The sequence below is a fragment of the Leucopleurus acutus genome (assembly GCF_964270905.1).
Source record: "Leucopleurus acutus genome assembly, chromosome: 3".
Classification (NCBI taxonomy): domain Eukaryota; kingdom Metazoa; phylum Chordata; class Mammalia; order Artiodactyla; family Delphinidae; genus Leucopleurus; species Leucopleurus acutus.
Window position 1 is genome coordinate 63589294 of NC_139145.1, and position 144179 is coordinate 63733472.

The 144179-nt window shown below is 46.6% G+C and overlaps 1 protein-coding gene across 4 annotated transcripts; it reads left to right on the forward strand.

The window, feature by feature from the left end:
- The first annotated feature begins 21157 nt into the window (after nt 1-21157).
- Nucleotides 21158-101145, forward strand: MACROH2A1 (macroH2A.1 histone). 4 transcript variants are annotated; one of them, XM_082836411.1, is made up of 9 exons: nt 21158-21297; nt 31230-31434; nt 51803-51909; nt 52377-52574; nt 74088-74198; nt 81639-81738; nt 88411-88500; nt 91102-91276; nt 100372-101145. In XM_082836411.1, the coding sequence occupies exons 2-9, from the start codon at nt 31263-31265 to the stop codon at nt 100535-100537; spliced, it is 1119 nt and encodes a 372-aa protein (XP_082692537.1). In that variant the 5' UTR covers nt 21158-21297; nt 31230-31262; the 3' UTR covers nt 100538-101145. The 4 variants fall into 4 exon arrangements, with proteins under 4 accessions (XP_082692537.1, XP_082692539.1, XP_082692538.1 ...); XM_082836413.1 differs by lacking the exon at nt 81639-81738 and adding an exon at nt 83497-83587; XM_082836412.1 differs by having other exon boundaries at nt 74091-74198.
- The last annotated feature ends 43034 nt before the right edge of the window (nt 101146-144179 follow it).

Consider the following 144179-nt stretch of genomic DNA (forward strand, 5'->3'; position numbering starts at 1 on the left):
GCTGTAATGAGAATGAACAGTGGGAAAAGCGCCACCCAGCTTTTTAATAAAGAAAAACATGTGAGTCATGGGTGGAGAGACTAACTCCTCTGCGTTCCCACCAGCAGTGTCTGTGCAACAGTGCTCAGTGGGCAAGATATCAGGCTCTGGATCCATCTTGAAACATATCCGATCAGAGAGGTTTTCTTGTTTTCTAGGACTTTAGTCCAGGCTGTGTGAAAATCTCTCCAGAGTCAGGGGATGCCCCTCAATACCGCCCCCCCCCGCCCCCCCCATCACCCTCATTGAGAAGCTGCTGCCCAGTGGGGGTTCTGAGTGTCTGGGAAGTGCTGACCCCTGAGCCCCATAGAGGCTGCCCTCTCACAAATGCCACATCCTGCCAGAAAAAACACTCACTGCTTTAGGTGGAATTCTGCTTCTTGGGCTACACTGGGCCAATTAGCATAGCAGAGCTCTGTGGGTAAGCACACTCTCAATGGGACTTGTAAGAGCCACAGTCAGGAGATCAAATAACCCCCTTGCTCTCTGTGCAGCAGGCCTGGACTCCATCAGAAGGACACGCCCAGCCAGCCAAGACGTAACTTTGGTGCAGACAGCAGGGCAATGAGGCAAGCAATAAAAAGGCCTGATCTCTTAAGGCAACATGAATTGTTGGCAAGAACATAAGGGGAAAGCGACATTAGCCAAGGATCCTTTTCCTCTTGTTATAGATGCCTGCTGACCGCTTGGAAAAAGAAGTGGGGGGAGGGCGGGGAATCCTTCTAACACCAGTGGGCAGCAAGATGCAATTTACAGAACTGATTTCCCCCAAATTTTAACAGCTAAACAGTATCATCATCCCAGGTTCAGTGTAAGAAACAGGTTATTCTAGGTATTTCGAGCAAAAGGGGATTTTTGTATTGGGAATCAAATGCCAACCAGATTGTGGTAGGAGCTGCCTATGCAAAGGGGTGATAATAAGCTGCTGTTTATAAGGACCCATTACATGGCTGAGACATCAGGAAGCTGCTATAGCTGCCACCATGGCTACTGTCACATGACCTCTCCCAGCCTGAAGCTGGTGACCCTCTTTCTTGAACACCTCTAAACTCACAACAGCCAAGCTTGCCTCAGCAGGAGGAAGAGGCCTCCCTCAGCTCCAAACCTCCCATGAGAACCACCAGCTAGTGGGACTTACTTCCCATCCAGAACTCTAGTTGCAAGGGTGTCTGGGGAGCTTTCCAGGCTCTCCAAGGAAGGAGGGTTGAATTGAGAATAAGGGTGTCTCACCTCCTCATTTTTCAGTTGTGTCCAGAGAGGTTAAGCCAGTTGTACAAGGTCACACAGCTAGTAGGTAGTGGAGCCATTACTTAAGCCTAAAATTGCAGGACTATGAAGCCTGTTCTTACCCACTGCTTTCTGGGGAATATAGGAGAAAAAGCACTCTACATATTCTAAGCATTCCTATTAATTATAATTACATTGGTGGTTATTATAGATCTCAGATTAAATTGCCAGGAGACTATTATGGATAAAATTACTCTGGCAGTCATGAGAAATGAATTGTTCAAGTATCAGTGGAGAGAGCGTTCAGAGGAAGTGGTTAAGAGAAAGTAAATGTGACTAGTCTGGACTTAGCTGCAGAGCAAACCTATATCCTCCTAGATCTCTGTTCCAGGCTACAGGTTCCTCACTCCCTGCCACTGCAGCTTGGGGAGATTTACAGCACCCTTGTTGAAGGGTTAGCACGGAAGGGCAGTTCTCACAACTAACGCTAGCACGTAGATGCCAGGCATGATGCCAAGCATATTTAGAAAGATTAGCTCGTTTCATCTGCACAAGAACTTTGGAGGTAGGTGACTGTCTCCTTTGAATTTCATAGATAAGGAGATTGAGTCTCAGGGAGGTTAAATGCCTCATCCGAGGTCACACAGTCAGTCTGTGGTAAAGTCAGAGTTGGCACACAAGTCTGTCTAAGTCCGTATTCTGAAATCCTTAGCCCCTGGCTATGTGTACACCTCCCTGACCCTCCAAGGTCTGGCAGCCCCTCACAGCACACACACAGCTGGATTAAGGCAAAAAGATTGAATACCAGCTGGGTGGACACTGCTTGTAACAGAGCAGTGGTGACCAGCTCCCAGGACGCCAGTCTGGAGAACTCAGTGGAGGGGCTTCCAGCAGGCCTGGGGACAGCTTGTAGGGCATTTCTCTACTCCAGGGAGGCATTTCTCTTTCCAGGTCCATCATGCATTTCCCCCATCATACCCCATCCCTTGGGATTTTTGGCAAGTCCTAAAAACCTCATTGTTCCAGCTTGAGAGACCTTCATGGCTTGCTAGTTAAGCCTTGCATTGTATTCATAGAGAAAGAGATTGTGAGAGAGGAAGTGACCTGCCAAAGGTAATTTAGATGGCTAGAATCAAGGGGGTAGGGGCAGTACCCAGGCTGCTTCATCTTCTCCTCAACTTTGGAGCTTACATTTAAAGGAGGAGGTGTCATAGCCCAAACTTAGTGCCCCTAGAATTCCTTCATCACTAAGAAATCCCCCTGAACCCTTACTTGTTAGCTTCTGAGATAGTGGTCATGTTCATGTTTTATTTCTTGATCTGGGTGATAGTCATATGGCTGTATTGACCCTGTGAAAATTCATTGAGCTGATTACTTATGGGTTTTTTTTCATTTTTTATATTACGTCAAATTTCAATCAAAAGCTTACTTAAAAATAGTGGGGGCTGATTTGCAACAACATGGATGAACCTAGAGAGTATTATGCTTGGTGAAATAAGTCAGATGGAGAAAGACAAATACTGCGTGATTTCACTTATAGGTGGAATCTAAAAAAACAAACAAACAAAAAACGTGGATACAGAGAATAGAGTAGTGGTTACCAGAGGAACAGGTACGGAGGAAGGGGGGGAATCAGTAAAGGGGATCAACTGTTTGGTGATGGATGGAAACTAAATTTTTGGTGGTAAGTACACTGTAGGGTACACAGAAGTAGAATACAGTGTTGTACACCTGAAAATTATGTTATAAACCAATCTTACCTCAATAAGAAATAAATAAAAACAATAGTGGCTGATTAGACTTCCCTCAGTACCAGGAAAATAGTCCATGTTTTCCCTGAAAAGTATTTTCCTTCTAGTCTTAAGAGCCTGAACAAACCATATCCAGTGCTGCTGTTAACTCAGGGCTTGAGAAAACTGAGGAGTGAAATAGTCAAGAAGGTTTAGGGGCTCTTTGGCAAAAGCACAGACATTCCTTTTACTTTTTCTTCAGAAGGCAGAAACACACACATACACATACAAATGAGACTTGTGACAGAGACTTGTAGCTGTTCACAAATTATTTACCTCTTCCTCCTGGGCAAGCACTGGGCTATACTTCCCAGCCTCCCTTGCAGGTAGGGGAAGCCATGTGACTGGATTCTGGCCAATGGAATACCCAAAGTGGGTAGAAGTAATGGACACAGATTCCATGTTTGGCCCATAAACCCTCCCATGAACAACCCTTGATTACCTTTTCCTGTCTACTGGCTAACTGGAGAGTTCTCTGAGGTCCTAGAAGAGGGCAGAGCTGTAAGACAGAAGGAGCCCAGGTCCCTGTGACATCATGTGGAGGAGAGCCATGCAGAAAAGTTGCCTCATCAGGAAAACCTATGATGGGACATTGCACAAGCAAGAAATAAACTGTATTGTGTAAAGTATTGAAATGCATAGCTTGTTTGTTACAGCAGTTAGCCTACCCTGAATAATACAAGAACCATTTTGAAATTAGGCAAATCCTGGTCTCCAAATCACCCCTATTTTCCCAATGTAGAGCCAGCCCCAAAGAATTTTTAAAATCTGAGAAGCCAAAGTGGCCTCTTGCCTGTTACCGATTGACTTTTAATTCAGAAACAGTTGTAATAGGTACCATTTACCAGCTTCCCAGGTGAGTTAGGGCAAGAGGTCAAGGTGGGGAGACTCATTATAAGATATGAAAGTTGTCAGTCCTTTTTTTTTTTTTTAATTGTTCTGTCTCCTTCTTTGTTAACAAAGTGCTCAGAACAGCAGCATTCCGGACACATTCAATACAGGGCTAACAGTCCTGTACCACCAGAGGGCAATACTATATAATGGCTGATACACATATGATAACTGAATCCTCATGAAAGGGAGAAATGGAGTCAGTAACTATGGAAAGGGTCAGGAGGCTGACACCAGGATTGTGGAAGGTCTCTGTGTGATGTAGTGGGGGACAGTGAGGAAAGTTTCTTCCAGATATGTGTCCCCCACCTCCATCTCCTTTGCAATTGTTCTAAGGACCAACTCTGCCTGTAATTTTCCTGCATGTCTGAAAATTCTCTAGCTGAAATATCCTGTTGCACGAGGTAAGGAAAAACTGTGCTGAAGCTACCTTCCACCAAAACATACAAATGTGCAGAGCTGTTAGAAAAGAGGCATTGAGGGAAAAAAACAGATATAAAAGGAGAAGCACATGAGGAGACAGAGTCCCATTTTGTTTTCTCTTGGGCCTGGGGCTTGTAAGAGTTTATAAGGAAACAGCAGTTTCTCTAGCAATACCCTGTGGTTTCTTATTAAAACCCAAGGTTGTCAGTTCTGCTTCCTGGAATGGGTGGGGGATGAGATGGGGTGTAGCTTTTTTCCAGACCAAGCTTCTAGCTGAAAATAACTAGAAAAGAAGACAGAAATATATATATATCTTTTAAACTGTTCGATGGCATTAAAGAGCAACCAAAGATTTATAGAAGCAAGATCTCAGAGAGAAGGGGCAACCAGGAATCTAAGCCCAATATTTGGCATCCCTCTTTTCCTTGAGAAGTTTGGACTTTTTTTTTTTTTTTTGCTGTACCATGCAGCGTGTGGGATCTTAGTTCCCTGACCAGGGATCGAACCCGTGCCCCCTGTATTGGGAGCACAGAGTCTTAACCACTGGACTGCTGGGGAAGTCCCTGGACTTCTTGATTGAAGCGCTGATCAGAAAGTGGCAGCTGAGAAGCTGAGTAAGAACTCTTGACAGCCTCTCACCAGGTTGCAGGAACAAAAATTGGAGTCTGAGACCTGCCAATCAGGAGAGGATACGATGAACGGCCCAGGTTTTCAGTGGGCATCTCAAAGATCTACTACCTAGAATAAGAGGGTCTTAGGCCAGATTTCCTAGAAGACAGAGCCAGAGGCAAAAGCTTGCATGCTGCCACTTTGCCAGGAAACACACTTGCAGGGAAGCTGGAGTGAGGAAGAAAGGGAGTGGGGCAGAGCAGAAGGGAGAACGTGTGTAAGGGAGGGTGTACTGAACTCTACAAAACACCAGTTCTCAAAACCCTCAAGGTCTTCGAAAACAAGGAAAATCTGTTACTATCACAGACCAGATGAGACATGATGACTAAATGTGAAGTGGTATCCTGGAACAGAAGAGGAACATTAGGGAAAAACTAATGGAAACCAAATAAAGTATGCAGTTTAGTTAATAGTTATGTACCAATGTTGGCTCCTTAATTGTTACAAATGTACCTTAGTAATGTAAATTGTTACCAATAGGGAAAAGTGGGTGCAAGGTATATGGAACTCTCTGTACTATCTTTGCAACTTTTCTGTAAATCTAAAACTATTCTAAAATACAATTTTATTAAAAAGAAAAGAGTAAACAGATAGGTTAAACCAAATGAATTTTCTCTGGTGAAAACGTGAATAATAATAATAACGTCTTGTGGGATTATAAACGTGTATTTAACATCACGTATAATTAAATCATATACATATTAAATATTAATAAACATAAACACATATAATTAGATTACATACATAATTAAAACATGTACATAATTAAAACACACAGCAATAGCTCAAAGGCAGAAGGATGGGGATACATGGAGTTAAGATGTTCTAAAATCCTTGTATTGTCTGGGAAATTGTTAAAATATTCACTTATATTAGATTTTAATAAATCAAAAATGCATGTTGAATCTCTAGTTTCATCACCAATATAATAGAAACTGAATGTGTAACTTAGCAACCAACGGAGAAGAAAAATAGAATAATAAAAATACTTAATATGAAAGAGTAAGAAAGGAAATTGAACATAAAAGAGGTAGGACAAATAGAAAATAAATAGTAAGTTGTAATGCTGAAACCTAAGTATCAGTTATAACATTAAGTATGAATGAAGAAAATGCTCCAATTAAAAGTCTAAGTTAGAGGAGATTTAGAAACAACAACATTAAGCAAATGTTTCTTTAAATAATATACTTTAATCATAAGCATACAAAATTATTAAAAAATGGAGATGGAAAAAGACATTCAATTCAAACTAACTAAAAGAAAACTGGCGTAGCTAAGTAGACTTCAAAACAAAGCATTATTGGAGATAAAGAGGGATCATGTATATTAAAAGGGTCAATCCACCAGAAATATATAACAATTCCAAATTTGTATGCACTTCGTAACAGAGGCTCAAAATATAAAAAGCAAAATTAGATCAAACTAAAAAGGAAACAGACAGATCTACAACTACAGTAGCAGACTTAAATACAGTTCTCTCAGCAACTGATAGAACAAGCAGGAAAAAAATCAGGATTTAAAAGAATCGAGCTATAAAATAAAAAAAGTTGACCTATAACATACATACTACCACCTCTAAACAGTGAGAGGTTGAGTACACAATTGACCCTTGAACAACATAGTTTGAACTGCTTGGGTCCACTTATATGTGGATTTTTTTCACCTACTCTATAGTACAGTACTACACAGTTCATGGTTGGTTGAATCCAAGGATGTGGAACTGTGAATATGGAGGGCTGACTGTAAAGTTATACTTGGATTTTTGACTGCATGCGGAGTTGGTGCTCCTAACCCCTTGGTTGTTCAAGGGTTGACTGTACCTTCTTTTCAAGTGAACAGAACACTTGAACAGTACCTTCTTTTCAAGTGAACAGAACACTTGCCAAAATTGAGCATGTGTTGAGCCATAAAGCAAATTTCAAAGAACTGAAATCATACAGAAGATATTCTCTAACCACAGTAGAATTAAGCTAAAAACCAATAACAACAAACTAGAAAATACTCAAATGTTTGGAAATTAAGCAATATACTTCTAAATAAATCATGGATCAAAGAATATCACAATAGAGAGGAGAAACTATCTGAATAATAATGAAAATACAACATACGAAAACTTGTGAGCTGTGGACTGAATGTTTGTGTCTCCTCCAGATGCACGTGTTGAAGCCCTAGTCCCCAGTGTGATGGTATCGGAGGTAGGGCCTTTGGGAGGTAATTAGGTTTAGACGAGGTGACATGAATGGAGCTCCCATGGTGAGATTGGTACCCATAGGAGAAGAGGAAGAGACAAGAACCTTCTCTGTTTTCACCACGTGAGGATACAGCAAGAAGGTGTGCAGACCAGGAGAAGGGCCCTCACCAGGTGTTAAATCTGTTGACACCTTGATCTTGGAATTTTCAGCCTCCAGAATTATGAGAAATAAAAGTTTGTTGTTTAAGCCATCCAGGCTATAGAATCTTGTTATGGAATGACCAAGATATTGTGGAACATAGTCACAATGGACCTGGACCTGGAAGGAAATTTATAACCTGGAATTCATGTAAGAGAAAAGAGGAAAGAGCATCTATCTCCAGGAAATTAGAATATCAACAGCATATTCAACCCAAAAAGGTCCACTTCCAGGTGCATGAAGTGGTTTGTGGCAAGGCAATTCTCCCACTAAAAAAACCCCTGGAAACACAGACAACTTATAAAAATCATATATTCAAAAGCATCAGAGAACTACTGAGGCAATGGAGATTAAAGGATAATATTTCATTGAGGGGAGAAATTTTTACCAGATGAGTGCAGAATACACATTATTTTCAGGAGACATTTATATGGTCAATTCATTTTCAGTAAAGATGCCAAATCAAACCAGTGGGGAAAGATTAGTTTTTTCATCAAAAGGTGCTGGAACAACTGAATATCCATATGAGATCAAATGAAACTTGACCTCCCTACCTCACACTATATGTAAGATTTAATTTGCCATGGATCATAAACCTAAATGTAAAAGCTATAACTGTAAAGATAGTAAGGAAAATATCTTCATGATCTGGGGTAGGCAAAGATTTCTCAGAACTAGAAAGATATAACTATAAAAGAAATCATTGATTGAGTGGAATTTATCAAAAGTAAAAACGTCTGTTCATCAAAAGATAACCATCAAGAAAATAAACAGAGTTTCCTTGGTGGCGCAGTGGTTGAGAGTCCGCCTGCTGATGCAGGGGACACAGGTTCGTGCCCCGGTCCGGGAAGTTCCCACATGCCGCGGAGCGGCTGGGCCCGTGAGCCATGGCCACTGGGCCTGCGCGTCCGGAGCCTGTGCTCCGCAACAGGAGAGGCCACAGCAGTGAGAGGCCCGCGTACCACAAAAAAAAAAAAAAAAAAAAAAAAAAAGAAAGAAAATAAACAGGCAAGCCCCAGCCTGAAAGAAAATATTGACAAGATAGATGACTGAGAAAGAACTTATATTCAGAATACATAAAAACTCCTACAACTTAATAATTTAAAGGAAAAACAGCCCCATAAAAATAAGCAAAAAACTTGACAGACGTTTCACAAAGGAAGATATTTGAATGGCCAATAAGTTTGTGAAAAAGTGCTCAACATTACAAGGCTTTAGGAAAGTGGCAAGGATGTAGAGCAACCGAAACTCTCATATTACTGGTAGGAACATAAAAGAGTACAACCATTTTGCAAAAACTCTGGCAATTTCTTAGCTAGTTAAACATGCACTTACACATTGATTTAACAATTCCAATCCTAGTTATTTATCCAAGAGGTACAAAAACATATGTCTTTAAACCAACTTATACAAGAATGCTCCACACACCTTTATTCACAATAACAAAAAAATTGGAAAAAAACCCCAAACCCAAATATTCATCAACAGGAGAGTGGATAAACAAATCACGATGTATTTATACAATGTAGTACTATTCAACAATAAAAACAATCAATGCACACAGCAACATGGATTGATGTCCCAAACAAAAACAACTGAAGACAAAAGAGACATACTCTATAATTCCATTTTTATGAAGTTCTAAAACAGTCAAAACCAATCCAAGGTGAAAAACATCAAAACGATGGTTGCCTCTGGGGGTAGAGATTAACTGGGAAGGGACTCAAGGGAACTTTCTAAGGTGATGAAAATGTTCTGTATCATGATAAAAGAGGCAATTAAATGATATATCCATTTGTCAGAATCATACAGCTAAAATGTGTGCACTTCCATGCATGTATATTTTACCTTAAAATGAAAGAACTGTTAAAAATCATCATCAGGTAGGGAAGTTCGGGGGAGTACAGTGGATGCAAGAATGGCAGAATTTGATAATTGTTGTGGCTGGGTGATGAATATACTGGCGTTAATAATACTCTCCTCCTTACGTTGTAAATGTGAATTTTTCCATAATAGAATTTGTTAATGAAGGTGAAATAAAGAAGTTTTAAAATTTCTTTAGAGAAGAAAAAAATGAAGAGAATTAGTTGCCAGCAAGTCTTTATTAAAAGAAACACTAATGGTAGTTTTTTCAAGAAATAAAAATGAAAAAGAATGTGAAAAAGAATAGATATATGTATATGTATAACTAAATCACTTTGTTGTACACCTGAAACGAACAGAACATTGTAAATCAAATATACTCCAATATAAATTTTAAAAAATAAATGAATTTCAATTAAAAAAAAGCAATAAAAATGACCCACATGGAAACACAGATATACAAGAGAGACTGAAGAGCACCAGAAGGGATAAATATGTGGATGAACATAAATTAATGTAACTATACAGAATAATCCTAATAATGTTGTGGAGTTTAAAATATATGTGGAAGATTCATGAGAATAATGAAAAGTTGAGAGAGTTAAAATATTCTAAATTAAAATATTCTAAGGTGTTAAAATTATTGGGAAGATAGGAAAAATAATTTTTTGGTAAAATGTCAAGCAGACATCTTGTAATATATGTGGTAATTTATTACAGTAGTAATAGGAGACTAATGTAGTATCCACTGATGATTTTTGCCAAAACTAACTTTACTTTGATGGTTGCAACATGCTGATTTTCCAACTCCAGCACTCCCTCTACATTTTCTAGTTGCCATTTGTCATTCTACTAAAGGAACAGAACTTTTTCCCCCTTTCTATATAAATAAATAAATAAATATTATATGTATAAGTATCTATTAAATATATATTTATATTCAATATACTATATATATAAGTATATATTATATATGTGTATATATTATCTTTTTATAATCAGTATGGACTCATAAATCCGTCAAATTGTCCCAGATTTGGCCCATGGGAGCCTCTTAAACTGGCTTCTTGTTGAGCCTCTTTAACTGGCTCCAATCATTTTGTGAGTGTGTGTGTCTGTGCATGTGTATTTCCCTACTTCCTAGCATAGCAAGATATTCCAGTCTTATATATTTCCTGCCCTAGACCTAGAATGAGCCATTTCTCCAAGGAGCCCTAGACTCCTTTTAGTAGGAAATGGTATTAAAAATCAAGATCTGGATATTAGATATCCATATTGCTACAGGGGTGTCTTTTCTTCTTGGCCTTTTCAGCAAATAGAGCTAGGAAATATATGCGTGTATAATAAACACACACACACATATATACACACACAAATATATATGTGTGTGAACATATACAGGTATATGCACATATATATTTATACATACCTATTTTAGAAATGAGTTCACACCAGTACCTCCAGTCCCAATTCATCCCTATAGGTCTCTTCCTTGCCTTCCTCCATTCCATATTTCTACATCCCTTTTCCCCATGGTGAGAACCCTGGCTTCCAATAATATCAACACATTTACTCTTTTTTCTAAAACGTATAATAGATCCAAAACTATCTTAGAGGATAAGATAGTGGCGCAGTGGTTAAGAATCCACCTGCCAATGCAGGGGACACGGGTTCAAGCCCTGGTCCAGGAAGATCCCACATGCCGCAGAGCAACTAAGCCTGTGCACCACAACTACTGAGCTTACGCTCTAGAGCCCGCGAGCCACAACTACTGAAGCCCGCACGCCTAGAGCCTGTGCTCCACAACAAGAGAAGCCACCGCCATGACATGACGGCGCACCGCAACGAAGAGTAGCCCCTGCTCGCCACAACTAGAGAAAGCCCGCGAGCAGCAACGCAGCCCCCCGCCCCCCCAAAAAAATTGTTTTAGAATTGATTTTCCTATAGCATTGCAGAAAAAAAGCAAACAATAAAAACGGTTCAGGATTTGTTTGTAACTCTTCCCTGCCTCCCTTCCTCACCACAGACAAAGTATCAAATACTGTATTCATAAGTAAAGTCAACTGCTTCTTTGTCCGCCCCCGCATTCTGTAGGGTTATGGTATTCATTTGAAATAAATTGGGTTTACTGGTTTTAGTTTGATTTTAGTTTTAGAAATGTTCTCCCTGTTCATTCTTACAGATGCAGTTTTAGTTTTTGAGTATGTGGAACTCTAACATACTTCCAAAGGCCAAAGTGTGCAAAATATACTCAGAGAAGTGTTACTGTCTCCCTTGCTTTCTGCCCCTTACCCCTTCTAGGTTACTATGTTCATTGTTTTCTAGTTTATCCTTTCTGTGTTTCTATTTGTAGAGATATATGTATGTTTTCTTATTTCGCCTTCTTTCTTATACAAAATGTAGCACACTATATATGCTCATTTGCACTTTGCTTTTTTCATTTAACAACATCTCCTGTAAATCACTCCATAATCAGTTCATAGAGATCTTCATCCTTTCTTTTTACAGTGTGTAGTATAGTATCAGAGTTTATTCAACCAATCTTACATGCTTGGATATTTAAGTATTTGTCAATATTTCGCAATTACAAATAGTGAAGCAATGAATAATCTTGAGAGGATGTATTTTCGTATCATTGGGGTGCATTTTCAGGGTAAATTCTAGAAGCAGAATTGCTTGGTTAAGGGTACATACAAAGATAATTTTATTAAATACTGTGAAATTCCCCTCCATAAGTCTGTAATAGTTTGTATTCCTACCAGCAATATATGAGAGCCTGTTTCCTACAGCTGTGCCAACAGGGTGTAGTTTCAAGCTTTTGAACTTTTGCCAGTCTGATAAGTGAGAAATGATATCTAGGTGTATTTATTTATTTTTTTTTTGCAGTACGCGGGCCTCTCACTGTTGTGGCCTCTCCCATTGCGCAGCACGGGCTCCGGATGCGCAGGCTCAGCGGCCATGGCTCACGGGCCTAGCGCAGGCTCAGCGGCCATGGCTCACGGGCCTAGCTGCTCCGCGGCATGTGGGATCTTCCTGGACCGGGGCTCGAACCCGTGTCCCCTGCATGGGCAGACGGACTCTCAACCACTGCGCCATCAGGGAAGCCCCTAGGTGTATTTTTATTTACATTTTTCTTATGAGTGAAGTTGACCATCTTTTCATGTTTTAAGCACCATTTTTATATCTCTTTTGTTAATTGTTCGTATCATTTGAGCATTTTTTCTTTTCTTTTTTTCTTTTTGTCTGCGTTGGGTCTTCATTGCTGCGCGTGGGCTTTCTCTAGTTGCGGCGAGCCGGGGCTACTCTTCGCTGTGGTGCTCTGCCTTCTCATTGAGGTGGCTTCTCGTTGTGGAGCATGGGCGCTAGGCACACGGGCTCAGTAGTTGTGGCGCATGGGCTTAGTTGCTCCGTGGTATGTGGGATCTTCCCAGACCAGGGATGGAACCTGGGTCCCCTGTGTTGGCAGGTGGATTCTTAACCATTGCGCCACCAGGGAAGTCCCTGAGCATTTTTTCAATAGAATTTTAAATCTCCCCCCCAGTTTTCAGAAGAGATATAGTTATATGACTGCTGTGGACTGAATTGTGCCCTCCCAGAATTCATATTGAGGCTCTAACCCCGATGTGACTATATTTGGAAATAGGGCCTTTAGGAGGTAATTAAGGTTATATGAAGTCATAAGGATGGGGCTCTAATCCAAAAGGATTAGTGTCCTTATAAGAGGAGACACCAGAGAAGAATCTCTTCTATTTCTTTCTCTCTCTCCCTGTACAGGTGTACAGAGGAAAGGTCATGTGAAGACAAGTGGCCATGTGCTCTGGAAGAGAGCTTTTACCAGAAACTGAACTGTACCAGAACCTTGATCTTGGACTTTCCAGCCTCCAGAACTGTGAGGAAATTCTATTATCTAAGCCACCCAGTCTATGGTATTTTGTTATGGCAACCTAAGCAGATTAAGAGAAGGACAATAACTTTTACCTGTGTTATATTTTGCCAATATTTTCTTCCAGTTTGTCATTTGTCTTTTGACTTTCTTATGGTGGTTTTCTTTTTCCATGGAAAAGTTTTGTTTTGTTTTTCATGTTTTTAATGTAGTCAAGAGAGAAGTATTATAATAACCTTTTCAGATAATTGTGAATATTGTTCTCTGATTTCTACACCCAAACTCATTAAGTGGTAGTTTCCTAACGGTTAGTAGTTATGTAGAATATTAAAACATATCACTGGACTTTTCATACTCTGTGACATTAAATCCATTGGTTTTTCTTTCACTTTGAATGAATTTTTTTTTAACCAATGCATGATGTTGTAACATCATGCATTTGGAAAATATAAGTTCACTAAGTTATACTATCTTATATATTACTAAGATATTTAAGATCTTTCTAAATGTTGACAGATTTTTATTATATAACATCAAAAAATTATATTAGTTAATACCGTCACCAATATCATCAAAAAAGTTTTTAAGTTTTGGGAAGCTGTCAACTGTCAAGCTCATGGTGGCAGACACAGGCTTTCAAAAATTTTTAAAATCTGGCCATTAAAGACACTTTTAATTCTTAAGTGAAACTGTGTGTTTGTTGAAGAATTCCATAACTGCTAAGTTTGGGGCCACTGCCTTGATTTATGCTAAGACACAGTTTTACCCACCAGTGCTTTTGTAATATCAGTGCAAATGTCAATACAGTGAGAAAGGCAAATAAGGCCCTACTATTAATTATGAATGTAGTCTCAACCCACAGACCCCAGTAAAGAGTCTCAGGGACCCTGAAGTTGTCCCTTTGAGCACCACTGCTCTACAGGTAGCCTAATCCTTTAAACCATGTTTTCAATCCAGCTCTAACCTCAGGGGGGAAAATATTTAAATCTAGAGATGTCTCTAGGCCTGGAAAAAGGTAATGTAGCCCTGATGGTTTTCCTTGGTCCCTTTGTTGTTCCCAATTAAGGGTAAATATTCATCTGTACTTCTCTTAGAGAAGGGCATTAACTGCTTAACAAAGACAGGAGGGGGTGGGGATTATTGAAAAAAAGGGAAGGAGTCAGACGTTACCGCCAATTACAGATCAAAGAGAGAGAACTTACCTCTGCAGTAATGAAGTAAGGAAGAAAGGCTCCAGAGGAAGAGACTAGACGGTGGTGCATCTGTTCCATGGAAAAGACCACATCTGTTTGCTTGTGGGGGGCAGAGGACAGTGGGGGGAGGTTTATTTCTTTCCTGGGATTCCTCCACTCCCTCGAGCACTCACATTCACTTCTCTTTGCTTGAGTGTGTTGATGAAAAGCTTAGGAACTAACTAGAGACCCCACTCCCTGCCTTTCCACAAATAAGGTCAAGCTAAACCGGGGAAATGGTGACACCCCACCGTTTGACTCTCAGATCATCAAAGGTCTTGGAGAACAGTCAGGGTGGGGCCAGGAGGTGCTGGGGAAATGCACGAATGCTCGATCCCACCCATTGCCTGCCCTGTCCCAAGATCTTTGGAGGGCCATTTGGCTACCTGTGTTAAAGCTTGTAAACTATGGCTCTTTGATCCAGCAGTTCCGCTTCTAAGAACTTACCCTCAACAGTCAGATGTGCACAAAGATGCATCTCTAAGGACATTCATCAGGTCTTTCTAATAGAGTGGGAAATTGCCTGAAAGAAAAACAGTAACAACAACAATAACCAATAATAATTGGTTAACTAAACAATGGTACAGCCCAGGATGTTTGGGACGGTGGTTCCCAAAATGGGGTCTGCAGATCCCTGAAGGTCACTGAGACCCCAGACTTTTCATGATAATGCTCAGACATTATTTAGCTTTTTCACTGTCTTGGTCTTTGTACCAATGGTGCAAAAACAATCGTGGGTACAACTGCTGGTGACAGCAAATATCAGCAATGACACCAAACTTCACTAATCATCATTTTATCATTTATTGCCAAGCACTCGCAGAAAAAAAAATCCCAACAGTTTCACTTAAGAATGTCCTTGATGAAGCAGTAAAAATCACTAATTTTATTGTTCTTATTGATTAACGGATTTTATTGATCTTGACCCCTCAGGACACATTTTACATTTTAAAATGTTCTCTGTGACCACCTGGGAAGTATGTGTGACGTACTTCTGCTATATAACAAACTAGGATGGTTGCCTTGAGAAAAAGCATTTGTGTGACTGAGTTGTGGGCTAAACTAGCTGCTTTTTTCATGAAACACCATTTTTATTTGAAATGACCATGACGGACAGCAGGGCTACATTAATATTTTCATGGGCTCCAGGCACTTTTGCTTTTTTGGGCCCCTTCCTCTATAAAAAGATAAAAATTATATTTTATGACTATGTTAGTATAAAGACAAATATATTAATGTTATATTTAAAAATATTTTATTTGATCTAAAAGAAGTAACCTTCATTTTCTTCTTCTGATTTTAAAGAAGTTGAAACATTTTTATGGTCCCATAAAGTCATGTGGGCCTGGGCTCTGTTCCTAATGGAGAAGGTGGGCCTGACTGACAGACGAACTGTGATTGTTCAGACTTGGGTGTGTGCAAGGCTGAATCCTCCATGAGGCATAGTTGTAATATATCATGTTAATATATTTGTCTTTACACCAGTGCCGGGGTTTTTTGTTTGTTTTTGTTTCTGTTTTTAAATGGAGGAAGGGAGCCCAAGAAGGTAAAGATGCCTAAGGCCCAGGAAAGTCATAATGCAGCCCTGTGTATATGGTGGACATTTTCTTGAAAATGAATAAAATGAACTTGTCACTTCAAGAAAGGTAGTTGTGACATTATGTTGCCAATGGTAAATTTGAACTTACAAGGAAAAATTACAATATTGGGAAATTTGTATCTGCCACCATGAGCTTGAAATCTTCTCAGTACTTAAAAACCTTCTGTTGATATCAGCGGTGATATTAAGGAATGTGATCTGATTGTACCATGAAAGGAGTTGGCATTTGGAAGACTGGGAGACCTGTATAACTCAGTGAACCACTGTTTTCCAAATGACCAATGAGTGATGACACCAAATCGTGCATGGCTTAAAGGTCCATCAAAATAATGGATAAAAAAATAAGAGACTATTAAGGAAATCAGCCCTTTGCCTTTGGTGTGAGTTACAAATCATGTTTTCCTAGCTTATCATTTCTACTTGGACTTGATTTATGGTGTTTTTTTTTTAATGCAGACTTTTAATTTATTTTTTATTTTATTTATTTTTTAACATCTTTATTGGCGTATAATTGCTTTACAATGTTTGTTAGTTTCTGCTGTATAACAAAGAGAATCAGCTATATGTATACATAGATCCCCATATCCCCTCCCTATCCCACTCCTCTAGGTGGTCACAAAGCACCGAGCTGATCTCCCTGTGCTATGCAGCTGCTTCCCACTAGCTATCTATTTTACATTTGGTAGTGTATATATGTAAATGCTACCCTCTCACTTCGTCCCAGCTTACCCTTCCCCCTCCCCGTGTCAAGTCCATTCTCTACATCTGCGTCTTTATTCCTGTCCTAATGCAGACTTTTTAAATGTAAAATAAAATTTAAGAATTCTGCTCATTCCCCCCCAAATAAGATAGATTAATAAATCCATTCAAAATAATAAAAAAGTAGATTAATGGATTTTTATGTTACCAAATTCAAAAATGTATCCATTGGTTTCAGATTCTACATTGCTATTAACCTTTAAGAAACTACTACTTTTTGGGTTTTGGTATGGTATCAAAGAAGAACATCCAAAATTATCTGAAAAGGATATTAAAATCTTCTATCTTTTCCCAAACACATATCTGGTTTTTTTTTTTAATGTAGGCTGGATTTTTTTATACTTAAAACAATAGATAGCAACGACCAAATACAGGAGACATGAGAATCTGGCTATCTTCTGTTAAACCAGACATTAAAGAAATGTGCAAAGTTGCAAGGCAATGACACTCTTCTCACTAAATTTTGTTTGTTTGGAGAATATAGTTATTTTTTATACAAATACATTATTTATATTAATGTGTAACTTGTTTACATATTAACATTTAAAAAATGAATAAATTGGTATTTAAGATCTTTCTGTTTTAATTTCTAATAGAACAAATACTGACAGATATACCCCACATAAACAAGAGCTCTTTGCAGTCCTCAATAATTTAAGATAAAGGCGTTTTGAATTCAAATAGTTTGAGAACTGCTGTTGTAGAATACCTGGTTAAATGTTCATAAAGGACCATTAAGTTTAAAAAGCAGGTGACAAGCCCTAAATACAATAGGAACCCAAATACATTTACTATTAGGTAGATATGGATACAAGGGCTGAAAGGGAATCAGTGGTTCTCTCCCAGTGGTATACTTAGGGTGATTTTTTTTTGAGCATTTTTATTTTCCAAGTTTTACATAGTAAGCATGCATTTATTTTGCAATTGGAGAAAAAAAAAAGCTGGTGGAACCCTCTGAGCCAGATTAGGGGAGAGTGCATGTCACTGAAGTGGAAGAACAGAGCACACAAGTTAGAGGGGAAGAGAAAGGGTGGTGGAGCCTTTTGGAGAGAGGGCATCTTGAACTGCTCCCAGGGACAATATTCCTACTGAGTTCTATGAGCATGGCACACTGTGGCGGGGGGGTGGGGAGTGTGAGGGGGGATGGCACTAAGACCAGCTCTTGGAGGGGTATAGACTCTAACCCAAGGACAACAGTGCATGACTCAGTGGGGACAAAAAGACCCATTCTGAGTGGCCGGGGAGGATGCCGAGGATAGATGCTGGGCGCAGAGGAAACCAAGCCCCTAGAAGGGCTCTCTTCAGGACTGAGCCATGAGAACTCAGGTCCCAGATGAACTTGGATTTGAACTCCAGTGCCAGCCTACCTGCTCTGTGATCTCCAGCATATTTCTTAGCTTTCTGAATCTATAGTGTCTTCATCTGTAAACTGGGGATAGAGATGTCCCAGAAATAGTGTGCCTGCTAGGGCTGATGTGAAATGAAAATGATACATGTGATTTGACACATAGTGAGTGTGCAATAAGATGGAAAGAAAAAACAGCCTTGTAGGCATGACCCACTTCCATGTCACCAGGGAAATCAATTTAGTCAGAAACCAAAGCTGGGGTGGAGGTGAGTGAATTACTTCTTGGCGCCCTAGGGTTGCAGATTGGGATCTCTTAGACAATCATGCTCTGTGTCTGGTCTTAGCCATCACTAAGGACCTGGGGAAGAGGAAGCCTCAGGTCTGTAAACAGCCAGACACCAGCAGGCTGCAGGCATCTCCTCCTCTCCACACATGCCTGGCCTTCCCTACAGCCCAGCTGCTCTCTCTTGTTAAGTTTCTAGGAGTACTGCTTATGTTTCGGACCAGAGTCTGGGCAGTGTGGCAACGCACCTAGAGGGGTTTTCTCCTGGAAGGAGCCTGGTCCACAGCAGGTGCTCAGCAAGTATTTGTTGAGTGAATTATTGAAGTCTGGCATCCTCCCTACTTGCTGTGGCCTACAGAAGCCTCACCTGGTGGCTGGCCCCTGCAGAACTGAGGGACCACCCTAAAGAGCGGGGAAGGACAGAGCAACTGGGGTGGGGGGTGATCTCTGTCCCTTTCCAGACACCTCTCTGCAGCTTCCCTGGGGGAGTCCTCACACATCCTTAATGCTTTTGTTTTTGGACCCAAAGAACTATCATTTCTCCAGTTTCACCTCCTGTAATTTTCCCCTTCACTCATTCCACTTCAGCCTCACACTCACTCTTCCTTTCTTAAAAATTGAGATATTATTGACATATAACATTGTGTGAGTTTAAGGTGTACAACCTGTTGATTTGACATATTTATATATTGCCATATGACTACCACCTTAGCGCTAGTTAACACCTCTGTCATGTCAAACGTTATCTTTTTTAATGGTAAGAACACACTCACTATACCTTGATGATTTCAGAGACTCTTCTGCCTCAGGGTCTTTGCATTTGCCCTCCTGCTGCTTGGAATACTCTTCCCCCAGATATCCACTTGGCTTGCTCCCTCAATTCATTCACGTCTTTGCTTAAATGTCACCTTCTCAGGGAGGCCTTCTCTAAAGTTTGAAACTGCACCCCAACTCATACCTCCTATCCCCCTTCCTTGCTTTGTTACTGAGCCCAAGCTCGTACTCCTTGCCGCACGACAGGCCAATAAATCAAGAGACGAGTTGTTGGGCCAAGGAATAATGACTTTATTCAGAAAGCCAGCAAGCCAAGAAGATAGTGGACTTGTGCCCCAAAAAACCATCTTGCCTGAGTCAGAATTCAGGCTTCTTTTATACTAAAAGGGGAAGGAGTAAAGCCAAACATTTGCTGGTTCTGGTCAGCCTCTGGAGGGGATGTGTTAATTTCTTCCTCCCTGCAGTCATTCACAGGTGGGCCTGGTAAGGATGGTTCCTGTGAGCTAACCAAAGGTATTTTAGCTTCATGCTCATTACCTGGGAGGCAGGGTTCGCAGAGATGGGCCATTATATGTAATTTAAGCTTATAGGAAACACCCTTTTAGTGATTAACTTGTAGTAGGATACAAAATTTCTTCCCTATTACAGCTTTATTTTCCTCTATAGCATTTACACCATCTGGCACATCATCTCTTTTGCCTATAACCTTTCTTTCCCTACTACACGGCAAACTTCAGGAGGTCAGGGATTTTTGCCTGTTCTGTTCACTGCTTCATCTTCATCACCCAAATTGGTGCATGGCACAAAGTATGACCACAGTAGTTAATTGAATTAATGGATATGTGAATGGCATGTATTGGACACTGCTCTGCAAACTTTTAAAGCCTAGTGTAAAGCATCATGGTGAGGGGAGGAGGTTACCACCAGCTGCTACAGGGGCAGCCCAAGGGAAGGGAGGGGTCTTCAGTGACTCAGAACCTCCCGTCACCAACTCCAGCAGCCACAGAACAACTCTGCGGAGGGTATGTATTGTTATCTAAAGTTGGTCCACAGCTGGGTGCCGAGGTGGCTTCCCCCTCCACACTTTGGTGGAGGGAGAGGAGAGAAGGAGAGGAAAGGTCCCTATTTAAGTCCTTGGGATGGGTCACTAACGCCTTCAGGCCAAAAACCAATTTAGGAATACAAGATAAGTTTTGCATCGGCCCCTCTTTCTGCTTGTCTGCAGTTAAAAAAAAAAATGTGTGTGATGATAAAGAATCACTGTTTATATTAGTAAATCTCAACTTGGGTCCAAGAGTGAACATTTGCTGAATCGAAGTAAACGCCTTCCATGCAACAGAGCAGATCCAGACTTCTAGGGGTCACTATGAAGAACCCCAGGGGTGCGCAGTAGATGGTCGTGGGGAAGACTAGGTTTGATGGGGGCTTGTGTCTAAAGACAGCGGGAGGTTCTGAAGTGCGCGGGAGGTTTGCATTGGTTGGGGAGGGAAAAGTGCTTGCTGGTAACAGCAGTCGTGCCTCCCTCCCTGCGTTAATGGGAAGGCTTCTAGGGATGGGCAGCAAAAGCCCCCCTCAGTAGGCGCTCAGTAAGTGTCACTCGAGACGCACAGGCTGGGACGCGCGCTGGAGAAGTGCCTCTGCCGGGGTCCCGACCCTTTCCCAGGACTTAGCTCAGGGCGAGTCCCCGGCTCGGGCGGGACCCAGCGTTCGGTGTCCTGGCGAGCTGACCGAGGGCTGAGGGCCAGAGCCAGGACCGCGATGCGGCCAGGGGACTGACCCACCGACGTCCAGGCAATACAGCGCGGAGGGTCCCCCGCGCGCGCAGCCGCGGGCTTAGGGTCAAGGCCGGGGCGCCCAGGTGGAGCGGGAGGGGTGGCCGGACGCGCGGGGACGGGATGGGATGTGACGAGCGGCGCGCTGTGCATTGTGGGAATCCCGGGGCCGCGGCTAGTGGTTCCAGTTCACTCAGCAGCGGAGCCGGGCGGAGGGGGCGAGCGCGGGGCGCGCAGGCGGGAAGCGAGGAGGCGGGCGGGCCAGCCAGGAGCGCGGAGAAGAAAAGGCGCGAGCGGCCGAGAGGGCACAGGCCAGACGCCTTGCTGCTGCCGCCGCCGCCGCCAAGCCGCCCCGTAAGTGCCGCACGGGCCCCCTCGCCGCGCGCCCCGTCCCCGCCGCCCGGGTCCGGCCGCCTCGCTCTTCCGGCCGAGGGTGCCTGGGAGCCTCCGGGCCTGGCGTGTACCGGGCGGCGCACGGCCGCGCTCGGGCCGCCGGCCTCAGCGCGGCCCACGCCGGGGCCTCGCGCATGCACGGCGCCCTCCCAGGCCCTGCCCCGGCCGCGCGGGAGTCCCTCTGGTTTTGTTCAAAAAGCAAACCCGGAAGCCAACTTCTCTTAGAACCGCGTCCTCCTGCCTGCGCCTGGGCGCTTTTGTGGGCAGGAGACAGCCCTGGCCCGTTCCCCGGCGACCCTTCCCGGGGCGGGCGGGCTGGACTCGAGGAGGCGGGAGGCGGCGGGGAGCTGGCCGGTCGGCCTGGGCCTGGACGCCCGGGAGCTGTTGTGCGCGGAGTTGTACTTGGTGAGGCGCCCGTCCGCCGGCGAGTTGCCGGCCCCGGCACAATAAGTGGGGCCCGAGCCCCAGGTGGCCGTGGTGTAGGCGTCTGGCTGGTATCTGCTGTGAGGGTGGGGTGGGGGGTTGGGGGATACTTGCGGGACTGCAACCAGGCAGGGGCGGGGAGGGGTTTGTTCAGGGACTGCCTGGAGAGGGGCCACGGGAACCCCCGCAGCTTTCGCTCGTCTTCTGACCGGCCTTTTGTTTGCTTTGTGGTTGGGAGGTTTTTTTTAAAGGTAACTCCGGAAGGCTGGAAGGCTGTAGGTTCCTCGGGTGGAGAAGGCCGGGAGGGAAGAGACTCGCTGGGGGTGGGGTGGAGTGAGGAGGTGAGTGTGCAGGATGCTGTTGGCCATGCCACCTGACAACAGGTGTGCGGAATGGCGCGCCCCACCTCCACTCCTGCAGAGATCACAGATCACTCAAGGATCTTGTCAGTAGATTGCTTGGAAGTTTCTTTTAGACAAGATGTTAGAGAAAAATATTCCTGAGTTTGAAAGTAAGAGACTTATGTAACAAGCCTTAAATTCAATAATTAAAATTACCACGAAGTCCTTGTAAGACTTTAATGATCCAAGAAACAGCATATAAGAATAGACAGTTAGAGGGGCACTTCTGCTAGCTTCTCTCTTCTACCCTTGTGGTTTGAGGTTTTATCATTAAAGAGGGGGGAAAGTGCTTTGTTACAAGACTTCCTGCTCTAGGGACTCAGGGAATTTTGAACAGTTTTAGGTTTGAGTGGGAGACTCTAGTTGTGAATTAGATGGAATCCATGGCCACGTTTCGGTTACTAGTCTGCTTTCAGAGGAGTTATTAGCTCTGAAATGGACACCTTATGCCTGCAACTGGAATTAATACCCATTGTACACAACTAACCAAAGCTGGGCAGTAGCATCTCAGTCTTGTACAAGAGACTACCCGATGAGGATTAATGTGTTTTTCAACCTGTTTTTCTTTCTTTTTTTAAATCCTCAAGACTTTAAATTTTTCTTTACTCTAGTTTTAGGAGGAGAGTGGGAAATCTTTCCACCTTGTTATTGTTTTAATCTCTTACCATTGTTAATGCTGATCCCTAGATAAAGGCGTTTAGTAGGAGGGAAGGGGTTAAAGTATGTGAAAATTGTCTGAGGCAGGGAGGGCCTTTAGAATGAGGAAGGGATGGCTCACATTTTATTAAACGTTAAGAGTTGTCTGGAATATCACACATGACACTCTACACAACTATAAGTCACTGGCTTGGTCTATACCAAATGGGCCAGGGTCAGGGAGGGGTACGTCTCAATCTAACATTTCTTCTGGTCCTCCAGGCAGCAGATCTCTGGAAGATCCCTCATCCCTTCCTTCCAAGAGAGACTTGGACTACATACATGTATTCTCAGACCTGCCTTTAATAGCTTCAGAGTTAATGCTGCCCCAAGCCATTTAAAGGAGCTTTATTTAAATAAACAGAAGCATAAACTGAAAACCCAACCTGACAAAACCCAACAAGAATCTATATGTGGTGTTCATCAGAATTTCAGCAGCCTCTAGCTCTCATTTGAGTGTGCCTTTGGGTTTATGTCAGCTTTTTCAGAGCCCCATTCTTGGCACATGGACTAGGAAGGGGCAGGGCTCAGTGGGGCCCATACCTGTCTTATGGGTCCTTCCCAAGTTCTGTAGGTTTAGAAATACATTGGGCCCCACCCCAGCTCTTATGAGTGAGCCCAAGTGCGTCAGCTCTTCATTCCAAAGAGTTGTATAGCTTGTTAACTTGGATCAGGCCTTCCAGATCAGTGTCTTGCAGCTTTCGGTAAATATTTCTTGAGAATCATTTTCTTGAGGGTCAGGCACTAGGGACAGAACCTGATCAAGAAATGTCCAGTATTGCCATGTCCCCCCACCTCCCAGGAGGGGAGGGGGCTGGAGGTTGAATCAGTCACCAGTGGCCAGTAATTTGGTCAGTCGTGCCTCCTATGTAATGAAGCCTCCATAAAACCTCCAAAGGACAGGGTTCAGAGAACATCCAGGTTGGTGAACAAGTGGAGGTTTGGAGAGAGTGGCACACTTGGAGAGGGCATGGACGCGCCATGCCCTTCCCCAGACCTTGCCCTATGTATCTCTTCCATCAGGCTGTTCCAAGTTTAATAAACTGGTAATCTAGTAAAGAAGAAAAAAAAAAGATGCCCAATTCTTATCCTTGGGAAGCTGATACGAGGAGGAGAAGGCAGGCAAGCAGCCATTGCAGGGTCAGTACAGGAGGCCACAGTAGATCCCATAGCAGCTCCCAGACAGTAGCCTATTCAGGAGCAAGCCCTTACCAGGCACGGAAAGGCCAAGTAAGAGTTGGCTGGGCAAAGGAGGGCAGGTGGGGACAAGCGTTTGAGACCTGCCCCACATGTGCAGAGTCTGAGAACAATGAGAACAGAGGTCGTATGGGGGAACTGCCAGAGTGCTCAGGATGGCTGGATTCTAGAGGGGAGTCAGGTGAAGCCAGAGGGCCAAACAGACCAAATCACAGAGGATCCTGATCAGAAACACACGGAAGGATTTAAACTTCTTCCTAAGAGCAGTCACAAGCCTTTGAAGGCTCTGAGTAGGAGGAAGATGTGCTCAGATGTCCTTTATTGGGAATGCTTCATCAGTTCAGCAAATATTGAATAGCTTCTAGATGCCAAGCCTCACCAGGGTCTTGCCCTACTGAAGCTCACATTTTCCTCTGAGGGCCTTCCATTGGAGTGATACTCTCTGAGTTTCGCACAACCTTTAAAAGGGAGAGGAGGTTTGAAGGAAAATGTCCTTATGAAGCAGGCAGACAGTGCCTTACTGTTGTTGAAGAATAGTGCTGGTTCCTTTAGTGTCACTCAGGAAGCACATCATGGAGTGGGTTTGCAGAGGTGAGGTTTTAATTCCAGACTAGCTTCCTGCTAACTGTACCTGCTTGTAGTGAGTAACACTTGTGTTCAGCTTTTGTTTTTTTCCCGCCATTAAAAACCTAACACATGAGGAGAGTAGTATCTGCTGGAACAAAATGTATGGTTTAGGGTTTACTTACTGTCTCAATTTATCCTTCTCTCCTTGTTTGCAGTCCCTTGGTTCACTGAGGGTGGACTGTAAGTTCTTTAATCATCCGCCGCATTTTATGGTTTAGTGTTTTATGAATGGAGAGAGATGTTTTTCCTGATTGGCCAGAGTACCAGACCAAGTCTCTGTTCTGAGCCAATCAGAGTGCAGCTTGTGAACCCCTGCTCTGTGAGTGATAGTTATGTAGTATATCCACATGCCTCTGGGGACATGACAGCAACAACACCGTTAATCATTTGGTACGATAGGAGTAAACGGAAGAGAATGCAGTAAACAGGATTAGTGTCCTGCGCTTCAGAATTAAGTGTCTCAGGTTTGCCTTTGTGATTGGAGTTGATGGGAAGGTGACAAATGCATGTGGACACGTGGGCATTTATCCAGCTGCAGGGAATGGATGGGGCAGTCCTCGCTCTGTAACAGCGACTTGAGCGCTGATAGCTCAGATTGCTCCATCCTCAGGTGCTGGAGATAGGGCTGTCTGACTCGCAGCCCCCCAGCCGTTCTAATCAATATTTTGCTCAAGATCAATATGCACACATTCATTGCTTAGAAAATAAAAGACTTCACCATTGACCATTCCAATGGTTTTGTGAGCGTCCTGATTATTTAAGTTTTCTATGCTGCATCTTTTACAGAGGTCAGTGTCTTACAGATATGAGGAAGGTCAGTACTTTCCTCTGGTCTGTGTTACGGTGCCCATCTTATGGCAAGAAGAGAGACTGCTGGAGCCATAGGATGGTCAGGGAGTCAGAAGGCCTCTGCAGGCTCCAGCCTCAGCCATCGGGGAAACTGCAGTGTTCCCTTCCTGGGAATCCCCAAGGTAGCTCCACAAGCTCCCTGAATTTTGAGGGTCTGGGCTCCCACACGAATGGTCCCAAAGAAGGTCCCGGACTGGTGTCTCACTTGCCACATCTCTGAGTCCTGTGGCCTTTGGAAATGCTGCCCTCATTTTGGTCAGGAGAACCCCATCCACTGTAACTAATCAGTCCCAACCCAGCCAGCATTTGAGGGCCTCTCAGGAACGTGGCTGGGTGGTAGGTTCTTAGAGATACAGTGGTGAGCAGAGCAGCCTGGTGCATGCGGTCAAGACAGACAAGGAAATAGGCAGTGGTGATACAGTGTAACAAGTGCTAAGAGTGGGATAGTTGGCTTTAGAATGTTTATGTAAGTTGGATCCCGAGTGGCAATCATGTTGGAGGGAGGGGCTGGAAACTGCACTTGCCAAGCACTTTATATAAGACTGAGAAAAGCAGTTGAACATATTTCCGTGGTGGCTGAGGTGCATTATAAGGAATTTTTCGCTGGGCTCAGGGGCCACCTCAGGAGTGTCTACTGAGGAAACTGAGAGCGATTCAGCCTGGTGGAGCCCTCATTGCTGGAAACAGGGAGAGATGAGCTGGAGGTCAGCAGGACCTTGCGTGTAAAGCTAGAGTCTGGGCGTGGGGCTGCTCCACACTAGACTGGGACTGGGGGCCACACGGCACAGCCACTGCAGGAATGGGTCTCCATCGCCAGAGGACATGTTGGGACCACTAGGTAGGATTGCCCCAGACTGAGGGCTGGAGAGAGTGTTCCAGACTGAGTGAGTGGCATGTGCCGAAGGGTGGAAGTGGGAATGAAGGTGGTTTGCAGGGTGCCCTGTTGGTGAGGAATAGAACGGTGTGGTAGGGTGGCCGTTTCCCCTCCTGAACTCTGTTGCCCCTCCTCCTTGTTTTCATGTCCATTTTATTCATGGAATCCTCACAGCCAGGCTTCTCATTTGTCCTGTGCTTTGAGGACAGATCACGTTGTTGTCGCGGTCTCATCTCGATCGCTGGGGGGCTTGTCATCAAAGACCTGCTTCTCACCCGAGCCTGGCTCTTCCCTCTACAGCCCCCTCCACCAGTGTGTCTCTGTGTGAACTTTGGGTTTCTGCAAACACGGTTCATGTCTATTGTGAATGATTGATTGTTGGAGGAGTTGCAGAGATAAAGACCACAGAGATCCCTTCAGGACCAACCACAGAATTTTCGTTTCCTGGCCTGATAACAGTCAAAAAGACCGCCAAGCTAATGTTCAGTAACGAACAAATGCCAGGGTTGCCTGAAGACCTATCACTGTCTTCAAAGCCTGTGGGGCCCTCTACAGGGCTGAGGGCTTCTGGTTTGCTAACAGGGTGCCCCCCTGGTGGACGAGTCCAGGAAGGAAGGACACAGCTTTGTTAGTTCGATAAGGTATTATTGCTGTTTCTCCTGTGGGCAAGCTCAGTGCCCTGAAGAGAAGGTGAATGCAGAAGAAGCCACTTGCTCCATGACGTAGGACTGTCCGTCTCTCAGAAAAGGCTAGACCCAGGACATGGGTCAAAGTAGGCTTTGACTGGTCGCTCAGACCCTGGTTTCAGGGTCAGCTTTCAAGTTGGTTTGTCAGGTTACAGAGACTGGCTGTTTCCTCTTTTCTTCGAGCACATAGCTGGAGGCCATTTCCCAATCTCTTGCAATTAGGTGTGGCCACGTGACCACATTCTGGTCGGTGGATCACAGTCGGGGTGATGTGCCCCACTTCCAGGCCTGGCCTCTGAAAGCCCCCATGTGTTGTCCTCCATGGCCCTTTCCCTCCAGTAGTAAACCCTGAATTGTGCATTGAAGGGTGGGAGGAGTCTGGATCCACAAATCATCCTGCAGAGAAGCACCAGCCAGTCATGGAAGCCACTTTGGACTTTCCACAAGTGAGAAGTAAGCTGGGGGCGTTTATTTGTTTCAGCAGCTAACCTAGGACGCATAGGCTTTCAGTGGTGGGGCTGTGACTTGAATCAGGTCAGTCTGACTTTGGAATTCGAGTTATTAACCACAGTGCTCAACAGCCACTTCTGTCACAGCCACTCTCTCCCCCCACGTTGGTGCCTGGCCACAGCTGCCCCGCATCCCATAGACCTCTGGAGAGCAGGACGGACCCAGCGTGTTCGTTGATTGGTTGATCTGGAGATTGCACGTCAGTTTCCAAATGACGTTTTAAAAACCACCACAGTTACTGGATGTCATGAGGCTGCATGGCTCAGTCAGAATTCTTTCAGAGCTGTGCCTGCAGCTTGGGGATTTATAGTTAGAAGTGCAGGAAGCACATGAGGAGGGGAGAGGAACAGAATCCCTTCAGGACAGGCCCCTTGGGGAGGGGATGAAAACTCGGGCTGCTCTATCAGAGAGGAGCCTGACTCCAAATAAGACGTGAAGATGTCCTATCAGCAGAGTGGCAGTGATGTTTAAGATCTTTCCTGGGACCTGGGGAGCTACAGATGAGTTGACTACAGCACCTGGCATGGAGTAGCTCCAGGTTGAGTCGAGCTGGGGAGGCAGGCACACAGATATGTGCCGGGGTATGTTCTGTGGGAACACAGAGCAGTGAGCAATTCCATGGTCAGGACCGAGGAGAGGGGTTGTGTGAGCATCAGTTGAGCAGGTTGGCAAGAGGACAAAGGGAGTTTCAGGCAGGGGAAGCAGCGTGTATGAAAACATTCTGGACACAGCTTCACAGGCCAGGAATTCAGGGGCAGCCTGGGACATCAGCCTGGGCAGGGGTGGCAGGAAGCAGTGCTGCAGAAGCAGTTGAAGGATGCTGTTTGTGGCTGGCTCAGGGTGATGGGGAACCAGCAACGTGGGCAGAGATCCTCTGGTGTCCATGGAGAGAGACTGGTGCTGGGGAGAACAGGTGAGAAATAGTGGGAGCTGAACCGAGGCAGGGAGGGCGAAGAGAAGGGAAGAGGCTTGTGAAGTTAGGGAAGCCTCCGTTGAACCTCACTAATGACTGGGAGCTGTGGTGGTGGGCAGAGAAACAGGGACAGGGTGACTCCCGCCTGGCAGCTTGATGCGTGGTTTTGCCACTGCTGGGGCTGAGAAACCCAGAGGAGTTCACCTGCCTGTGTGACTTAACAAGTGGGCCCTGCCGCAGGCAGTTAGAACAGAGCTCTGGGGCTCAGCAAACAGGTGTGCACTGGATTAGGGACCCAGGAGTCACCAGCATGTCGACTAAGACTCTTGACTCAAGTCAGAGGGAAACCCCAGGAGCATTACTTTTGAAGAATAAGCGTGTCTAGGACCCATCAGATCCCTCAATGGTAGTGGCTCCTCTCTGGGACAGGACATTGTCCCATTCCCACAAAGGCAGCCCCAAACATACCCAGACAGGTCCGCCTGTAGACAGAGCTGGAGTCTGTGCTCCAATAAGAACAGGCTTCTCCTTCTGGAAGGGGGGAAGCATTCAGATGTAAAAGCTCTTAGGCCAAAGGAATGGGGTTGGTCTGTGAAACACATTTGCATTAAAGCAGAAGACTGCTAGGAGCCCAGTTACAGCTTTTCCCTGCGAACACACATGCACACACGTGTACACATACCCTTTCCTGCTCAGAGTGAGCATGGGCACCTGTTTGCAGGGAATGTTTTAAAATAGAGCTCATTACAGAAGAAATGGAGCCAACTAATTGTTTCAGAAAAACCAGACCCTTCTGGGACTCTCTTTAGCACTCAGTGAACAGTTAAGACTTGGTGCCCCCCTTGACAGGGTGAAATACAGGGTTCTCATCACAGAGGCCTTGAGCCCCCTTAATTCTGGTGAGCCAGTCAGCACAGCTGCCCCAGAGTGTCCAGGAATTCTGCTCTCTACTGTTTTGGCCATCTCTCTGTCAGGCATGTGATCTGAGATGATCTTGGGGGTCATACTGATGTTAAGTATAGACCATGCATATCTTGAATGTAGGGTCGGGTGTCAGAGTAACAAGGACTCCTAACTTTGTGGCTTCCATGGTCATAGAGACATGGACTGTGGCAGCTGGAGGGGCCCACACACCGTGGAGCCTGACCTCAGTTTACGAGAAGATGAGAGACCTGCCCATTTTATTCAGTGGTCTGTGCATCAGTGACTTCGAGGGAAGGCATGTCTGACGCCCCAGAACAGGCTGAGGGCTCTGCATAGCCCCTCTCCCAGCACCCTGCACTGGCCCTTCACAGTTACCATTTAAATGATTGTCGGGTTATTTATTGTTTCTCTTCCCCACCAGCTCTGGGAGAACAGGAACCACATCTGTCTCGTGCACTGCTGTCTCCATTCCCTAGCGTAATTCCTGAAGTGAATGCATGAATGACTTGAATGCTCTTAGTGAACATTTGTGACCTTACTGTGTGGTGCTACACTAGGTATACAGTTGGGGGCAGCCCTCTGAGACCTTGCAGTGTGATGGGAGAGACGGCGGGGTGGGGCGGGGGCGTGTGCACGTCAGTGCTGTGGTGTGAAGCACATAGGAGCCCAGAGGATGGAGCACTCAGGGAGGGGTTGGCAGAGGGCAGAAAAGAAGCATGAAGGGTAAAGGAGGTCCTGGCTAACAGGCACAGCCACGGTGGAGGAGGGCATTTGGGGACACTACCTGTGTTTGCGTTTAGACCTAAGGAAGCACAGGTAAAACTAGATGGGGGTGCCAGGCCTAGATTTCTAGGGCGTTTCGTGACAGTCCAAGGGTCCTGATTTTATCTTGGGAATTGTGGCAGCAGGGAAAGCTTTAAGACCTGGGCCATGGCGTATTCAGATTTGTGTGTACGGAGATAGCCCAGCCAGTGGAGGGCAGGTAGATTAGAGTGTGGCCTGTGGTGAGAAGACCTTTTCAGGAGATGTTTGTGATCGTTTGGTTAAGATAGTGGTGACCTGGATCCAGGCACAGTCGGGGTGGAAAAGAGAGGACTCCACAGTAGGTGTTGAAGAGGGGGGGATCCTTCGGACTGAGGGGCATTTTGGATGAGGGGGTGGGGGCCAAGGAAGGAAGAACTCTCCTCCCTCTTCTCTAAGGACAGGCCTGTCTAGCAGTCTGCAAGTGCTCAGAGGGCCTCTTAACTCCAACCTGGCTGCCCACTGAACTCCTGTGAGCTGTTCTTGCCTCTCACAGATAAAGGACCTTAAGGTAGAGGTACTGCTTTCATCAGAGAACCTAGGTATATGCCTTACATCTTCATTCTAGGGGCAGGTGACATAGTTTTCTTTTCCTTTATGAAAGCTTCAGCAAATTTATCAGCCCTGGTCTCAAGTGTATGAAAATACAGTTATTAAACAAGCGTATAGATTGTAGCCAAGAAATCCCATTTTCTTTTACATCATGTGGCATAAAGGCGAGGCACTTAAGAGCAGTCATTGTCAGACTAACGTTTATATGGAAGTGGCCGATAAAATTGATGTCATGGTATAAAACGTGAAAAGCGAAGCCGTTCTCTTTTCCAGGGCTGAAGCACACCGGCAGAATGCAGAAACTGGGCTTGTGGGGCTCAGCGGCTGCAGGCAGTGGCATCTGCTGGCACAACCCATTTCTTCCAGGGGCCAGAGGCATGGGGAAAGGGGAGATGCCCTGTCCCCAGCAATCCTGACCCATGTGTCTCTTGCCTCCACAGTGTGTTTACTGATCCGTCTCCAGGGCCACCGCCATGTCCAGCCGGGGTGGGAAGAAGAAGTCCACCAAAACCTCCCGGTCCGCCAAGGCAGGAGTCATCTTCCCTGTGGGCCGGATGCTGCGGTACATCAAGAAAGGCCACCCCAAGTACAGGATCGGAGTGGGCGCGCCTGTGTACATGGCCGCCGTCCTGGAGTACCTGACAGGTGAGTGTGCCCAAGTCACTGCAGACACCACAGCTTTCCAAGGATTGGTAGGAGGACCTTGTTCATTTCTTTTATTTTGAAATTTTTCAAACCTACAGAAAAGTTACGAGAACAGTACAGTGAACATTTTTACCTAGATTCAACAGTTGTTAACATGTTGCCCCACTTGCTTTATCTCCCTCCACCCTGTGTATATGTGTGTGTGTGTGTGTGTGTGTGTGTGTGTGCGCGCGCGTGCGCGCGCACGCACTTGGACGTTTCTGGAGAGCCCAGTCCAGTTGTTTTGCAGGATGTCCTTTAATCTGGGTTGGCCTACGGCTTGGATTTAGGTTAAATGTTTTGGTAGGAGAATTCCGTAAGGGATGTTGAGTCCTTCTCTGGCATCGTGTCAGAAGGCACCTGCTATGGGTTTGTCCTGTCATTAGTGATCTTTGCTTTAGTCATTCGATCAAGGTGGTATCTGTGCATTTCTGCACATCCTGGATCACAATCTGTCACCCACTGGCTTTAGCATTCCTTGATGATCTTACCTGGATCTGTTATCACTATGACGGTTGTAAAATAGTGATTTTTCTATTTCTGTTATTTTTCCTACATTTGTTAGTCGGCATTCTTCTGTTAAGAAAAGGTTTCCTTCTGCCCTTCCCTTCTTTTTATTTTATGTTCTATCAATGTTGGTTCACGGATTTTTAAAATTTAGTGTGTTATACACTATCATGTCATTACTCGTTATGATGGTCACATTGTCTCAAATTTGACCTTCAAGCTGGTTTTTGTGTCCTTCTGCCCCCTCTCCATCTGTTTCTGTACATTTCCTTGCTTTCCAACATAATGAGATAGTCTCATCTCCCCCTGACCTTCCCCTGCCCTAGTCTTGGAATTGGCCATCCCTTCAGGGGCGTCCTTGGTCCTTTTCCCAGATATAATGTTATTGGTGGCTCCATGGCAACTGTGGGAGGCCAGCTGGGCAGGGATACCACCCCCCATTTTTAGTAACGAGAAAACCAACCTCTGGGCATAAAAAAATTTGCCTAGGGTCACATATAACTAGGAAGTACTTGAGAAGGAATGCGCATCCTGCTCTCCTTTTGTAATGCTTTTACCACTTTTTGCTTCCATACACCATCAGGGTAGGTGGCAGGCAGGGGCAGCTGTCTCCCTAGAGCCAGAAAGGAGAGACTCTACAAGACAAGGCGCCTCTTCCAAACGGAAGTGGTTAGGCAGTAGAAGAGCTGGGTCACTTCCTGCTATCCCAGGCCTCTCAATAAGACAACACCAAGGTTTCCCCCACAGAGAACACAGTCATGAGGGTTATAGAGTTTTTTTGTGTTCTGTTAAAAGAGTCTAGGCGAAAAAAGTAATTGGGGTTATGATTGTGAGGCCTTTGCACATATTTGGAACTTGGACCCTCTGCTTGTCAGAGACTTGTAGATGGCATGGCTGGTAGCATGAAGTAGGCCTAATTCTCCTCACTATGCGGATGAGGAAACAGAGGCCCAGAATTTATGTGTCACGTCCAGGAAAACCATGTATAACACAGGCAGTCAGCCAGGGAGACCAGGGAAGACGTCACTAGATAGGACTCGGAGAACATTTTTAAGGTCTGGCCCGGCAGTTTACATGCTGTGTGACCCAGAGAGAGTCACTTAACCTCTCTGGACCCCAATTTCCTTACAAATCAAATGGAGACAGCAGTCCCTGCTTCACCAACTCCAGGCTGCTGTGAGAGGGGCTTTGTTTGAGTATAATGGGAAAGCTGACATGATGTGCAAACCCAGCCAGCCGGTGTTTCCTGGTTCCCGAATGCTGTGATGCCCCCGGCACTGGAGTGACACTGGGGTGTTCATAGACACGTTCATTAGGTCAAGTACAATAGCAGGTTCATTTCTTCTGTCAAGCTTCCTCTTTTCAGTTAGCAGGGCGTGGGTGCGGGGATACCACTGCCCCATCATGTCTGAGGCAACTACTGTCTGTGCCGCACAGAAAATCTGTACGTCTTCCTTGTCTATGCCTGGCTGGCTCTGAAACTGAGTGCAGTGCTCATGAAGGCCAGGTCAGCTGGTCCGTTCTCATGGGAACGGACCTTGAGACCCTGCACCCTCCCCACCAACTGTGCCTGTCTCTGGCTGTCAGAGGTGCAGTAGTGGTCCCAAAGAGGGGTGGGACAGGGCAGCCCAGCCCTAGAGCTGGCCAAGTCGCTCAAGGCAAATCCTTACTCTGGCGTTAGCCATGTTAACCCCTGTATATTAAAGAGTAATATATATTTTTAAATTTTACCAAGTGCTTCCAGCAGAGCTATTAGCTGAATCTGAGCCATTTCCTCTGCCTATACGCAGTGCTGAGTCATTATGTGACTGCTGCCCAGTGCCTGCCCCCGACTGGGTACCTGGTCTGTGTGATGGGGCCTTGAGGGACGTCCTGAGCACTATACTCAATCACTGTTGGTGGTCACTTGTGTCTGGTTGCCTGATGGGACAGGAGCTGAGTTCTGGGGCCACATCCAGTGAAGCATTGCTCCATTCTACCCATCAGGACAGTGCTGCACACCCACCCTCACTGCTCTTAGGCGGTGATCTGCCCTGAGCCCCTCGGGCTGGGATGTGGGAGCACGTGGATATTGGGAAGTCCTGGGCATCTGCCTGCTCAGAACTTTGGTTTTGGTCCCTGAGAGAGAAGTAAAGGTGGACCAGCTCGCTCTCGCTCTTTGCTCTTGTTTCACTGAAGACCCTTTCCCACCCATTCCACATACTTACTGAGCACCTGCTGTGTGCCTGACCGTGCTAGGCTCTGTATGAGTGCACAGGAATGACTGGGGAAGAAATGGTCTCTGCTCTGTGGAGCTCTCACAGTCTAGTCTGGGAGACAGAACCAACCAACCCAGATGGTTACTGACTGTGCTGAGTGCTGTGGAGGCTGTAAACAGGACAGAGGGACCCAGGTGATGATGTGGCCCAGGAGGGCTTCATTGAGGAGGAGACATCAGCTGAGACCTGGAGAAGGAGACGGTGCCAACCAGCCCTGCGAGGGCTGGGAAAGGGGCTCTGCCACCCACTCACCTGCGCACAGTGCACCTACTGGGTGCCAGCCTCTTCCCAGAGCTGGGAGAAGCCAGGAGAGCAACGCTTATGCAGCTTAGGGCCGAGTCAAGGATGTGGCCCAGACATCATGCTCCAACACAAGGTATCTGAAGGAAGTACCACCCATTCCGCAGGTCCTCATTGAGAGCTACGGTGTGTCCGGTGCTGAGATATAAGCCAGAACAAGACCTCCCCCCAGCCCAAAGAGCTTTGTCCAGAGGCAGGTACAGGCAAGAAAAAGGCAGTGATGAGGTAGGACCGCATGTGCTGGGAGTAGGTTTCAGAAAACATTTCCTGGAGGATGCTTGTTAACCAGTTGACCAGGCTGCCCTGCTTGTCCAGTTGTCACCTGAAGGGCCCTATGGAGGGATTGTTTTCTTCTCTTACAGGTGGCCTACACAATTGCAGGCATGGTGATGGGGTGCCACACAATGCTCTTTGGAAATGGCTGGGCCAGGCCTCCTCCTGTGAGGAGGCCCCGGTGGAGAGATGAGGGGGGGTCTGGATGCTCAGGAGTTGCTGAGCTAGCTGCAGGGCCCACCTAGGAACAGGTAGCTCTGGAGCAGGGAGCTGACATCTCCTTGGTGGCCAGCCAGGGGCGCCACTTGGGGTGCCACGATGTTCAGTAGAATCGGGTAGAGGCAGCAGAGCCAGGTGGTTAAGAGTGTGGACCTTGGTGTCAGAGCTGCCATTTCTTCGCTGTGGTCTTAGGCAGGTCACTCACATCCCCAAGCTGCAGTTTTATTATCTGTGAAATGGGGGTTACAGTCACTGTGTCATAGAGTTATTATGAGGTGGAAATGAGAGGATGCACGTGAAGTGCTTTTCTGGGCCTGCACAGTGTAGGTGCCCCAGTGCTAACTGGTAGCGTAAAAGCAGAGGGAGGGGTCCTCAGTAATCCTGCTCTGGCTGCTGAGGTAACTGAGGGTTGCCCACTTCCTTTAGGGATGGCGATGGGGCTGTCACTGCCCACTCATGCGTGGTGTCCTTTCATCAGGCACCTGTAGAATATCTTGGCTGTTTCAGGCCTACTTGCTCTGGTTTATTTCAAGCTGCCATTTGACCCCTCCTCAAGCCTGAATCACCCTCAACACCAAGGTGCCCTGTTAACCAAACTCTTCTGTCTGGTATTGAAGGCCACTTCTGTCCTGAGCTCCTGGCACACTCATGAAAACCTTGAAGGGTTTTCTGGTTAGCTAGGAGCTGAGCATGCCCAGCCCTGGGCCTGTGTTAGGCCAGAGCTGAGGCCAGATCAACATTAGAGCATCTGGACAGGCAGCAGCCCGGCAGGCCAGGGGCCATCAGAGCCCAGATAGATGATCTCCTGTGGAGAGCATGTCTTCGGGGGTGAGGGACCATGCTCACTCATGGAGTACTTCGTGGGTAAGTACTCCTCCTTAGGGTCTGTTCAAGGCTGGGGTGGATGTGGGAGGAGGATGTGGCCTTGCGTCTTGCTGTGAAACTTGAAGCTGGCATCTGTTTCTCCTCTTGGGTGCAGAGCCCAATCATCTGCCGAACTTAAAAGGAAAAGGCAACATCTGGAACAGGCTTGAGTCTGGCGACCAGACAGCTCCTTCTGCACACCTCTCTGTGCCTGGCAGCCCTTCTGACTCTTCCCAGAGCTCCTCCTGAGGAATGTGATGCTGTTTGCTGGTCTTCTCAGTGCCCCAGGACAGTCCATTCTCAACTCTTTGGCCCTTGACCTTCCAGCGTAGGTGATGATAGTAGCCCCACCTCTTGGGGTTGCTTTGAAGATTGATATTGCATCTTATGAATTTAGCCAGCATTCCTACCAAACACTCAATAAATGATGGATAAAAATAAGTATTATCATGGGGAAACAGAGGTAGTTTCTTTGAGGCATCATCTTGGTCCCCATATTACTGTGGTACTTTTTTCTTAAATGATATTTAAAGGGAACTTGAATTTAGTTCAGCTCAGAAAGCCTCTCTGGAGTTTCTTCGCTCTGCTCAGTACAGCACTGCTCTGTGCTGGAAGGTATAGGAGACATGAAATAAGGAACACGTGACATGGCTTTTGCCCTAGTGGAACTTCCATTGATGTTAGGGACACACAAGCCCACAGACCAGTAGGGGAATAGGGCAGGTCTAAGGGACAAGTTAGAAGCACTGGAGTCCTAAGTGGGGGTAGCAGGGGGAATGAGAAGTGTGTGGAAGAGCAAAAAGCAACCATGCTATGATTCGATGGATGCAAAGCGCTCTGGGTCAGCATTGCTCAGACTGTGTTCAGCAGAACCGAGGTGTTTGGTGAAATTTAAGAGGTAGTCCACCAAAACATAAGGCTCTGTGGGTGAAATTAGGAGATGACTAGATTCACACTCCCTCTTTTGAGATGGATATGTGAATACTTTTGTTGAGTTCCTGAGTAAAGGAACTGGTTTTAGTTTGGGTACCACCGAGAAACTGCTCTCTTTACTGCAGGACTTTTCAGAGCCTTTAATATACTGGTGTCCCATGAATCCCCAAGGGAGGGAACTGTGATATGTAGTGGATCCCAGACTTTTATCAGAAAGCCTTTCAAGGAACACCTGTAAACACCTTGCACCATACCGTGTGGGGACACTTATGGGTTAGGCCCATGAGAAATGGTCCATGAGAAATGAAGAGTGCCAACTGAAGAAACAAAGCTGAAGGCCACCATGAAGGATGCATTTTGGCTCATGACATTGAGGCACAGAGCTTGGCTAATAGATAAGGAGACCTAGGTGTGCCTCCTCCATACAGGGCCCAACACATTAGAAGGTGCTTCAGCATTCACACAGGGAGGCTATGACTTGGGAAAGCTGTGCAGTTATTCTGCTAAGCTGAGCCACTCATGCATTGACCACTCTCCAGGGCTGTGGCAGTCACTAATATGCCAGACAAAAGTCCCTGCCCATGGGACTTACCCTGGAGGGAAGTGCCTTTGGAGGCACTCACCCAACGCCTGATGACATCTTTTTCTTTTTCTGGTCCAGAAACCCTGTTACATAGCCTGATCACACAGCTTATTGTGCCAACCTGCCTCCTAGGATGTAAGCCTGTTTGCAAAAATCAAATCTGTTCTCAGAGGATTTCTCCACAGTAAGGAGGATGGGAAGCCCTGGCTGCCAGCTCTCAAGACTGAATGTTGACACTTCGTAATAAGTGTAGACACCCCCCGCCCCCCCGCTCCCCCAGGGGACCACCATGAGAGTTCTGCTGATTTGGATACCCCAGCTCTGGTCTGTTTAAATACCTACTGTTGTAGTATTATATTTCCACCTCTTACAGGATAAGGCCGTGGCTAGAATTATTTTTTCTGTCTTTTTTGGCTCTAATCTACAAAATGATGAAGATATCCAGACTTGCATATTCTTAACCCCCTACTTCTTTTCCATTTCCCCATGCCCTGTCCCTCACCATGCCCTGTGTTTCAGACCTCGGTCTTCCCTCTCCTGTTTCTCGTCAGTGACCAGGACCTCCACACTCTTCTAGCAGGCACCTGGCATCGCTCACAGCAGGCACTCCAGTCTGAAACTGCCTGCGGGTACTTCGCTAACCATGGGGAAGTTTACAGGGCCAGCTCCTGACCTGGGGAACGAACAGGGTTCACCCAGGGCACCCTTATGGCTGCTTTACAGACTGGATGAGTCCTAGCCCTTGTGCCTGACTGCATCCTATAGTAAAACCCCGGGGAAAAGGGATGGTTGTTAAAAATACATCTTGCTATCTGGTTTTGGCTAGTAAAGTGATCATCCTCATCCCAAATTTCAGCTTGTTTGATTTCTAATCTATAACTCAGGTCCGATGTTGCATATCCCTTTGGTGTTAGTCATTGTCTGCACTCCATCCCTGCCCCCATCTCTTGTAAGTATAGTAGGGAGAGGCCTCCTCTGTCAGCAGTGTGTCCTGTTACACAGATTCTCATTTCAACAAACATCCATCCACTTAGCATTTCTGGCCTGGGAAAGAAAGGATCCGATAAGCTTGGAAGATTACGGTAGGCGGAGCCTGCAGTTGTCTCTGTCACTTACCTGGCCTCTTTACCACTTTTCTATCCGGAACAGCCAACTGTGTCCTGTACTCACACAGCTAAAAATAGGGCAGGGAGAAGAGGACAGGCCGGCTCCGTGATGCTCCGAGGCTCTCTGAATTCCTATGTCTCTTGCTTGTTTGCATGACCACCCTACCTTAGACTTACACTTCAGGCCAGGACCCAGCTAACTCTTGCCAGTGACTTCATGCTTCCCTGGGGCTCCCAGAACCCCGCAGCACTCACTGTTCTGCAAACTCCTTCAGCTGAAAGGGAGGACTAGATTTTAATGAGCCAGAGGGTTGCGACTAGAAAAAAATTGGAAACACAGAAGTTGAAACTCCAGTGTTCTGGCAGCCTATATTTAAATGTATGTTCCCTTTTCCAGTTATGTGAGTAATTTATGTTTGAAAATTTAAGAAGGGAAAACTCACTCATAATCCCACTGCCCAGAGATAGCCGCTGGCACTGAATGCCTTTTGTGTGTATGTGTACATGCATGAAAGGGAGTTAGATTTTAGTCTGTTTGTTTTTATTAATATCTGCTATTGATGATCACTGTACATGACCATACGAAGCAAATCATGAAGTCATTAAGAGAGAGCTACATTGTCAGTCCTCCTCAGTCTCCCAGGAGGAATAGATGATTCCGTGGTGGATGAACATTCAAGGGGCGCTGGAGAAAAGCAGCTTTTTAGCACAGTGTTCCCTTGACATTTCCCTGATGACTTGTTGTAAGATGGCCAGCCTGTTAGCAGACCCAGGTGAGTCAGACCTCGGGGCTGAGGCCAGACATAGAAACCACTGAGGGGTGGAGTTTCCCCAGTGCTTCACTTCCCCATCTAAGGTGTGGAGGCGGCAGCACGGCTTGAGGACGTGCTTCTCCCAGGGCCGCTTGAATCTGCTGCAGAGCTCAAAAACTGAACTTTTATCTGGTCCTTCATTCAGTTCTTCTAAAGAGGCCATGAGGTTGTCCAGGAGAGTGTTAAGTGTGGCCTGGGCCCCCTTCACAAAACAGTGGCCCCATGTCCCCTGCACTCCCAGCCCCGGGGGTTGGACCGTATCACTTGGATCAGAGAAAGGAAAGGTCTCATTGCTTTCTTTTGCAAATATTTCCTCCTGCTCTGTGACTTCATATTCTCTCAACACTGTATTTCAAAGAGCAGAATTTTTTTTATTTTAAAAAAGTTTCAATTCTTTTTTTCATGTATTGTGCCGTTGATGTTGTATCTAAAAAGTCATCACCAAACCTTGAAGTCATCTAAATTTCCTCCTGTGTTATCTTCTAGGAGTTTTATAGTTTTGGATTTTACATTTAGGTCTCTGATCCATTTTGTGTTAATTTTTGCAGAGGGTGTTAGGTCTTTGTCTAATTCAGTTTTTTGCATGTGGATGTCCAGTTGTTCCAGCACCATTTGTTGTAAACCTCTCTGCTTTCTTGAAGATAAGCCACGTTGCCTAGGAAACCTCAGTGGTCAAGGATTCTCATTGTTGCTTCATGATTTCCCTTTGAAGGGCTATATGCAGCTTTCATTTCTGTCATTGGGGTCAGCATATGCATAGCTGAGTTCCCACCAGAAGTTCTGTTTTTGCTTGGGCCAGTGGGAAGGCACGAAGCACTACAAAACTGATTCTGGATTTAGGCAAGGAAAAATGTGTGACCCAGACTGTGCATGCCTCTTTCATTCAGACCTTCCATCTGGGCTCACTTTATACATCCTTTAGAATTTCATTTAGTGAGGTCTTCTTGTCGTAAGCTTTCTCGGGCTCTGATTTTGAACATGTCTTTATCTCATCCATAAAGTTTTTAGCTGTTGTTTCTTCAGTGTCTCTATTCTAGTCTCTTTCTCCTTATGGAACACAAATTAAACATTCATTAGTGTTTTATCTAAGTTCCATATCTGTTCATCTCATTCGTATTTTTCATTTCTGTCTCTCTAGATTACTTTCTGGATAATTACTTCTGGTCTATCTTGTAGAACTATCTCCCAGTTTACTAATTCTCTCTTCAGCTGTGTCTTATCTGCTATTTAATTCAGTCACTGAACTTTTAATCTCAGTTGATATTTTTTACTCTGGAAGTTGTTTGGTTCTTTTGTGAATCTGCTTGGTCATTCTTTATAATATCCTGTTTTCTCTTCATTTTCACATTTTTCTTTAAATATATATTATACACAGTTCTCATATATTTTTCTGAATAATTATTTTTCCCCAGCTTTATTAAGGAATAACTGACAAATATAATTGTATATATTTAAAGTGTACAATGCGATGCCTTAACATAAATGATTACCCAGTTTATCTGAAGTCTTCATGAGTCTGTTTTTGCTGGATTTTCAGTCATTGTTCAGAAAGCCTACCTCTCTCCAAGGCTGCAGAGGAATTCCCTCATGCTCTTGCTTAGTATTTTTATGGTTTAATTTTTTACATTTTTACTTTGACCCATTTGGAATTTATCCTAATATATAGCGTGGGAGAGGGATCAACTTAATTTTGTTCCAGGTGGTTACCCATCTGTCTCAACACAATTAATTGGATATTCCATCCTTTCCCTGGTGATCTGAGATGCTGCTTTTACCACACATGAAACTTCTAGATATAATTAGGGCTACTTCTCGACTTTCTTTTCTGTTTCATTGGTATGTTTATCTAGTTATATACTTTATAATATGTTTCTCATATCTGGTAGGTCTTTCCTGTCTTTTTATTTTTACACAAAGTAATTGTTTTCTTTAATAAGTAATACATACCAATGACAAAATTCATGTTCCCAAAGGACATACAGTGAGACATGCATTTCTCTCCCTACTCTTTCACACACCCAGTTCTCCTCTCAAGAGACAATCAGTGTTATCAGTTTCTTATATATGTTGTATATGTTTCTAAATATACTCTTCTTCCTTTTCATTTCAAAATAAATATAGTAAATGTAATGGGTGCATGTGATATGCAGAGACTGACATTTATATTTGAGCCAAAATCTGAGGGTGGTTGATCTGCCTCTAACCTGCCCCAACATCGCTGGTCCCCTCAGCCAACCTTGAGTCCTGATTTGAGACTGAGAGGGATGGCCTGCCTGGATCCTGGGCCATCCTGGGGCTGCTTTCCCCTGGGATGACAGCTTTGTAGTTCACACGGCCTGCCATGGATCCTGAGTATTTGTTCTAATCCATAAAACCAGGACAGTGCCTTGGAGAACATCCCTGCACTTCCATCCTGCATCACCGCCTGAATGCTGCAGTGCTTGTTCACTGGTTTAGTAATTCATCTGTAATGACCTATTTGTGAAAGAGTTACCAAGCTCTGACCAGGTACAAGGTGCTGAGCTGGGTGCTGGGGGTCCAAAGAATCACTGTTGATTTCAGCAGATTTGTACTGAGTGTCTGTGATGGGTCAGACATCCCTGAGGACATATTAGTGACCCCCAAGGCTGGGACTATGCCTTCCCTACCCCCTCCCTCATCACTGTGTACTCAGCTGCTCAGCACATAGGTTTTTGTTGAAGGGTAAGAAGACTAGTTAGAGGAAGGATGAATTTCTGGAGGGGGGAATGTAGGTAATGTCAGATGCTGCCAGGAAATTGGTAAGGATGAGAGTTGAACTAGACCCCTGGATTTTTTTAATGATGCATAATTAGGATTAACACCAGGGCGTCGTGGACCAGACCTGCCTGAGGAGAGGCAAGTGGCAGGGCAACTGTTGGTGGCAAATAGGAAGGCACTGGGAGTGTTTCAGGAGTTGATCTCTCGCTCCTGCCAGAAAAGGAGGTCTCCAGCTGCACCTCGAATAACAGAGGAAGCCAGGAGCTGCCCACCTGATTAAAGTAGCAGCGTCCCTGGAGAGGTGCTTGAGGTCCCCCTGGGTCCCCCGTGGATGACCATCAAGAATGGCTTTAAAAGAACTACTTACTTACTGAGAGGAGGAGGAAGTAGGTAAGAATTCTACAAATATCTCTTCTCTCAATATCTTCCTGTTAAAATATCAGCAACTAATAAAATATATTTATAGCCCTCTTACCTTCTTTCCCTGCCTGAGGGCTTCTCTGTTTAGTCAACCCAGAATAAAATACCATGAGAGCAAACAGCCACTTCTCAGAACTATAAATAAGTGCTAGCAAGGAGACAAGCCCAAAGGATACTAACCACAGTCAGCCTCTCGCTCTCTCCCTCTCCCCCCCCCCGCCCAGTTCTGGCTGCCAAGAGGATGACACACACTCCTCGGATTTGCCAGGCTGCTCAGCCAGCCTACAGCTCTGACCCTGCCTCCGCCTTCCCTCCCTCCCGCTCTCTTCCTCTATCTTCCACCCCACCTTCTTCCTTGTTAGACAAGTGCCCTCCATCTAGTGGCCAGAAAACATGTGTTCCCTGGTACTTCAAGAGGCCTGTGGGGTCTACAGGGGGACGTGTGTCGAATGGCCTTGATAGTGGACATTTACATATGTCCTCCGTATAGAAGGAGGCTCCTTCTCTGCCAGAGCCCACATTTCTTGCCTGCAGAGCTGTGAGGACCATGTGGAAATCCAGGGCCTCTGGAAAAGGCTAATCTATCGGCTTCCTTTGCCGTCGATATCCTGATTGATGCTTCCTGTGGTAATGGGTAACTGAGGTAGTCTTTGGTTAACATTTCTCTGTTGTGTCTGTAAATCTGGATATTGACCGCTGCAAGTCAATATCTGCTGTTCATTCAGAAAGTGAAGGTCTTTAACTCCAGTAGCATTGTTTTCTTTGCTCTCCCACCTCTGCCCCAGGCCCTGGCAGTTTCCCTCACAGATTAAAATCGTGGCTTGTCAAAATGTGAGTTTTGGGGCACAGAGGGCAGTGCTTTGCACGCAGGTAAAGGCGGGACGGTTTAGATAATAAAACACCTTCCATACATTGAGCATTTACTATGTGCAAGGCATTGGCTAAGTGCTTTACATCTGGTAACTCACTGAATCCTCAAACCACCTGTTTTGCTTAGGAGGAAATTGAGGCTAGAGGAGTTTAAATAACTTCTCCAAGGTCACTCAGCACAATAACTCATCTCTAGAAGAGCATTTCTGTAGGCTCTCAATGGAGCTGAAATCTTAGCAGTGAAAAGGGGAGCCCTGGGGCTTGGGATTACTCAGTGCACTTTGCACCTCCTCTGCCTTTAGTGGACATCTCAGGAGGATGGGATATGCCCAGGCCTCCATGGCTGGCTTCTGTCCTCCCCAGAGCAGCATCCTGGCCGAGGAGGCAGATGTGGACTCACGGGAGGAGCGGGCCCTGCGCAGTCACAGGTGATCGCCAAAGGGCACGTGGTGTGGGTGTGTCAGGCGGGAGACAGCCCTGTGGCCTGCCGTGGGCAAACAGGACAGGGGTCCTGCGGGATGGACCTGGAAGGACGAGTAGTCCCTGACAGGAAGGAGGTGCATGAGCACAAGAGGGGTGATGGCCATTGGAGGGACGTGTGCTGGGCTATAGGGAAGGGGCAGTCTGGTCAGTGTGGGAGGTGCTGCCTGTAGCTGGACACAGAGGTCCTGGGGGAGAAGCACCAGACGGCCGCCCTGAGCAGAGCGGAGGGCAGTCCCCAGTCGGGTGTGGGGAGGCTGTAGCACTCAGCAGCGCTGAGGGTGGACTGAAGGGCCAAAGGGTTTTGCCCGATGTCCCTTCATTGTCCTCTTAGTGAAGGGGAGGTGGAATCCTGGGCAACAGAGCTTAGGCAAATCCTTAGACAAGTGGCCCTCAGCATTGGGAATTCATTTGGGCAGACAGGGCTGGGCTAGTAAAGGTGACCCCAGGAGCGGCAGGGGCCTCCCCTACTATGACACACGCATATCGCTCTAAAAACAGTCAGTTATGGAAGAACCTAAAAAGTCTTCATGTGGTCAGATCTTTTTTTCCAGAAGCAGGATTAAGCAGGCTGGGACAGATGTCAAGGCAGGAGGGTGCTTACGACATGCCGTTGCCAAGGCCAGTGGGGTGGCATATAGCATAGTTGCCATTTCTCATTTATGCTGTGTTTTCAATTTACTTTTTACATTTTGAAAAGATAAGTGCACAAGATAAACTCAGACAGCGCCAAAAGGGTAGAAAAAAATGTCTCCCTCGGATCTGGTCGCCAATTCCACTCCCAGGAGGCAAAGCTGTGCCACATCTCCAGGAACACATGTCAGCGCGGGCTTAAGGGCGGGCGACAGGCATGGCCTCTGCCCCCCACAGGATGGCAGCCTACAAAAGCCCTGCTCTGCTCCTTGTTTCCCCTTTAAAAGTCCATCTGGGAAATGGCACCATGTCAGGGCTCTTTAAATGAGTTTCCTTTTTACATTACACTCTTCAAATCATTTCATGTCAGCAGACATCTCTTGATTGTTCACCCCTTCCTGAGATGAATTAAGAACAAATGGCTGTGATTTTCCATATCAAAACAAACATACATATTAACCATTTCCTTGTAAATTAATTTCGAGTCCTTGAAAGCAGTGAGTGGTGGGGAGAGGGCCCTGCCCGGCTGTCAGCCAGGCCCTGGGTCAGAGCAGGTTCCTCTGGCCTTCCCCAGCCACCTCGTCCTTCCGCCTTCCTTCTGGGGCCTTGACTTGTGCTGCCTCAGCAGCTGGCTTTGGTCCCGCCCTTGCCACGCTACCCCTGCTGAGTCAGACAAAAGCCCCAGACCCCATCCTTAGGCAGAGGATGCCTGTGGGGCCACCCTGGGTGCTGCGTAATATCAAGGCAAGTCTGGCAGCACTGAGGTTAAGCGGGTTCAAGTGCATTTTTCAAACATATGTAAACTGTTAAGTGTAACAGCAAAGGGTAAACTATCAGGGGAGGAAACGCCAGGTTTTCCATATTGCTTCTCTCCTCCTCCTCTTGGCTCTCACATACATCCCATCTATCCACCTAGCCAGCCAGCCAGCCAGTTATTTTGATAGAGGAAACTGAGGAAAAGAAAGTATAGTTTCCTTCCCATAGAAATCAACCCTGTTATACTCTGTTTTAAAAGATAAAGTGTGTGGCCGTAGCATCAGTATTTGGAGCTTACGTTTACCAAGTGTTCTAAGCATGTCTTTTGGTAACTCATTAATCCTCACAAGCCTAGAGGTGACCTCAATTATCATCCCCTTTTAAGGAATGAGAAACTGAGGCACAGGTGTGTCTTGGCAACTCTCACAGCTAAAGTGCAGGAGCTGTGATTCACACCCAGGCTGTTTGACAGCATGCCCCCGGCTTCAGCGTGGTGCTGTTCGGGGCTGCTGCCTCCACTGAAGACAGACCTAGGAGGTGAGCTTACACAGAATCGCTAGAGACTTGGGGAAGGAAGAGCAAGGCTTTCCTGACGCACCAAGCTGGGTTGGCAGTTTAAATGAAGGTAATATTTGCCAAGAATCATAATCTCCTTTTTGTTAATCTGAATAATGCAAAATTACTAATTTTTTATTTTGAAATACCAAAAACAATTAGCTTACTTTAGAAACTCTCATATTGAGCTGTGTTTCTTTCTTACTGGGAGACTTTGTGGGATAGGTGGGAGACTGGACCAGATGCTGCCTCCTGGGCCCTTGGCTCATGGGCCCTGAGGAGGGGATCTGTCGTGTGGGCTTAACAGCAGTGGACAAGTTTGTATGAGACTCGGAACGTCTGCAGAAAAGCAACAGAATGGTTCATTCTTACAAAATACCTTGTTTTCTGCACAGAAAATACCTTGTTTTCTGCACAGAACATACCACCTTCAATTACTGCCGTAGGTTTTATTTTCTCTTTGGAACCCCTGTTTCCTCGGAGGCCCCTGGGACAGGCAGACTAGAGAGCTTTGCTCTGGCCCACAGGCAAGACCCCGGTGCTCCAAGCTGACAGCTCAGCGGGCTTCAACCCCTGCCACTCATCTCCCGAAAAGGTGGGATGCGGGCCGGTGGATTCTGGGCTGCCGAGGGAATTGGAGGAAACTGTGGTGCAGTCAGGACGCAGGAAACGCTTAGCAGTCGCTCTCCGATTGGGGTTGATTGGGTTAAGGCCTTCCAGAATGGCGTAAAACAGTTCTGAACTCAGTGAACTGCCGATGGCAGCCTGATGAATGGAAGGAAATACGATAAACAGATTCCTTGTCGTGCTGTCGGCTTTGTAGCAGATACCTGTTTTCTCCTTGGGATTACGTGAACATTTGCTTTCCTTTGATTTCTGGTTGTTCTTTTCAGTATTGCTTTTGTGAGAGGAGACGCTTCAAGGAGTTCTGTAGAAGCCCCCGACTCTTCCCTTTGCAAGGTCTGTGTGTAGCCTTTGGTGCGGCCTCCACACATCACCTGTTAGCTGTTAGGAGTCTAACTCTGCCAACCATGACTTCAGCTCCCTGAAGGGAGATAGAATGCTTCAGTACAACAGATAGGGCTCAGTTCAGGCGTTTGCGGGCGGGGGGGAAGACTCTAAGCCTTTGGTCTCTTGGTGAACTTGGAAAGTAGACCTATCAGAGGTATTCATGTTCAGACAGCTGGGCTGTAGCTGAGAAGGCTGCCAAATAATGCTGTTACTCAAGGTTGTGGGAATTTCGTCAAGCGGCCTTAAAATAATCGTGTTCCACGCGGCTGGGGAATGGTGGGCCCAGGGGTGCCTGCTGCTCTGAGGAGAGAATAAGGTCACGTCGCTGGGCCAGGCCGCTGCATATGATGGAGCCAGCGACTCACCGCTCGCCAGGGACCGGCCCTGGCCAGGAGTCGGAGCCAGAGACACTCCGGTGTTCTGCCAATTAGATCTTAAACAAAAAGATCTTAAAACAGGAAACTACCTCACAAGGGGGCCGGTGTAGCTCATCATTCAGCCTGTCCCCTTTGCAGTGTTTATAACTGGGGAACCTCACCGCACTGAGGGTCCTCCCCAGCGTGACCCCACGTGCTCTGAGCCCCACACCAGTCCCAGTGCTGGTCGGCGGCCTCAAAATTAGACTGTCACTGGTCAGGAAGACTTGGCTTGAGGGGTGGAGGACGTGGTCAGGGGTTTGTTTCTTCTCCCCGTTACTGCTCTTTGCCAGCTTCCTCCCGTGGTTTCTTAACGGGTTCCATTTGTTTGGGTTACAGCCTCAGGGCTGTGGCTCCTGAACCTCCTTCCGAGGCAGGATCCAAACATGGAGCTCTGGAAACCGTGGAGAAAAGAATTTGCGTCTGTAGATGTGCTGCTTCCCTGGTTCTTTTTCTCAGAATCCCTTTTCTCTTAAAACAGCCAGAGGCAGAAAAAATTTAGAGATGCACAAAGCCTTCCAAAATGCAAGATTAATCATGTGCAGGAAACCCTCCCTGGTAGGGAGGCACAGGCTGCATTCAAGTCGAGGCGGAGCTGAAGCTGGCTCCGGCCTAGCCCAGGAGGCGGCCCCCTTGCTGGTGGGGGTGAGGGGCCCATCCCCGCGGGCAGTGGGTATAGTGGCAGGAACCCAGGCACAGCCCTGAGCTAGGGCTTCCATGAATTTGCCCTTGCTATCATTTGCAAAGCCGAGGATCACTTACTAGGAAGGAAACTTAATCAGGAAATCACCTCTGGTGGCGTGTGCCCTGCCCCAATTCCTCGGCACTCACCACCCTCTCTCCTGCCCTCCCACAGACGTGCCCTGGAGAGCAGGTGGGAACTGATCCATCTTGTTGAGTTGCTGGCAGTTGGCACCTCTCCTCTCCCACTGCAGCAGGCAGCCCTCTCTCAGCCAGGAAAGCCCTTTATGATTGCCGTTTCTAACACTGGACTGAGGACGAAGGGGGGTTGGTATTACTGAATACTTGGCAAGGGGCGAGTTCGTGCTCTGGGTTCCTACTTTTGTGCACAGCGGGAGTGCGTCCTCCATCTTTCTGGGCTGTTGTCAACTTCCCCAGCCCTCTGCCTGGGGCGGAGCGGCGAACACAGCTCATAAAAGGTGTGTCTGTGAGGTGCTCCCTCTTGTGTGTCCCTTGACCGAAGCCGTTGCGGTGGTAACTATCCAACTGGAAAACATGCAGGAGTAAACGGAAGATAAAGCTCTTGTGCAACCAGCCAAGATGGGAATCTCTGCCCCTCTTTGTTACCCCACTTGACGCAGCTCCCTCCCTCCCCACAGGGCTGAGGGTCCTCTCTTTGAAGATAGGGAGTGGGAGGGCCAGTTATCTTGGTCTTCGCAGATCACAAGTGAGCTGGGGTTTTGCAGAAAGGAAGGAGTCCTGGATTTTCTAGCTCCTTGGTGAAGAAGTCAGAGGAGTGACAGGACGGACACCCCAGCCCAGCTCTTTCTGAGGAGTTAGAACACTCCTCACCCCACTCCACACACCTCTCCAGCCCCTCCGTGTCCACCTTGTTATTACTCCCAGGTGGATCCAGTCTGGCTTCCCTGAGTCCAGGCTGAATTAGCAGTAAGTGAGCACAGTCCTTGACATTTCCCATGAGGAGAAACTCAGGCTATTTGGCGATTGCAGATACAATGTGAGAGGGCGGCGGAGGGGGAGCTAGTGGTAGTCCAGGGGAGTTCTTGGAGAACTGATCGTCCTGTTTCTCAGCTGTGGGTGCTCCTTAGAGCTCAGTGCACTGCTTTACTTGCTTGTGTTACATACTGCCTGTCCCTCACCCAAATCAGGGGCCCAAACACACTTGGAGTTCTGGTGACCCCTCTCCACCCTCCAGGTCTTTGCATTCATCATCTGCACCTTCCCCGCACAAAAAATAAAGTAGTGATGCCAAAAATAAAAAGACCACTTGCCTCTTCCCCTCCAGCCTCCACCAGCGGCCACTGTGCCTTCTCTTGGGGAGAACCTGCACCAATACTCTGGGCAGGAAGAGAAAACAGGCCACTTCCACTTTCCCGAGAAGCCATAATTTCAAACGATCTTCTTGCCAAATGGATGGGCTTAGGACACTATTGTGGGTTTCTCTCTGTCTCTCTGTCTCCTTCTCTTTCTCTCTCTCTTTTTAAATGAGGGCCAGGTAAAGCATTCTTAGCACATTATGGGGAGAAGGTTGTAATCCCCCAGCCTCCTCCTGTGTATTCTGGCTTTGTAAATACTGATGGCCTCGCGTTTCCTGTGGCCTCAAAGTGGAGGAAGGCTGGGGAGGTGAGGGGGTGGTGGAGGGCAGGAAGCCAGCCAAGTGGGCTACAGCTCAGCGGTGCCAGCTGCCCTCTCCAGCCTTCCTGCCCCTTGGGCTGGCTGTGGCTGGCTCTCCTTCCTGTGCCCTTACTCCTAGGGTCAGGCTCCTGTTGCGTCAGGCTCCGGCCTCACTTCCTCACAGGCAGTGAGTTGGACAATAGCGTTGCAGATGTGCTGCCTCCTGCGTGAACGTGGGAGAATGGAGGCCAAGCTGGGCTCATTTCTGCACATGGGCATCAGGTCACTTAGGTATCCCAAGCACGCTTTCTTGCTTGGCCGTGACAGGGTCATCTCCTCTGGGCTTCGGGACACACAGTCACCATCAATTATAGGGAAGCTTCCATGAAATTGACAGGTGGGCCTGTACTCAGGCTGTATGGGGAACAGCCCTGTGGAGACTAATGGATGAGGGTGGGAAGTGTACTGATTATCTCCCCTTCTTCCCCGGGCCTCACTCTAGTGACTTGCTCATGTGACGTTCAGGGCGAGGGGCCCCTATGGCCTGGGAGCATCAAGCAGGCAGGGGCCTCAGTTGCCTCTGGTGTCCAAGTATCATCAGTGCAGTGATTGATTATTGAGTAAATGAATTCCTGCCTTGGATTTAGGCATTGAATCCGTGTGATCCAGGTGTGAGTATCCAAGCAGCTTTTCAGCTTGACACACAGACTAGTTTTTGCATTGGGTTCAGCTGTTAGTACCCCTTAACAACAGAAACCATGTAATATTGTAAATTTTAAATACCTGGTTTTAATGCAGCTAGAATTTTTTCCCTAGTTATTTTATAATGATTCTGAGTTTTCGCTTTGCTGGAGACATCTAGTGTTTGCAACATAACTTCGAATATTAGAAATCCTTTAATACCAGGAAGAGGTCAGACTTGAGTTGAGCCTAGAAGGGAGTGCTAGGTGGATATGACAGGCAGGGCTGTGGCGTGGACAGAATTGCAGAAGTGAGGGTGTAAGATACATTTTGGGACAGTCTGCATTTCTCATTAAGAAAATGAGGCGAAAGTGATGAGGTTGACACTTAGAAAGAGAACTGGGCCACCAAGGAGAAAAAAATCTCTTGCCAAAGGGTACTTCCTAATTTTCCCCATCTTTGGTGCTGTGGAAGAACCTGTCTTCTTGTCTGGCAAACCCTGCCCCAAAGGACTGGTCAATAAACTCTAACTTAGCACCAACTCTAAGTCAGGCTCATATCCTTCTAGGTTTTTTATTATTTTGTGGAAAAAGTCAAATATACAGAAAGCTGAGAGAGGAACTCTCTGACGTCTTGCTCTCTTACATCACTCCTGGATTTAACAAGTGTTAGTATTTCACCACATTTGTTTTCCTCTGTAGACTTTTTCAGGATTATCTGAGTAAATTGCAGACTCCAAAGCCCTTCACCCCTAAATACTTCAGCGTGTATCTCCTAAGGACAAGATGTTCCCTTCAGAGTGGTAATACCATTATCACACCCAAGAAAACCAATAATTCCTTTGTGTCTAATATCTGGTCTACATTCAGATCTCCTCAGTTGTCTCCAGAATGACTTTTATAGCTTTTTTTGCAATCAGGATCCCGTCAAGGATTGACACTATATGTAATTGGCTGTTGTGGCTGTGTAGCCTCTTCTAATCTACTACACTCCACCTTTTTTGTTTTATGTTTTTATGACGTTGACTTTGTAAAGGGTCCAGTCATATCCTTCTAGTTTTGAATCTGACTGTACAGGCGTTCAACATTGGTTCCATTAACAGAAATTTACTAAGTAATATGCCACCACCCCCTGAAGTCCTGTAAACCCATGTATGACCCGTTGCTCAAGATGCACAGTTCAGTCTCGGCCACACTGCTTGCTCCACGGGCTTGTTGCTGGTGACGTCAGGAGCGCTGACTGTGGGCAGCCCTGTTCTGGGAAAGGGCTTCAAATCTCAGCTCTACCACTTCTCACTGAGGGCCTTCAGCTGGTGGTCCTTTCTCCTCTCTAAGCTTCAGGGTCTTCATGTCCACAACAAAGGGGTTGGACCAGGGGTCTTCCTAGTCTCACTCAGCTTTGACTCTCAACACCTCTGTGACTTGGCTCCAGGTGTTGCCAGGCAGACCGCCTGCAGCTTCATAGCTTGGGGTAGCTGCTTCGGGAAGCCAATTGCCGGCTCCCATTCCTGGCACCAAGAACAGGGCATCCGGGAGGATGCACACGGTTCTCTGATGCTTTAACGTGACCACATGCCCTTCCCCTCTGCTCCCCACAGCGGAGATTCTGGAGCTGGCTGGCAATGCAGCGAGAGATAACAAGAAGGGCCGGGTCACGCCCCGGCACATCCTGCTGGCCGTGGCCAACGATGAAGAGCTGAATCAGGTATGGGGCTCTCCTTTCCCTCCCCCACCCAGACACACCAGCAGGCAGTCTTGCTGCCCAAGAGTTGTCTGTCCAGAGGGAGGGTGCTGTTTGGCTGGCTATCAAGGGTGTGGACTGCATTTTGGACTATTAGCAGCTTCCCCGTCCCCCCCCCCCGCCACCCCATGGCAGTTTTTCCCCAAGATTTATTGGTTTGGGGGAGGAGAATGAAACAAGGTATTTGGCTCTCCTTGGAAGAAAGATGGGTCTTTCTTCCACCCGAGTGGAAACTCCACCCGAGTGAGGGACTCTGAAGACTTGCTCTCCGTGTTGTGAGGCAGGGTCCTGTCAGCCTCCTTGTAGATGCCATGGAGGAGGGAGCTCTACCAACCCAAAGCAAGAGCATGGGGTGGGGGCAGGGCTGAGTTCTTGAAGGTCACGGACGTGCTGGTCTGACTCACCATCCACTACTTTGGTTTTCCTGCAAGCTGCTAAAAGGAGTCACCATCGCCAGCGGGGGAGTGTTACCAAACATCCATCCGGAGTTGCTAGCGAAGAAACGAGGATCCAAAGGGAAGTTGGAAGCCATCATCACACCACCCCCAGCCAAAAAGGCCAAGTCTCCGTCCCAGAAGAAGCCCGTGTCTAAGAAAGCAGGGGGCAAGAAAGGGGCCCGGAAATCCAAGGTGCGTAGGTGATTTGGCAGGGACGTGTGGAGGGTGGGGCTGGGCGGGTGCCGGCAGGCGGGGTCATGCGGGCTCCCCTTCCTACTGAGGGCTCATTCCCCTCTGGGGTGGGGGCCTGTGGAACAAATGGAGCTGGTGACAGAGGGCTAGTCCAGCTCAAGTGGCCAGAGTCTGGATGCAAGTTGGGGACTAGATTTCTGTAGGCAAGGAGGATGTGGGGAGGTGCTGGGGCAGATAGCCCCAGGCTGGAGGAACCTGGTGCCCACCCTTCCAGGAGATGCTCACGCCCGTGGGGTGGGACATGTGTATACAGGAGCTTCCCTGTGCGAGCGACAGCAGTCGAGTCCTGCCCAGAGCTGCCAGCTGCCCGCTTGCCCTTGACGTGCCCAGAACTGTCATTGTGTTGCCATGGCTGCATGTCCTCCTCCGAGCCTGTTCCAGCAGGGATGGTTCAGATGGTTAGCTCTTTGAAATGACCACCTTGTTAAGGAGGAAAATAGATGCGTTATTTGGACGCTTCCTGCCAGACCCAGCTGGGATTGAGACTAGGTCGTAGGTGCTGGTCTTTCTGTGGGGAGCGAAACCTTCTCATGAGTGTGACCTAATGTCTTCTAGGATGGGGCAGGCCCACTAATCCCAAGCCAGGATCTTCCTGGTCCACCCTCGGGAGGTCCACACCCGTGGCTGGTTGCATTCACCTGTCTGAGACTCCAGGGTAACTGGGACACATGGTTTCTGTTTCTTCCTCGCTGGGCCCTGCCTCTCAGCTGTTGTCACAGACTCCAGGGCCAGCAGACTAGGAACAGCGCAGCTCTGTGTTTAATAAAATGGAATCTTAAGGCTGCTCCACCCTGCCCTGCCCTGGGGTGCCCCCTCAGGAGTCACCCTTCTGGCCTCTAGCCAGACTAAGAGGAAATTATCTCTGGCAGAAGGTGGCCTCCCTATTTTGAAAGACCCCCAGTAATATCCCCTTGGAAATGCCCTGCAAGGCCTAATGCAGTGTCAGTGTCAGGACATTCTTACTAGAGCCCAAAGCCCTCACCAGAGTGAGCTGGTGAGGACACCTTCTCAGAACAGGTCCAGGAGCAGTGACCCGGGGCCACATGCCAGCCCGCCCTCCCAGCATGTCCCCTCCGCTGAGCCCATCCAGACATCAGGCAGGCCTTCACCACATGGGGGGCACCTTCTGTGACCTCTCACCTCCCACCCACACTGTTTGTGTTTGTGGACTCTCTTTAGTTGAGGTGTAAGAGGCTGTATGTATTGTACATCCTTCTGGGTGTGGACAAACACTTCCCTGAAAACGACAAAATCTAAATTCCTCTTGCCAACAGACACCCCCCACCCCACCCTACCCCACCAGGCTCAGAATCACTCCCAGCTCTTTGAGAGAGAAACCGGATACAGAAGAGTGTCCTGTAAGTTATTTCCAGACGCTGCACTCCACCTTGCTCACAAGCCCTGGAGGAGGCTCAGGGCAGGCTGGGGATTTCACAGAGTGCTCATTCCTGCTAACTATAAAATTAGCAGATTGAACTGTTTCTTTTTTCCCTTACAACATTTGCATCTGGGGGGAGGTGCAGGACAGGGAAGGCAGGGGAGAGCGCCTGTGTATCCCCCTTTAAATGTTAAAAAAGAAGACGAAGATGCCAAATCCATCATCTCTTGATTATGGGCCTCAGGGAGCTGGCTGCCCGCAGAGCGGGGGGCCAGCAGGGGCAGCACTGTGGCACCTCTCCAACCCGAGTGTCTCTGGCAACCCTGGGTTGAACCTTGCTCCCTGTCACCCCCAGTCTTCTGGCATAGTTTTTGCCCCATAACTTTCCCAACTTCCCAACTTCCCAAACACTATGAATGCTTTTTCTTTCTTTTTGGACTTGAAATATAGAGGTGTGTGTGTGTGTGTGTGTGTGTGTGTGTGTGTGTGTGTGTGTGTGTGTGTGTGTGTGTGTGTGTGTGTGTGTGTGTGTGTGTGTGTGTGTGTGTGTGTGTGTGTGTGTCTTCTAGTAGCTATATTCGGAACTCAGTGTTTCTAATAACCATATGCCAATAATCACTTGAACACTCAACTTTTCCCTTGATTACAAAAGCAGGAAGTCTGTTATGGTGGTCTGTTTTTCTTCTACACAATAAAACACATTGTCTGCTTACTGTACCAGTATTTGGCTAACATTAAACCCTGGGGGAAGCTGAAATTGGAACCGTGAACAGCTAATTTTCAAAACATTTGTTTAATGTAAATTGTGGTACCAGCTCCCAGAAACAGCGGAGAACCCTGCATCTCCAGGTTTAAGTGGAATGTTCTGAAAATAACCTTTCCAGAGACATGCAGACAAAGCCTTAGTAACATGCTAAAGCACTTGTAGTGAAAGGGAGTTGGTATTTTTCAAGTGTCAACACTTGAATTCCAAATCATAATTTTCCCCCCAATTCTATGTAATTGGAAGGTTTTGAAAGTCTCCAGTTGTGACAGCTGAGTCAGCCGTAGTGGAAACTGTTAGAGAAGGTGACAGAACCCACCAGGGGCTGGGCATCCGGGGCCCTGGCAGTGCCTTGGGGTTCCTCCTTCTACTTGGGTGGCCTCAGGCAAGTCTGTGCCTCAGTTTACCCCCTGCCGTGAAATGATGGGGTCCATCCCAGCCCTACAATTTACTGACTCTAGTGAATGTTTGCATAATGTCTTTGTGTAGGTAATATGTGTGAGAGTTTGGATGGTACAAAGAGTGTGCGGTAATAAAATCTCACTCAGTCCTCCCACTTCCCAGAGCAGTCTCTGGAATGAGTTTTCATGTACCCTTTCAGAAAGTCTAAGCACATAAAAAGCACAGAGATACATAAAGTCTTCCCCATCCTACTGGCCTTTAGAGTGTGTGTGTGTGTGTGTGTGTGTGTGTGTGTGTGTGTGTGTGTGTGTGTCGTGTTCCCCACTGTTTTTGCAGTGTGGTGTCAGTGGTTACTGGTGCCAGCTCATCTGGCTTTATATTCCAGTTCTGCCAGTTGCTGGCTGTGTGAGGTGTGAGTTGGGGGAGTTACTTCATTCCTCTGGTATCTCAATTTCCTCATCTGTAAAATGGAGGTATAACACAGGGTGGTTGGGAGGCTTAAAAGAGGATTCATGTGAAGTGCTTACAGCAGTGTCTGGCACACATGTCAGCTGCCGCTGTTACTCCCTTGGCAGTTCTTACTCATCTTGGCGTGTGGAGCTGCTTTCGTCTCTCATGGTGTGGCTCCAGTTACTGATACTGTAGGCAGGAGCAATGTACCCAGTTCTCTATGGATTGTTCCTCGTGTCCATCCTGACAAACAGTCCGCAGTGACCATCACTGTGTGTGGGTCTCTGCATAAGTGCAAGTGTATCTGTAGGAGAAAGTCCTCAAGGTGGACTTACTGAAGCAGAGAGTGTATTTTTTAACTCTGATGGCTTATCATCCCATTAAGAAATTTCAAGAGTGGACTTATTTACACATCTGACACTGAGTTGTTGAAAGAAGATGCATCCATTCGATCCATATTTATCACATCTACATGTGCTTGTTCCCCTTCTTGGTAGTGAGGGTACAGCACCTTGGTGCTCAGGGAGCTCTGGTCTAGTGAGGGAGGTAGAGTCACTGCACAAGGGGGGGGGCAAGTGGTGCTCCGACCACAATAAAGTGGAGTGATGGCACGGCAGTGTTGTCTTACATAGGTGCTCAGGGGAGGCTTCTCTGGTAAGGTAACACTCAAGGCATTTAAGTGATTGAGAGGAGAGAGCTCCTGGCACAGGGGGGAGCATGCCTGGCTCTTCCCGGAGAGAATGGGACAGTCCTTCATGTGGGGTCCCCAACGTTTCAGAGAAGCCTGGGGACTCTTCTCAAGATAAGGTTTTATTTATTTTTTTAATTTTACTTTTTTAAGAGAGACTTGGCTGGCCCCAAATGATTGTTTGTTTTGTTTAAATTTTATTTATCTTTTTGGCTGCGTTGGGTCTTTGTTGCTGTGCACAGGCTTTCTCTAGTTGTTGCGAGCGGGGGCTACTCTTTGTTGCGGTGTGCGGGCTTCTCATTGCGGTGGCTTCTCTTGTTGCGGAGCACGGGCTCTAGGGCACTTGGGCTTCGGTAGTTGTGGCGTGTGGGCTCTAGGGCACTTGGGCTTCAGTACTTGTGGCTCGCGGGCTCTAGAGCGCAGGCTCAGTATTTGTGGCACACGGGCTTAGTTGCTCCGCGGCATGTGGGATCTTCCCGGACCAGGGCTCGAACCCGTGTCCCCTGCATTGGCAGGCGGATTCTTACCCACTGCGCCACCAGGGAAGTTCAAAATAAGGTTTTAAAATGCATAAAATACCGAAGATTCAAAGGAAACCATTTATGCCTAAATCTTCAAGGTTAAGACCCCTGTCAGAATGCTCACCAAGATTCATAGGATAATCTTTAAGGTATCTCCAAGAAGGCAGTTTTTGCCAAAAGTTTTGATAAATAGTCATCTCACCTAGGATTTTTCAAATGTAAACCCGCTCTACCACCCCAGTTGAACTCCACCCCCATATGTGAATCACTCTTCCCCATCAAGAAGATACACTTGCTCCTCACTGCCTGGCAAAAAGCCCAAGATGATTTTGGGAGAGCGCCTCTTTCTTTTTGAGAAATATTTAAACTGCAAATGAGTGATTAATGTTCTGGTAAGGGATGCCAAAAAAAGGGATTGGTTCTTTTGAGAAGCTGCCATCCTTGCAAAATTTTGCTGACTTTTTAATGAAATTTCCAGAGATTCAAACAGCAGAGCAAAGGAGACTAGGCGTAGGTAATCTTGGGTTGATAATTTCACACAAGTCTTTTTGGACACTCAGTTCTACAGATTCTTAAATACGTCTCCCACTGACTCTGACCTTACAGGTTTTCTGCTGCTCAAAACAAAACTGGATGTATGCACAATACATGGAGTTTTTGGATTTGTACAACAATATGAATTTCTAAAATGTCAGTCTTTTTTTTTTAACATCTTTATTGGAGTAAAGTTGCTTTACAATGGTGTATTCATTTCTGCTTTATAACAAAGTGAATCAGCTATACATATACATATATCCCCATATCTCCTCCCTTTTTCGTCTCCCTCCCACCCTCCCTATCCCACCCCTCTAGGTGGTCACAAAGCACGGAGCTGATCTCCCTGTGCTGTGCAGCTGCCAATCATTTTTTTTTAACTCTTTATTGGAGTATAGTTGCTTTCCAATGTTGTGTTAGCTTCTGCAGTACAACAAAATGAATCAGCTATATGTATACATATATCCCCATATCCCCTCTCTCTTGAGCCTCCCTCCCACCCTCCCTACCCCACCCCTGTAGGTCATTACAGACCACAGAGTTGATCTCCTTGTGCTATGCAGCAGCTTCCCACTAGCCATCCATAAAATGTCAATCATTTTGGAGATGGACAAAGTATTGCTTGCTAGCTTTTGTCCTCCCTGTGCCAGGTTGTGTAAAGAATCTACCATCTACTCTCACCATTTCATGTAAGAAAGGGCATTTTAATACCAAGAAGTGAGGAAGGGACTTAATCGCAGACTACAGACCTTAGGAAAACTTAGGGCACAGTTGTTACGATTGGAATATAGTGACATCTCCCAAGGCAACTGTGTAGACCTGAAGCACCGTGTCACGGGCTGCACGCCTTGCAGGGAAGAGGCAGGTGTTGGTTGCCAGGTGGACAGACTGTGAGAACTGGGAAGGAGCAGCTGGTCTTGCACAGGGTTTGCCACTTTCTCTGCCTTGGCCACTTGTTTAGTCAGTTCTCCTGCCTTATCTCACTTTCCTGATGAGGAAGCTAAGTCTTAGGGAATGTGAGCCATGTACCTAAGGCTATGCAGCTAGTAGACCAGGGGTCAAATGCAGGACTTTAGAGTTCAGATAAAGTGTTACTTGTGTGTCCTGTGACTATGGACTACGTCCCTAGGTAGAATCCCCTCTGGTCTGATGGTAGAGGGCTGCAAAGCCGCCCACTGCAGAGTGAGTGGGGCAACACCTTAAAAAACTTTTTTAAAATAACACATTCTGGCCTCTCATTAAATTTGTTTGTACATTCATGATATATATTCTGTTTATAATTTCCACCTCTTACCCTCTACAACATTCTTTTTCTCGGTGTATTGAATTATAATTGACATAAAGCACTGTATACGTTTAAGATGTACAGCATGATTTGACTTGCATGTATCATGAAATGACCACAATAAGGGTAGTTAATATCCATCATCTCACATACAGAAAAAAATGGTTTTTTCCTTGTGATGAAAACTCTTAGGACCTACTCTCAACAACTTTTCCTACGTATCATACAGCAGTGTTAACTATAGTCATTGTGTTGTACATTACATTCCCAGTACTTATTTATCTGATAACTGCAAGTTTGTACCTTTTGACCACTTTCCTCCAATCATCCCTCCTCCTCCAACCCTCTGCCTCTGGTAACCACAAATCTGATCTTTTTTCCTGTGAGTTTGGGTTTTTTTGTTATTGTTTTTTTAAGATTCCACATATAAGAGGGATTATGTGGTATATGGTATTTTAATTTCTCTATCTGACTTATTTCACTTAGCATAGTGCTCTCAAGGTCCATCCATTTTGTCGCAAATGGCAGAATTTCCTTCACTTTTATGGCTGATGAATGTTCCATTTTGTTTTATATAGGGGGGTGTGTGTGTGTACGTGTATCGTATTTTCTTTATCCGTTCATCCATTGATGGACACTTAGGTTTTTTTCCATATTTCCATATCTTGGCTATTATAAATAATGCTGCAGTGAACATGGGGTGCATATATATACTTTTGAGTGAGTGTTTTTGTTTCCTTTGGATGAATACCCAGAAGTGGAATTGCTGAATTATGTGGGAGTTCTCTTTTTAATTTTTTGAGGAGCCTGCAAAATGTTTTCCATAGTAGCTGCTCCGGTTTACGTTCCCACCAACAGTGTACCAGGGTTCTCTTTTCTCTACATCCTTGCCAACACTTGTTATTTCCTGTCATTTTGATAATAGCCATTCTAACAGGTGTGAGGTGCTGTATCATTGTAGTTTTGATTTGCATTTCCCTGATGATTAGCGATGTTGAGCACCTTTTCATGTACCAGTTGGCCATTTGTATGTCTTCTTTGGAAAAATGGTCTTGAGTTTTTTGCTCTTGAGTTGTCTGAGTTTGTATATGTTTTGGATATTAACCCCTTGTCAGATAAATGATTCACAAATATTTTCTGCCATTCCATAGGTTGCCTTTTCACTTTGTTGATTGTTTCCTTTCTTGTGCAGAAACCTTTTAGTTTGATATAGTCCTACTTGTTTGTTTTTGCTTTTGTTGCCTTTTTTTTTTGGTGTCAAATCCGAAGGCATTGCCAGTACTAATATCAAAGAGCTTACTGTCCGTTTTCCTCTAGGAGTTTTATGGTTTCAGCTCTTATGTTCAAGTTTTTAATCCATTTTGAGTTAATTTTTGTGTACACTGTAAGATGTAAGCGGTGCAGTTTTATTCTTTTACATTGGCTGTCCAGTTTTCCCAACACTATTTATTGAAGACACTGTCCTTTCTCCATTGTATATTCTTGCCTCCTTTGTTGTAAATTAAGTGACCATATATGCCTGGGTTTATTTCTGGGCTTGCTGTTCTGTTCTATTGATCTTTGTGTCTGTTTTTATGCCAATACCATACTGTTTTCATGACTACAGCTTTGTTATGTAGTTTGAAATGAGGGAGCACGATGCCTTCAGATTTGTTCTTCTTTCTTGAGGTTGCTTTGGGTATGTGGGGGTCTTTTGTGGTTCCATACAAATTTTAAGATTGTTTATTCTATTTCTGTGAAAAATGCCATTGGAATTTTTTTTCACATTTTACTATTTTTTTAAATTGAAGTATAGTTGATTTACAGTGTTGTGTTAATTTGTGCTGTACAGTAAGGTGATTCAGTTATACATATATATACTTTTTTTATTAAGAGCACATTTTATTTTTTAAATTTTATTTTATATTGGAGTGTATTTGGTTTACAATGTTGTGTTAGTTTCAGGTGTACAGCAAAGTGATTTAGTTATACGTATACATATGTCTATTCTTTTTCAGATTCTTTTCACATATAGGTTATTGCAGAGTATTGAGTACCCTGTGCTCTACAGTAGGTCCTTGTTGATTATCTATTTTATATATAGTAGAGTGTATGTTAATCCCAAACTCCTAATTTATCCTTCCCCTCCCCCCTTCCTTTTGGTAACCGTAAGTTTGTTTTCTAAGTCTGTGAGTCTGTTTCTGTTTTGCAAATAAGTTCATTTTTATTATTTTTTAATATTCCATACACAAGTGATATCATATGATATTTGTCTTTCTCTGTCTGACTTCACTTAGTATGATAATCTCTAGGTCCATCTGTGTTGCTGCAAATGGCATTACTTCATTCTTTTTTATGGCTGAGTAATATTCCATTGTATATATGTATCACATCTTCTTTATCCATTCCTCTGTTGATGGACATTTAGGTTGCTTCCATGTCTTGGCTATTGTAAATAGTGCTGCAGTGAACATTGGGGTACATGTGTCTTTTCAAAGGATGGTTTTCTCTGAATATATGCCCAGGAGTGGGATTGCTGGATCATACGATAGCTCTATTTTCAGTGTTTTGAGGAACCTCCAAATTGTTCTCCATAGTGGCTGCACCAATTTACATTCCCACCAACAGTGTAGGAGGGTTCCCTTTTCTTCACACCTCTTCAGCATTTATTGTTTGTAGACTTTTTGATGATGGCCGTTCTGACCGGTGTGAGGTGATACCTCATTGTAGTTTCAACTTGAATTTCTCTAATCATTAGAGAATCTTTCCATGTGCCTTTTGGCCATCTGTATGTCTTCTTTGGAGAAATGTCTGTTTAGATCTTCTGCCCATTTTTTGATTGGGTTGCGTGTATTTTTTTTGCTGTTGGGCTGCATGAGCTGTTTTGTATTTTGGAGATTAATCCCTTGTCTGTTGCATTGTTTGCAAATATTTTCTCCCATCCTGTGTGTGGTCTTTTCATTTTGTTTATGGTTTCCTTTGCTGTGCAGAAGCTTTTAAGTTTAATTAGGTCCCATTTGTTTGTTTTTGTTTTCATTACTCTAGGAGGTGGATCAAAAAAGATATTGCTGCGATTTATGTCAAAGAGTGTTCTGCCTATGTTTTCCTCTAAGAGTTTTATACTGTCGTCTTTACATTTAGGTCTTTGATCCATTTTGAGTTTATTTTTGTGTATGCTGTTAGAGAATGTTCTAATTCATTCTCTTACCTGTAGCTGTCCAGTTTTCCCAGCACCAGTTATTGAAGAGATTGTCTTTTCTCCATTGTATATTTTTGCCTCCTTTGTTGTAGATTACTTGACCATAGGTGCGTGGGTTTATTTCTGGGCTTTCTGTCCTGTTCCATTGAGCTCTATTTTTGTTTTTGTGCCAGTACCATACTGTTTTGATGACTGTAGCTTTGTAGTATAGTCTGAAGTAAGGGCGCCTGATTCCTCCAGCTCCATTTTCCTTTCTCAAGATCGCTTTGGCTATTTGGGGTCTTCAGTGTTTCCATACAAATTTTAAGATTTTTTTTGTTCTAGATCTGCAAAAAAAAATGCCATAGGTAATTTGATAGGGATTGCACTTAATTTGTAGATTGCCTTGGGTAGTACAGTCATTTTGATTCTTCCAATCCAAGAACATGTTATATCTTTCCATCTGTTTGTGTCGTCTTTGATTTTTTTCATCAGCATCTTATAGTTTTCAGAGTACAGGTCTTTTGCCTCCTTGAATCGGTTTATTCCTAGGTATTTTATTCTTTTGATGTGATGGTAAGTGGGATTGTTTCTTTATTTTCTCTTTATGATCTTTTGTTAGTGTATAGGAATGCAACAGATTGCTGTGTATTAATTTTGTATCCTGCAACTTGATGGAATTCATTGGTGAACTCTAGTAGTTTTCTGGTAGCATCTTTAGGATTCTCTATGTATAGTATCACGTCATCTGTAAACAGTGACAGTTTTACTTCTTCTTTTCCAATTTGGATTCCTTTTATTTCTTTTTCTTCTCTGATTGCCATGGCTAGGACTTCCAAAACTATGTTGAAGAAAAGTGGCGAGAGTGGACATCCTTGTCTTGTTTCTGATTTAGAAAAAATGTTTTCAGCTTTTCACCATTGACTCTGATGTTAGCTGTGCGTTTGACATATCAATGTATGGCCTTTATTATGTTGAGGTATGTTCCCTCTGTGCTCACTTTCTGGAGAGTTTTTATCATAAAAGGTGTTGAATTTTGTGAAAAGTTTTCTCTGCATCTATCGAGATGATCATATGGTTTTTATTCTTAAATTTGTTAATGTGGTGTATCACACTGATTGATATACAGATATTGAAAAATCCTTTCATCTCTGGGATAAATCCCACTTGATCGTGGTGTAAAGTCCTTTTAATGTACTGTTGGATTTGGTTTGCTGGTATTTGTTGAGGATTTTTGTCTGTATTCATCAGTGATATTGGCCTGTAATTTTCTTTTTTTGTGGTATCTTTGTCTGCTTTTAATATCAGGGTGACGGTGGCCTCATAGAATGAGTTTGGGAGTGTTCCTTCCTCTGTAACTTTTTGGAAGAGTTTGAGAAAGATAGGTGTTAGCTCTTCTCTGAATGTTTGATAGAATTCGCCCATGAATCCATCTGGTTCTGGACTTCTTTTGTTGGGAGTTCTTTTGGGTTTTTTTGTTTTGTATTTTTGTTTTTGGCTGCACTGCAGCTTGCGGGATCTTAGTCCTCAACCAGGGATTGAACCTGGGCCCTCGCAGTGAAAGCACTGATCCTAACCACTGGACCACCAGGGAATTCCCCGTTGGGAGTTTTAAAATCACAGTTCCAATTTCAGTGGTTTTGATTGGTCTGTTCATATTTTCTATTTCTTCCTGGTTCAGTTTTGGAAGATTGTACCTTTCTAAGAATTTGTCAATTTCTTCCAGGTTGTCCCTTTTTTTGGCATATAGTTGCTTGTAGGTAGTCACTTATGATTCTTTGTATTTCTGTGGTGTTAATAGTAACTTCTCTTTTTTCATTTCTAATTTTATTGATTTGAGCCCTCTCCCTTTTTTTCTTGATGAGTCTGGCTAAAGGTTTATCAATTTTGTTTATCTTTTCAAAGAACCAGTTTTTAGTTTCATTGATCTTTTCTATTGTTTTCTTTGTCTCTATTTAATTTTTTTCTGCTCTGATCTTTGTGATTTCTTTCCTTATACTAATGTTGGGTTTTGTTCTCTTTCTAGTTGCTTTAGGCATAAGGTTAGTTTGTTTGAGATTTTTCTTGTTTCCTGAGGTAAGATTGTATTGCTATGAACTTACCTCTTAGAACTGCTTTTCCTGCATCCCATAGGTTTTGGATTGTCATGCTTTCATTTTCATTTTCATTTGTTTCTAGCTATTTTTTGGTTTCCTCTTTGATATCTTCAGTGATCCATTGGTTGTTTAGTAGCATATTGTTTAGTCTCCACGTGTTTGTGTTTTTTGTTTTTTTTCCCTTGTAGTTGATTTCTAATCTCATAGCATTGTGGTCAGAAAAGAGGCTTGATATGATTTCAGTTTTCTTAAATTTACCAAGGCTTGATTTGTGGCCCAAGATGTGATCTATCCTGGAGAATGTTCCATGTGCACTTGAGAAGAAAGTGAATTCTGATGCTTTTGGATGGAATGCTCTATATATATCAGTTAAGTCCATCTGATTTAATGTGTCATTTGAGGCCTGTGTTTCCTTATTGATTTTCTGTCTGGATGATCTGTTCAAAGATGTAAGTCAGGTGTTAAAATCCCCCCATATTATTGTGTTACTGTCGATTTCTCCTTTTATGGCTGTTAGTGTTTGCCTTATATATTGAGGTGCTCCTATATTTGGTGCATATATATTCACAATTGTTATATCTTTTTGAATTGATCTCTTGATTATTATGTAATATCCTTCTTTGTCTCTTTGTAACATTCTTGTCAAATCTATTTTGGGGACTTCCCTGGTTGTCCAGTGGTTAAGACTCCACACTTCTGATGCAGGGTGGCAGGGTGGCATAGGGTTCGATCCCTGGTCGGGAAACTGAGATCCCACATGCTATGCAGCGTAGCCAAAAAAAAAAATTAAAGTCTAATTTGTCTGATATGAGTATTGCTACTCCAGCTTTCTTTTGATTCCGTTTGCATGGGATACCTTTTTCCATCCCCTCACTTTCAGTCTGTGTCCCTAGATCTGAAGTGGGTCCGTTGTAGCCAGCATATATACAGGTCTTGTTTTTGTATCCATTAAGGCAGTCTGTGTCTTTTGTTTGGAGTAGTTAATCCATTTACATTTAAGGCAATTATCGATATGTATGTTCTTATTGCCATTTTGTTAATTGTCTTGGGATTGTTTTTGTAGGTTTTTTTCTTCCTTTCCTCTTTTGTTCTCTTCTCGTGTAATTTGGTGACTATCTTTAGTGTTGTGTTTGGATTGCTTTCCCTTGTGTGTGTATGTATCTACTATAGATTCTTGGTTTGTGGTTCCCATGAGATTTTGATATAGCAGTCTGTATATGTAGAAGATTGTTTTAAGTTGCTGGTCTCTCAGTTTCAAATGCATTTCCTGTATCCTGCATTTGTACTCTCTTCTTGTGTGTGGATGATTTCCTACCTTTACTGTGTGTTTGCCTTTACTGGTGAGCTTTCCCATTTGTACTTTTCTTGATTCTAGTTTGGGCTTTTATCTTCTGCCTAGAGAAGTTCCTTTAGCATTCGTTGTAAAGCTGGTTTGGTGCTGCTGAATTCTGTTAGGTCTTGCTTATCTGTAAAGCTTTTGATTTCTCCGTCAAGTCTGAACAAGAGTCTTGCTGGGTACAGTATTCTTGGTTATATACTTTTCCTTTTCATCACTTTAAATATATTGTGCCACTTCCTTCTGACCTGCAAAATTTCTGCGGAAAAATCAGCTGATAACTTTATGGGGATTCCCTTGTATGTTATTTGTTGCTTTTCCCTTGTTGCTTTTAATATTTTTTCTTTGTCTTTAATTTTTGTCACTTTGACTAATATGTGTCTCAGCATGTTCCTTCTTGGGTTTATCCTGTATGGGAGTCTCTGCACTTCCTGGACTTGAGTGAGTGTTTCCTTTCTCATGTTAGGGAAGTTTTTGGCTATAATCTCTTCAAATATTTTCTCAGGCCATTTTTCTCTCTTCTCCTTCTGGGACCCCTCTAATGCAAATGTTGGTGCATTTAATGTTATCCCAGAGGTCTCTTAAACTGTTCTGATTTCTTTACATTATTTTTTCTTTGTTCTGCGGCAGTGCTTTCCACCATTCTGTCTTCCAGCTCCTTATTTCTTCTTCTGCTTCAATTACTCTGCTACTGATCCTTACTAGTGTATTTTTCATTCCAGTTATTGAATTGTTCATCTTTCTTTATTCTTTATATCTTCTAGCTCTTTGCTAAATGTCTCTCATATCTTCTCGATCTGTGCCTCTGTTCTTTTTATGAGATCTTGGCTTATCTTTAATATCATTCTTCTAAATTCTTTTCAGGTAGGTTGCCTATCTCCACTTCACTTAGTTTTTGTGGGTTTTTATCTTGTTCCTTTGTCTGGAACATATTTTTCTGCCATCTCATTTTGTCTAACTTTCTGTTTTCGTGTTCTCCTTCTGCTGGCTGCAGGACCGTAGCTCCTCTTGTTTCTGGTGTCTGCCCTCTGGTGGGTGAGGTTGGTCCTGGACTTGTGCAGGCTTCCTGGTGTGAGGGACTGGTGCCTGCCCTCTCGTGGGTGGAGCTGGGTTGAGTTTCTCTGCTGGGCAGGACTGTGTCAGTGGGTGTGTTTAGAGGTGGCTGTGAGCTCAGCACAGCTTTAGGCAGCCTGTCTGCTGATGGTGGGGCTGTGTTCCTATCCTGCTGGTTGTTGGGCCTGAGGTGTACTAGCACTAGAGCCTGTAGGCTGTTGGGTAGGGCCAGGTCTTGATGCCAAAATGGTGACCTCTGGGAGAGCTCACGCCAGTCAGTATTCTCTGGGACCTCTGGCACCAGTGTCCTTGCCCCTCCACTGAGTCACAGCCAACCCTCGCCTCCTTAGGAGACTCTCCAAGACTCGTAGGTAGGTCCAGCTGAGGCTCATGTGGAGTTACTGCTGTGCTGGGTTCCAGTGTATGTGAAACCTTGTGTGCATCCTCTAAGAGCAGAGTCTCTGTTTCTCCCAGTTATGTAGAGCCCCTGCACTTAAGCTCCATTGGCCTTCAAAGCCAAATGCTCTGATGGTTCCTCCTCCTGATGCCAGACCACCAGACTTGGGAGCCTGACGTGGGGCTCAGAACTCTCACTCCTGTGGGAGAACATCTGTGACATAATTATTTTCCAGTTTGTGGGTAAGCCACCCGCTGGGTATGGGATTCGATGATGTCATGAAAGCGCCCCTCCTACCATCTCGTGGTGGCTTCTTCTTTGTCTTTGAAAATATCTTTTTTGGTAGGCTCTAGTTTTTTTTGCCGATGGTTGTTCAGCAGTTACTTGCGATTTTGGTGTTTTCGTGAGAGGAGGTGCGCTCAGGTCCTTCTCTTCTGCTGTCTTGGCTGGGGCTCTCTCGCCATTGGAACTTGATTAGGGATTGCATTGGATCTGTAGATTGCTTTGGGTAGTATGGACATTTTAACAGTATTAATTCTTCCAGTCCTTGAGCGTAGAATATCTTTCCATTTATTTGTGTGTTTAATTTCTTTCATCAGTGCTTTATGGTTTTCACCATGCAGGACTTCCACCTCCTTGGTTAAATATAATCCTTGGTATTTTATTCCTTTTAATGTGGTTGTAAATTGTTTTCTTAATTTCTCTTTATGATAGCTCATTATTAGTGTATGGAAACACCACAGAAATCTGTGTAATGATTTTGTGTCCTACAACTTTACTGAATTCATTTATTCTAACAATTTTTTTGGTGGAGTTTTTAGAGTTTTCTATGTATAATATGTCATGTTCAAATAGTGACAGTTTTACTTCTTTCTTTCTGACTTGGATGCCTTTTCTTTTTCTTGCCTAATTGCTGTGGCTAGAGGAAAAGAGGAAAAATAAATTTTAAAAACCTTCAGACAAGTGAAAATGGAAATATAACTTACCAAAACTTATGCACCAAAAGCAGTTCTAAGAGGCAAATTTAAAACAATAAATGCCTACATCAAATATTTTTTTAAATCTCAAATAAAAAAACATAACCTGAAGGAACTAGAAAAAGAACAAATGAAGCCCAAAGTTGTTAGAAGGAAGGAAATAACAAAGGCCAGAGAAGAAATGAATGAAATAGAGATTAAAAGAACAACAGAAAAGGTAAATGAAACTAACAGATAAACTAAAGATAAGTAATCTTTCCTATTGGTTGTTCAGTAACATGTTGTTTAATCTTCATATATTTGTGATTTTTCCAGTTTCCTTCTTGTAATTGATTTCTAGTTTCATACCACTGTGGTCAGAAAAGTTACTTGACATGATTTCTTACATTTATTAGCGCTTATTTTGTGGCCTGTCATGTGGTCTATCCTGGAAAATGTTATATGTGTACTTGAGAGGAATGTGTATCCTGTTGATTTGGGTGGAATATGCTGGGTATATTTTTAAAATCCATCTGGTTTAACATGTCATTTAAGGCCAGTGTTTTCTTATTGATTTTCTGTAAGGAAGATCTGTCCATGGATGAAAGTGGGGTATTAATGTCCCCTGTTATTATTGTGTTGCTGTCTTTTTCTCTTTTAGGTCTGTTAATATTTGCTTTATATATTTATTTGCTCCCGTGTTGGGTGCATAAATATTTACAAATATTATATCCTCTTGTTGGATTGACTCCTTTATGATTATGTAATGACATTCATTGTCATTGCAGTCATTGTTTTAAAGTCTGTTTTGTCTGATATAAGTATAGCTACCTCAGCTTTCTTTTGGTTTTTATTGGCATGGAAAATGTTCTTCCATCCCTTTACTTTCAGTCTGCGTATATCCCTACATCTGAAGCGTGTCTCATGTAGGCAGCATATAGATGGGTGTTGTGTACTTATCCACTCAGTGTCTTTTGATTGGAGAATTCAGTGCGTTTACATTTAAAGTAACTATTGATAGGTATGCACTTATTCCCATTTTGTTAATTGTTTTTTGGCTGTTTTGTATTGGGTTGGCCAAAAGGTTCACTTGGTTTTTTCCATAAGATGGCTCTAGTAGCACTTAGTTGTCTTTAACTTCATTCGAAAAAAATTTTGTTAGATTGTATTGTGACAGCTGTCATATCAGCATGCATTTTATAAAAGACCTCAAAATTGGTGAATTTTTGTGTAGCCTTTTTAATACTGAAGATGGCAGAAAAAACAACATTTTAGGCATATTGTGCTTTATTATTTCAAGAAAGGTAAAAATGCAGCTGAAATACAAAAAAAAGATTTGTGCAGTTTATGGAGAAGGTGCTGTGACTGATCAAATGTGTCAAAAGTGGTTTGCGAAGTTTCGTGCTGGAGATTTCTCCCTGGACGAGGCTCCACGGTCGGGTAGACCTGTTGAAGTTGATAGCAATCAAATCGAGACATTAATTGAGAAAAAATCAACATTATACCACACTGGAGATACTGGACATACTCAAAATATCCAAATCAAGCGTTGAAAATCATTTGCACCAGCTTGGTTATGTTAATCACTTTGATGTTTGGGTTCCACATAAGGTAGGCAAAAAGAAACCTTCTTGACCATATTTCCCCATGTGATTCTCTACTTAAACATAATGAAAACGTTCCGTTTTGAAAACAAATTGTGATGGTTGATGAAAAGTGGATACTGTATAATAATGTGGAACAGAAGAGATCATGGGGCAAGTGAAATGAACCACCACCAACCCACCAAAGGTCAGTCTTCATCCAGAGAAGATGGTGTTGTGTATATGGTGGGATTGGAAGGGAGTCCTCTACTATGAGCTCCTTCTGGAAAACCAGACGATTAATTCCAGCAAGCACTGCTCCCAGTTAGACCAACTGAAAGTATCACTCCATGAAAAGCATCCAGAATTAGTCATCAGAAAACTCATACTCTTCCATCAGGATAACGCAAGACCGCATGTTTCTTTGATGACTGGGCAAGAACTGTTACAGCTTGGCTGGGAAGTTCTGATTCATCCACCATATTCACCAGACATTGCACCTTCAGATTTCCATTTATTTCAGTCTTTACAAAAATCTCTTAATGGAAAAAACTTCAGTTCCCTGGAAGACTGTAAAAGGCACCTGGAACAGTTCTTTGCTCAAAAAAGATAAAAAGTTTTGGTAAGATGGAATTATGAAGTTGCCTGAACAATGGCAGAGGGTAGTGGAACAAAAGGTTGAATACGTTGTTGAATAAAGTTCTTGGTGAAAATGAAAAATGTGTCTTTTATTTTTACTTAAAAACCGAAGGCACTTTTTGGCCAATCCAATAGTTCCTCTGTTCCTTTCTTCTTTTCTTGCTCTCTTCCGTTGTGATTTGAGGATTTTCTTTAGTGGTACACTTACATTCCTTTCTCTTTTGTGTATATACTATAGGCTTTTGCTTTGTGTTTATCGTGAGGCTTATATATAACAACTTATAACAGTCTATTTAAAATTGATAACACGTTTGATCCCATTCGAAAGCTCTATATTTTCACTCTTCTCTCCATGTTTTATGTTTTTGACATCACATTTTACACCTCTTTATCTTGTGTATAGTCCTTAATTAATTATTGTAGTTATTTTTAGTACTTTTGTCTTTTAACCTTTATACTAGCTTTATAAGTGATGAATCTACCACCTTTATATTTACCTTTATCAGTGACAAAGGTACTTGTACTTTTCATATGTTTTCCTGTTACTAATTAGTGCCCTTTCTTTTGAGCTTAAAAGAAGTCCTTTATTATTTCTTTTAAGGCCAGTTTAGTGGTGATGAACTCCTTTAGCTTTTGCTAAAGTCTGGAGAACTCTTTCTGTATTCTTCACTTCTGAAGGACAGTTTTGCCCGGTAGAGTATTCTTGGTGGGAAGTTTTTTTTACTCTTAGCATTTAGAAAATCATGCCACTCCCTTCTGGCCTGCAGAATTTTTGCTGAAAAATCTGCTGATAGTCTTATGGGTTTTTTGTGTGTGTGTCACAGGTTTTCACTTGCTGTTTTAAAGATTCTCTCCTTGTCTTTAACTTTTGCCACTTTAATTATAATGTGTCTTGGCATGGTTTTGTTTGCGTTCATCTTTTTTGGAACTCTCAGCTTCCTGGCAGGATTATCTTCCTTTTTATGGCTAAATAATATTCCTCTGTGTGTGTGTGTGTGTGTGTGTGTGTGTATCACATTTTCTTTATTCATTTGTTGATGGGCACTTAGGTTGTTTCCATGTCTGGGCTATTGTAAATAATGCTGCTATGAACATGGTGATGCAGATATCTCTTCAATATAGTGTTTTCATTTCCTTTGGATGTATTTCCGGAAGTGGAATTGCTGGAGCACATGGTAGTTCTATTTTTTACTTTTTGAGGAACCTCTATACTGTTTTCCCATAGTGGCTGCACCAATTTACAATGTGGGGCAACAGCTTTAATTCAGGTAACCATATGCAAATGAATCATTGCTGAAAATTATCAGTATTAATTATCACAGGTTAAGCTTTATAACCTGGCTGCATAGGCAGCTGCTGACTTGTATCAGGGGCCCAGGGAGCCTTTCAGGTCCCCTCCTCCCAGTAAAACCAGCTCCAATTCCCAGATGCTTGAAATTCTATCATTTAGGGCTTTCTGACCTCTTCAAATCCAAGTATCCTTGGGCAGAAGCACTAAGTATTTATCTACTTAGCAACTGCATTTCATTCCCAAGCATTTACTGAGCACCTCGTGTACGAATGGTGTTCACTGGGTAGAGTAGTGGCTTTAAAACTTTTTTGCTTGCATACTTCCTAAAGCAGTTTTGAAAATCTTCATAGCTCATACATCTAAAATTTGACAGCTAAACTTCTCATAATAAATCTAAATATCTACTACAAAGGGTGTAATTTTGATATATAATACATATTGAAATTTAAAAAGAAAACTCTCATCATTTAAATGTATCCAAAGAAATCTACTTACTGTGATGATTTGATATACCACAAAATACACAAACAGGCTCTTTTTTAACAGTTGGAAAATTTATATAATTTTACTCCTTTGAGCCCTTATTTTCCTTTCACTTGCCCCACAAATTTTTATCCTAATGTAACCCTTTTTTTTTTGCTTGTAGTATGTTAGTGATTTGCGCAACAAAATTAATGTACATAAATTTAAATTCATTTTGAAAAATTTTCTTGTGATCATAAAAGCACTAAGTATTATGGTTTCCACAGGATTGGATAGTTATCACATTTATTAATAATACACAGTTGATCAAACTGAAATACTTGACACATTTTAATTTTAACTATTAAGGAGGAAGTAAAATTTTTTTGGAACTGTATCATGTCGTGGAATGCATGGAGATAGTTTTTTCAGTTAACTCAAGTACCCTAAGGTAAATGTTGCTCATTGTAAAAATGAGTCATCGTCCTATATTTTATTTATAGGTATAAGTGCCTGGGAAATCTTGTTCACAAAAGTAATTAAATGGGACTGGAAAGGATTTTGTTATAGCAACATCGCTCAATCCTCTGAACTCTTTCTGAGTTACATGCCAACAATCACATAGTAATCTGTCATCAATTTGTTTTAATAAATGTTTTATTTTAGAACGGTTTTAGATTTACAGAAGTTACAAAGCCCGTATAGAGAGTTCCTGAATATCCCTCACCCAGTTTCCCTGTTGTTAACATCTTCCATAACCCTGGTACATTCATCACAACTAAGAAACCCGCATTGGTACGTTACTGTTAACTAAACTCCATCAATCTGTTCTTTAATGGTCTATCAGCTGTTAACTCAATTTGGTATTTCTTCAGTTTTGTTGAAAGCACAGAATTAGAAACATCTGACTTGTGAAAGGATTTGTCATCCCGTCTTTGCTTTTCTTATTTCCTGGAAAGTATATCAAAAAGGCTTTACTAAGACTCACCATGTAATTGTTGATTATACCTGTCAAATCTGATACACTTGAAGTGTTAGGAAAACCAAAATAGTGATAATTTTACTATATCTTTGCTAATACCGTGTTTCTTGTTAAAAGGCCTTCTGTCTTAGCATTTATATCAAAATCTTGGAGCATCAAATTTAGCTCATTTAATTAATGGAAAATGTTCCAGGTTAGCCACATAACCTAAATGCCAAAGCAGTCCTTATTGTTAAAGCACTTAGTAAAATTAGACCTTATTTTTCAGTGTAAGTAAAAATATTAATATGTTAATGAATTTGAGTATTAAAAGGGAAAATGGATAGGGCACGGGCCTTGCCCTGAGTTTTCTGTCCAGATCCTTCCTTCAGGAAGCCATGGCCACTTATCATATTTTATATATTTTATAATATTTCTCACCCCATACTTTGTTGATTTGCTCCCACTGGACCATCCTCAGGAGTAATGTCCTTTTTGATAATAATTGGGGGAAGGAAAAAGTACCTAAACAAAAATTGCTATTGTGCCCACTTTTCTCACTCAACAATATATCTGAATGCAGAAAATCCCCAAATGAGCCAAAATATCCATTTCTAACAGAAGTCTCATCCTTGACAGAAATAAAGACTGAGAAAGACATGCATCCCTGCTTGAGGGGTGGTGCTCATATTCACTCTTGGGAACTGGGAGAAATGGTTGTGAAGGGAGACCCAGCATGAAACCTTGATTGCAAGCATAGATCACTCTTAGGGCAGATCCACTTCAGGAAGAAGTACATTAGGCAGCAGAGGATCTGGAAAGTAATCATACCTCTCTACACAACATACCTTTGCAAGGCTCTTGGAAACCCCAGAGGACATATACTTCAGTCTGGACGATGCTGGAAAGAGGCCCAAGAGCCTGCCAAGATCCATGCTCACTGCAGGGGGTGGGGCATCTCAAGGGGACAGATAGGCTTACCAACAGCCCCCATATGGATCCTTCTCCAGGGCAGGTCTTAATGAAAGAGGGTTGGAGAGTCTTGCCTCCTGGGCTCGGAGGGTTGGAGGGTTGGAGGGTGATGATCCTTGGTCTGAGTTTTGGCTCTTTGAGAATTAAGGATCCAGAGCAGTTTGGTTTTTCCCTGCAGACGTGAATACTGTACAGGCATCTAGAAAGTGAAGACCCTGAATTAAGAGACATTTACTTGGTCTAAAGTTACGCAAGTGGTTCTGTTCTAAATTATCACTGTGAAGTTTTGCCTTTAGGTAGCTCTTTTTTTAAGATTATAAAGGTGATGAAAATACAGTTTAGCACTCTTTACTCTTGGACTTCAAAATAAGCCTGCAGCCCCCACTTTGAAAAATGCTGAGAACTAGTAGTGGTTTAGTTTCCTGTTTTCTCTTGAGTATTATGGGCATTCACCTGCCTGTTAGAAAAGCCCAGATTCACGTGGTCTCCATCTGTGCAGGCCTCATACTGACTCTTCTGTTTGTGCAAGAAGAAGCAGGGAGAAGTCAGCAAGGCAGCCAGCGCTGACAGCACGACCGAGGGCACACCCGCCGATGGCTTCACTGTGCTCTCCACCAAGAGCCTCTTCCTCGGCCAGAAGGTAGGCAAACGCGGGCCCCGGTCTGCTCGCAGGCCCTGGGACAGGTGGGTGCCTCCACCAGCAGGAAGGCTGACTGAGGACCACTCCTGGCCTCATGCGCTGGAGGAGAGAGTGGGGCCTGGGGCGGCTCTAGGAGAGGACTCAGGGAGGGCTGGAGAGGGTGCTGAGGGGAGACTGGCAGGTGAGGAGAGGAGATGGTGGTAAAGAAGAGGGACAGCAGCTCCTGTGGGGGTCAGGACACCCTGGGCTTAGTCTGTGGAAGGAGCTGTGTATATGGGATGACCTGGTCATCCTGTAGTCCTGCCCAGAAAAGCAGCTGGAAGTCAAAACTGGGTCCTAGAAAGGGAAAGATCTAGCAGGCAGCCCAGGTGTTCCGGTGGGCATGGAAGGTGGAACCTTGATCCAGGGGGCGGGATTGTTGCTAGACACACTGTGCCACCTGAGGACTCCTCAAGCCAATCGTTTGTTTGTTTTAACCGTGGGCAATATGTTTTCAGCCGCCCCAGTGATGCCAATTTGCCAGGACGCCATGGTTTTGTAACAAATGATTCACTTTTGTTGAAAATAAAAATGATGCAAAGGCTTTTAAGACCTGAGAATGAGAGTTCATATTTCTCTGTTAACGCCAAAAAAGGGGGTGGAGAGAGAGTGGGAATTACTTTTCTGAATTTTTTTTATCCTACATTAAAAAAAAAATTAAAAGCATGGATTTGAGCTTCCATGTAAATCGCATTCAGTTTGCATGTGGTGAACAACTTGGTTCTGAAGCTGCATCATTTTTAAAACCTCACTGTCAGTTTTCTTTGGCATCTCAGTGACACAGTCTTGCTCACGTCATTGCAAGTGCTCCTTCTCCCCCTCCCTCTTCCTGTCGCTAATTGCACTCAGGCTCCCATGATGCAATTCCTGTGGTGGACTCTGTGTTCCAGCAAATAACCATTACAGTGTACATTTTATAACCATTATCTGTATTTTGTATGCATTTTTCAAAGGAAAAAATAAGCAGCACTATCTGTCATCTTAAGGTCTGGGGCTTTGAAAGTTTTTGTTTAAAATATTTTTTATTTATAAAATTTCAGCTCAGCAGTGAAGGCAACCACCTGGGTTTACTTTCACACCCTTTAACCTGTCCTTTGGGTAATATATTGAAAGTTAATGTGACCTGTCATCCAAATTGCTTTGGTTTGAACTAAAGTGCAAAAAAGCTCTGCGATTTAGGACTAGCTCCAGTGTGCTTCAGATCCCTAATGCTGACGATTAGAGCCAGGACTTGGAAACAAACCTGTTAAGCAGGTAGAACAGTTCAGTGCCTGGGTCCACCCTCTCCCTCACTCCTTCCCATACCCCACTCTCACGTGCCCTGACCCTGGCCTTTCCCTTCCCTGTGTTCTTCTTGCTCTCTCCTGCTGGTTACCCCAAAGCCAGCATCAAGTCAGAACTCCTCACACCCCCTTGCTGGATTTCCGGAATAGCCATGCAAATGTCCATGTACAAATGGAGATGCCCTTCTTGCCCTTCTTGGCCTTGGGATCAGGGCCTCGTCTGCTGCATACGAGCCCTGGAAGGGAAGGGAGGCAACAAAGACTGCAGACACATTGCTAGCTCCTCTGCGACCAAGCAGTGCCCTCTCCTCCATTTTGGGCACAGCCTGGTCTCAGGCCTCAGGACCAGGCACCACAGGCAGGAGAGTACCAGAAAGTGCAGATCCAGCTAATACTGACTATACTCCACTCACGGTTGGGGAGGGAGAGTCCAAAAAGCTATAGAGAAGCACTGATACTCTATAGTCATTTACAGGCATGTTATCTAATATTATTTAGGAGATAGAGGAAAATGGAAGATGGAGGCTTGACAGCAAAACTAATGTGGCTTTTTGATATCTTGACTTTTGGAGGGAGAGCCTGAAGGGACTGGTTGAACTGGAGCCCAGTGTAACATGGTCAGCTGTGAGAGAAGGGGCTGAGTGCAGAGCCAGAAAGAACACCTGCCTTCTTTCCCGTATCACATAGTCAGGTGTGAGTGGTGAGAACAGAACCCCAAACTACCACAAGGCGGCCCTTTGCTTCCAGCTTAATGACCCAGGACACACGCATCCAGGATGAGCTACCCCCAAATCCAGCCCTGCAGGTGCCCTTTAGCAGAGTAAACTGTGTCTCCCCAAAAGTGGTGTCACAGAATAAAGCATCATCTCAAGTCAGCCTGGGCACCCTGTTAGAAGCTAGTGTCCTAACAGCCCTTTCTGGAACCCTGTGCCCTGCAGCATGAGAGGGAATAAGTATTCATAGTTGAGAGCGTTATTTTGAAGCAGGGCTTTCTGGCCCTTTATAAATAGTTTTTACTGTCAAGTGAAAGTCATGGCATTTAGTGCAAAAGGGGCCAGAGTGGTCAAACTGACACATAGGAATTTTTACACAAAGCACATTTAAAATGTCATTATTACAGACATTAATTTTGACTTGGATTTTAGGAAGTGTTTCAGAAAGGGTGCTTTACAATGGTGACTGTATGGTGCTCTGTGTTCTATGAGTCTTACTTTCCACCTGTGACAGTGAAACCAATGCTGGAATAGTGCAAAGCAAGCTGAGGTCAGAAAGGTGATACTGTGCTCGCTACAGCCCTGAAAGGCACAGTTGCTAAGCTACTTGCAGGAGAAGCTGGCCCAGGGCTTAGGAGCCTGGGATCCAATTGTAGTTGATGATAATGTATCTCACATACTGACGTCTCAGGAGTAACCGCCCTCATTGCTCTCTGATTTTACCCAGTGTTCACACACATTGTTGAATTGTTTTCAAAAGGGAAACAGTGCTGTGAATCTGAATCGACTAAATGTGTTTGCTTTGTGGTTCAGTGGAGATTCTCAGCTTCTTCTCAAGATTTAAAAAGCTTAATGTCCAAAAAAAGTGCATTTCTATAAATCTGTGTCAGTGGTAGTAAGCGATGTAGGCTTCCTTGGAAGAGTCAGTATTATTAGAAGCAGTTGGGAAAGCAGTGTCAGGAGGGCATGCGTGTGTGCCTCCCCAACTATCAGGATTGCAGCCACAGCCCTGTGGGCCGCTAGAGGCAGGGGTAGGTACCATGGGTTTTCTTCCTCAGATCCAGACACCCTAGTCCCGGGGGCTGGGGAACAGTAAAGAGAGAGGGAGCTCTTGAAGCAGGAATGAGGAGGAAAGGCCCACCACCCTCTTCCACCCTATGGCTGACGACTGGCTTCTGAGACAGTTTAGGACGCTGATGAAGCCATGCTTCTGGGCCTCCAGCAGTGCGCACAGCTGTCCTTGTCTTTGTGTGGTACATTCTAGCCTGAAACCCACCAGATGCCACCTCCAGGCCTGAGGCCTCTGGGGGAATTCAGGCTGGAGATGCGTGCAGGCTGGCAGCATAGCACAGAGGAAGGAGTCCCTCCACCCCAGAGGCCAGGGCAGGAGTGGGCCCTGGAGCAGGCCACAGGGAACACATGGTGATCCATGAGGAAGTGGAAACAGTTCTGTGGAAGACCTCACCTCTCCATCTTCCTTAGTTAAAGTGGACCCTGGGGACAGGAAAAGCGTTGCATTTTATGTGGTGGGCACAGGGAAAGGAGTCTTCCTTGTCCATTGTGAGGGAATGAGAGATACGAACAGGCTAGTCTGGACAGTGACAGGCTAGACTTAACAAGTCACTCAGATAATCTTTAAAAATCACGTTTATTTCCTAAAATTGAATTTCTGATCACATATGTGTAAAAAAAAAAGGATTGTACTATTTCCCGTAGCCAAGGAGGTCATGTCAAGGCAGCCCAGATGTCCATCCAGTAGCCCCAAGCCACCGGCTCCTTCCTTATCATGGGCAGGCTGCCTCCCGACCTGCTCTCAGTGGTGGGCGCCGTCCTCCCTTCCAGGATAGCCAGGTTAGCTCTGAGCCACCTCAGGTCCCAGCCAGGCCAAGGGCCCGGTTCCTGAGCTCTGGCCTTTCTGTTAGCTCTGCTTTCGGGGAAGCGGTTTGTTCACTTCATCTTAAAGTTGTGTCTGGATGTTTGACATTCAGTTCCAGCTCTGTTTGTGGGCCTACAGAAATCCGAGCACTGTCTTAAGTATTGGATGGCCCTTGGGCAGGAGGCAGCCTGCACTCTGCCTTCAAGGAGCTTGTAGCCTAACGAGTTCACATCAGGAGTAGACAACAAGGGTTAACTGGGCATAACCCCTCGAGGGGAGACTGGGTACTGTAGACATCAGAGGCTGGCTCCAGTAGAGGCCAGTGACATGAGCATCATGAGGTCCCCGTAGTGGAAGAGATCTTGAAGGACACTTAGCTCAGTCCCCTTCCCCCAACCCTGCAGCCAAGTGGGACCCCCCTTCTGCTCTATAACTGGCACTCTCCCCAGTGGCCAGCAATCTTTACAGATACTTTAAATTCACCATTCTGTGGTTTAAAACTTAGTTTTCCATCTTTCTCAATGTTAAGACAAGGAAGTAGTTACCTTGTTCATATTCTGAAATCATTAATGACCCTCTTCCCTCCCAGAAAATCAGACTAAACTTGGGAATTTTCACAGTTTCCCAGAAATATGATTTCCCAGCCCACAAATACGCCTGCTCTGCCATGTGCTTCAGACAGCTGTGGGCCCCTTTGGCTAAGAGGCCCAGGTGAATTTGACCCTGGGTGGGCTTAGGGGGGCCTGGGACCTCCTAGGACTGGGCATCTATCCTGGGCCTGCCAGGCCTGCTGGTGTGTGTCCTCGGCACAGTGAGATCCTTTTCAGGCATGTGTATACGTGGCCTCTGCTTATCCTTCTCCTGTCCAGGGGAGCTTCTGTTCTTGTTTCATGACCAGATGATCAGATCACTGTTGGCTTCTGCCCCCTGGGCCAGCCTGCCCAAGCCAAGATGATTGCCCATCTGTCTTTCCAAAGTGCCTGAAGTAATTTGTCCTCTCCCCTCCCCATTCCTCTCCCAAACACACAAACACAGACCGCCCCCCTCCCCCAAGCACATGCTTTATAGTCCTCTATAATTGTACATTTTAAATAGCAACACTGTTTTGTGGCTCAGCCCCTCACCCTGAGGACTTCTGCTGAGCCTGGTACCCAGCAGAGCATGATGTGGGTGAGAGTGAAACTGCACTTGGTTAGCTGGGGCTTCTCCATGCTGGTGGCAGTGGCTCCCTGATGTGCAGGATTCAGTGCTTCCAAGAGCGGGGCTGCTTCTGCTCAGAGGGAAGGTGGTAAGCCCTGAGTCAGCTGGGAATTCTGTTTGCAACCGCTCCCTCGCTTCAGCAAGGCCACAAAGCCCTGCACTTTGCCCCAGAAAGCCCTAAAGAGCAGGGGGAGTGCTCCCCAGGCAGAGGCAGAGACAGTCTACCAGGGTCTCCCCGGCTAGTTGAATCAGAGCCCATGGCAGGAGCTGATTCTCCGGTGAGACATTTCTGAATACAAATCCAGAAGTGTGTATACAATTAGAAAAAAATATTATGAAGTTTAAAGATTTAAACATGTATGGTTTTTAAACAAACAAAAAAGGAATCTCCTAGATGTCTTTAAAGTGTATTCATTCATAACACCAAGTGAAGTGTTCTTTTCCCTTTTTTCTCCTTTCCCTTCCTCCCCCAACAATCTCCTGCTGCTTCACACAGTGTAGGTTTTTATTTTTGGTGGGGAGCAGGGAGTACTGGCTTAATTTGAGTTTTTATAAACAGCATTTGCTTGAAGTCATATGCAGTGCTTACATGATACCATAATCAAACCCTTCACCCTTGTCCTGAACCCTAAACCTTCACTTGCCTTACTCTGAGACCCCGACCCCCCCCCCCATTGTGTGCCCATCCACACCCCTTCCCCCTGAACCAACACCATTGGCACCCTCTCTCTGATGCTGTCTCTTCTGTGCCTCTGTCCTGGCACCAGGACCTGTGCTCTGAGAGCTTCACTGTGTGAGGGCACCCCAGTGGGCTTCCTTCAGCTTCAGGAATGCCAGTGGCTGGCCCCTAATTACCCTGCAGTGCTGGGAACCACACCCCAGAAAGTCCCAAGTGGAGAGAGCTTGTACCTCTTCTCTCTTCGAGCCCTAACTAAAAATGAGGCGTACCACACTGTGGCAGGGCCTAGCCAGAGTCCTTCCCCCGGCCATAAGACCAAATTCATTTCCACAACTTTCAGTCTAAGCAGGTCCCTTTTTTGAGAATCTGCTGATTGCATCTGGGAATCAGAAATGTGGGTTTATATTTCTACTGCTTATAGCACATCAGGTTTTTTGTTTGGTTTTGTTTTCAACAAAATGTTTGGCCCCAGAAATTCAGGGACTTGGAGCTCAGTTGCCAAGAGCTTCCCAGCTGAGTGTCTGCACACGGCCCTCTCCTGGGAGTGAGCGCCTGGACTAAGTGCCTGCCCTGCTGGGCCCTGAGGGTGCGGTCAGCTCCCCAGGCCGGGACTGCAGTTGGTCTTGGTCATCCGCTCCTCTGGGCATTGCTCTCTGCTGCATCTGGTAGGAACGTCTGTCACTGAAGAATAGCCATCTTCCCTGAGAGATTGTGAGTGCTGAGCTGCAGGCGCTTGGACCTAAGAACAGGAAGGGGATCCTGGGCCAGCTAATTCCCCCTGCCCTCTGACAGCCAGTCTAGAACTTAGGATTCCTCTCAAACTGAGGGTTGCCATGGCACCAGAGTAACAGTGGGGAGGGAGGACATTCAGCGGTTCTTTACAAAGACTCAGGTGGTAGGGTGCTCATAAAACTCACTCAAAGAAAATGCTCTACCCCTTGGGCCTCAGAGTAGCCTCACCAACAACGTGAACAGTTTAAAAGACACACTATCTTGCTGGAGAACTGCTGTGTCTCTTCCTGGGTTTGGCCAGAACTTCAGTATTACATGACTAACAGGCACGTAAAATTAGATGTTACTAAATAACAGGCCATTCTTGCTTCTCACCACCCCTGAGCAGGGCACAGGAGCCAGCCAGCTAGTAGTCACGGTGATGGGGACAGCCTCAAAGACCCATGACCACTTGGAAGAGAATGGTAGAGCTACGAGGGGTTTGCCCAAACCAGCTAGGACTTCCGCACCATCCCAGTGCTCAAAGAAGGGGACGGTCACATATACCACCCCACCCTACCCCAGCAATGAGTACTTGACTCTGGGTCCTGAGAGCTGCTGTACTTGGGCCCCCAGATCACAAGTTCTTTTCAAGGGAAGTGGATCCACCAGCCTGATATGGCTTATGCCTCCCTTTGGCCCCAGGCATCACCAGGCAAACACGTTCTGGACCCTCAGCCTAGCTTGCTTCCTTTTAGCATCCCGAGTGGCATTTGAATCTTTCGTTTGACACGGATTCAGTTTAGCCAGTGACTCCCTCTTCCCCTTTGTGCCCAGTGCACCTGGAGTGTCCACTGCCCTTCATCTGTATCCCAAGGCTCACGTCTCTGTGACTTCCCAGCTGTCCTGTTATTTCCCACCTCATGCTTTTCTTTTCAGCTGAACCTTATTCACAGTGAAATCAGTAATTTAGCCGGCTTTGAGGTGGAGGCCATAATCAATCCTACCAATGCTGACATTGACCTTAAAGATGACCTAGGTAATTGGGGATGGGGTTTGGCACCATCAGCTGTCAGTTGAAAAGTTATGGAACCCAGAATTTTGGCTCTTCATCTTCTCAAACTTCAGATGGTCAAACCAAATTCCCAAAAGCAAGATTGATGTTTGAGGGTAGACATTGAATGTCTACTTACTTCAAGCCATTCCAAATGGGAATGATCTGATTATGTCTTATTAAGCCCGATTGGCTGCTTTCTCCTTGATTACAAATATATTGCCATCTAAATTCTCTTCCATAATGATCACACTGACTGCTGGTTACTCGGGGGGGATTTTTTAAAACTGTGTTTTTTTTGTTTTTTTTTGTTTTTTTAAGAACTGAAAAATCTCAGGTAACTACAAAATGATAGTTTCTCCATTTAAGCCTTAATTAGAAATGACAAACAAAGCATGAAAACACTTGAGAAGGGAGACAATTAAGCTGCATCAGTATACTATTAAGTTGTCTTTAATCCACCAGCAAATTGTTTTCCCCCAAATTTACCACCTACTGTCACTTCGACTTCTTCTACAACTGAAAACAGTATATGACTGAGTGCCACCTTCATGAATTACTTGGCTCGTGTATGATATTAAAAAGAAGGGCAATATCTCTTTCTGAGTGAGTTCTTCCAGAGGAAAACTGCCCCAGAGCCATGGCATCTCTCTGCACAGGAGGGTGGACGGTTCAGGGCAAGCTGAGGGCTACCCCTCAGGTGTCCCACTCTGTGGCCTCACCTTTACAGAGAAGAACTGTCAGCTTAGGGCACAGTGAAGGCTCCTGTTTCCTTAGCTGTGAGCCTTGCAGGGGCAACAGGCTAGCAGGTTCCCACCAAGGCAGCCTTGTGCCTGATGCCGACTTAGGTATGTTTTGTGTATCTTTAGTTCCCATCTTCGGCCACCTTTGTAAGATGGCAGATTTCCTTACCGGGAGAGATGCTCATGCCAGAGCCCAGGCCCGACCCACACAGACTGGGTACAGTAGTGGGCTGAAGACATGAGAACTGGGACTCAAAAATGCCCTGCTTGAACTTGTTTTCTAACTGCCTTAAACAGATACTTTCTTTAAAAAGACAAGAACAAACCCCCACAAGCTAGAAAAAACTAGGATCCTGTCTATCCATAGTATATTTTATATGTAAAATACATAAAAATGAGATTGATCAGAATAAGAGGTAGGCTGGAAAAATATTTTTACACATCGAGGGGGAGAAATAAAGGCATTCCTCTGTGCACACCTATACTGTTTTCTCAGTTTTCAAGAGACGTCCCTCGAAGGTAGACAAAATGATGACCATCACAGGAATAAAAATCAAACCCTAAAAGGTGACTACTGCCGATAAAATGGAGAAACTTGTTGTTTTGGTTCGCCTGATAGTCCACGTTTTTTAAAAACAGATGCCATGTTTTAGTAGCCTTCTCAGTGGGGTGCCAGTCTCACAGGCTTTTGCGAAGTGAAGTGGGGCATTCGTTGTTTTGTTATTTCTTTTAACCTTTGGAAATGATCTCATGTGTCTGTTTCTCTTTTTTTGGACTTGTCATTCAAATGTTTAATTTAAACATGTCACATTTGATATTCCTCCTCCTCCTCTCCTCACCCCCATCCACATGTGCGCACACTTCGTGGACTGATTGCCCTTTTGGCTCATATGTTGGAATCGACCAGGTAGGCCAGCCCTGCCATTGGGGCCTTAGTAAATGTGCCTGTGCGTGGGTCTCGGTCCAACACAGTTGATATACATCTGTTTACCTGTTATAGTTGCAAGTTGTACAGGCTGACATTGCCTCGATCGACAGTGATGCTGTCGTTCACCCGACAAACACTGACTTCTACACCGGTGGTGAAGTAGGTAATGCCTAGCTGGGTGCTGCCGAGTGTGTGTGTGCATGGTCAGTCAGCCGCCGCAGACAGCTTGATCCTTTGACAGCTATGCAGGGCTGCATTCATTTCACACTTCCAGCTGTCCTGACCTTCCCCAGGTCTCCTGTCCCCGGGTTGTGAATGCGAGAACTACAGCTAACTGTCAGCCAGGTTGCATCCTGCAGCTCACAAATGGGCACACTTCTGGTTTGGAAACTGGTTCAGCAACGTTTCTTCACTGCTTCCTGAGGCACAGCTTTGTGGGAGACTGGGTTCACACGTGATTTGAGCTGCAAGCGGGATGCAGACAGATCGGCTGAGTGGCATCCAGGACCACTTCTGTGCCCCCCGTGGACCAGATACACAGGAATGCCTATGCATGGGTCTGTGTCAGAAGCACACTCATTCCTGAGATGGCCTTCAAGCCTTAGATGCACGTGGGGGGAATTTTAGCGCACTCCCACACTCAGGGGTTCTCAGGCCTTATGTGTACGAAAGCCACCTCATTCTGATGTGCTGTTCCTAGATCACTCTCTTGAGAAACACTCTCCTAGACCCAGAAAGCTCCTTCCTCTCCTCAGCAGCTGACACACGTGGTCAGTTGGCTTCTGGCACTGAGTAGCTGAGGGTGGGGTGAGGCGGAGAGAGCATGTGGCGTGCCAAGTACTATGACTGCAGACCCGCTGCATGAACATAGATAGTGCCCTGCTTTAAGAATGTGTTGAGGGGCCTTTATAATGAGGAGGCATCCAGGTGTGATGGCAAAAAAGTACAGGTTTGGAGCTAGGTAGAAGGATCCTGAATCCTAACCTTAGCATTTACTGGCTATGGGGCCTGGGCAAGTCACATAACTCCTCAATGCCTTGGTTTTCCCTATCTGTAAAATAATGGTGATGAAGAGAATTATGTTAAGTCATGTAACCGAAGCACCCTGCTTCATTGCCTGGTTCATGATAGGTGCTTATTGCAAAGGTCTTGCTCTCAGGTGCGTATGTGATTTTTACAGTAGGTGTGCTGGTGCTGAGAGCAGCATTCTGAGTATAGATTCAAACACCAGCTTCCAAAGAGAAGGGATGCATTTCTAGTAAGGGCAGAAGTGAAGTCATCTTGAAGGATGATGCTGTTGGGATTCAGGTGAGTGTCCCAGACACTGGGAGTGCAACAGCTTAGCAATCTGTAGCTGCCCAGCTCTGTTCAGTGTCACTCACAAAGCCTGCTGTTCACAGTCTGCCCCAGCCACTTTGCTTTGGGCTAATTGCTCTCCTGGGCATTTTGGATTTTGGACGAGGATGGAAAGACAAACTGGATGGAAAGTCAGGATTCGCCAAGCCTGCCAGGCCCAAATGAAATCAGGCTGTAGGCAATTAGAATAAACACCCCTTTCCCAAGATTTTGGAGGAGTTTAAGAGCTCCTAAGTCAGGCAGCTTAAGAGAAAGATACTTCCTTTCTTAACCAAGTGAAAACTTGATGGGAGGGAAGTACTTACTTGGAGGAAACTAAATAAACAAACAGCTGAGGGCTTGTCTTTCAGCCAGGAGTGACTAAGGCCTAGGTTCATCCTGCCATCCAGAACTTTGGGTGAAATGGAAATTGTGAAACTTGCTGGGCAGAAGAATCTCGCCCAGGCTCAGGGAGAGGAAGAAGGGGCCAGCCTGCTGCGGCTGTGAAAGTGTTTCCTCAGGATTAGCCACACCAGGAGGTGGAGCTGGAGGCTTTGAGGCTGGCAGGGGCCAGACGGGGTAACATGCAGAGCCAACTGTGCCCCGCCTCTGCCCCCAGAAGAGCCCAGTCCTTCCTAAACCATGAATGGAACCGGTCTCCTTGGAATAATGACAGTGCTAGTGCTTTTCTCTCTGACATGCTTGCCCTTAACCCATTCATATGCACAGGTTAGGCATGAGTAGCCTTGGTGACATGTAAGTAACTCGGGTCCGAGAGCTCGGCCAAGGTTACGTCGTACATCACTCGTGGATACTGTCACAGCAGGTCCAGACAACCTGACTGGCCAAGGAGGAAAGACGGTGCCAGGACCAGAACCCAGGTCTTCCAAAGCCCACCTCAGTGCTTTTTCTCAGCGAACCATTCCAAACTAGTACTGAACCCAGATCTCTTGCAATACCAAAACAATGATCAACCAGATTCACACATGGTCTCAATTGGTTCCAGTTCCCACTTTGATGTGTGAGAGGGGAAAAGAGGAAGCGAGGATGTAATCACTCCACTTCTCATACTTGGTGTGAATTCCTGAGTCCCGAGACTGCTGGAAGAAGGAATGCGAGTGCAGGAATGCTTAGCCCCAGTGATTAACTTTTACCCATCGAAAGTTCTTTCTAACAGTGAAATAGACCACAGGCTGAGCCTGACGTTTGTCCAAGCCTAAATTTTCGCTTAGGCTGGTTTGAACACTGATACTTATGCCTGCTTTCTAAGCATGAAATAATGCTCTTGTTCTCATGGGAGTAACACATGTTTATGCTTGGGGGCAAATAAGCCAATTGCCTTATGATTAACCCTGAAGTTAAGCCTAAAAAGCAAGAGTCTTACATTCAGAGTGTTGACAATACAGTTGAAATGGGCCTGTTTCTTGTTAAAAAGTACACGTGTGTCTACATGAACATGTGCATACATATGTGTGTGTAGGAGTCAAGTCCTGACCGGGTTGATTGCCTGCAATCTAGGGTTCAATTTTTAAGTTTGGGAAATGCATTAAGTGTAATTTAACGTGCAAATTTCACTTCTAATTAAAGCAAGATTTAATTATAAGTAAAAATTTTAAAGTAAACACTCTTCCTAAGATAAAACACCTTTAATTATAAATCAGCCCATTTTCTTAATATTTTTCTATTTCAGAAAGGAGTTGGTAGTATTAATACAACACTGATTTTACTTTACCTTCCAAATTTCCCATTTCTCCTAAAGAGTAGATAGGATAGAGAATGTGGACCTGAAATAGTCCTGCCTGGAGCATGTTTGTATCCATCCTTCAAGGTGGAGGATGGGTGAAGAGGGAAGGCCAGACCGGGTACAGCTGGGCAGCAGCATTTGGGATCCAGCAGATTCAGACTTTGGATTCATTTTTCTCGGTTGCATGGATATTTCGGGTGAACCTGTAATTGGGCCTCACTCACCTGGGTTGTACCCTCAAACTCTCCACTTCCTGGTGGGTGGAGTTCAGCCACGAGGCCCAAGCCTGCTCCCTTAAGCCCATTTGGCCACTGTCTCTGAGCTGAACTTTGTCAGAAACACGCAGAGGCTGCCACCACTGCCGGTAAAAACCTCTGAAGCGGATGTGTTTTCCCTCTGGACACCTCTGCCATTTAAAGCCCACTTCACTGCTTTCCAAGACAGGTGAAGGCTTGTGGGCAGTCTGGGCTAATGAGGAGGGACGCTGGATCCCACCTTAGGGATCCCAAGTTAATCTCTGTCTGAAAGTCAGGCCTTCTCTTAGCCGAGAGCTCCTTGTGGGTGATGGATGGCCTGCTGCTCACGTTCGTTCAGGCCCCCAGACTTCCTAGAGTGGGGTGGCTTATAGGCAGTGCCTGCCATGAGCCCTGTGCCGTCTCATCTGTAACAGTGCCCAGGCTGTCTGCTTTTCCTTCTAGGCACTTCTGGGGTTAGTTTACCCCACCAGAACAACATGCAAATGAGGCAGGTTTCTCTAAGATAATCAGTCCTGGTCATTCCAGGGTGAATCCAAAGAGAATCTGGGCTGGTGCCTCCCAGTGCACCCTCCCTGACCCATACCAGAATGTGCCAAGGGCACCCTGAATTTTCCAAGACAAATGGTGAATCTTAAGGGGAGTATGTTATCCTCTTGTGAGGAATGTACTTTAAAATGTGCACAACTGAGGAAGCAGAGCTTATGGAAGACTAAGACCCCGTTCTGGCCAAACTTAAAAGGACGATTTTGACTGCTGCTTGCTGTCCCATGCGAGACATTTAACCCGCAGACCTTATAGGTGTTGGTAATCTTATTTGGGAACTTGGTTTTCATAGCGAGAATTGATTACTTACCAAGTACCCTAATTCAAGAAGAGTTGCTCCCTGCCTCCATTTGATTTTTTTTTTTTTTTTTTTTAATCTGGTCCTGAACAGTTAGTCATCCTTCTTTAAGCGTACAAGTTCATCTTTAAGCTCTGTTTCTGGTGTTGCTGTCCTTTACCTAAAACGATTCTGAATCATTTGTGTGATTAGGGAAATACTGTCTGAGGCCTTTTTTTTTTTTTTTTTTGTATTCACATATGACACCAGAGCTGCAAAATAGGAACTAAGCATGGTAACAATGCTGGCCCCGAGGTGGCCAAGTCTGCATGCTCTCTTCCGGGCCTGCCGCCAAGAGGAGAGCTAGCTGCTGATGGAAGCGCGGAGTGCTTCTTCTAAAACCTCCTTATTTGGGGCTTCTCCCCAGAGACAGGGAAGAAAATCCAGGGGGAGGCATCAGCCTTGGAAGCCGGCACCATCTGCTTTCTCACGCTGATGGAAAGCATGCAGGACAGGCGTGCTTGCAGAGAACAGGCGTCTCCCATCTCCCTCGCATCTCTGGCATGTCCAGGATCACCCCGAGTAACCCCCAGATAAGAGGCAGCAAAGATAGCTCGGTGACCGGCAGTGCAGAGTGGTAACTGGCCGATGGTGAATCTCTTCGAAACTTCACTTTTCTGACTCAGCCAGGGCTTTGTTCCTGTCTTGCAGCTGTCTGGACATTTAGCCAGTCAGATCATTTTTAGTATGTAATCACCTGACATGCTAAGTGTCTGTGTGTGCCCTGAGACGCAAGGATGGCCATCTGACCTCGCCCTGTCCTTGTCTAGGAAACACGCTGGAGAAGAAGGGTGGCAAGGAGTTCGTGGAAGCTGTTCTGGAACTCCGGAAAAAGAACGGGCCCTTGGAAGTAGCTGGAGGTGAGGTGGGGAGGCACTGTGCTGATCTGGGCGTGGTGCATGCTACCTTAGGGAAACGGTTTTACAGGACGACTTAGAATTCAGAGGTGCATGGCTGTCTCCGAGACGGAGGCAGAAGAAAGCCTGTTAGACTTTCATCACATACAAATTGTCAGGGGAACTTAAGGGTTGTGGAAATTGCCTTTCCAAGTTTTTTCTTCATTACTTAAAATAGCTTCTAAGTGTTTGATGTCTAGCCCTCAAATTTTAAGCAGTTACAGAAGCCAAGTTCGGCAAATCTAAGAGCTGAGAAGTACAGATAGGGATACTGAGCCATCTGCAAAATTGCTGATGAGAGATGCAAATGAATCATTTTCATTCAGCCATCTGTGTTTTTCATGGGAGAAATGTAAATATACATCTCTCATTTGCCAATTACACCTTTCCTGATAAGAGGGGTGTAAGAAGATGACTTGAAATGTGACGTGAGGAGAATTTACTGCTAAGAACTAGAGGCAGGGCACTTCTTACTGATGCCAGCCTGGATTTGGGGATTTTAGGTGGACACAGGGTTTCCCGAGCACCTGGGAGTCTGAACAGTGGGTGAGGCTGGCTCACCCCACCAGCTATGTGAGGACAGGCCACTCCCTTCCTCCCCTTTGGGCTCCAGTTTTCTCTTCTTACTAGATGGTTCCCAATTCTGTCTTTCCAATCCTGTTTGTTTTTAAAATGAATCTTAATGTGGGCATCAACAGTTACTATGTGACAGCCACACAACCTTCTCTGAGGGTACCCCAGGCCTTACCTCCCTTTCCCCAGTGACTAACGCACAAACTCCCATCCTGGGCTAGTCACGGGTCCTGGCGGGGATAAGAGGGTGGCATTGCCTTTGACCTCTGCTCTGCCAGTTCTGTTTTGCTTGCAAAGGGCATGGCATTGCAGAGAGTTGGTGGGGGCACAGTTACCGAGCTCTTCCAGGGAGCTCCCCGCTGGAACCGCCCACACTGAACAGGGAGGACACACACAGCATAAACTACCCAGCCAGGGGCTCCTGGCCTTTCCTCAGGCCCTTACTGGCACCTCTCTCTGTGCCAGCCCAGGGTCCTTCCTGTTGGTACTCCAGTTAAAGCCCATTTGGTGACCCTCAGCAGGAGGTGTGATAAGAGGTGGCCCTGATGCTGCCACACACCAAACTTGTCTGGTGACACCGGAGCCACAGCTCGTACAAACCCGTTAGACTTAGCACAGCTAAAGATATGTTTGCCTGTTTCAAAAGCAAGAACACATTTCGTTCTTGATTTCAAGATCTATTTTAGAAAATGTTTTAAAATATTTTTTAAGTAGAAAGGAAATAATAGAACATATCCCTGTTCCGCTGTCCAAAGATAATCACTGCTAACACATTTCTTGTCTTTTCAATGCATAGTTTAGCAGTTACTTCTCACGTGGACATGCAGGGGAATTAAGCCCCCCAGTCTCAAGCCCACAGTTCTTGAACCAGTCAGCAAGCAGAGCCAGGACTCAAAATCAGACTTGTGACTCTGGGATCAGAGCAGTTGCTACTGCAGCATGAGACACCTCCCATAAATCACTCTTCTCCAGGTTCTCCTAGCGACAGACGATACCCGTTAACAGCCCAGACCCCTTGGAGAGCGCTGATGGTGTTCGTCACAAAGTGGGTTTAGAAAACACTTGGTCAAAAAAGTTTGGGTGTCTTACTGGAGCAGTGGGTGGAGACGTTAGTGTGCTCCTGCATAGAGGTCTCCCAGGCAGCACTCACCAGACCCATTGGTTCCAGAACCACCACCTTTACATTGCAACTTTTGGGACAGGAATCCTGGAACGTGCTCTGGGAGACATGGGCTGGCCTGCTATATATTTCCTGGTAGGAGCAGACCCAAGACCAGTGTCTTCAGATCTGACAAGAGGCAGAGAATGAGAACAAATCTGGAAAGGCAGGTCTGCTATGGAGATCTGTAGTTGGAGAAAGGCTCCTCTTCTAGGAGAGGAAGACAGTTCCATCCTAAAAGCACTGTCCAGTTAAGTCTGTCAAAACTAACAGGATCGGTTAGTCAGGGAGAAGAACAGGGCAGCAGACATGCTATCTGGGTTACTTTCCCAGGAGGTTTGTTCCGAACTGTGTCAGAGATTTATAGATATCGGTACATCATAATTAAATGCACGTTAATCCACTTGAGGACAGGGCGGTTGGAGACCCCCCCGAAAGGCGATTAATTGGAGGCTACAAACATTCTGACACATTTGGTCAAGTTCGATGGTTATGGCTCGGCCTTCTGGGAGGCTAGGGAGAGGGTTTACTGTGACCTTGGCTGAAGTTCCTGGTGGCCATGCGTCCTAACGCCAGCTTTCCAGGGGTGGGGGTTGGCTTGGCGTCCCCCCACCCCACCCCGCCACCGAGGGAGGAGACTGCAGGACAAGCAGTTTCCGGCTCGAGCTTCCGTGGGAATCACAAGGCAGCAGGCAGCTGCAGCCCTCCTGGACCAGGTGGTCAGGGGCCCCGGGCAGACATGCTGGAGCTGGAGAGCCGGCCTGGGCTCGGCACCTAGCACACGTGCTACTGCAGGGGGACCCAGCTCACTGCTTCTGTCTTGTCCCCTCCAGCCGCTGTCAGCGCAGGCCATGGCCTGCCCGCCAAGTTTGTGATCCACTGTAACAGTCCCGTCTGGGGTGCAGACAAGTGTGAGGAACTTCTGGAAAAGACAGTGAAGAACTGCTTGGCCCTGGCGGATGACAAGAAGCTGAAGTCCATCGCCTTTCCATCCATCGGCAGCGGCAGGTAAGGGCCCACGGCCTGTCCCCCTGCGTATGCGGCCCATGCTTGCAGGGAGCTCCGACTGTGCCCATGGTCGGCTAAGGCTACTTTCAAGCACTTGCCTTTGTTGAGGAGACCGGAAGCTCGAAATCGGGAAGAACGTAGACATTAAGTAATTGTGAGGGACAGTTGAAGAGATGTAGGGAGACAGGAAGCCTGAGGAGAGAATCAGACTTGAGCCGTGACAGCAGATGTCATCACAGAAGGTGACCCTCGAAGGACACTAAGACCTTAGGTGGGTGGGGAGGCGTGAATGCAGGGATACTGAGCGGGAGAGCCCCTCCCAGACCCAGCCCATATAGCTGTGTTACAGTTCTGTCCCCAAACCCCAGCATCCTCTGGGCACAGCCCTCTGCCCCTTATCTTTGTATTCCCAAGCATCCTCCACCTCCCCAAAACCTGCTTGCTCTCCCTGTGCCTCACTGCCCTGCTGATGAGGTGGAGCTGAGTGGGCAGATACGTGAGAGTGAAATAGGGCTGGGCCTCCCCCACCTCCCAGCCCTGAAATCTCCCCAGGGAGACTCACGGAGGCTGTGGGGAGCAGCACAACTGCCCCTAAGACAGACACACAACCCAGAGGGCCCGCACTGGAAGGGTGTAGTCCTTGAGCCGCTGATGAGGCAGACAGGATTCAGCCACAACCCCCAACCACCCCCGCTCCCGGGTGGTGAACCCCCAGATGCCAGCACACAGCCCATCAGGTCCTGCCTGTCAGGGCAGCCCTGGGCTCGGGCTCGGGCTCGGGCCTGGCTAACCAGCTGCGTGATGGCATGCAAATTAACCCCCCCCCCCCCGAATCCAGCCCCCTACTCTGTAAAATAGATGTGACCGTGCCCCCACGCAGCCTCTCAGGACTGCTCGGAAATTAAAGGAGCTCTCCAAAGGGAGCATGCTTTGAGAACTCTCTGCCACGATGAAGATATGAGGGCTGCCTCTGAGGCTGTGTCTCACTGCCTGCCACATCTCCACGGTCCTCCCTACCAAGGGTCTGAGCAGCAGGCCTCTGGAAGGCTCGCCATCTGGATGGGGCGCGGAAGCAAAGGGAAACTGGCCTTCAGAGCTGCCGCAGCCCCGGACTCTGTATCATCCCTGGGGCTTCCCGTGGAGATCGGGAGCCTTCCAGGGTCTCTGCCATCAGTCCCTCCCAGTTCCCGAGGAAGGCGGGCTGTGCGGTGGCAACACAGGTCCCAGCACACTGACGTCCCGTGACACCGCAGGCTGCATCGCCCTCCTGGGAGAGCCTGAGTCACAGTCCTCAGCACTATTCCGTGTGTGTATAGAAAGCTGCTCTTCTCAAAGCACTTCTCTTCCAGACCCATGAGGAGGACAGAGAGTGGATTTTGCTGTTTTTATCTTGGGCAGGCCTTGTAATTCTGCTTCCCTGAACAGTGCCATCACTGAGGGTCCCACACCCCAAGTGCCAGGGACAGAGCTAGTCCGGGCGGAATTCCTGTCACATCTGCTCAAGCAGAGCTTAGTCGCTGTACCCAGAAGGCCTTGCTTACAGGCAGACAGGCACTGTGCCCCAGGGCTACCTGTGGGCCAGGGCAGTCACACGTGACTGGTGGACCCACCAGAGGACCTGATGTGGGAAAAGACCTTCCTCTGGAGCCTCTGTCACTGCCTGCCTCCATCTGGGACAGAAGGAGCATTCCTCTGCAGTCCCTCCTGGAGGTGAGCTGTGGGCGCCGCACTCCCCTCTCTTCCCCTCCTGGCCTTGGCCCTGGCCCTGCAGTTCCGGGCAGCCGAGGCCTCCCAGACCAGGTGCTCCTTTGTGTGAGGCCCTCAGTCCTCTGCACTGACAGGGGGCTCTCTTCTGGGGCTTACCAGCACAAAGAAGCTGGTGTCGGGGGAGGGGCCCTGAGCAGAGGACAGGTGAACCCGCACACGGCCCCCAGCCTCGCGTTCCCACACTCACTCCGCCCTGTGCCGAGCTCTGCAGGGACATCCAGAGCTGACACGATTGTTGTTCTGGGTTGCCATCTATGTTTCCCGTCACCATACATCTTCATTCCGTTTGCTTCTGCCAAAAGCATCTGCTGAGCATCATTTTCAAAGTCAATACCATTTAAATGCCTGTTGAAAGCAGAGCTGACAGAGCTAGAGCACCTAACAGCCCTTTTCAGTCGGCTCCAAGAGCACCTGGCGAAGACGAGCATCCTTCATAAGCTGGTCAGCAAGCACCCAGCAGGTTAAACTTTCCCAGGAACTGTGGAGAGGTGTATAGGTGCCCGATTCAGTCCCAGAGTCAATTCAAGACCTTTTTTTTTTTTTTTTTTTTTTTACAAAGTGCTTTTGGATCTGAGCATAATTAGCTAACTTCCTGCTTCTCCCACCTTCCCAGCCCCCCACCTCCCATGGAAGTTCTATTCTTCAGCACTGCGCTGCTGTGTGACCTTTGGTAAATGAATCACCCTCTCTGTCCCTGGCCTGCCTTATCAGCTAGTGAGGCTAAGGGACTGCCCTTCCTCACACACGGTTCTGAGGCCCAGTTAATTAGTGTTTCGGATGCACTTTGATCTACTCTGATGAAAGGTGCTTCCGAGGAGAGAAGCAATAGGAGCCTTTATTGGAGGTAATAATTTCATGCTCTTTCATATGACTAGTGGGAAATTTTTAATTGAAGCGTAAAAGTCATGCCCATAGAAGAGCATCTGTTATTACAAAACTTATTTACATTTTTCACGGAGTAAAAAGTTTTAAAAAATAATCAGTTGAAAGCTTTTAAGAGGGCGGAATGCCAAAGTCGAGCACATGTGCATAGCCACCCAGCCCCACATCTGTCGGGCAGACCTTGCCCCACAGAGCCGTGTAAACAGCTGCCCTGTCTTTCATGAGCAAAGACTGGGATTATACCAGAGCCGGCCAGTAAATCACAGTGGGGTTTAGGAGGGGAAATAAAACAGCTTGTTTGTGGCATCCAGTGTCTCTGGCATAAAAGTCATGTTGGAATTAAAACAATATAAATGCAAAACATGTCGGTAAAGAGCTGTGGGATCACTTTCTCTCAGCTGAGGCCCGGCATCTTGGGCATGTGGACGATGACCACAGCCCTACAACTCCCTTCCTCCAGCCCGTCGGCCCCCAAGACTGGGGGCCAATCTTAAAGCCCACTGGAGGCAAATGAGACCCGGGGTGTAACCCTGGCCTCGGGAAACCACCTCTGGCATCCGGACCTCCTGTCCTTGGGCATCCTGGTCACAATATTGATGGATACCCCACTCCCTCCGCTCTGTTTGACATTAGGGGACGACCCCTCTCCGGAGAGGCAGTACTTGGGGAATAGCTAGTTTGGGGCTTTGATTAAACTCTCCTTAGATTTATGAGCCTAAAAGGAAAGGCAGTTTGTTTTCTTGAAGCTACCACTTGTGGGTATTCATTGAGTCCCAGGCACTGTGCTAATCCCTTCGTCTGCAGTATCTCACAACCCCACAAAGTGAGCAGCACTATTAATTCCACTCAAAGGCAAAGACACAGAAGCTTAGAGGGGTCAAGTCACTCACCAGAGGTCACACGGCGTGTACTTGGTAGAGCCAGAATTTGCTCAGAGGTCCTTGGCCTCAGTGCTCTCGGTATTAGGCACATGGAACCCCTGCCTCCTGTCCCCTTTGGTCAACAGACCCACCTCCGAGCATCCTGCCAGAGGATCACCCCACTGCCTCTGCGCTCTCTGTGTGAGTGGATTCTAGAGAACCTTGGAAACACCTCTTGGAATTCCCTGACCTGCTCAGGCAGAGCTGTCAGCCTCCCTACCCCCTCGGTGTGGGCCTCAGAAGACAAATATAAAGGACAGAGACAAACTGAATTGGGGAGAATTACTTATTAACCCAAAACACGTGAGCCCTGGAGTGAGCGAAGGTAAGAGGCCTCTGTTGGGTTGTGCTGCCCGGGCCTCTCTCTAGCTTTGGAGGCATTGGGCCCATCACTATCCCCTTCTGAATTTTAGCTTCACCCTCTTATAACCCACTGCTCTCAGCTCAGGACCCTGATAGCCTGCCCTTTACCTCTGGATGGAGTAGTCTCTGGCTGGGCAGTTACTCAAAGCCAGACAGAACACAGGAACGCCCAGGAGCACAGTGTGCGGGAAACCTAATCCCAGCAGAGGAGGGTCCACATGGGGTGACAGACATTTTGCCCACGTCGCCCAGGCTGCCAAGACGCCCTGCCCTCTCCATCTCCCGAACAGCTCAGACCATTAGACAGGTGGCCTGGTCCAGCAAAAAAAACAGCAGAGTCCATCTAGAATCTGCTTTAATTCCTCGTTAGCCTTCAGGGTCAGGCTCCTAAACTTGCTCCTCCAAAAGATCCATCCACGCTTTCCAACCCCCAGGACACAGCCTCGCCTCACGGCAATCTCTGGGTCCCTGATCAGCCGGCTCAGCACAGCCCGTGGCCTGGAGTCCTTAGCATCTGCCCTGTCCCGCCCTGGAGGCTGAGCTCACCAGGAGCAGGGATGAGGAGGGGCCCAGCACAGCTGGAGGGAGCAAATCCTCTTCTGTGTTGTGGCCCTGTGAACTCACGTCTCTGCCATCAGATGGGACAGTGGACAAGCAACCAATGTGTACAGCCCCCGGCCATCACTGAGCAGGTGACCCAGGAGGGCACCAGGTGGGAGGTAGCCCATGGGGTCCCCTTGCCACAGCCAGGGAAACTGAGGTCTAAGACACTTGGGAAAGGCCGTTGCAGACACAGCTGGAGCGACTTCGGGGGGAAGCTCAGACACCTCCTTAGTCGGGTCAAGGCAATAAAAAAGGTCTAAGTCTAAGATAAACTCCATGTGGGGTGGGAAGCACTTGGCCGCAGGGGAACTTAAGACATTTGGCGTGAGCACAGCTGGCAGGGTCAGGAGCCGAATGGGAACAGGAGGGGCACCCATCTCACGGGGAGCCGCATCTGCATCACCACCACTGTCGTCATTGCCATCGCCAAGCAGTACCTAGTTTCCAGTGGAGAAAACTAATGCCGAGAGAGGTGAACGCCTGCTCCCGAGGGCAGCTAAGATTGAAACTGGAATCTGACTGGAGTGCAGAAGCCCTTACCTGCCCTTGCTCTAATGCGCCTTGAGGAGGGGCCATCTGGTCTCATCCAGAAGGCGGACACGGTACAGCGGTAGAACAGTGACCATCACAGAAGCAGTAAGCCTGAGCTGGGGAGGACGGCACAAAGACCTGGCCAGAAGGGCTGTGGTTATTCAACAAAAGAACCCAGCCAGCCAGCCAGGAAGCCACACGATGAGTGAGATGCGTAGGCAAGCCACTCTCCTCAAGCTGCTCAGTACTGCACCAGGGGACCCCGACGGGGCCCCTGCCACACCGCAGCGTGCCCGTGGCCCTCCAAGAGAACGGGACATCTCGGACCCGGGCAGCAGCCCTCTGGGGCCCTGATGCTGACTTTGTCAGCACAGGGAAGCAGCAAAGATAGCAGCAGTCACCCAGTCCCAGCTGTCATGGGGTCGGGTTGGGAAGGCCATTTTCCACTGTGTGGGCCTTTAGAAAGACCCTTCGAGACTACCCACTTTAGAGATGACACTGTCGATTGAGGGCTCTCTGTACAGTATTTTGTTCGATACACACAGCCTCCCCAGGTAATAAATACTTGATTACCTACCCCATTTCACCAGGTGGGGAAACAGGGCACAGAGACAGGGCCCAGACGCAAATCCCGTGTGGCTCCAGGCCACTGCGTGTGCCACAGCTGCCCCTGTTTTGAGGGTGCAGGGCCTCTGCATGTAAAGCATGCTTGTGAAAGCATCCACGTCTACATTCCATTTCATTGCAAATACTTCTAACTGTGCCTACTAGAAAACATTTTTGGGACCCACCTGGAAACGTCAGGAAAGCCATCACCTCTTCCATTCCTTCCTGGCGGCTTGCGTGGTCCAGAGGGGCCATAGTCCCATGGCTGGGTCTCTCCTTTAGGCTGTGAGTGCCTCAGACAGAGGGATGGGTTTGTCAACAAGACGTTTTCCTGGAAACAAATCATATTCACAGTTCACCCAACAGCAACCTTGAAGGACAAGGCCAGACCAGCCCAAGCTCCCTTAACAGTAGGGCATCCAGGCATGGGCTGCAGGTCTGTGACCTTTGATCCCGACCTTTCTTCCCAATGCAGGTTCTTAACCTTTGGGCCCACCCTGAGTGCGTGTAGAACAGTGGATCTCAAAGCATGGTCCCCAGGCTCACCTCATCTGATTTCCTGGGCGGAGCCTGGCAGCCTGCGTCTTGGCCGGCCCTCCGTAATCCTGACAGAGGCTAATGTTGAGAACTGTTGATGTAGAGGAACAGGAACTGATGTCCCTTCGGTCAGAGTCACACATCCCTTTTCAAGGGTCCAAGGCAGAGGCATAGAAAGCTGTGGGAGAAGGTCTGTGTCAGAAAACGCTGGGCGTAGGCGGAGTGACCAGCCTGCTGCGGGTGCTCCAGGGAGGCCCTGCGGCCACACCCTGCGTCTCTGCACCGCACCACATCTCCCCTGGCTCGGGCAGAGCAGCCGCAGGGTGGCATAAGGGCAGCTCACGAAGCCCAGGCCAGGGTCAGCTCAGGCTGGGCAAACACGAGAGGAGATGGGCTGTGACCATCAGGCCACACAACAGACAGCTTGCTCTTCAGGGAAGTTCCACAGGCCCTCACCTCGGCCCAGCTCACCTGCGACGTGCAGGAGGGCACCCTTAGTGGGGGAGCTTGGGGCTGGTGGAGCGTGGTCTCGGGCTTCCAGTGCAGAGGCAACTCTTTGCAGTTCTCTCAGCCTCCGCCTAGCCAGGTCGTGCCCACAGGCCGAGCTCTGCCTGGGGCAGCGGCCCTCAGAGTCCCTGGCCTGAGCTCAGGCTGCTTCCAGTGGTAGCCTCGCAGCCCTGCCCACTCCCGCCTTTCTGCCCAGGGGCTGCCGCCGCCTCAGGCTTTCCTCACCAGGAACGAAATGAGTCCTTAGGGCAGCTCCTGTATTTGCAGCAGGAGAATAAACACTTGCTCTTCGTGAGATGTTTAAAATGGGCCCTCATTCGCGTGACCCTGTGCCTGCGCTCCGCCATGGCTGGCCTGGCCCCTGCCTCAGCAGTAGGGTTGCTTGGAGGAAGGGCGGCCCCTATCAGGGTGCGAGCTGGGTGCCCCACGACACACTCACTGCGGAGAGGCCCTCAGAGCAGAAGGTCGGGTTCACTCCATCCAGCGCTTTCCAGCGCTTGTCTTGTTCCGGACAGTGTAGCCTTTGTGCTCCTCGACTCCTGTGAAAATAGCCAAGGCGGCCGAGCCAGGTGTTGTGAGGACAGCTTCTTCCCAGACTGAGCCTGCAGGCCCCAAGTGGGGAAGGGTGCGAGGGGTGTCACCTGCCACGCGGGGTCCCCACCCTCCCCACTTCCAGCACAGCCCCTCTTCCCACCACCCTCCATCCCAGCCCGCCTTTTGGTCCCCCCAGCTCTGCTGGTGGTCGGAGCCCCAGGGTCTCCTCAGGAGGAAGCCGCCTGTCCGGCAGCCTGGCCTGGCCGGAGCGCCCCTGCAGCTCTCTCTCAGACTCTGACCCTGGTCTGGTTCACAGGCCCGTGTGTGCTGGCTGCCAGGCAGGAGTGCCTTGTGCCTGGGGGTGGGGGAGGCACCTGCACATGAGGGGCCCCAACTCTAGGTCACACCCTACTACTGCCTGCAGGCTCCTCTGCACAGGCTGGGAACGGGCCTGGGGTGACACCCTGGTCCTCTATAAAGGAACTTCACTTCTAAAGCATCCACGAGTTGCTAGGGGTCCACTGTCAAGCTGGGTGAAGCCCTGTTTGATCAAAAACAAGTCGCAAGAATGGTTTTCTCCTTGGCTCTGAAAGGCTCTGAAAAGCCCTGAGTGCTGACAATAGAATAAGTGTGACCCTCCAGAAGAAGCCGCTGAGGTGGTCCACAACTCATGGCACTTAGCGAGTGAGCCTAGGAGAAATCCCGCACCTGACACATTTGAAAACCTCTCACCTGGCAGCAGGTACCCCATCCGAAGGAAAGCCCCAGCCGAAACTGGCAGGTTGACCCAGCACTTCGGACTCCACTGGACCCGCAGGCTCAGGGCAGACTGAAGACGATCTGCTTAGGAACAAAGAAATCCCCATGGAGACCAGCCCCTCACTCACCCTCACTATCCTGGACTGTAAACCGGGGTCAGTAGGGATTTGAATCCAGGGCCACTGGCTCCAAAGTCCACGTTATTTCCCCCAGACTAGGCAAGCTGACACATTGCTGCCATGGTCCTCCTGGGTCCTCCTGCACCTGCAGCGTTGACCAGGAACAGCCCCAGCACACACAGAGCGAGGAGCGCCCGTCCTCCTAGTCCTGCTTTCACATTCTTGCCTGAGCTCTGAGCCCCTGCCTCCAGAATTGCCACGTGACGTTTACTTTAAATGGAATTGTATGGGAATTCACACCAGTTTGGCTTGGAGACTGGGATGCTGTCCCTTGAGATGAAGAGCCTACTTGTCCCAGGGTAACGACCTGCACGCAGCTCCCCAAGGCCTGGGCCTATGGGGTGTCCAAGCTGGTGTGTGCCGGGAGGTGGATTCCTGCCGCCCATGAAATCTGAAGGCCAGTGTGAAGGATGTAACCCTCTACTAGCGTGAATGGAGGCTCGTGCTTCCTGGAGAAGCTCCAGCCTCCAGCCGTCCCTGAGGCTGAGACCCCCGGGGGAACTTTGGGAGCCTGGGCGGTGTCTCAAGGCCCATGCTGGTCCCGGTGATGTTGGGAAAAGAACCGTGGGCGCTCACACTGCCTGCGGGAGACTACACTCAGCCCACACGCCGCGAAACACAGATTCTGTCGCCTTGCTGGCATGCTGCCTCTCAGAGCACAGCACATTCTCCTGCGGGCCATAGTTCTCTGTCTACTCATTCTTCCCCTGTCTGGTGGCACTGGGCTGTCTCACGCCTGTGTACAGGCAGCCAGAGGTCGAGTACCACTTGTGGACCCTGACCCAACACGAGGCCACTGCAGCACAGAGGGCCTCGAGGGGCTCGTGGAGGGAGGATGTGGCCAGGGAGGGGGTCCTGTGGCCGCCATGGCCCCCTAGTTGCTGAGCCGTCGTTCTCTCTCTTGCAGGAACGGTTTTCCGAAGCAGACGGCAGCTCAGCTGATCCTGAAGGCCATCTCCAGTTACTTCGTGTCAACAATGTCCTCTTCCATCAAAACGGTGTATTTTGTGCTTTTTGACAGCGAGAGTATAGGCATCTACGTGCAGGAAATGGCCAAGCTGGACGCCAACTAGGCTGAGGAACTGCAGAACCAGCCCGCACCGTGCCCCCGCCTCCAATTTGAAAGAAAGAAAAGGAAAAAAAAAAAAAAAAGATTCCCTCCACTCCTAGTGGGAGGCGGGAACCCTTTCATTTTTTTCAGTTTTGCTCATCTAGGGAAAATAAGGTTTTGGTTTCCAGTTTAATTGTGTTTGACCTTCTAAAATGTTTTTACGTTAGCACTGATAGTTGACATTACTGTTGTTAAGCACTGTGTTCCAGACCGTGTCTGACTTTAGTGTAACCTAGGAGATTTTATAGTTTTATTTTAATGAAATCCTGCTTGACGCAGAGCAGCGGGGAGAGCAGTGTCTTCTACGTGGGGCAGAGTCCAGGAAGCCCATTTTGTAACCATGTGTCGTGGTGCTTTATTGTACACCCAGTGGCATTCTTTTTACTATAATGTTCTTTTTTTTCCCCTCAAGAAGAAAAATCATGAATCTGCAGCAGACTTAATTTTTGTTTACTCTTTGTCTTAATGATGGATTTGAAAATGAAAGAGTTAAAAGGCAGAACAGAATCTGTTGTCCTTAATTATATTTGCAATTTGGAATTCGTGTGAATTGATTTAGTAAAATGTTAAACTGTTGCGACTGGCGTGTTCCAAGTTATTGTGCCCTCGAGTCCTAAGTCGGTTTCTCTCGTCACAGGATGGGGCACCTTGGGTGGGGCAGCCCACCTCCAGGAAGCACCACAGTGGCCATTGCACCCCCTGGGGTGGGGAGAGCATCTTCAGGCCCTGATCCCCATTTCATGGATGAGGAAGCAGATGTACCAAAAGCCATGTGGGTGGCAAGTGGGCGGCTGGTACTCCAGCCCAGATCTCTAGCCCAGCTCTCTCCTGCTATCTGCCCCCTCCCAACGATCTCTCTGGCTCATGGCTGGACCCAGAGCCCCTGGGCCACTTGCCAGATGGGGCTACAGAAGGCTTGAGCCCTCTGCTGGGGCTTTGTTGGGTCTGTTGTCACTACAGGATGAGGCCCCTGTCGCCAGGAGCTTTCCAAAGGCAAGGTGCCACCACCAAGGCCCCCAAGACATGCTGTCACCTTTACATGCCTTCTCGCAGCTGTGGGTGTTTAGGGATGATCCCAGCTGCACCAGAGTAGCTTAACTCTGGTTACCTAAACTTCTTAGCAAGGACTTCCCTGGTGGCGCAGTGGTTAAGAAGCCACCTGCCGATGCAGGGGACACGGGTTCCATCCCTGGTCTGGGAAGATCCCACATGCCGTGGAGCAACTAAGCCCGTGTGCCACAACTACTGAGCCCGTGTGCCACAACTACTGAGCCCGCATGCCACAGCTACTGAAGCCCACGCTCCCTAGAGCCCGTGCTCCGCAGCAAGAGAAGCCACCATAATGAGAAGTGCACACACCTCAACGAAGAGTAGTCCGCTTGCTGCAACTAGAGAAACCCCGCGTGGCAACGAAGACCCAACGCAGCCAAAAGTAAATAAAAATTAAGCTTGTTAGCAAAACGCAGACATTATTTGCTTTAGAAGGTACTTTCACCTTAATCTAAATTTGCCTAAAATGCACAGAAGACTGCTCTTGTCTCTTTAAAAAGAAATGTGCCTGATTCTAAAGCAGACTTTACCCAGGAGGAAATACACGGCACACTGCACATCATGGATGAATGTAAAGGGTCGTTTTTCCTTTCCAAACTGTGCTTAATGAAATCAAAATAGAATCCCTAAGCCATCACACGACCAATCTTTTCAGTTTAAAAGCAGCTACTTCTCACTCAAACCTGAAAGACTTTTCAAATTTTTCCTAAACGTAAGGTGTTATTAAAACTTTTACATTTTTTCCCCAAGATCTTTACTGGGTATAGATGACATATTCCTACTTATTGACTAGATTTTGGCAAAAAGAGAGAAAGTTTGTCATTGCCTTTTCAAGAAGATGCATCTTGGGATTAACATATACACGCTACTATATATAAGATAGATAATCAAAAAGGACCTACTGTATAGCACAGGGAACTATACTCAGTATTCTCTAATAACCTAAATGGGAAAAGAATCTGAAAAAGAATAGATACGTGTATATGTATAACTGAATCACTTTGCTGTACACCTGAAACTAACACGACATTGTAAGCCAACTATACTCCAATATGAAAATAAAAACAAAAACAATGAGAAGAAAAAGAAGATGCATCTTAAAAATGAATTCACTCCATAAATAATATTAGCAAACTGTCTGCCTGGACAAACCATACCGAGTAGCTATTCACCCAAGAGCGTTGTTTCTGCAGGTAGAATCTGCAGCGTGTAGGGTGATGAGAAGTACGCTGTGGTTACTGTGAGTTCGTGATACTGATTATTTATTGTGCGCCTGGCACTGTGTTGAGTCTCTTGTGGGTACCATTCATTCTTCCTTGTGATAACCCTGTAGGGCAGGGTCCTTTTGTCAGAGCCATTTTACAGCTGAGAACACCGAGGCTGCCAGAGATTGAGTAACTTGTAAATGGCTTCTAGGTAAATGGCGTTCATTTCCTTCGCTCTGGAGAAGGAACACCTTAGAAGCTAATCCTGTGTTTAGTGGAGATCGTCCACTAGATGTCGCTAAAAGGATTGGGAAGTCAAGAGAGGAAAGGGCAGCAGGTTTCTGCTCTTCCTTGAGCTTGCACGAAAGAATAGATTGCGTTTGTCAGGATTTGCGTGAATTATTTACCATAATCAGCTAAATGTTTCTAAACTTTCAATAATCCAGAGTGCGCTGTGCCCCTGAGCTGTGGGCTCACTGAAGAAATTGTTTCCAATGAAACTGAGGGAAAGAGAGCCAACCCCCAGCCTGGGAGCCCCACCATCTCTAAACCACCCAGTCTGTTTTTAAAACTGGGATCAAAAATTGTTCTCTGATGTCAGCCTCATGTTTTCAGGGAAGAAAGAAAACAGTTCATTACTTTTTTTTTTTTTTTTAAAAAAAGGTATAACTACAAGGAACCAGTTGAAATATACACATACCTCAAATGAAGACAAGTTTGCAGTTAGTAAAATTTACCAGAAGTGAAATTATTCTGTGAAGGGGGAAAACTGCAGGTTCTGGAGAGGTAACGGCTGTCCCGCCCTCCCCTTTGCCTTGAGCTGTGTCAGAGGCAGGCTTGCAGTGAGGGCTGTGGAGCGGAGCCCCTCCTCCGGGGCTGCACAGCCTGGGATGCAGCCTGGGATGGTGGCAGCAGCAGAAACACGCCCTCCCGCTTATTTCTGAGGATCAAACTTTGCCCTCAGCAGCTGGGCTCTGCCCTGAAAAGTCCAGACGATTTCGTCAGCGTGCCTCATGAGCTCCCTTAAATGACATCTGAGATCTAACACAGCGCCATGGCTCCAACTGGGACCACACGGACAATAATAACTACTGTGTGTGTGTGTGCGCGCGGCGTCTGTGTGCACACAGGCACATGCGTACGTGTACACGGGTCCTCTACATCCATCATTTCATCTACTTCTCATGACAACCCTATGAGGTTAACCATACTATCCCTATGTTACAGATTAGAAAGGTCACACAGCTATCAGTGGTGGAATGGGGTTTGAACCCAGCTGTCTGACTCTACAAGTAGAGCTCCCCTGGGACTGACCTCTCCTTTGTTATGTACCCACAAATTCTGCTCCAGTGAGGCAGGGCTTCTTGCCTATTCACTGATACGTCCTGTGCAGCCGGCCCTGGGGGCATACACAGCACCTGTTGGATGATAGGCGGATAGAGACGTGTACTTAAAGCAATCCAGTGGCCGAGAAAAGACTTATTGGGTGCTGACTATGAATGAAGCCTCAGATTAGGGCCTCTTGCAAAAGCAGGTGAGACACTGCTTCTGTCCAGCAGAGTGGGTGAACCACAGACTCAGCTGCTATATTGGCAGGGGAGCTGCACCCATGGGCACTCTGAGAGTGCTCAGGGAGGCTTTCTTGGAGCAGGTAACCTAGAGCCAGACTTTGTGGGAAAGGTTGGAATCTTCTAGGCCAAGAGAGCAAGGTGATAGGTGACAAGTAGCGGGATGGTACACAGGCATCTCGGGCCCGGCCGGGGAAGCTCGCTGTGTCCCTGTGCTGGGAAGCCCAGGGCTGCACTCCACGTGCAGCCAGGCAGCCATGTCAGCCCTGGCTCTACCCCCAGCCCTGCCCCTGGCATGTGGAGCTGTCCATCTGTGGATGTGTTTATCTGGCAGAATTCCTCCTTCCCATTCAGGGTCAGGTGGCTGTGTTTGGTCACAGCTACAGTTAGCCCTGACAGAGAAAAGGAGGCAAGAAGCAAGAAAAGAGAAGAGAAAAGGGGAAGGGGAAGGGGAAGGGGAGGGGGAAGGGGAGGGGAGGGGAAAGGGGAGGGGAGGGGAGGGAGGAGGGGAAGGGGAGGGGAGGGGAGGGGAGGGAGGAGGGGAAGGGGAGGGGAGGGAGGAGAGGAAGGGGAGGGGAGGGAGGAGGGGAAGGGGAGGGGAGGGAGGAGGGGAAGGGGAGGAAACAAGAGATGGGCAGTAATTTCCCTCTCTCATCCCATCACCAACCCCTGGAAATCCTGAGGTCCCACAGCTGGGCTGGCCTGTTCTTAGGTCTTGCCTTTCCGGGGAAGGTGGAAGCCTGGGCCAGTCAATTCAGAGGGCAGGTAATCCCCTTGTTTCCTTATGTGTCACTCAGGCTGCATCGTCAATCACCCTGATTGGCCCAGCTCTCATCAGGGGCCATGGTGGCTGGGGGATGGCGTGGCCCATTTATTCATTAGCAAATGCGATGTTTAATTTTCACGGCCAGGCGCCACTGGCCAGTGTTATCTTGGGAGCTGGCCTTGGTGCCGCCTTGAAGCGATCCACCCGAAGGCACTGGGGGCGGGAGGAGTGTCTGGGGCCCAACCCTGGCCGAGAAGAAAGGGAAACGCTCAATGGCAAGGGGTGAGGCCACCTTTTCTTTGGCTTTTCTTCCATTTATAACCTGGCCCGTTGTGTTTGCTTCTGGGGGCCCCAATATCAAAATAATATCGCATGACCCTCCTGACAGGCAAGGCAATAAAACTGCTCATTAATCCCGGCCCCCATCACCGCCCCTCCATACTCCTCAGCAAAGGTGTGTAAATAGACTGGCCTTTCCCTGACCCCTAAAAGCCAACCCAGCCAGGGGCTCCTTTGTCAAACTCGGAGAAAGAGCCTCAGAAGTACTCTCTCCACAGACGGCACTTGCCCCTCCCTCCCATTCTCCCGCCAAACCTGCCCACATCCACGCACACACCCGTACTCACGCTCACACGTGCACACACACACCCACGCTCACGCACACACACACGCTCTCATTCACCTAAGGAGGGAGACTCCAGACCCCCTGGGCCAGCAGAGGGAGAATCGAGGGACGTGCAGAGAGACATCCAGCTTGAACAGAATCAGCCAGGACTCAGTTTTCTGTAAAACAGCTAAAGTTTCTGCTCAGAGACGCCCTCCCTGGCCTGTTTCGCCCTGTGAATGTGCAGCTTCCGCTAACACTCCCTTAGCGTGCTTAGTGGGGGCACCCACACTGCCCTCCAGAGCCCGCTGGGGTCCCGCGCCCACAGCAGAGGGGGCGCCGTCATGTGCCCTGGAGCGCACGCCGCAGGTAACGTAATCACCGGGGAAGAGGCCACAGATGGTCCTGAAATCTGTCCCGGTGTTACAAGCTAAAGGTCACTGTCTGGGCTGTGGGTGTATGACGACACTGCAGGGAGGGTAGAAAGCTCACAGTCCCAGAATGATACCCCGCAAAGCTTCTTGTGTCCAAAGCCCAGGAACCAGAGCTACGTACAACCTCAACACAGAGGAACACGGCCCTAGAACGCGTGTAAGCAGGTCATGCGTGCCTTGCTGGCAGGAGTCCCTTCCAGGCCTGAGCTCTTGGGCAGGCCACCACCATAGCTGGTCCAGGTGGGTCCCCAGGCTCGACCTTCTCGACACATCCACCTATGTACCCCATGCCCAGTCTGGCTGGGAAACCTGATATTTCTGTACCTTGAAACGACAAAGCTTCCTAAGCTTAGGAGAATAAATTAGAGTTGAGTTCAAGTAGGCTCAGCTGCGGCCGATGGGCAAATTGATTTGCTTCCCATCTGGGAGATTAAATTCCACTGCCCCAAAATGGCAGCAGGGTAATGAGCTGTCAGTCAAACAGTGCAGAGCTGGGCTGGGCGCGTAATTGAACCCTGGCAGCTCCTTATTAGGGTCCCCGCAGGTCCTGGCTACGGATTCCCACCTTGAGGCGGCCTCCGAGCCCCAGGAGAGAACGCACTCACTTGGCGCTGCTACACATCCTCTGGAGGGAAATGTCACCTTGGGCAAGGGGGGCGCCAACTTCGGGGAACTTTGACTTAGCCAAGTACTTATGATATGCTTGTCAACGGCCACTGACGGCCCCTGCAGGATTTAATTATGGGCAAATCCAAACACCTGGGAGGATGCTGACAGCATTCATTGAGATGACATCCAGGGGACCTCGCTTCCCAGGGGCCCTCACCTGAACCCTCCACTGCCTTATGTGTCCCCAGCCACCCCTAGGGCTTCTCAGAGGACAGCGCCCTGAAACCATCACCACACCCCACTCAGCCCTTTCTAGCATGCAAGACCTGCATGCACACTGCTGGTTCAATCCTCACGGTGCCCGGGGTGATGGTCAGTGTCTCCATTTATAAAAGGGATAAGGAAACGGGACCCATGGAAGTTTAGAAGCTGCCTTCAAAGTCTACAAAGGCCTGGGAATCGAGGAAGGCTGGTCTTCCTCTCCAGCCTCCCCTTCCCATCTGTGCCGACTCTGTTTCAGGCCACTCCTATCTTGCTTTCAAGATTTTGCATGTGTCAGTTCCTCAGCCTGGAACACGCTACTGCCACCTTTTTGTAATCCTGCTCAATCCTTCAGGTCTCTGTTCTTAGACCTCCCTTCCTCCCTGACCCCGCTGTCCAGCCAGGTATCTTCCCTCAGGGTAGCCTGCACACCCACCAGTCACAGCACTGTACCTACTGGACAGCTCTCATGGGCTGACGTGGCTGTCTCCCCATCAGACAGCAAGCGCCGTTCATTCTCACACATCCCCTGAGCCTCTGGGCCAAGCACTGTGCTAAGCTCTGGATGTACAGCGGTGAGAAAGTAGAGAAGACCCCACCCTCCACGAGGCCAGGGACCAGAGCCCCTGCACCCTGCAGCACCCTCGGTGCCTCGGCCAGAGGGTCTGGGGCAGAAGAGGGGCTCTCTCTCAGGGCTGCATGAATCACTGGTCAAGCCGAGCCTGCTGGGACCTCGAAGGCCAGTCATCAGGGAGAGCGCCTGACTCAGAGGAGGCAGTGGGAAGAACGGGGCGAACGGGGCCATTCCTGACACTCTGGTTCTGTAGAAGTCAGCCAGGGGTAACACCCCGCTGGCTCTCTGGCTTCGTCTGGGTACAGAGAGGCTTCAGAGCGAAGGCTGATGTTGGCACTAGGCCTCAGCTTGGCACCAGCTTGCCGCACTGCTAACCACAGCCTGGATCTCATGGCATCTGGTGCTTCTGCTTCCCCTGGCTCTTGATTTGAAAAGGGTGTGGACATGGAACCTTTCCGGCTAGATGCTAAATCCACAGTATCAATAAACAGGGAAAATAGTGGGAAATGTGTGCAGGAGAAACCTCTGAATTATGGCAGCCCAGAGCCCTTGCCTGTGTACCAGTGAGGCTGGGGGCACACATTTTACAGACCAGGGTATTAACCCCAGGGCAGGTGTCCTTGATGGGCCACTGGCAGCATTTCCTGGTGACCTGACATACAAGTCTGAGTCAGGAAGCTTCTCGCAGCCCCAGCCCCGTAACAGGAGGACCAGGTCCTGCTGCCAGCTCAGTCCAAGGCCTAGCTTCTGGCTCTGCCACAGGGAGAGAGAGGCTGTGATCACAAGCACATAGCACACGTTGGCCCTGGTGAGTCTCCACCATGCCCCGGACGGGATGTGTGTCCGACCCTGTGCTGCCCAGACCACCACAGCACAGGGCAGAATCCCAGTGATGTAGAAGCTTCGAGACCCTGTCTGCCACCTCCACACTCGGGTGGAAAACCACAGTACCAACACAGCCAGAGACGCGACCACGCGTTGAGAAGTGGCAGCGGTGTGAATGCTAGGAACACCAAGAAGCCTGCATGCATTCTCTATCAACCCTTCCTAATGACCCTGAAAATGAACATGATTATCCCCTCTCTAGGTGAGAGAGATTGGATCAGAGAGGTGAAGTGACCTGGCCAGGCCACAGAGCATGAACCTGGCAGAACGGGATTCAAAACCAGGAATGAGTCACTCTGAAGTCAACCCTTGCTCATTCTAGTACACTGCCTCCCAGTGGCCGCAGAAGGTAAATTATCCCATTTCACAGGTGAGGAAAAGGGAGGAGGGGATCAGTGCCTTACACGATGCCACAGAGCCAGGGAGACGCCGGCCTTGGACGCCCTCCTGGGCCTCCCAGGTAGAGATCCAGGGCTCTGGCGAAGCCTGAACTGACACAGGAAGCAGCACCGAGCTCTGCTCCTCCGCAGGCTGGGGACCCGGCCGGGGCCTTCCAGTAATTAGTGGGCCCTAGTTAAGACCAAGTCGTGCCGTTCCTGGGCCAGGACTTGCTTTTTTTCCCCAGGCGAGGCCCTCGCAGGAAGGCCAGGCGCACGTGCGCAGCCCCATAAATCCAGCCGGCGTCGCTCATTACAACGTTCCGCTTCACGACTCCTCCGCCCCAGCCGCTCGGGCTTCGCGGCTGCCGGGCCTCCCTGCAGCCGAGCTCGGCCGCCCGGCACCGCCCGCAGCCCAGACATGAGCTCATCCAGCGCACGGTGTGTGAGGAAGTGGCTGGCAGCGCTCACGGCTGCGAGGGGAAAATGTGCCCATTAAGGCTGTCAGCTGTCAGCCCCCCACCGATACACCCCGCCCTGCCGTGGCAGGACCGCCCCACTCCGGGCCCCGCCCACCCTCCAGTTCACACGGAGGTGCCCCCATGATGGGGCCTGTCCATTCCTGGGGTGTGTGGGCTCCGAGAGTGGCCGCAGGCAGTCGAAGCAGGGCAGGGAGGACTTGGGTGGTAAGAGAAGTGGGATCAGAGACAGCGGCCCTGAGCACCGTCCTGTCTTCAGCAGCTGACCACCGCCCTGTGGTCCCCTGACCCCTCCGACCCTCCATCCCTACAGCTGTGCGATGGGAAGCCACACTTTGTCCTGGCCGGGAAAGCACTGCTCTGCAGCCCATGGCCTTGAGCCCCTGTACTTTGGTGTCCCGTTAGTACAAAACCTGGCTGGTCCTTTATCTTTGTGGTCTGAGGAACTGCTAGGGGACGAAGCGCTGACGAGTCACCCCACCTCTTGTGGGCGTGGTCTCATCTGTTAAAACAGAGTTGGCAGCACAGTGTCAGGGACAAATGCATAATCAAAGTGATCTACTTCTTGCTATTGCTCTGATTCCCATAAAGGTTAGAAGCTATGTACCTGTCATGGCTAGAATCCAAATTCTGGCTATGGTCAATGTTTGACAGTAGCTCATCTCCACGGGAGCCAAGTTCAAGGGAACCCGGCTGGGTGGTTATCAATACCATGGTCCATTCTAACCCAACATCGATTGTATGTGGCTGAGAGGCTGGAGTCATCGGCGAGCCCTTCCCCACCCTGTGCTATCACAGCTCAGAGAGGAGCTGGGCAATGCCCAGTTTGGAGGGAACCTTCTAGAACTGTGCTGTCCAATACAGTAGCCATTAGCTACATGTGGCTATTTAAATTTAAATTAATGAAGACTAAATAAAATTAGGCATTCAGTTCCTCATTTTCACGGTCACATTGTAAGTACTCAGCAGCCACAACATTGGGCAGCTCTGTTCTAGAACATCAGTCCCTGGAGCCCTTCTGAGCAACTCCCCAAGGTTTTCATACCATTTAATTTAGTGTATGGGGCGAAAACCACGGCCAGGGCATTTCCACCAGCAAATGCCTCTATGTTACCAATAATGACAAGGACAGTGACTGATCGTCAGGGTGGAAACAGTAATATCCACGCACTGACGGTTTCTAGGTTCCAGGCACTGGGCTGCATACCTCACACTCATTATCACATTTAACCCCACCGTCTAAATCCTCTACGGTTGGTGACATATCTCCATTTTACTCAAGACAAAATGGACTCAGGAACTCAAGCAAGGCGTAGTGGCAACACCAGCTCCAACTTCAAAGCCAGCCTCCCCGCAGGTGCAGATCTCAGTCGCACCTTCTCCTGTGCTTTGACTACAGCTGCACCCCGAGGGATGCTTGCTCTTTCCAAAAGGTGCCAGTTCTCTTCCTGCCTTTCACTTAGCTTTGAACTTTTCTTCCTCTCAGGAAAGCTCAGACTTGTTTGTGAAGGCCCCTCCCGGCCAGTGGGGCTGCCCTGGCCCCATCAGCCACCCTAGTTCCTAGAGGGACCTGCTCACTGGGCCCACCCGGGGCCAGGTACCATGGGGGCAGCCCACGGATGAAGGCCCTAGCTGTGCTGCCAACCCCCTTCAGGGAGCGTGGCCTTCTGCAGGGTCAGGTCAGCAGGGTTAAAAGGGACACCAGGTGTCAGGTGGACACCCCGGTGTACGCACCTCTGAGCAGGAGGTGTTCCTGCCCCAAGCCCTAGCTGTGGCGCACACCAAGGCACGGGGACAGGACGGGGGTGACGGCGGCCAGGCCCCTGGAGTGAGCCCCAGCACCTTCATTCACTTGTCTATGGTTCACTGAACAAATGAACGCCAGGCACTGGGTTCAAGCAGCCTGCGGGCCTCAGGCAGCCCCTGCATTGGGACCCTCTGCCTGCTGGCGTGTGTCCACTGCAGTCATGCCAGCTAAACCAGGGCTTCTAGGCTTTGAGCTGAAGCAACATCCTAAATGGGATCACAGCCCCGTGCTGGAGGCCGAGGGATGGACCATGCCCTCCCCAGGGCCCGAGCCTACATGTGTCCCGCTGAAGACCTAGGACTCTGGTTTAAGAGGCTTTTTATAGATTCCTATAAAGGAGAAAGTGAACTTTTAACATGTTCGCACTCCACTAAGTCAATACGCATGAAAGGGACAACAGCTGAGCTTCCTCTGCGCAAAGGCGGTCCAGCAGGGCTGGAGGGTAGCATGGGTGCCACGCAGCTACTGCAGGCATCTGTGGCTGCTTCTCCTCACCCCTGGGACTGGAGCATGGCCCCCAATTAGCAGGCCGCTGTCCACCAGACCATGGGCGGGCACTGGTGATGCCGGAAAGCCCTCCCCGGCTGGGCTAATGGGTGGCTCCTGCCCTCACCCAGCCAAGACGGACCCCCAGACGCACGGTTTTCATGGGAAGATTTAGAGGAGGGGAAATGCGGAAGCTGTAAAGTTTTACTAGGAATTCTCAACCATCCTCCTTTGGCCCCGACACTCATGCTGCCCTTCATTTTTAAGAGGGCTTCCTTTCTGCTTTGAACTTACCCCTTAAATCTAAGCACCCCTGTGCCTGCCTCCAGGATCCAGGATCCAGCCTCAGACTCCAGAGATGCCCACCCAGGAGGAACAGGACGAGAGAGCGTGGGCATCCCAGAAGGCCTTCTCCTGCCCAGCCTCGCCCTGGAACAACCCCCAAGGATGCCGTCTGCCTGCCTGCCATCACGCCAAGGTCACGGGAACGAAGGTTTCACGCCTGAGACAGGACACATCTTGGGTCAGGTTTGCAGACATGTGCACAGCTCTCTCTCTGTTCACTCATTTGCATGAGCATTTGCATGTGTGCAAGGCCTCCTGGGCATGTGGTGGGCATTAGCTCGGTGGTTAAGAAAGCAGACATTTGAGTCAATTCCTGGGTTCGAGTCTCGGCTGTGCCACTTATTAGCTGTAACCTTGGGTGGGTCACTTCGCTTCTCTGAGTCTGTAACTAATCTCTAAAATAGGAACAGTGATACCCCCTGCCCCAAACACACACCCACCCACCATGAGGTTGCTGTGAACATTAAATGCCATGGTGCAAGCACTCCATAAATGGTAGCTTAGAGCCTAAAAACTCTGAGAGGAAGACACCAGTCTCCCCTTCTGGAGAACGAGGGAAGTGAGAAGGTTAATCGACGTACCCAAAGTCCCATGGGAGAAAGAGACAGAACTGCGTTTAAGTCTCAGGTCTTTCAGACTCCTAAGCCCACGACCATGAACTCTTCACTACAAAACATCCTAGGCTTGAGAGCCAAGCAGACCCTTCACTCAGTGAGAAGTCGAGAAACTTAGCCGGAATTTTGTAATTAGCAACTCTACAAAGATATCATTTTCATTTCGGCGCCATGGTTCAATTCTGTTTCTTAGTTTGAGCTGTCGATGGTGGAGGGTAGTGGTGGTATTATAATGTTTTCAGTGCTTAAGGGAGTCAGTCTAGTGTGGGGGGCCAGTTTACTATCTGCTGCAGAAAATCAAACCCCTACTCCACGGGCAGTTAACTAAACATGGTTCCGAGAGGCCAGGCCCTGCAGCCTCCCAGCCGTGGAGGCCAGGCCGACAGAAGTCCTCTGGCTGTGCGCTCAGGGAGGGAGGGGTGGGGAGGGATTGCAGATAGGAGTCAAGGCTGCCTGGCATCCCCCTCAAAGAGCTGGCATCTCTCCGCCACATCCTAGTCTGGAAATACCTGGAAAATTGATATCTCTTTGCAAATTCTGCGGACTGTCTGCTAACCACCTTTGCGGAATTCTTACCTTCTAGGAGAATTTCTTGGAATCATTCACGAAATAGTTTCTCCTTGTTTCTGAATGGAGCAAAACCTCCTCAGTGTAAAGTCATGTAAAACATAGGCCTGTGGCGATGCTCAGGTTTAGAATCAACCAGTGGTACAAGGCAGAAGTAAGTGGCTGGATCCACGGGGAACACCTGGATAGCAGGTGGGGAAACTGAGGCCCCAGTGCAGAGGGACCACTCAAGACCCAGTTACCAGCTTTGCATCAGTGCTGGGGAGGTAAGCGTCACTGTCTTGGTCTGTCTGCCTTTCTGTCTTTGCCTCACCCTCCTTTATAACAGCCTTGAAACGCCCAAATCCCATGGTAATTGTCTGTGCTAAATTCCTCTTTGGATAAAGAGCTGAATTGCTTTTCCAAGTTGCTAAAAGGTCCAGAAATGTGTAGGTCAATCAGGTTCTAGGAAGGGGCCCACCAGGAGCAAAGGCTGGCCTATTCATGGAAGATTCCGGAGGCCTTAGGAAAAAGCAAAACGCCAAAGTTGATGCACCCCCGCATCCCACCCCCTGTCCATCAACACAGCCTGATGGTTCCTCTAACAAAGCCAGTTGCCAACCGCACGCTGTCTTCTTTAAGCCGTGGTGAAGATGTTGGTTTAGCGCTTGCTCTCTGAGTACGCCAAAGCCAAAGGTATTTCTGCAAAAGCTCACAGATTCTACTGCTGTGCTGGCTTTCTATACATGCAAGAAAGTGGAGTGAGTGCTCCTGTGTTCGCTGAAAGCACCCGGAACCCATCTTTTGGCTGGCACTCAGCCTTCTGGGAGCTCTGCCCTAGGGAACACTGCTATAAAGCCAGAGATTGTGGAAGAAATGCAGCCGGATGGAGAAACGGTTGTCGCAAAGCTCACAGTTGTGACTCATGTGGAAAAAGGGGCTCCATTCCACATCAGTGAGACTGATCTTCCCTCAGTGGCCTGATATTCTTTCTGTTTGCTCCTCATCTGCTGTTGGATGCAACTCTGAAGGAAATGAACAGTGAGAAGATAGAGGATGCTCACAGAGACACACCAGTGGAGTGTCGGGTAGTAGCAAGGGAGGAACAGGAAACCCATGCAGAAGAACTGGTGCAGAACAGCGGCTGGGGGCCACTTCAGATAGAAGCTCTGGAGCAGATCTAGGACAGGCCCTCTGCTCATCATCTCATTCAGCCCAAGCTCAAGTCTTAGTGTGTGTATTAGTTTCTCACTGCTGCTGTCATGAATTATCTAGAACTTAGTGGCTTAAAACAACACAAGTTATCCTACAGTTCTATAGGTCAGAAGTCCACAATAGGTCTACTGCACTAAAAATCAAGGTGTCACCAGGCTGTGTTCCTTCTGGGCTTGAAGGGAGAATCTGTTTCTTTGCCTTTTCCAGCATCTAGAGGCCGCCTACAGTCTCTGGCTCGCGCCCCTTCTTTCACCTGCAAAGCCGGCTGTGTAGCACCTTCTGACTTCTCTCTGACTCTCTGCGATCTCTGCTTCTGTCATCACATGTCCTTTTCTGACTCTGACACTCCTGCCTTCCTCTCTCACTTATAGGGCCCTTATGATTATTACATTGACCCAACCGTATAATCCAAGATAACCTCCCCATCTCAAAATCTTTAACTTAATCCCATCTGCAAAGTCTCCTGTGCCACGTAAAGGGGATGAGGATTGGACCTCGTTGGGGGGTGTTACTCTATCTACAGCAGTGTCTTCAGGGACCCCTGGGGCATAAGTGGTCCTCACACCACAAAGAACAGGGAAAGATGGACTCGCCATCAGAAAAGGGTTAGCAGAATCCATGTGTCACCGAGGGAAAGAAATCCAGTAGATGACACACATCTTTCCCTACAAAGTGCTCTTTCTCCCAGTGTCACCTGATGAACATGAATTTGAGGGCCTCCGCCGGCCCAGGGGGCACAAGGACCCTCTCCTGTGCCTGGGCTGTCTCCAGGGTCAGGCATGCCCTTGGCCCTTGTGGGAAGTAGGACCTGGGCCCTCCACTACTTCCCACCTGGCTGCCATGCCCCACTCAAATCTTTCATGGCATCACCTAATAAAGCTGCAAATGTGGTCTCCAGCCACTTGGTTTTTGATAAGTTTTCGAGCCTGTGAAGTCCTAGCAGGGGGTGAACTAGGGGTGGATGCAGAGTCACAGAGGGCCCGGGGAGTGGGCTCTGAGCACCCCTGCACCAGCTATACACAGCAGCTCCCACACGATGTACACAGCCAGCAGGTTGAGAACGGAGCTCTGGAGCCCACGAACCCCGGTTTGATGCCTACTTCTGCATCTGGCTGAGCCCGCGGGCCCTGACACGACCACAGTCACAGGCACAGTGCAGCCTAGTGGGTAAGTATCTACCCTTCTCCAATCGTCAGGTTTGGTGGCTTTCTCCTAATTCTCTCTGGGGTCCTAGACTGCCTGCTTTTCTCCCCGGCAACCCAGGCTCCTCTGCAGCCTTCACCTAGAAAAGGCCCTCGTCTCCTGGCGTCCCAGGAGGACTCAGGGAGTCAGGCGGGGTAGACCAGCCGCATCTGAGAGGGGAGCCGAGGCCTCACCTGCCAGGCTCCTTGGAGAAACTACGGGGAGGGACCCTCCCCCTTCAACCCCCTGCTGACCCCACTCGGCCTTTCAGACGCCCTCCTCCCGGAGCTGGGGGCTGCCGCCTCGCCAATACTGCCACTCACTTTCTACACTGGTGCTCTGAATTATTGGGCTCTGTGGTCTGGGCTTTCCTCTTACCCCTCAGACCAGAGCCAACGGAAGTCAGAGCCTCAGACTCCAGGGTCCTGCAACATCTACAATGGTGACACCGACAACAGGGAACATTTACCGATGGCTTAGCACGGGTCAGGCCCTGTGCCAAAGGCGCTGCAGCAGCAGCGGCAACACAGAGGGGAACGCTACCATTACCCTCATTCTCAAGGTGGGGGCCAGGGCTGGCCGCTGAGGCTTTGAGAAGTTAAGGAACTTGCCCAAGGTCACACAGCAAGTGACAGAGCCAGGACTTGAATCCAGGTCTGACACCAGAGCCTATTTTCTGAACCACTCTGCTTCCCGCCCTGTCCTGGTGTTTCCCGTCCCATCGCAGAACTCCGTCCAGAGGCCCCAGCTTCCAAGCTGCTGTGCCTAGGAAGCCTTTGCGAACCTAAAGCCAGCTCAGGGTACTGCGTGCAGCAGCTGAGCACCCCCAGGCTACCCGCCTGCCTACGCTGAGCACCCTGTCCCTGCGGGCCCGGGAAAGCCAAAGTGAACACGGCACACAGGGCCCTGTATTCCCTGAGGGGTAGCTTCCTTCTGCTCTGCCACCAGCATCTGCTGGAGCCTTACCTCTCAGTGACAGGGACCTCCTGATGCAGAGGAAGCGACTTCATGGGGCTGGCGCAGTGCCAGGGAGGAGAGCTGAACTGAGACTTTCTCGGTGGCAAAGGTGTAAGCAGACACTACTGGGTTGGGGGAGAAGATCTAAGTCCAGACTTGTGTGTTAAAGCTGCTGTGATCCTTGGGAATGAATCCTGATTTAAAAAAATAATAAAACATCTGAGGATCCTGGGCCCGACGAGTCCTGCCTGGCGAATGTTTGGGGAGCAACTCTACAACGCGGCAACTAGGACTTCTGCAGAGGTTGCACCACATGGCCAAGCCCCGTCAACACGCGCCTCTGAAGCATCCACACTCAAGTCACCAGCGGCTCCAGATGTCGACTTTAAAGCAGACAGTGCTTTGGCAGCCCTGCCAGCCCACAGCCGTCTGCCCCCACGGACAGTACACGGCATCCCCTCACCTCATTTAAGAAGTTGACTTGTTGGTTCCTTTTGAATTTCTACAACCATCACGAAAAGGGAAGAGGGGGAAAGGCCCCCTCAAAGCCCCCCCTCCATCGGTGTCCAATGTCAGCCTGTACACACGCACTCAGACCCAGCTGCACAGTGGTACCTGAAGGGTCACACTGCTTCCTCTGCAGCCCGTCCCTGACAGCCAGGCCCACCTGTGCCTTGTTTGCTAAAGAAGCACAGGACAGTGAAAAGGGGGTGGATCTGGCTTCTCAGCCTGGCCACCTACTACATGTGTGACCTTGGGTACGTCACTTGCCATTTCTGAGCCTTTCAAAAGGTTGTCATGAGGATTAAATAAGATGATATGAGTGTATTGGAGAGGCGCCAACACAGGATCTTGCACACAGTAGGTGCTCAATAAATGCATGGTCATTAGTCCTCTTCCACCTCCTTGTGTCTGTCCACCCTGTCCTCGGACAAGAACTTCATAAAGGGAAAGTGAGTCTTTTCCTTCCTCTGGATGGCCCCTGGGCTGAGTCCAGGGCTGTGCCCCCTGAGGCTTCTTGAGAAACAGGGCCCACTGTGCACCCCGGGAGCAAGTGTCCTACGGAGGGGTGCCAGGCCACCTTCCCACCATAAACATCCAGAAATGTTGGATAAGACATGATACACATAAATTTAAATGTAAAGGCTAAGCAAAGGAAGCAAAGAGGGAAGGAAGAGAGGAAGGGAGCAGATGTGGGAAACCAGCAGTGCTAGAAGGAGGTCAAGGCCATGTGAACACTAAAGCCATGGGCTGCCCCCGGGACATCTGCCAATCCCAGAAGCAGATAAAGCCTTTGGCCCACAAAAGAGGGAGGTCTGAACTGAGATCTCTGCCTGGATCCAGGGCTCTCTAAGAGATATACCTCCTCCAATCCAGTCACTGGAAAAGGAAATATGGCCATCTCCAGCCTTGGCTCTGAATGAGAAATACCCCAGAAACATCTCATAGGAGATCACAGCCCAAGCCTGCCTTCACTCAGGTTTGGGTATGAATTTACAACACCTTCTCAGTCTGGGAAACTCCAGGAAGAGACATTGATTTAAAGTGATTTCAGAGAGGTAGCATCCCTGGGCACCAGGAAGAAGCCTTCACAAAACCTCTCTGAAGGGATGCACGCTCACCCCCAGCCCCCTAAGAATTTTGCAGATTACAATCGGTTAGCTATAAACTCACCATGAAAAATTACCAAATACCCAAGGAGAGAAGGCACCAGGAGTGAGAGTCAGCAAGAACAACGGTGGGAAAATTGGGCCCCAAGGACCAGATATCAAATTTGCAGGTACAAAACATAAATTAAGACCTGTAAGCTTAAACATAACGGGAAAAGAACATTTCAAGACTGACCAGGCATACCTGAAAAAGAATCAACTAGAATTTCCAGAAATGAAAAATGAAATCAGAAGCCCAACGAACGGTTAAAGAGAGCTGACGTGAGAATAAATTAGCTGGAAAAGATCTAAAGAAACAACTTGGAAACTGGCACAAAGATAGAATGCGATGGGGGAGAAAATGAAAGAAACGTGTAAAACGCAGCTATTGCTCACACTCCGTGACGCACCGTGAGAGGAGCATGTCCTACACAGCGGTTGGCACTTCAGCCTGGAGCCCAGAATATCCACGGTCCAGTGGACCTGAGCCTGACCCACAGCCTGGAGCAGAACAGACGCCCTGCAGATCCCTGAGTAAAAAGTAAGTTCTTTTGTTGTTGCTTTTTTTTTTTTTTTTGCTGTAAGCCCTGAGGTTATTAGAAAGTACTATTGCTGCTAGAACTAACACAGAAGTTGGTACCTAGAAGTGGGCTGCTATCACAACCTAAAATATGTGTCACTGGCTTTGGGACTGGGCAGCAAGTGGTAAGGAAACCTAAACAGGGCTAGAGAAATGGCACTTGGGTTGGTGGTAAAAGTGCTGCCCATGAGACCTGGAAAGCCGGACATACACCTGATATATTTATGGCTTCCAGTGAAGAAGAGTCAGAAAAGATGATTCCTTGGGCGAGTCAGATGTTACTAGCTGCATTTTATAAGGTGCCACAAGAGAGAAATGAGCTCAGGGAAGAACTGACCAGTTTGCAAGCAGAATGGAGGGGGTTCTACAGTCCCTGGACTTGCAAAGCTGCAAAATGGAAATGTTTTCCCACCAAGTTGAGGGTGTAGCCATAAGACTCAGTCTTAGGTCAAAGACCAAATCAAGGGCACAGCCTTTAAGACACTGTCTCAGAACAGAGATCAAACCACAGATGTGGCCATCACACAGCATTTGTTCACATCTGAAGGGATTAAGATCATACCCGGTAGATCAAGGACAAAGTCAGGCTTTCCTCTCATGGAAGCCTGATTAACTCAGAATACCTATAATTAAAGTGAGAGAGAAAGAGAGGGAGAGGGAAAGGGAAGGAGAGGGGGAGGGGCAGGGCTCAAAAGAATTGTGAGACTGGCTTGTGGCACATGGAGTTGGAACTCAAAAACATTTTTAGAGGTATGTAATAAAACTAAAAGTCAAATACATTTTTAAACATGATTTTGAGAGTATTATATTACCAGAAATATTGCCATTAAAAAAGCCCGTGGCCCCCGCAACTTTCCACAGACAGGGGAGGAGGCTGAGACAGTTTCTCAGCCAGTGAAGGAAGTCGTATTTTTTAACACTTTCTTTGGAGAGAGGCAAGGAGGACAACGGAAGAGGGAGAAACTCCCAAGGGGTGAAACCAGGAGCCACAGAGAACAATGGATGTGGGTGCTACTCCAAGAATCAGGGAATCCAGGAATATTCAAGGAATAATCAAGGAATATTGTCTACCCTCAGCAGAAGAGGATCTCACCGTATTTTCCCAGAAGGAGGAATCTACCGTGGACCACTGCTTTGCTCCTCCCATTCTTCCTCGATTCAATGGGAATAATAATTGTAGTTACTTTGTCCCCATTATTCAATTGCATATTGTGTAGTTTTTATTTTTGCCGGGGAAGGGGGTGGGGATGGGGAGCAAATACTTGTCTCTTTAGTTCACAGGCCTCTGGGCCAAGAGAACTGTTGGAGATTACAAGATTCTAAGCCTGATTCTATCACTGGATAGAATGTTGTACAGTCTTGGGGAGAGAGGACGTGTGTTTTGCTTAAGGTGAATATTTGTGACTAGGTGGACAGACTGCAGGACAGTGCATTATTGCTCAGCAAATAATCACCTTTCCTTAGTCCCCTCCATGAGTGAATGAGACTTCCCACCTACTGTTTTGGGCTTAGCCGTGTGATTTTCTTTGGCAAATGGAATGTGAGTGGACACGATGTATACTGAGGTTAAACGTACTCCTGTGGTTTTCCTTGGCCTCTCACATGCAGGTAACTGCTGTCCCTTCTGCCTGGGTCCTGGAATGACAACACGTGGATCAGACCCAAACCTGACCCTCAGTATGGAGTGGAGCCACCAGAGCCAACCTACAAATCTGTAAGCAAAAAGTAAATCTTTCCGTTATAAGTTCTTCCCTGCAAAATATAATGGAAGATAGATTGAGAACGTTTATTTATTATATATCTCATCAGATTCCCTGAAGATAGTAGAATGAGAGAGGGGAAATAGATAATGGCAGATGCTGCTCCAGAATTGGTAAAAGGTATCAACCCTCAGATTCAGGAAGCCCAATGAATCCCAAGTAGGATAGAAAAAAAGAAACTCACACTTAGACCTACTACAGTGAAACTGGATAACCCCAAAGACAAAAAGAAGATCTTAAAAGTTGCCAGCAAGGGTGCAATTGATCCCCTGCCTTGCGTGAACTCCATGCCTAGGGGTCTACATATGGGAACAGACGCTTACACCCTTTATTGAGGAGAACTGCCAGGCAGGTGGCTTTGTATGTGTCATGTTATCTGGAAGGAATCTCAGGGGGTCTCTAATCTGGCCCCCTCAATGACAGATGAGGACACTGGGCTCCAAAAGAGAGAGGGGAAATGCCTGCATATACTGTCTCACTCTCTTGGCAGACATGAGAGGCCAGAGCACCACTTCTCAACCTGTGTTTCCTATGAGAGAGGGCTGAATGTGCCCGGCCTGTTATAGAGGGGTACACGGAGAACAGGAGCTTCCCAAATCCATGCAACAGGGCCTAGAAGAAGAAAGGAAGGCCCCCGAGGGCTCTGATACCTAGGCCACATACCCAGACCCTACTTGGCCCACGGTGGCCGCGCCCGGGAAGGAACTGCCTTCTACGTGGTGCCAACTGGCTTCTGGGGCCTCTCCCAGCCTGGAATACCCCTGCTACCACTCCCAAGAAAGCACTCAGCCCAGATAAAATCCCAGCTCTGCCAAGCAGAGGCATGCCAGACCCTATCAGAAAAGTCCCTGACCATCCAACTCATCCCTTTGGAATTACCCTCTCAAAGTGGACACAGCATGACTTCCCTCATTCCTCAGCTGGCCAAGGTTATTTTGAGGAGAGTGGCCAACATAAACAGTACATAAAAATGAGTCCAGAAACCAAACTTCCAGCTTCAGGATGATGAATGTCTATTTGTGGGTGGTAGACCAAACATCTTGGGACAGCTTCCCAGAGCCCAGGGCCATCTGTCCTGCCCACATTCCCAGTCCCAGAGGTGTCACTGGCAATGAGGTCTCCATAGATGACAGCTGTCCTGGAGATCTGCCTCCACAAATATCTTCCTCCCAGGCCCTGAGAAGGAAGGACAGACACAACTGCAGGGTTCACGATGGCCCAGACAACATGGAAGTGAAGAGGCTTGTGGAATGTGTGGACTGGCAAGCAGAGAAACTGCATATGTCTTTGAGCAAAAGGGTCTGGGTCTGGATGGATAACTGAGGCAATTACTCAGCTCACTAACAGCCAAGCATTTGCTCATTTTCATTAAAAGGATAATCTGGCTGGTGTTCCCCCGGATGGCAGCCCTGGAGCCACCTCCCAAGTATCTGCCTATGGACAACTCACTCTGCAGGTGGCTTTGGCCAATCTATTAACAGTGGGCAACCTCTGGGCTCCAGGTCAATGTGCATTCTCACATTGACCTGTCAAGCAACTCTGCTTTAGGAGAAGGAACCGGATGTCCCTCCCAAACCAAAGGCAGTCACAAGTTATATCCAACCCTCAGGCGATCTTACCTCTTCAAAATATCTTAGGAGCCAGGAAATGGGCCAAAAGGTCTCCAAGAGGCCAAAAGTACTGTCCCAACTTCCATGCACAAAAGCCCATGTCCTTTCCTTATGCACAAGTCCCTCAGAGCCAGTGGTGCTGCCCCTAACAAGCTTGTTCCTATAGTATCCTAAGCCATGACAGATTGGAAATTACAGGTAGGAGCCGCCAATGAGAAGATCAAGCAGGACCACCTGCAGACAGAACACGGGCCATAGCAAAAAGTGACAGCTACTAACTGACAGCAAAGACACAGGGAAAGAATGCAGACCCATAAAACAGATGAAAAGAAACTTAAAAAACGTAGCCTGTGACCACTCAGGGCAGGGACGGACAGTGCCATATATCTGAGTAGCACAGAATAAGGCCTGGGCTCATCATTGCATGCAAATATATTTTTGAATGTTTTAATAGGAAACAATTTTAATGAATGAGTTTTACCTGAATTCATTATCATTATAAGGACTGCCGAATGGAGATTTTTTTCTAATCCCATTACTCCTTCTACATTGATCTGTTGGCATTCTACCACGATAAGGAGCTTCCTCTTCTGCATTAATTTAAACCAGTGTGGACTCATGGATTGCTGTGCATTGGGTTTTAACCCATTACTATCATTATATAATTTGATGCTCAAATGTCCCAGATTGCACCAGGGGGAGCCCTTTCAATTTGACTTCCATGTTCTTCTGACATACCCACATCATTCTTCGATTACCTCCTTACTTTCTGGCAGAAGATGTTTCCAACTCATCATGTACTTTTCCTGCGCCAGCCCTGGATTCAGCCATTTCTCCAAGGAGGCCTGGTCCTCTTTAGTGGAAAATGGTATTAGAAACCATTACCTGAGCAACTAGGTGTGCTATTTGCTACATAGGTGTCACTGTTTCTATGACCTCCCAGTGGAAAGAGCTCAGTAATATTTGTATATGTGAATACACATATATATCACATTTACATATATGCTAATTTCTACATTTATCTATGTTTAAAACCAAGTGTTTATACCAATACCTCCAATTTTAGGCCAACAACACTGGGTTCATTCTCACTTTCCCCTTTCCTTATCTGTAACTCCTTCCTCTGATAACAGGAGAACTAGCCTCCACTATCCTAATATATTTACTTATCTGCTCAGTCGCCCTGTGTATAATCAAATTCTCAAATCTCCTAGGTTGCCACCACACTCAGCCACCTTCCTCACATGGTCTTCAACCTCTGCCAGGCCACATCCCCTGTTGGGCCTGCATAAATGCTTTTTTTCCTGAATAGTTTTAGTGAATTATAAATTACCATGAAATTAACCCACTTTAAGTATACAATTCAAAGTTTTTTTTGTTTTTTTTTTTTTTGTTTTTTTTTTTTTTTTGCTGTACTCGGGCCTCTCACTGTTGTGGCCTCTCCCGTTGCAGAGCACAGGCTCTGGACGCGCACGCTCAGCGGCCATGGCTCACGGGCCCAGCCGCTCTGCGGCATGTGGGATCTTCCTGGACCAGGGCACGAACCCGTGTCCCCTGCATCGGCAGGCAGACTCTCAACCACTGCGCCACCAGGGAAGCCCCAATTCAAAGATTTTTAAAGTAAATTCATAGAATTGTGTAGCCATCACCTAACCATCATCTAAAATTCAGTTTTAGAACACTTCCATCACTCCAACGAACTCCCCAGTGTTCATTTGCAGCCAGACCCCATTCCCCATCCCCAGGCAACCACAGATGTGCTTCCTGTCTCTGTAGATTTACCTGTTCTGGAAATGTCATATAAAGGGAATTGTATATCTTTTGCATCTCACTTGTTTCACTTAGCACAATGTTTTTACATAACGAGGTAACATGCATCCATAGCTCCTTTTTATTACCATATCATATTCCATTTAAAGGATGTGTCAGACTTAAACCAAGTATGTTACCTTTGTAACAAAGTATCTGTTAACCAGCAGACAGACATTTAGATTGTTACCAGTTGGGGGCTGTTATGTATAATGCCATGGACTTTCGTGTACAAGTCTTTGTATGGATACGTATTTTCATTCATCTTGGGGAGTGTGGTAGGCAGAATAATGGCTCCCAAAGAAGTCCAATTTACTAATCAGCTAACTTTAAGAAAGCAAGATTATCTTAGATTATTGTATATTATGTCCTAATCCCTAGGACCTGTGAATACGTTATGTTACATGGCAAGGGGGAATTTAGGTTGGAGACGGAATTACGGTTGCTAATCAACTGCTGTTGACAAAGCAAGATTATCCTGGATGATCTGGGCAGGCCCAGTTTACTCACAAGGTTTCTTAAAAGTGGAAGAGGCAGAAGAGGAGGTCAGAGTGACGTAGTGTGATGTGAGAAGGACTCAACCCATGAACCATGAACCAAGATGGAGGAAGAAGGCCATGAACCATGAACCAAGGAACCGTGAGCAGCCTCTAGAAGCTGGAAAGTTCTGCCTCCAGAGCTTCCCGAAAGGAATGCAGCCCTGCTGACACCTTGATTGTATCCCAGTCAGACCCTGTGGGACCTCTAACCTCCAAAACTGTAAGATAATACATTTGTGTTTTCTTCAGCCACTAAGTTTTGTGGTACGTTGTTACAGCAGTGACAGAAAACCAATACGGGCAGATACCCAATTGGGTTGCATAGCAAGTTTATATTTAACTTTTTAAGAAGCTGCCCAACTGTCTGTCAAAGCCGCTGTACCATTTTACATTCTCACCAGAAATATATAATCTTGGTCAGCTTCTAGAGCCCTGAAACAATTGTTTTTGACAATTTTGTCCAGTGTCATTTGGGGAGAGGATTTGCCAAGCCTCTAATTCCCACCATACCAATGCCCAAGGGCTTTTTGACTAAGGTATTGAAGAAGGAAGGAAGGAAGAAAAGAGGGATGCAGGGAAGAGAGGTAAAGTATTTTTAAATGACTTACTGGCAATACTAGAGGACAATAATTTCAGGGTCTCAAACCCCTGTCCCTCTTCTTATTAGTGGTATGATTTGGGGCATGTTATCCCACTCCTATGAGCCTCAGTTTTCTCACTATAAAACAGAATAAATAATGAGATCTGCCTCCTAGTTTTGTGGCAAGGATTAAATAAGATAATACATGGGAAATGCATATTCAGTACTTGGCCTCTAACAGCTACCATCGCTGATAATGTTTATAAAGACCAGGTCAACAAGAAAAGGTTATATTTTGTCTTAGCTCTATTTAGGGAGACAGAAGGATGTGCAATGAAATGTAAAGTACACAAAGTGTAGTATTTGTAGAAATGTAAACACTTGTCTTGGTTGGCCTGTTTTCCAAGTCACTCACGGAGCTCAGAAACCTAATACTTAACTACAGAATTTTACAAATCATCTGTTGCCAGTGGCTATCCATACATCACCATGTTCTACCATCAATAACAATTCTGTACATTTGTATAAGATTCTAACATCTTTTCTGTACATATTTTCACATGTTCTTCAAAACAACCCAGTGGGCAGACAAAACAGGAATGAGCACATATGACAGATTAGGGAAACTGAGGCCCAGAGCTGTCAAGTGATTTATTCAAGGCTCTGCTGAGAGGAGGTGGCAGGGCTACTACCATTTCCTTTTCGGCAAGGTTCCCACCTCTCTTTCACTGACACGGTTCGCTCATGGACCGTGGAAAAGAGTAGGGTTCATCAGATCCAGAGATGCTATTAACACAGTCAACGTCCATGAACACATGCTGATTTCATTATAACTCTGCTCATCTTGCTGGGAGCAGCCATGCATGGCTTGGTGGAGGTTCAGACTCCATTACAGGGTTCAGCTGGCATTTGTCCTAAGCCCAGTGGCATTTTTAATGCATTTGTGAACATGGAAATGAGTCAAGGCACTCAAGGCCAGTTATTCACGAGCAAGTCAAATACCCCCAGAGCCCGCAGCGAAGGCCTTGCTGGTGGATTCACGCCCTGTTGACAGCTCCCCACACTCACACTTCCAGAGGCAGACCCTTTGGAAGCCCTGTTCTCCCCACACGCCCTTTCATGCCTGCCATCTCAGACATATCTTCACAATGGCCTCATGACATTAGTCCTCTCATTCTCCCCATTTCACAGACGAGAAAGCAGAGGTTCAGAGAGGTTAACTGACTTGCCTAAGTTACACAGCTGGCAGATGGTGAATCCCGGCCTCAAACTCAGGTCACTGAGATTCAAAACTCCATGAGGTCCCCATGCCCTCCCCATGCCTCTTTTGAGTGTCCCTTGTCACAGAGACCTCCTCTTTCCACCTCACTATGCTCCCTTGGTCATTCTACACTTTGATCTGAGGAACACAGCCTACAGACTGGATAACTGTCCAATACCAGATAAGGGGTGTGCAAGTCAGCCAACCTCCGTGAAGCCTCTGCCCCTGGAGCTCCATGTACAAGGGCAATTTCTGATCGGAGGCTTTCAAATCAAAGAACCCCAAGAGGGAGAAGCCATGTGTCCCGAGAGCACTGCCTGACGGTCTCACTGAACTTGTAAGCTTTGCTGTTGTCATCATTGTTTTTGTTCTATTTTGACTTTTTGTTTTGCTGCTCTGGGAAAAGCGAATGCATTAAATGAGCGATGCTTAGTCGTCTTGAGCCAAGTCTAACTTTGTTAGAGGCCATGGGTATAGCTGTAGAGAACCAGAAAGCAATGTAGCGCCTGTTTCAGACCCAAGGTAGATGAGCCAGAAAACGAAGAGCTGTTTGTCCGTCTGTCTCCTCATTTCCCCCCCGCCCCATGCACACACCTACGTGACCGAAGTTTACATGCCAGCCCCAAAGGACATTTTCTCAAAGCCCCTCTCCAGGCTCTGTTCCCAAAGCCCAAGAGGGGCAGGCACACCCCATCTGGACACAGCGATATCTGAATGGGAGGGGTCACACCTACAATGTCCCCAGGATGCCAGTGAGGGCAGCACATGTCACCCCCTCCTCTCCCAGAAAGACTGAGGAGCAGGCTGTCCCTGCAGCTCCCTGTCCCTCGTGCCTCAGGCTGTTCCCACACACTTCCCAGGGTCAGGGGGAGTTAGGGAGGTGGAGAAGGGGAGCAATTGAGCCTCACAAATTCCATAGTAGAGGGAGGTTCATTCAGATTCATTCATTCATTCATTCATCCACTTACTTACGGTCAACTCTGTGGCAGACAGCACACTAGGAACCCATGACCATCATGAGCACAGCACTTCACAATTTCCAAAACCATTTCACACACGTTCTCTAGGTGATTCACACAATGACCCTATCTGGCAGGGTTGATATCATGCCCATTCTACAGATGGGCACACTGATGTCCAAAAGCAAGTACCCAAGTCTCAGAGCAAGGAAGTAGAAAAACCAGGCTGGGAACCCAGAAGTGAGCGTGTAGGTAGACTTCCCTGCCCGTCTCTTCAGCACGGGGACAGCCCTTCTCTCACTAGCAGCTACCTCACGAGATCTTGCAGGAACTGAATGGCGGAAAGCATGAGCTGTGCTTTCACCACGCCTGGCACAGTGAGACGGCTCCATGGACACCAGCCGCTCACACTATGGTGGTGCCGTGGGGCCCCGCCTGGACACATGAAAGGGGCTCAGGACCCTCGCTTGGACAGACCAGGGCCCCCGGCCAGTGAGCTGATGTATTCCCTGCCCTGGCCCCCCAGGAGGAAAGCAGGGGCTGTAGGGGGAAGAAGCCCGTGGGGCAGGGCTCTGGGCCTGCCTCGTGGCCGGGCACTCCCGGCCCTCGCCTTTGTCTGCACCCGTGTAACTGAGAGGCCTGTCTAGACTGAGCGGCTACCAGAAGTAATCCCGGGAAAATCTCCCTGAAACCTGATCCCTGCCCTTATCGAGGGCCAGGCAGATTAGCCTGATTGATTGAACAATGGATGCCGGGGCCCTAACACTATCTCCATGTGTCTCCCTGCAGAAAGGGTCCTGGGCAGGCGCAGTGCCGGCCTGGTGGAGGAACCTGTCCTGCAGGGTCCCTCGGCCAGTCAGCCTCCCGGCCTGCTGGGGGAGGGGGCTGGCAGAACCTGATTCTACCCGGGTCAAAACAGCAGCTGTCAACCACTTCCAGCACGTAGGTGCTGCTTCCCATGACCCAGCGTCCCTGCAGGGGCTCACACGCCCCACATGGTGAGCGCCTATCATCACCATCATCACCATCACCATCGTCACCATCATCATCCCCCCTGTTGCACAGATGAGGGGGCCACAGAGCCTAAGCAACTAGCTCAGGCTCAGACGGCACAAAGTAGCCGTCAGGAACCAGCTCCAGGCTGTTTGACACACAGCCCTGAGCGCTCGCCCACACTCTAGTCCTGCCTCGCGCAGCTGTGGTCAGCAAGCCACCGTCTCCAACCATTGCTCCAGACACCCTTCCAATGTCTTTCAGCAAAGAAGTCAGGCCCGTGGGCCTCTTCAGCATGACCTGGGGTGTGGAAGCGCTCTGTAAGCAGCCACATACCCCCGTGAGCCCGTGCCGTCACCCAGAGCGTCACTCTCTTTTGTTTTCATTTGAACCATTAAGCTTGGGAACGAACTGTAAGCAAAGCAACGCTGCCTCTACCAAGAGCCTTCCAGAGTGAGCGAGCCACGCAGAGGGCGGGGCTGCCGGTCACACGTGGGCCGTCAGGTCAAGAACAGAAGGGCACCTCCACCGCAATCTGCCGGCCCTCGGCAAGGGGTGGATGCAGAGACATGTGGTTGGTATGCTCTGTGATCCTGGTGTTCTGGGAGGACCGGGAAAAGAGGATGATGGACGAGCCACAGTTCTGTCCCACGCTGTGCACCTGGGAGGCCTTTCTGTCACTGAGGTCAGAGCAAGGCCACCAACAGAGCAGCCCAGGGCAGGAGCGCGCAAGTGAGCCACACCTGACTTCCATCCCCACCCCACGACTCACCTATGCGACCTGGGACCGGCACCTGCCCTGTCTGAGCCACATCACGCCCATTTTACAAATGAGAATACCAACCCCCCAACTCTGCTGCACCCCCAGTGTCGTTTGGAAGGAAATGAGCCCATCTGTGCCCCATATGTAGGATAGGCAGGGCAGGAGACACCCCCACCCAGAAACTCCTGCTAAAACTCTGAACTGATGGAACCTATAATGAAACGTGACCCCCCGATAGCAAGTCATGTTCTGTCCTATCCCACAGAGTGACTGCTGATGCGAAGGGTCCCAGAACAACACGTTTTCAGGCAGACCCGTCCTCACGGCCCACGGCACAGGGGCAGAGTCTCTCTACCCTGGACACCACCACTGCGCGGCGGGAGGGCTGCTGTGTGAGAGCCTCTTGTCACAGATGAGGAAACTGAGGCCCAGGGAGATTTCCCCTTAGGTCTCAGTGGAAGGGTTTCCATGGAAGCATTATCCACTCATTAACTAGAGTGTAGAACACTGATCCCCCAGTAATACTTCTTTGAGGTGTTTTTGCAATTCGAATACCCAGCTGGGGTCCTAATTCATTTCAGCAAATGGCATCCAAAGCATCTCTGTCTCTGTGATCTCAAAGTGGATAATCCCTGCCCCTCTGGTTTCCTGTTGGCCGGGTAACACCTGGACTCCCAGAGGTCCCCTCACCTTCTCTCTTACTGTATCCCTGTGTGGGCCTGATGTCCGTCCCCAACTGTCCCCATATCTTACCCCAGCATCTCCCATGTCTGTCCAGAACCAGCCAGACCCTCACCCATCTTTTCTGGCCTGCCTCAGCCCACACAGAGGCAGCACCTTCCTCTCAAATCACTGGTCAATTTCTCCTGTGACTTTATCACTAGACAGGAAATGGCCACTAAGGCCGACCCTCCCTTAGGCGTGGGTCCGCTGCCAAGTGGGGAAGGGGTCTGGGAGATTCCTGAGACGGTGAAGCACCTTGGTGCTGAGGACAAAGGGGGCCAAAAGGTAGGTTTTCCTATGCAAGTCCGCGTAACGAGCACTAGCGGAACACCTGCTACATGCCAGTTCCCACGCAGGCAGTCGGCGGGGAGGGGGAAGACAAATAACACATACCCCTACCCTCTGGAGCCCTGTCTGACCAAGGCCAAGCACGTTGGGGCCAGAAGGAGCTGGTGGAGGAGCTGTGACTCGTGGGTTGGGGGTGGCTCCCTACAGGAGGGGCCTCGAGAGGTGCTTTGAGAGCTGGGCAGGAGGCCTGGGAGGCGGTATTGTGGGGGATGGCATGGTGTGAGGGAGGGAAGCCCAGGGGGACTCCTGGGGTAGGGTAAGTAGCGCTCAGATCACTCTGTGAACTTTGCACCACGGGAAAAGGAGAGCCACTGGCAACTGCAGAGCAGGGCTGAGTTCTAGAAAGACCACTCTGGTGGCAGAGTTGCAAGTGGATTGGGGGCTGTGGGGTAGAAAGAGGAAAGCAATAAGGGGACTACTGCAACAGTTCAGGGGAGAGAGGGCTCCAGGGTCCACACTCTTCACCGTGTACAAGCTGTGTGACCTTGGGCACATTACTTAACCTTTCTGAGCTTTAGTCGCCTCCTCTGTGGAATGAGATTGTAACAGCGGGACTGTCATGTGGATTCAACCCGATAATGCATGAAAAGCATTTAGCACGATGCCTGGTCCACAGTATATGCTCAATAAATGTTTGCTTAGAAAAAACAAAAAGGCAAAGACTAATTCTAGAGCCCCCTTCCTCCCCCAATCTCCCCAATCGATAAAAGCAGCCCTTTTATCTCAATCCCTGGGACCAAAGGGAAACCAAACACAGCAGCTGCAGCTCTGCCTCCCAGGACCCATACGCCCCGCCTGCCTGGGCTTCTCCGGTTGGGGCCCACCACTGCCCTGCCGCTGTGGCCGAGGCAAGAATGCTGACGCTGTGACCTGGCCATGAACCTTCCCCCAGGCTTCAACGTGCACAAAAGCATTTCTTCTGCCTCAGCAATGCAAGCACCACCCAGCCCAGCACACCCTGCCCATGGGGAGCCCACAGAACTCAAGTGATCCATGCAGAATTGTACACCTGCCTGGTTTTGCTGCCTGTACCACAGCTGGGCAGCAGGAGAAAAATGAAAGAAAATTTTGTTCTTAATATTTATGACTCTGGCGGTGTGCTCATGCACAGGGCTGAGTTCTTCCATAAAGCAGGGGAAATTCAATCCAGTGTAAAATGTGCTCGGTACAGGAGCGGGTAACACAAGCTCTCGAAACCCTGAGAACTTTTGGTTGATCTTTTCACAAGAAAATTGTGGGATCTTCCAGGTGGGTCGAGAGGTTGGGAGGCACACATTCTGCAGATTTAGAGGGGAACCAGGCCAGACTCTCAGGGACTCCAGAGACAAGTCCTGTTGGCTGCTGTTGGATGGTGACGTGGCAGCGGCCTGTCCCCTGCCATGTTCCTCAGCCATTCACATGAGGTGGGAACATGCAGTCAGTTCTCTTTGGGCAAAAAATGACAAAGATGGCATTTCAGATTCGATGAAAGCGGGCTTGTTTCCTTGGCCATCTTTGGATCATAATTTATTTTCGATGGTGAGATGTTGCAGAGAGATCATGGGTTTGGGGGTCAGGTCCCAGGTTTCAATCCTGTTCCACAATTTGAAAGCTGCATTGCTTCTCTAAGCTGACCCTTGGGCACTGGTGAAAGATGGAGATGATGGGAGCTGCCTGAGGTGCCTGTCTAAGGGTAGAAGACGATGTTCGTGAAGTACTGAGCCCTGTGCCCGGCACATCCCTGTTTCTTCATAATATGTGTCCTCTGCCGTCAACGACAGTGTCCACTTCAGAATATAGCACATCTGCACCACCACCCCAAAGTGGGCCAGTGGATCAATTGCTTAGATAAAGCAAAATATTTTTTTTTAATGAATGTCACTAGATAATTGAAATAACAAGGTGTTTTTCCCCATGGAAATTATCTAAATGGCCTCAAGTTTCATATGTGTGCAACAGACATAGACTGATAAACAAGGGACTTAGTGGCCCTGGATGAAAAGCCAGCCCCTGGTCATATTTCCAGAAGTCAGAAGGACAACCTTGCCTTTGCAGAGAGCAAGAGGAGTACTTACAACTAAAAATGCAATTCCCACAAGAATTGCTCAGTACAGGGAATTGAGTTCAAGAGAATCCCTGGAAAAGTAAAAACAAATTCACATGAAGATGGTAATAATGCAAAGTCCTAATGAGTGTGAATTTGTCCTCCAACTACATCTTTGGAAAAAAAAGTTTAAAATTTTTTTTCTTCTATTTATAACCCAGAATGCCTTAAAAATCAGACTGAGGGATCCTGGTCAGACACCTAAATTAGGCCATACATATAAAGAGATAGGGGGCATTTCTGACACATATATTATATGTATAAAACATTTATACATATATGTAGACGTAACCACAGCAGTCAAGATCTTGAGTAATTCCATCACCCCCAAAAGTTCCCTCGTACCCTTTGTACAGTCAATTTCCCTTACCTCCAGCCAGCAATGAATGTAATTTCAATCACTACAGCTTTGCTTGTTCTAAATCTTCATGTAAATGGAATCATGAAAGATGTGCTCTTCTGTCACCCAGCATAGCGTTTTTGAGATTCATCCATGAGGCTGTGTATTTCAGTAGCTTTCTGACCTTTATTGCCAGGCAGTGTTTCGTGGGATGAATGGGCCACAACTTGTGTATCCATTCACTTACGGGTGGGCATTTGGATTATTTCCAGTTTGGGGCTCTTAGGAGTGAAACTGCTATTAATATTCATACAAAAGTCTTTTGGTGGACATTTGTTTCCATTTCTTTTGAATAAACACCTAAGAATGAAATACTGTTAAGTGCGTATTTAACTTTAACTGAAGCTGCCAACCCGTTTCCCAGAGAGGTTGTACAATTTTACACCTCAACCTACAATATATGAGAGTTATAGTTACTCTACATCCTCACTGGCGCTTGAAAACGTCAGCTTTTTTAGGTATTTGACATATTTTCTTTTTCTACAGATTTATTGAGGCATAAAGTAGAGTCAATTACACTCACCCATGTTAAGGATACAGTTTGATTAACTTTAGTAATGACATCTAGTCATGTAACCACAACCACAATCATGATACAGAAACGTTTTATCACCAAAGGTTCCCTTGAGCCCTCGTGCCGTTGATCCCCTCCCCTGAGCCCTGATCCTCAACCTACCACTGATCTGCATTTTGTAACTACAGTTTTGCCTTTCCCACAATTGCATGCAAATGAAATCATACAGTATGTAGTGTTTTCACTTGGCTTCATGCTCTTTGAGATTCATCCATTCTGTTGTATGTATGAATAGGTCACTCCTTTTTATTATCAAATAGTATTCCATAGTATGGACATACTACAATTTGTTTATTCATTCACCAGTGGATGGCCAGTGGATTGTTTCCAGTTTGGGGCTATTATAAGTAACACTCCTAAGAATGTTCATGTACAATTCTTCTTTTGTGTTTTTGGGGGGGGGGCATATTTTTTCATTATTCTTGGGTAAATAACGAGGAGTTTAATTGCTGGGCTATATGGTAGGCATATGTTTCATACAGCCAAACTCTTTTCCAAAGTGGACGAATGATTTTACATCCCCATAGAGAGCAATGTATGGGCATTCTAATTGCTCCACAACTTTGCCAACATTTGGCATTGTCACTCATTAAAATTTTACAGGGAGTGGCCAAGATGACAGAGTAGGAGGACCCTGAGCTTACCTCCTCCCATAGGCACACCAAACTTACAACTATTTAGAGAGCAGCTATCAATCAGAATGACTTGGAGCTTAGCAGAAAAGATTTTCCACAACTAAAGATGTAAAGAAAGAATTACATGAGACGGGGAGGAGGGATGAAGATGCGGTACAATCAAGACCCACACCCTTGGGTAGGCGACCCACAGGAGGACAATCCCAATTACAGAGATTCTCCCCAAGAAGTGTGGGGTCTGAGCCCCACATCATGCTCCCTAGCCCAGGGGTCCTACACCAGGAAGACGAAGCCGCAGAACGTCTGGCTTTGAAGGCCAGCAGAGCACCATTACAGGAGAGCCAGAAGGCTTTAAGAAACATAGACTCCACTCTCAAAAGGTGCACACAAAATCCCATATACTCTGAGACTCAGTGTAGAAGCAGTAATTTGAAAGGAGCCTGGGTCAGATGTACCTGCTTATCTTGGAGAGCCTCCTGAAGAGGCAGAAGGCAACTGTGATGCCCCCTGGGACACAGATGCTGGCGGCAGCCACTTTGGAGCGCTTGTTCCACCATGAGAATGCTGGGCTGGCAAGTGCCATTCTGGAGCCCTCCCTCTACCTTAATAGTGCTGGGGGCATACCTGCCCTCTAGCCAGTTGGCACTAGTCCCAGGGGTCCCAGGGGAGAAGAGAGAAAGAAAGGGACAAAGAACTTATTCAAAGAAATAATAGCTGAAAAATTCACTAACCTAAGAAAGGAAACAGACATCCAGGTCCAGGAAGCACAGAGTCCCAACTAAGATGAATCCAAAGAGATTCATACCAAGACACACTATCATTAAAATGACAAAAATTACAGATAAAGAGAATCTTAAAAACAGCAGGGAAAAACAACTAGTTAGGTAGAAGGGAACTCCCATAGACTAACAGTTGACTTTTCAACAGAAATTTGCAGCTCAGCAGGGTGTGGGGCATGATGTATTTAAAGCGATTATAGGAAAAAACCTACAACCCAGAATACTCTACCCAGCAATAGTAAGGAGATTTAAAGGAGAGAGAAAGAATTTTACAGACAAGCAAGAGTTAAAGAGTGCAGCACCACTAAACCAGCTTTACAAGAAATGTTAAAGGGACTTCTCTAAACAGAAAAGAAAAGACCACAACTAGAGGGACTTCCCTGGTGGCACAGTGGTTAAGAATCTGCCTGCCAGTGCAGGGGACAAGGGTTCGAGCCTTGGTCCAGGAAGATCCCACATGCCGCAGAGCAACTAAGCCCGTGAGCCACAACTTCTGAGCCTGCGCTCTAGAGCCTGCGAGCCACAACTACTGAGCCTGTACGCCACAACTACTGAAGCCTGCGTGCCTAGAGCTCATGCTCTGCAACAAGAGAAGCCACTGCAGTGAGAAGCCTGCGCACCACAACAAAGAGTAGCCCCCACTCGCTGCAACTAGAGAAAGCCCATGTGTAGCAATGAAGACCCAATGCAGCCAAAAATAATAAAAATTTAAAAAAAAAGACCACAACTAGAAATATAAAATTTATGAAAGGAAAAAATCTCATTGGTAAAGACAAATATACAGTAAAGGTAATAGATCAACCACTTTTAAAGAAAGGTTAAAATACAAAAGAAATAAAATCATCTATATATACAATAAGTAGTTTAGGGATACACAAAAGGATGCAAAATATGATGTCAAAAACATTAAATGTGAGCAGGGGGAGTAAAAATGCAAGGTTGCTAGAATGCATTCAAACTTAAGAGATCATCAGTTTAAAATAATCATATATATATAGCTTTATAAAAACTTCATGGTAATCAAAAATCAGAAATCTAGATACACACACAAAAAAAGAAAAAGGAATATAAACAAACACTAAATATGACATCAAATCACAAGGGAAGAGAGCAAAAGAAGAAAGGGGGGGAAAAGAACTATAAAAACAACCAGAAACCAATTTTTAAAATGGCATATAAATACCTACCCATCAATAATTACTTTAAATGTAAATTGGACTAAAGGCCCCAATCAAAAGACACAAAGTGGTTGAATGGTTTAAAAAAATAAGAGCCATATATATGTTGCCTACAAGAGACTCATTTCAGATCCGAAGACACCATAGACTGAAAGTGAAGGGATGCAAAGTGGTATTCCATGCAAATGGAAATGAAAACAAAGCTAGGGTAGCAATACTTACATCAGACAAAATAGACTTTAAAGCAAAGACTGTATGTAACAAGGGACAAAGGACAGTATATAATGATAAAGGGACCAACCCAAAGAGAGGATATAACAATTTTAAATATATATGCACCCAACATAGGAGCACCTAAATACAGCTGATCTCTGAACAACGCAGGAGTTAGGGCAACCCTCTGTGCAGTCAAAAAGTTGCTTATAACTTATAGTCAGTCCCATATACATAGTTCCTCCACATCCACAGTTCCACATGCACAGATTCAACCAATTACAGATCACGTACAACTATAGTATGTACTATTGAAAAAAAGAATCAATGTATAAGTGGACCTGAGCAGTTCAATCCCATGTTGTTCAAGGGTGCAACTGTAACAAGTGTTGTTCAAGGAAGAAATTAACAGTAACGTAATAATAATAGGGGACTTTAACATCCCACTTATATCAATTGACAGATTATCCAGATAGAAATTCAACAAGGAAACACTGGCTTTAAATGACACATTAGATCATATGGACTTAGTCCAACATTCTATCACATAGCAGCAGAATATACATTCTTTTCAAGTGCAAATGGAACAGATCCAGGATGATCACATGCTAGGACACAAAACAAGTCTCAGTAAATTTAAGAAGATTAAAATCATATCAAGTATCTTTTCTGACCACAATGTTGAGACTAGAAATCAACTACAAGGAAAAAAACTGCAAAAAACACAAACACACGGAGGCTAAACAATATGCTACTAAACAACCAATGGAGAAATCAACGGAAGAAATCAAAGAGGAAATCAAAAAACACCTGGAGACAAATGAAAATAGAAACACAATGACCCAAAGTCCATATGACACAGGAAAAGCAGTTCTAAGAGGGAAGTTGATGTGATACAAGTCTACCTCAGGAAATAAGAAAACTCTCAAATAAACCATCTAACCTTACACCTAAAGGAACTAACAAAGTAAGAACAAAGAAGACCCAAAGTTAGTAGAAGGAAAGAAATCATAAAGACAGAGGAGAAATAAATGAAATAGAAATGAAAAAACAATAGAAAAGATCAAGGAAACTGAGAGCTGGCTCTTTAAAAAGATAAACAAAATCAATAAACCTTTAGGCAGACTCATTAAGAAAAAAACAGAGAGGGCCCAAATACATAAAATCAGAAATGAAGAGGGAGAAGTTATAACTGACACCAAAGAAATACAAAGGATCATAAGAGATTAATACACACAATTATACACCAATAAAATGGACAACCTAGAAGGAATGTATAAATTCTTAGAAATGTACAATATCCCAAGACTGAATCAGAAAGAAATATGAAATATGAAAATATGAACCAGTTACCAGTAATGAAATTGAATCAGTAATCAAAAACCTCCCAACAAACAAAAGTCCAGGACCAGACAGCATAACATGTGAATTCTACCAAACATTTAAAAAAGAGTTAATATATATCCTTCTCAAATTATTCTCCAAAAAATGAAGAGGAAGGAACACTTCCAAACTCACCTTGATATCAAAACCAGCCAAACACACCACACACAAAAAGAAAATTATAGGCTGATATTGCTGATAAACATGGATGCAAAAATTCTCAACCAAATATTAGCAAACCAAATTCAACAATACATTAAAAGGACCATAAACCATGATCAAGTGGGATTTATCCCAGAAATGCAAAGATGGTTCAATATCCACTGAACAATCAATGATGTGTGATACACTGCATTAATAAACTGAAGAATAAAAATCATATGACCATCTCAATAGATGCAGAAAAAGCTTTTTACAAAATTCAACATCTATTTGTGATAACTCTCAACAAAGTGGATATAGACTGCACATACTTCAACATAATAAAGGTCATATATGACAAACCTAGAGCCAACATCATACTCAATGGTGAAAAGCTTAAAGCATTTCCTCTAAGATCAGGAACAAGACAAAGATGCCCACTCTTGCTACTTATTCAACACAGTATAATCAGACAAGAAAAAGAAATAGAAGGAATCCAAACTGGCAAGGAAGAAGTAAAACTGTCACTATTTGCAGATGACATGATACTATATATAGAAAATCCTAAAGACACCACTAGTATTAGAACTAATAAATAAATTCAGTAAAGTTACAGGATATAAAATTAATATACAGAAATCTGTTGGGTTTCTATACAATAATAAGGAACTATCAGAAAGAGAAATTAAGAAAACAACCCCATTTACAATTGCATCAAAAAGAATAAAACACCTAGGAATAAATGTAACTCAGGAGGTAAAATACCTGTACTTGGAAAACTATAAGATACTGATGAAAGAAATTGAAGATGACACAAACAAATGGAATGATATACCATGTGCATGAATTGGAAGAATGAATATTGTTAAAATGACCATACTGGGCTTCCCTGGTGGCACAGTGGTTAAGAATCCACCTGCCAATGCAGGGGACATGGGCTCGAGCCCTGGTCCGGGAAGATCCCACATGCCGCAGAGCTACTAAGCCCATGCACCACAACTACTGAGCCTGCACTCTAGAGCCCGTGAGCCACAACTACTGAAGCCCGCGTGCCTAGAGTCTGTGCTCTGCAACAAGAGAAGCCACCACAATGAGAAGCCCACGCACTGCAACGAAGAGAAACCCCTGCTCTCCGCAACTAGAGAAAGTCCACGTGCAGCAATGAAGATCCAACGCAGCCAAAAATAAATAAATTAAATAAATAAATTTTTAAAAAAATGACCATACTACCCAAGACAGTCTACAGATTCAGTGTAATACCTATCAAAATACCAATGGTATTTTTCATAGAACTAGAATAAATAATTCTAAAATTTGTATGGAAACACAAAAAACCTTGAATAGCCAAGACAAGGCTGAGAAAGAAGAACAAAGCTGGAGGTATCATGTTCCCGGTTTCATATTATGCTACAAAGCTACAGTAATCAAAACAGTTTGGTAGAGGTACAAAAACAGACACATAGATCAATGCAACAGAATAGAGAGCCCAGAAATGCATCCACACTTATGTGGTCAATTAATCTATGACAAAGGAGGCAAGAATATGCAATGGGGAAACAGTTGCCTCTTCAATAAATGGTGTTGGAAAAACTGGACAGCTGCATGCAAAAGAATCAAAATTGGACTACTTTCCCATACCATACACAAAGATAAACTCAAAATGGATTAAACACTTAAATGTAACACTGAAACCATAAAACTCCTAGAAGAAAACATCGGTAGTAGACACCCTGTGATATCAGTCTTAGCAATATGTTTTTGTTCCTGCCTCCTCAGGCAAGAGAAACAAAAGCAAAATAAACAAATGGAATTACATCAAACTAAAAAGCTTTCACACAGCAAAGGAAACTATCAACAAAATGAAAAGGCTGCCTACCGAATGGGAGAAGATATTTGCAAATGATGTATTTGTTAAGGGGTTAATATCCAAGATATACAAAGAAATCATACACCTCAACATCACAAAAACCAAACAACCCAATTAAAAAATGGGCAGAGGACCTGAATAGATATTTTTCCAAAGAAGACGTGCAGATGGCCAACAGACACATGAAAAGATGCTCAACATCACTAGTCACCAGGGAAATGCAAATCAAAAGCACAATGAGATGCCACCTCACGTGTCAGAATGGGTATTATCAAAAAGACAAGAAAAGGTTGTGGAGAAAAGGGAACTCTTGTGCACTGTAGGTAGGAATGTAAATTGGTGCAGCTACTATGGAAAACAGTATAGAGATGCCTCAAATAATTAAAAATAGAACTGCCATACAATCCAGCAATTCCACCTCTGCATATTTTTCCAAAGAAAACAAAAACAACAATTTGAAAATATATAAGCACCCCTATGTTCATTGCAGCATTATTTACAATACCCAAGATATGGAACCAACCAAAGTGTCCACCGATAGATGAATGGATGAAGTAGATGTCACACACACACACACACGCACACGCACACACACACACTGGAGTATTACTCAGCAATAAAAAAGAATGAAATCTTGCCATCTGCAACAACATAGATGAACCTAGAGGGTACTGTGCTAAGTGAAGTAATTCAAACACAGAAGGACAAATAGTGTTTGATTTCACTTATATGTGGAATCTAAAAAAAAAACAAATGAATAAACAAAACAAAACAGAGTCACTGATACAGAAAACAAACAGGTGGTTGCTAGAGCGGGTGGGGGTGGGAAAATGGGTAAAAGAGGTAATGAAGGTTAAGAGGTACAAACTTCTAGTTATAAAATAAATGAGTCATGGGCATGAAATGTACAGCATGGGGAATATAGTCAATAATATTGTAATAACTTTGTATAGTGACAGATGGTAACTGGACTTATCATCGTGATCATTTTGTAAAGTACAGAAATATAGAATCACTATGGTGTGCACCTGGAACTAACATAGTATCATAGGTCAATTATACTTAAAATTTTAAAATGACATGTAATCACAGTATTCTAATAGGTTCTGTGGAGTACATATTTACATTGTTATAACGATGCAAACACTAATTATTGATATAATTAAAAGTATGATAAAATTTGGGGGAGAGGAAGAAGAGGTGGAGGTATTAAATATTCATCTCATAATATTTATAAATTTAAAATTTGCTTTTCTTTTTATTTTATCTATATGAGATGATAGATGTTAACTAACCCTATTGTTGGTAATCATTTCACGATATACAATATATCAAACTATCATGGTGAACTTACACGATGATATATTTCAATTATTTCCCAATAAAACTGGAAAAAAATTAACATTAATCTAAAATGTAATTATTTAATAGCCTGCTTTTGAGGATAATGTAATAAAGATGACATATTTAATAATAATAAAACTGCACAAATTTTCTGAGAAACTTATTGAGGATACGATAGAGATGACTGTCCTTTTTGGTATCTTTATATTTTCTGGAGGGAACAGTGTAAATCAATTTGGGGATTAAATTGCAAATTAAAATGAAAAAAATTGTTATAATTGTAGTCATTCTAGTGGATGAGTTATTGAATTTTCCTGCTAAATATGTGTTGAATGTATAGTCGTGTGCTTATCATCCATTCATATGTGCTCTGGTGTGAAGTGTGTATTCAAAATATCTTGCTTATTTTAACACTAGGCTTTCTGTCTTATTGATCTATAAAGCTCTTCACATATTCTAGCTAAAGTCCTTGATCAGATATGTGAATATTTTCTGAGTCTATTTGCCTTCCCGTTTTATTAAATGTGTCTTTTGACAAGTAGAAGGTTTTAATCTTTACTGAATCCAGTTTATAAATTTTTATGATTAGTGATTTTTTTGTGCCCAAATAAATTTTAGTCTATCCCAATGTGGGGTAGATTTTCTCCTATCTAAACTTCTAGAAGGTTTTAAATTTTAGACTTTACATTTAAGTTCATGATCCATTTGAGTTAATTTTTGTTTATGGTGTAAGGTACAGTGGGTCAAGGTGCTTTTCCTTTTCCATATGGCTATCCAGTTGTTCCAATAACAATATTGGAAAAGAATATCCACTTCCCACTGGACTACCTTGGAATCTTGGTTGAAAATTAATTTACCATATATGTGGGTCTATTTCTGGACTTCCTGTTCTGTTCTTTTAATTTATATGTGTGTCCTTAAATCAATACCACACTAGAATTTGCTGTACTTTTTTAGTTAGTTTTGAAATCAGGTAGTTTAAATTCTCCAACTTTGTTCTTCTTTTTTCAAGATTGCTCTGGATATTCTAGGACCTCTGTGTTTCTATATTAATTTTAGAATCAATTTGTTAATTTCTAAACAAAAATCTGCTGTAACAGGTTTGGATTGCATTACTTGGGAAGAACTAACATATTAACTATACTGAGTGTTACAATCCATGAACATGATATATCTCTCAATTTATTTAAGCCTCTTTAAATTTTCTCAGGAATGTTTTGTAGTTTTTAGTATAGAGGTATTACACATAGTCTGTTAAATTTTCCCTTATGTATTTTATGGGTTTTATGCTATTATAAATGCAAGAGTCTCTTGAATTTTATTTTCTAATTGTTTGTTCCTAGTATATGGAAAAAAACTGATTGCTGCAAATTGACCTTGTACCCTCTGAATTTGTTAAATTCACTTTTTAGTTCTAGTTGCTTTTTCATAAATTCCTTAGGATTTTTCCATATACATGATCATATTGTACACCAATGAAGACAAGTTTAATTCCTCCATCCCTGTCTGTATGTCTTACATTGATTTATTGCACTGGCTAGGATCTTCAGTTCAATGTTGAAGTGATGAGGGTGAACAACATTATCTTGTCTTTAACATTAGGAAGAAAGTGTTTCATACTTCCCCATTATGAAATAAGCTGTAGGTTTTCTGTAGATGTCTCTTATCAGGTTGAAAAAGTCCTTTTTCTTTCTAATTTGCTGAGTTTTTATGAGGATGATGGCTGTTGAGTTTTGTCAAACGCTTTTTCTGTCTTTGAGATAATCATAGGGTTTTCCTCCTTTAGTCTGTGTTAAGGTGACTTATACTGACTGATTTTCAAATACTGAATCAACTTTGTGTTCCTAGAATAAACACTGCTTGATCATGATGTGTATCCTTCTTCACATTGCTGGATTTGATCTGACAAAGTTATATTAAGGATTTTGTGTCCTTAATGCATCTTGCGTTCTCATGTTCATGAAAGATATTAATCTATAGTTTTCTTGTGTCTTTGTCAGCTTTTGTTACCAGGGTGATGCTGTCCTCATAAACAAGTTGAGAAATACTCCTTCCTCCTGTCTTCCGAATGATTTGGTGTAAGGTTCCTGTTATATATTCCTTAAATGTTTGATAGTGTTTACCAGTGGAATTATCTGAGCCTGGAGTTTTTTTTTCTGTGTGGGGAGGTTTTTGAAAATAAATTCAATTACTTTGACAGGTATAGGCCTGTTCAGGTTTGGCAATGAGGGTTTTATTTTTTTTATTTTTTTATTTTTTATTTTTTTGCGGTACGCGGGCCTCTCACTGTTGTGGCCTCTCCCGTTCCGGAGCACAGGCTCCAGACGCGCAGGCTCAGCGGCCATGGCTCATGGGCCTAGCCACTCCGCGGCATGTGGGATCTTCCCGGACGGGGGCACAAACCTGTGTCCCCTGCATCGGCAGGCGGACTCTCAACCACTGCGCCACCAGGGAAGCCCTGGCAATGAGTTTTTAGATGCAACACCAAAATCACAATCCATGAATGGAATATTTGGTAAGTTGAACTTTACTAAAATTTAAAACTTCTCTACAAAAGACACTGTTAAGAGAATAAAAGAAAAGTCAAAGACTGGGAAAACTCTTAAAACTCAATAATAAGGGGAAAAAAGACAATTTTGAAAATGAGTAAAAGATCTGAATAGACACCTTCCCAAAGAAGATATACAGATGGCAATTAAGCATATGAAAAATGCTCAAAATCATGTCATTAGAAATATACTTTACATTTCAGTATACTCATATGTATAATTTTATGTATAAATATATGAAACAAAACTTTCAGAAAACCATACTCTTACTAATGTTATGCACTATGAAATATTATTTTCATGGTACTATTTAAGAAGGCAGAAAGTATGTGATATATGTTATTTGGTCTAGAACGTGTTTGGTTTCAGAGTTGTTGCATAAGAAAGTAAAATTGTGTTATCTCGATAATTCATTTCAGTGGAACTTCCCATCCCTAAAATGAAATTATTGTTATTTATAATTATCATGATGACTATTTTTGATGATATTAATGAAAAGAAATGTCTAGTAATATGCAGGCTCCTAGTCACATATTCATTTAGTTCAAACTCTCTAAAGTCTATGAAATAAACATTACAACCTTCATTTCACAGGTGAGGAAACGAAGAGCCTTAGTCTGCTCTGGCTGCCATAACAAAATACCACAGACTGGGTAGCTTAAACAACCAGTTTAATTTCTCATACTTCTTGAGGCTGGAATGTCCAAGATCAGGGTGCCAGCATAGCCAGGTTCTGGTGAGAGCTCTGTCTGGCTTGCAGACGGCCACCTTACCCCTGTGTCCTCACATGGGGCGGGGTGGGGGAGTTGGCAGGGGGCACATAAGCAAGCTCTCTGGTGTCTATTTTTATAAGGGCAATAATTCCACCCTCATGATCTTATCTAAGCCAAATTATCTCCTCAAGGCCCCATCTTCAAACA

Excerpts from the sequence above, each read along its gene's own strand:
- MACROH2A1 (XM_082836411.1), top strand. The coding sequence starts at position 31,263 with ATGTCCAGCCGGGGTGGGAAGAAGAAGTCCACCAAAACCTCCCGGTCC. Across the intron at positions 52,575-74,087 it reads AAGGGGCCCGGAAATCCAAG|AAGAAGCAGGGAGAAGTCAG; the intron begins GTGCGTAGGTGA and ends TGTTTGTGCAAG. Across the intron at positions 74,199-81,638 it reads GCCTCTTCCTCGGCCAGAAG|CTGAACCTTATTCACAGTGA; the intron begins GTAGGCAAACGC and ends TTTTCTTTTCAG.